Source organism: Panicum virgatum, chromosome 2K, assembly GCF_016808335.1.
Source record: "Panicum virgatum strain AP13 chromosome 2K, P.virgatum_v5, whole genome shotgun sequence".
In the NCBI taxonomy this organism is placed as follows: Eukaryota; Viridiplantae; Streptophyta; class Magnoliopsida; order Poales; family Poaceae; genus Panicum; species Panicum virgatum.
The window spans coordinates 41,569,203-41,710,318 of record NC_053137.1 but is presented as its reverse complement, the minus strand read 5'-3'; the positions used below and the strand labels follow the sequence as shown (position 1 = coordinate 41,710,318).

The following is a 141,116-nucleotide window of genomic DNA, read 5'->3' as shown; positions in this document are numbered from 1 at the left end:
GACTAGCTTCTTCCGAACCACTCGACACCCAGTTGCGGAAGTCCTAGACTTGATCTTTTTCATGCGCCAAAAGATGTTGGACCCTAGCCAGGCAAAGATTCTGAATAAGAAAGCTGAGGCAAACGGGATACAATCAACAAAAGGTTATATTCTTACTGGACGGCATCGAGATGAGGAACTTTCCTCTGCAACATTGATCCGGGAGCCACCCTCCGTTTCTTGCTGTCATCAGAATCAGCATTTGCGGAAGTCGGAGGCATACAATACCAGGATTTATAATTCTTCTACAGAAAGAAGCCAATACTTAGATAGAAGATCGAAAATGGTTTACTACAAGTACTCTACATGGTATCCAAAGCACGTACCCAGGCATTCTCGGGAGGATTTTGTGCCGAGAAGAGTGTTGGAAGCGTCAAAGACTTGTCGAAGTTATCGAGTACTTTGCAGCATCTCTTTATCACTTCAGACTGAGCCAATAGTTCTGAGGACATCCTAGTGGATCCTGCGTACCTTCATATCTAAAGGCAGGATGCTTTCGCAGCTGGAGAGGCTACGTCCGGTGACTGATAAATGAGAAGACCACATGATCTCCAGTGACTCCTTTTTTCTTAATAATGGCAATCGCACGAAGAATGGCTTTAACTTGCTTGCCACCAGGTCCTTTACTCGACCAGCTCTCCTGGACTTAGGGGGCACCAGCAGTCCTTTCTGGAAGTGGGGATTCAAAGTTCCCAACATGGAACCAGAATTTCTTCCATTCGGCTCCTTGATCTGCCGGATCATAAGTCAAGTACTCGCCTCGGTTCTCAGGGCGGAGTACTAATTCACATCCCCCGACGATGGCGGGATTGGCGACATTAGGGATTGGAACAACGAAGAAGAAATGTTGGAAAAGATGGAAATGGGGGAGAAGTCCAAGGAATGCCTCACAGAAATGAGTGAAAATTGAAAGATGCAAGATGGATTGGGGAGTGAGATGGTGTAACTGAACTCCCCAAAACTGAAGAAGTCTATAGAAAAATTCTGACACGGGAAGAGTGAAACCATGTTCTACAAAATCACAAAACATAATGGTTTCAAGAGTACCTTCCATGGGGTAATCTTCTCCTTCACCAGCGTGCCATTGGCTTACGCCTTGTTCTTGGAGGAGACCCATATTCTCCAACTCTTGGACCAGTGATTCAGACATCTTGCTTTTACGCCAACCTGTGGACATATTGCCGACAGTTCCCTCCTCAACTTTGGGTTTGTTCTTCCTGGGACCCATCTCAAAGTCATGAGTTTTGGCTCGGGGGCTACAAGAGGGGCTTTTGGATTTTGATTGAGAAGAGGAAAATGCGAAATCTGAGTTTGACGGCGGCCAGGAGTTCAAGGGATAAAACCATTGGAAGTTTTCAACCGGCTTTATACGGTCTTCAGGGGCAACTTTGTGAATATTTGGGATACCAACGGACTCTTTCCTTCTCAGGGAAGTTTTCAGTTCTTGCCACGAGTTTACATTGATTCTTAAATCTAAATGGAGATATTTAAATTCAAGACTCGGGGGTTGCGGAATATATGTATCAGAGATTAATTTTTCAAATTTTTTGAAAAATAAAAATGGAGAAAAAGACTGAAGTGACCCTCAGCCTGATTCTACGATTCAACCTAAGGCTTAAGGGCTACTCCATATGGAGCGCGAGTACTTCGCGCACCATATATGATCAAGATTTCGGGAACTTGAGCACCTCACAGCCTCGAAGCAAACGGAAGTACTTGAAGGACTACTCGACGTATCTGAATGAAGAGTCAGAAGCAACCAGAAGGATGTTCTGACTACTCGAAGAACTCGAAGATGCCTAGCCAAGTACTCGACACCTGTAGGACTCGGCTACGAAGAGCTCGGGGGCTTGTCAGATCTGGGGCAACGGGACTGCTCATAGGCATAGAATGTTCTAGAGTAAGGGATAGCTCATAGATGTACCTTACCTCTTTTTGTAACTACCCGAATAAGCATAGAACTAGCTACAGTACAAAGGAACCTACCCGATTGTATTGTAGTAGGATTCCAACTGTACTCGGCTAGGACTTTCCATGTAATCCTGTCCCCCCGGATATATAAGGGTGGGCAGGGACCCCCTCCAAACAATCATCTACACCTAAGGCAATACAAACCACCACACAGGACGTAGGGTATTACGCAACTCGCGGCCCGAACCTGTCTAAATCCTTGTGTTCCTTGCACCATCGAGTTCCAGAGCCGTCGATCTCTACCTACAAACCCTACTGCTAAGGGTATCCCTGAGCAGGCTTGGCGGTAAACACCGACAGAAATAGAACCCGGGTTCATCAGGAGTCAGGGTCCTCTGCCCTGCCCCGCCCCCTCCGAATTTGCATCCACTTGTGTGATCTCACGTCGTGATTCGATTTGCGGCCACGGGGCATTCCAGCGAGCCGCCGCCTAGCTGCAGCTGCTCGTGCCCAGCTCCACAGGTCAGTACTTGTTTCCCTGCATTTGATCCACGTGAAGAGGTTTGATCTGCCGTTAGGCCATGCCCCTTCCACGATTTGTGGGTAAGCACCTCCGGGATTAGCAGAACTTGCTCTGATTTACACCCAAAGCAACAGGAGCCGTCCGGGCAACATCCTCAATATCTTTTATGATAGATTTCAACTGAGCAACATGCAACTCCCCTAGGAACCTTGAATCCTATGAAATGAATAAAAATTGGTTATGGCACACATCTAAATTCGATAACCTCATTATTTATTGTTGTGACTAAGGTTGCGCCATCATACGAGCAAGAGGCGTTGGCTACTGTGGGTTGGCTTTGGAACAACATTGATACTGTGCACGAGAATCTAGAAAGACGGTACCTAGATTACAGTAATGCCTTTGATTGCCTCAGTGTTGCACACGTAAGTCTACAACCATGTCCCTCCCGCAGTTCATCTAATGTAGTCATCAATTTGCTGTAATCATATTGAACATGTGGCCTTAGGTTGAATGGCAACCATAAAATCGTGAAGAGGTGCAAAACATGGAGCTTACTCTGCAATGCACGATGGATAGTGAATATTGGCGCTCAGTCTATCCACGTATTTGCTACTACATTGTTGAGTATCACCTTCCAATCAGCTGATCCCCCCGAGTATCTCTAAAACACGAAACGTGGGTTCATTCCCTGGCTCCTCGTTGCACCACGTCGCCCGGAAAAGCAGCGGCCGTCCAATCGGGCCATCCAACGGCCACGAGGATTTATCCCGTGGTTCGGATTGCCACAAAGGTGCCCCTACGTCCACGTTGTTGAAGAACTCACGAAGAGTATCGCTTTCCGGTAATCAAGTCTCTCTTGTGAACACAATCACGGTCACCTTGATCCCGATCTTCACTAAGGGAGATTGCCCACGAATGAGGGGTCTCCGTCCCCCGCACAAAGATGTCGACGCCACTCCACACCAAGCCGGAGGGTCATTGACTTGCCGACGAGCCACCAAAGCTCCAAGGAGGCCGGCGCACCATGATACAAGTTTGGTTCACTCTAGAACCACAGCACAAGGATCTAAACCTTGCTTGATCACTCACTCAAGAGCAAACCTAGCACTAACACTCACAAAGCTTGTGCTAAAGACTAAGGATTTGATCTCTATGCTCTTGGTTGGCTTGGAGGTGTTCTTGGATGTGTGTGTGATGTTTTGGGACTCCAGCAATCTTCAAATGGCCGGAGGAGCACATATATATAGGCCACACACTTGAACTAGCCGTTTGGAGCCGTTGGGCACATTTCTGCGTAGGCATCGGAACTTCCGGTCCTTGGGCGTCGGTTCTTCCGGTCACTCACAGCAACTGAAGTAGCCATTGGCTTCCTGACACAGTTGCAGCGACTCCAGGGGCCATCGGTTAAACCGATGCATGGGGCGTCGGTTAAACCGGTCACACACAGCGCCAGGACTAGCCGTTGGACCTCTCTCTTCTGCTGACGTCATTGCACCAATGGCATACCTCGTTGCACCACCGGTTCAACAGGTGCTGAAGGCGTGGCTCCTTCGCGCTTGACATCATTTCTGGAACATAATATGTTGAATGCACCGACACTTAGCTTGGCCCCGTCGGTTCAACTGGTGCTTCACTTGATCTTGCCTTGATCTCCAGAGGTTGCTCAGACTTGCACAGTGCTAGGGCGACAGATCTTCCGACTACCATCGGATGCACCGATGCTTAGGCATCGATTCTTCCGGTGCTACTGGTTTCTGCAAAACTCGTCCAATTCAGCGTTTCTTTGAGTTTTTTCTTCATGTTTTGCTTTGTATGGCCTTTTTACTTCATCCCTGGGATCTAGAAATGTTCACTAAACAAAACCATTAGTCCCATTGATTGCGTTATCCTACGATCACCAAAATCACTCGAAATGGCATAAATTGTGCCATGTTCGTTACAATCTCCCCCTTTTTGGTGATTGATGGCAACACAATCAAAGCAAGCATAAAATTTGCAAGAATTTACTAATTGAACCACTTACACTTGCTTGGATGCTTACCACCATCCAATGATGGCTTTGCCTCCCCCTAAAACCATGATTCCCCCTTTGTTCCCCCCTACTTGCTACTCCTCTCTCATATGTTGACTTGATCCACTTGGCATTTCTCCCCCTTTGGAATATTCTTTTCCTTTTTGGAAACGTCTCTCCCCCTTTGTTGGGAACATGCCTTGCTTTGATCCACATTTCTCCCCCTTTGGAATCAAATCACCTAAAAAGGCTCTTGCAAAACAATATAGCTCAAGAGAAGATTAGTAGCCTAGGGAGTTAGTTACATGACTCATGATCCAATTTTATGATATCAACGAAGATACTAATTGAAAATTTACTAAAGTGGATCACAAAATCACAAAACTAGCATGACATGAGCTAAGCTTTCCACAAATGTGTGCACAACATGATAATGTGAAAATCAAGTGCACAACTAGATGTTTGAACAAGAAAGGTTAGACCATAACATGCACGGAGGTAGCTCTAAAATAATAAAGAATTGACATTGATATCAATTTGAATGAGTTTAGAACCTTGCATACCTCCGGGGGTCTTTTATTTACCTTGAATGTACCAATTGAAAAATGACTTGCAACCAATTGAAAGTCTTGAGAGGAAGAGCACTTGGTACACCAAGGATAAGCAAATGTATGAGCACATAGCCTATGAACTTAGAAATGAGCATTTAAGTTCAATAGAGCATGGCTCAATATGCATGAAACTCAATTTATCTAATCACTCCTGTAGAGTTATTTGTTCACATTGAGCGTGAAAAATATTCTCTTAGAGTGATAACTCCATCATGAGACTACAACAGATAAACTTGCAAATATGTTAGTCTCAAAATCACAAACCATAGGATGAACTCCCCCTAGATGTGTGCATTTAGTGTTTGAATCACCAAACAAATGTATGCACATTGATTTTGACACAATTGGAAAGTTTACCCTATAGCTTGTGTTTATGATACACAAATGAAATACTTACCTCATGAAGTCCATGTATCATGAAGAGGTAACCTTGTGTAGCTTTCTACACACTTATCAAACCATGTAAGTTGCTCATGGTTTAGCATCATGACACAAGCAACCCACCATATATGTAACACTAGGAGATGCAATGTATGCAAACAACCTAGCAAAAGCAATAGAGCTACATGATGCTTGAATTGAAATCTAGCTACAATTACCTTATGGGGGACTTGGGCAACAAATATCCAAGTTGTGAGCTTAGCTTGTTTTGACTTGAACCTTCTCTTCAACTTGTAAGCTAAGCCTCCAAATCCCCCGAAGCCATTCTTGGGCTTCAAGTCTCCTTTGGAACCCACACCATTTGAGGCCCCTTCATGTTGGTGATGATGTCCTTGGGCACCCAAATGGAGTGGTTCCAACTCCTTTCCTTCTTCCCAACCTTGTGAGCAACCACCTTGTCATTGGTCTTCTTTTTATCACATAGGAGGTGCTATTGCTTTTGTTCCTCCGGTTAGGCTTGGTGTAGATGAGAGAACTTGTTGGACTTGTGGCCTTCTTTGTGGCACTTTGAGCAAGTCACGGTGGACCCCTTCTCAAGCTTCTTCACCATATCTTCACGGTTATCTTGAGAAGGGTGGACATTGCTCTCTATGCCTTTGCCCATCAATCTATACAAGTTCTTCATGAGCCTTTCCACTTCTTGCTTGAACTCATCATTCTCCTTGGCAATGAGATCATCACATGATTCTACAATAACATTCTCATTGTATTTCTCATTACAAGGGTTAGAGCAAGATTCATCAATTAAATCAATGCAAGAAGTTGAAGCATCTACCCTAGATATTGGAATTGCACAAGGGATAGTTTGCTCCATTTCCAAAGAGTCATTAGTATCATTAATACTCTCAAATTTTAATTTGATCTCTTCATGCTCCTTGCTAAGCAATTTGAATTTGCACAACAAATTTTCATAATTTGTAGCAAGAGAAGCATTTAGATCATTGAGAGCATTAAGGTTTTTGATTTCTTTTGATTGCTTCTTAATGACTTTTTGATGCTCATGAACAAGGTCAAGAAGTTAATCAATTGAAGGAGAGTCGGAGTCATCATCACTTACATCGCTATCCATACCTTTGGCCATGAAGTAAGTGTTGGATGATGATCCCATGCGGGTGGTGAATTTCTTGTTTGATTCATCACTTGAACTTGCACTTGATTCTTCACCACCGCTTACCCATTCACCAAATGTGGCAAATGACTCATGCTTGGGCTTCTTCTCCTTCTTTTGCTTTTCTTCTTGAACTTCTTCTCAACCTTCATAGTTGATGGTGAAGCCCATCTTTGAGGAAGACCATATACCCCATTGAGTTGATTTCCTTCAAGCATTTATTCATCTTCTTGACTTGCTTGTAGAGGTTGGGGTTCATTGGTTCTTTTTCATCATTTGAGGAGCTTCTTGCATCCTCTTCTTCCTCGTCACTTGAGCTACCCTTGATTGCCATCTTCTTCAACTTCTTGAGTTGCTTGCATGCAAGTGCGCTATGTATTGGTGAAGAAGATGGCGCTTTTGTCTTGATGTCATTTCGTAGCTCATGGGCAATCACCTTGTTGAGGACTTGATTTGGTGTCAAAGTGTTGAGCTTTTTTCATATAGAATTGTGATCACCAAATCATAGTCTGGCCTTAGGAGTGAGTGAAGGATCTTGCGAATAAGTTCCAAATCTTCAATTTGATTCACACCTAAAGAATTGATCTCATTCACAAGAGTGTTCAATCGTGAGTATATAAATTCAGCATTCTCATCATCAAGTTGCTTAAAGCTATTAAGTTTATCAATGAGAACGTGATATCTTTCATTGGCAACATCCTCCGTGCCCTCATGGTTCTCAATGATAGTCTTCCATAGCTCTTTAGCATTTTCATAAGAATAAACATGATTGAACACATTATCACTAAGAGAAGACAATATTATGCATTTAGCGATGACATCATGTTGCTTCTCTTGGTGACCATTATTTCTAATGCCCTCACTCACAACTCTCCAAACATTTAATCCTGTTGCATGAAGATGGGCTTGCATTAAAATCTTCCATCGTTGGAAGCCCATGCCGTCGAACCGTGGAGCGAGTCTAAAAGGATCCATCCTTTCCCCCTAAGAGCTAACTCATCAGGCGGTGAAGCCTACCGATCTAATCAGCCAGTAAACACAAATTTGCCAATGGAATTGGCTTTCTTTGTGAGAGAAGTGAGTCCCGGCTCTGATACCAATTGAAAGCAATCGGGTGCTCTAGCCTAAGAGGGGGAGGGGGTGAATTAGGCACTTTAAAATCTTAACCTATAGCTTCAACGAGTTTACACAAAACTTAAACTAGATCAAACTATCTAGATGTGCAACTACGGTTTACCTTAGTGTAAAACCCTCATCCCAAAAGAGTTTAGCAACATATAGCCAATCCTATCAAGATACTACTCTATGAAAGTAAAGGCACAAAGATTGCAATATGAAATACGGAAGCTTAAAGAGAGGGATGAGAGAAAGCAAACTCTCAACACGAGGATTTATCCCGTGGTTCGGATTACCACAAAGACGCCCCTACGTCCACGTTGTTGAAGCACTCACGAAGAGTATCGCTTCCCAGTAATCAAGTCTCTCCCGTGAACACAATCACGGTCACCTGGATCCCGATCTTCACTAAGGGAGATTGCCCACGAAGGAGGGGTCTCCGTCCCCCGCACAAAGATGTCGATGCCGCTCCACACCAAGCCGGAGGGTCGTTGACTTGCCGGCGAGCCACCAAAGCTCCAAGGAGGCTGGCACACCATGATACAAGTTTGGTTCACTCTAGAACCACAGCACAAGGATCTAAACCTTACTTGATCACTCACTCAAGATCTAACCTAGCACTAACACTCACAAAGATTGTGCTAAAGACTAAGGATTTGATCTCTATGCTCTTGGTTGGCTTGGAGGTGTTCTTGGATGTGTGTGTTATGTTTTGGGACTCCAGCAATCTTCAAATGGCCGGGGGAGCACATATATATAGGCCACACACTTGAACTAGCCGTTTGGAGCCATTGGGCACTTTTCTGCGTAGGCATCGGAACTTCCGGTCCTTGGGCATCGGTTCTTCCGATCACTCACAGCAACTGAAGTAGCCGTTGGCTTCCTGACACAGTTGCAGCGACTCCAGGGGCCATCGGTTAAACCGATGCATGGGGCGTCGGTTAAACCGGTCACACGCAGCGCCAGAACTAGCCGTTGGACCTCTCTCTTCTGCTGACGTCATTGCACCGATGGCATGCCCCGATGCACCACCGGTTCAACCGGTGCTGAAGGCGTGGCTCCTTCGCGCTTGACATCGTTTCTGGAACATAATATGTTGAATGCACCGACGCTTAGTTTGGCCCCGTCGGTTCAACCGGTGCTTCACTTGATCTTGCCTTGATCTCCAGAGGACGCTCAGACTTGCACAGTGCTAGGGCGTCGGATCTTCCGACTACCATCGGATGCACCGATGCTTAGGCATCGGTTCTTCCGGTGCTACTGGTTTCTGCAGAACTCGTCCAATTCAGCGTTTCTTTGAGTTCTTTCTTCGTGTTTTGCTTTGTATGGCCTTTTTACTTCATCTCTGAGATCTAGAAATGTTCACTCAACAAAACCATTAGTCCCATTGATTGTGTTGTCCTACGATCACCAAAATCACTCGAAATGGCATAAATGGTGCCATGTTCGTTACACATATTTGACACTACAAGTTTCAGCTTATCTGCATGCGCATGGCTTGGGTCACATGTGAAATCTGGCTTCATAATGTGTGAAATTGGAAAGAGACGGTGCGGTTGCCTGCTTAAGCTCTGCATCTCCATCTAATTTTATTGCGAGTTCGTTGGCCTATAGTTTTGCAGCTGCTCATTATCTGTATACAGGATGCAGTTTGCTGCATCACTTTTATTTTGCTATATAGAAATTCAACGCAACTTTTTACATCAATAGCAACTGAATGGCTAAAATTAGATTTTATTTGGCCTCCTGGTTCTATCAAATTCATAGTACATTTATCATATGTGGGTCACCTTTTTAGACAATGCTGGAGTAATTCTTTGCTTCCTCAATGCAAATGTAAATGATTTTGGATTACTCATTAGCTATAACTGAAATGGGAAGACATCAACATCATTGTGCAGTTTTTATGCTGTTATTGGTTAGAAAAAACTATTAGCAATATACTGACCTTAGTTTACTCTTGGCCAAGCTATTAACATCGTAATCTGCATGAGGGTACTGCATGACATCCTTCAAAGTTATACTTTGCAGAATTCATTTTTTACTCCCAGTGATAATCTTGGTGAGTGCATGCATCAGAAGAACATGAGTGATATGATTGGACAACCAGATGGACTTGATCTTGACGAGAATATTGATTGGTTGCATACCAATGACTCCTGCATACGGGGAAATCCCCGACATGGGGGTATTGCATCGACGCCGACAGGTAAACGGCTGGTGATGTTGCATTTATCAGAATTACAACAGCTAAGATATATGTAAATTATAGATATACATGCTAACCGGACTCTTATTTGTCAGTGCTTTCTCAAGATCGTGCTGCCGATGGAGATTCCATTAATGTCTTGACCAATGCGGACTCACAAGATGTTCCAGGTTAGTGATTTGCTGGTTAGTGATTTGGTTAAACTTCATATATTCCTGTTAAGCATGCATTCTTGAGGTGAACTCCTGAGCTCAACCATGGTGAGGAAACTGCACACATACACTGTGATTGATAGTGCTTTTATAAGGATCATCAATCGACATAGCCCTTCATTATCACCAGGATCCTGTAGTATCATTATCAAAGTCCTCGAGAATCCCCATAATCAGATCAGTATAGGCGCCGTTAAGCTGCACAAATAAGCTGTAGCCGTGAAGAAGTAAAGTTCAAATTGACCAGCTGTTCGGCTGCAGGCACTAAGGATATCATACGCCATTTGGTCAAATTCCCACCATGCTTTTGGAAACAAAATAAGTGGAACTTGGCAACTACTCATCACATTTCTATTTTTCTAATGACTTGCCGTTTTCCAGCTTCTTAGTTCTTAGTTCTTGTATACTTCCGGATGTGATGTTTGGCCTTGACCAATGCTACCGTTTGTGTGATGGAATGATCTGTAAAATTGGGAACCTAGAAGAACCTAGAAGACACCGTATCTACACTCATACGCCAGAAGCATCCCGTATATCAACAGTGTGGAATTTGCCAACAAACAAAAAGAAACGGCACAAACACATCTACCTCGCATCATTGTCCTGCTCGCCACCGAGCAGCACGGCTCCAGACCACCATTGCTCGTGGATGCGGGGCTACGGGCCCTCTCCGCCCTCGATTCGCCTCTCCACGGGAGCATGCTATCCTGACCTAAGCCCAGCTTTGCCCCTCACCGCCAGCGCGGCCGCTGGCTGCCCGGAATCGGCTCTGCTGAGCCCGTTCCCCTGCTCGTTCGTGAGGGAGAAGAGAGGGAAGGAAGAAAAATGATTAGGGAAGTTCTTCAAGGTTCCCAATGCAAAGATCTAGAGTCAGATAAATAGTGCTGCATAGTGCTAACGTGCTGCGGTTAATTCCTTAGAAGTTCAGGATTCCAGGTGCAAAGTCTTTGTCTTTAGTGGTGATTTTTTTTAAATTCTCTAAATCGGCTGAAAATTGATAAATGCGTAGTAATTCGTAGATAAATCCAAAAATATCAAATCCAGTTTTGTTGAGCTCCACATATGTAGATCTATGCACTAATCACATACTATTACATGTTTTAGTAGAAAGTTTTTGATGTAAATGCTTGGCTATGCTTTTTAGTGTGAAATTCATATCTTTACTCCACATATGTGCAGTTATCTTGCTTCAATTACCATGAAAAATTTATGATAGGCTATTCATGCGATGCTTGATCTGTGGTAAAAAAATTTATCTTCATTGGTGCATCTATGACTAAGTTATTTCTTTTAGGATATGACTGAGTTGTTGATAGGCTATTCATAAGACGCTACTCATGTAATTGCATTTATAATAGGCTATTCATTGGTGTATTTATGATAGTATATTCATGTGATGCTTGATCTGTGGTAAAAATTTCAGCTTCATTGGTGCATCTATGACTAAGTTGTTGATTTACCTAGGTTCACGCTTTTGTTTTACAATTGAGTATGTAAAAAGGAAAATATACTTCCAGTTCAGTTTTCGGTTCTTCTCTGACAAGTGGAGTGAGTGCCACTGAGTTGTTATACTTCATTCAGTTACCTAAATTCAAAGATGATTTCAGTCAACAGTCTAATGCAAACACAATTAAAGGGACGACTGACGCACAAGAGACAATTTATTTTTTCCATATATAGGCCCCACCGGATCCAATAGGCAGTTATCTTGCCTTTTTAATTGCGTATTATGATAGGTGGTTCACATATATCAAGCGCCCCCAGGTATGATTAGCAAAGAATGAGCGATACAAAAAATATCTTTACCCATAAAATTTCCTGGCTAGAGTTCATTTGCTATGTAGTGCAATCGAGTCTAACCATAGTGGCATTTGTATGCTAAGCACATCAACATTCTCGACATGGATAGTATCATGCTAATATCCAAAATAGTATCGAAAGCTATTAATTCTTCTCATTTTGCAATTACACCAAACTTCTGTCTACCTATACTCCTCCCTCCAAAATAAATAGTTTTACCCCTTCTTTTTCTATTAAATATAGCCAAAAAATACCATTTCGACACCAAAAATAATATCTTACTGAAATAATACATTCATAACAATGGGATATAAATTATGACACCTATGCAAAAAAAACAGAGCCTCGGAATTGTCTTATCTAGGTTGCTTTAAAAAAGTGTGCAAACGATAAAGTCTATACTAACTACTAATAGTATGATAAAAGGCACTGCACGGCAAGGCCGCGCGCCTTTCTAGTAACAATACTAGCCATGAGCCATATGGGTATGTTTATTTATTTTATGCAATCTCATTTTATGAAAATTATTTGCATGTTTTGCTATAAAATGGAATTACATTAATCCTTGCATAAATTACATGTAGAATCGATCGACGCAAGCAGAGGGGTGCGAAAAATTGGCAGGAGAAGCGCGTTGCGTATGTCACTGCTTGGAATGGCCGGGCAAACAACATTGTTTATGGCAGTCTTGTTCATCATGATGCCCAGTTCAAGACATACTTGGAGTGGTTAAAGCAAAACACAAGGCTAAAGCTAAAGGTTGCAATGGACGCTACCCACGTCGAGGATCTACCTTCGGACCCCCCAAGATGACTTTGACGAGTATGATGCTCACACGAGAATGGGTAAGCAGCCCAAGCAAGGACCCTTTGAAGATTACATTGTAAGTTGTAATGTACATGAGTATAATGAACCGTGCATTAGTCTATGACCTAATTTGTATGTGAACTATGCACTTGCAGGGGCATCAAATTGGTCGTTTTGCTAATGAGGCGGGACAAGCGTTGAATGTGCCAATAGGCTCTCCGGACGAGGCCACCGTGCTTAGGGGATTTCTACAGGTAAAATATGTAGCTTTCCCTCCAAAGTGGCCTTTACTCTTTGGTTGACAAATATTAGTCTTATAAATGGATTCTGTGGCCACATGTATTGTAGAGGTTTAGATGGGATGCTGAAAAATAGAGTTCAAACTAAACTACTTAGCAGGTCAAGGACAAGCACCAGCCGATGAAGGTGAACCTTCTAGGTCACGCCATCAGGGTGCAAGGAGCACAAGTAGAACAACTTCATTCTCCAGATCATCTACATGTGTGATATTAGCAATATTATGTTCAACTAATTCTAATTCATACTATGTGTGCTCCTCATATTTGTTTCAATATTTTATATACTATTAGGAGGACATCACGGGCAACCAGGGGCACTCACTATTGGAACCCCTCGTCACTACTACATTAAACTTAACAGAGGCGGGTGTTTTCCATTTTCCGATGCGAGCAAAGGCAACCGCCTCCGAGCCAACGCCTCGGTTAATCAGTGAATAACGGAAGCAGTTTCAAGCCCGCCTCGGTAAATCAAATTAAAAAAATAAAAAAAGCCCCATCACAAGCCCGTCGAGCCCATCACAAGCCCGCCGAGCCAATCACGGGCCCATCGCCGCCCTGCCGCCGCCGCTGCTCGGCCGCCATCCTTCGCGCCGCCGCGGCCGCCCCCGCTCGCCAGCCCCCGACGCCGCAAGGGCCGCCGTCCTTCGCGCCGCCGCTCCGGGCCGCGGCCGCCTCCACTCGCCGGCCCCTGACACCGCAACGGCCGCTGCTCGCGCCGCCGCCGCGCACGCCGGCCGCCCACGCTCGCCGGCCCCCGATGCCGCAAGGGCCGCTGCGCACGCTGGCCGCCGCCAACGCCGGATCCGGCCACCGAATCCGCCGCCCGCCCGCCGCAAGGCCCGCCGGAGAGGGATAGGGAGATGGAGAGGCGCACGTGAGAGGGAGAGGGGCGCCGGCAGCTGTGTGGTGAAGAGAGGGAGAAGGGAGAGAAATCTGAGACTCCAAACCCTAGCTAAGAGGTATATATACACTAAGCGGTATATCGGGCCGAGATGGGCTGTTTGGGCTCCAAGTTGGACCTATATTTTCCAAGACGGGGCTTATAGTGTGCTCGCCTCGGTTAATCGATATTAATCGAGGCGGTTATTTTAAAATTGCCCGTCTCGGTTAATCTATTTTGCGAGGTGGTTTTTTTAACCGCATCGGTTAATGAATAATGACTGCCTCGGTTAATGCTGGCCATTAATCGAGGCGGTTATTTTTTCTGCCCGCCTCCGAGGACTTTTTTAAAGGTCACGGTTAATGTTTTTTTGTAGTAGTGCGTAGGAGGGGCAGGAAGGCACCGCCTCAAGATATCGTCAGCGAGGAATTCGAGGACACGGTTAGTTCTTGAAAATTTAGATCGACATGGGCTATTATTAAAATATTAGATTAAAAAGGATTAAAATAAAAAATTCTAGAAGTAGAACCTCGCGGGAGTGAATATATTCTAGGTTTTAATGGTGTTGCTTTGAGTGTTAGGTGATGTTTCCTTCGACAGCGAGGCGCCTATACTGACTTTGTCAATCTCGAGGATTTGCTGGCTTAGTTTTCGAAGATACTCATAGGGGTAGAATTTGCGTACGTATGTTTATAGGGGTGAGTGTGCGTGCGTTGTGAGTATCTGAGTTATACTGTGTAATCTAAAAATACAGAAGGCGAGAATCAGAGAAAATCAGGTATCTTCCAAGAGGTGAAAAGTCTATGTTTCTTCTATTTTAGGATTCGTGTAAGATAAATCGTTACGAATTTTCTCCATCATCTATTCATCTTGGGTGCTGAGATATACTCCCTCTATTCTAAATTGTAAATTATTCTAACTTTCTTGGAGGGTCAAAATATTAAATATAATTTTATATATATCTATTTGGTGCGGTAAACCTTTGTAATCTTTTCTATAATTTTTATCAAATATAAATATAGTTTGATTCAAAAAAAGTTATAATGACTTACAATTTGAAATGGAGGAAGTAGTTATTTTGGAGCACGTGCAATCCGTAGGAGCATTGAAGAGATTGGAAAAGTAGTATGATGGGATGGATTCACATGGATAAGGTTGTTTGTCGGCTGGAGATTTTCAAACTTGAAACTTGTTTCTCTCTATATAATGCTTTATCCAATTTCAATTCCGTTTGAACCACAATGCTTCTTTGAATTATCTTAACAAATCGAGATCTGATATGCCTAGATCTAGATTTTATTTTCTAATAAATTCAACATTTTGATTATTCTAGTTTAACAATTCAAATATACAACTTTAACATTCTCGATATACTATTTCAACATTGACATATAAGATGTTGAGCTAGTTTATTGAAAATGTTGAATTTACACACTACTACGTTTTCTCCCTGATGCAACGTCGTAAATGTGTTGCAATAGTTAATGGTTGCATGCAACACAATGATTTGGCCAAAAGTCATGGAAAATGCTGCCTTACTATAAAGTTTGGACCACCATTTTTTTGGATGTTGCAACACAATGAAGCGTTGCAAGTAGTAGTTTAGACGTGGCAATCAAAACTATTGCAACGCCACCTGCGTTGCTAGAGGTACCAATTGCAACATACTAAAAGCGAGGCATTATGCATACTAGCAACGGAAACGTGCGTTGCAATGAACTACATTGCTACACATCACGCGCGTGGTAATAGATGGAACCCTCTATTGCCATGGTCTCTGTTTGGTTGCTATAGTAGGCCCCTCTATTGCCACTCTAAACGTTCGGTTGCTATAGATGGGTCCCTCTATTGCCACACTAAATATTCGGTTGCTATAGATAGGACCATCTATTGCTACTTTAAATGTGTGGTTGCTATAATATGGTCATTATGTGGAAATAACGCCTATCGAAAGAAATATAGAATAGAAGATATAAAAAGAGCCATTATGAAGTACAAAATATTTGGAAAATTTTATAGCTAGCTCAGTGGCTTCTATGGAGAAACAACAGCGTAGAAATAAAAACTCAAAATATTCAGATTTTTCGCTTCATAATTTGTAAATTTGATATGTTTCATCAATTAGAAATAAGAAAGCTACTGTTGCTTATATGTTTCAAATCTCCCACTCTCGGAGCCAAGTTCATTATTCTTCTTTCCAAAATCCTTCACAAAGAAAGCAGAAGCTGTGAACTAATAATATAACATGTACCTTAAGCACTGCAGACCAAACAGCTTAGATCCAATGCCATATTGCAAAGCTCAAGCAGTCAAAGGCTTAGCTCAGTCTAATCTGCAAATTCATGCAAAATTTGGGAAATGCCTTTTCAGGTTCCAAGGCCATATTGCAAGGCTCATTGATCTTGAGGGAGACATAGATAGATCAGATTATATTATATTAGCAAGGTACAGTAAAAGAATCCAAAGCTAACTGAATGCAAATGTAAAAAAAAATAATGATGATTGTGTAAACAGACCAACTATTCAAAGAAAATATATTATAGGATTCATAACCGAACCAACCAACAGTCATACTACTCAACATTACATCGTGAAGCGCAAACTATTTTTTGCACCATAAAGTGAACAATGATGAAGGACTGTACTGAAATGTATTTCTACCAAATTCGCTGGCCTTTCTTAATATCATTATCCAAATATACTTTCTGAAATCATGTAAGAAGAATAGGATTCCCTACACTTCAACAAAAACAATTGTGCTCTGAAATACAAAAGAGTAATATCCAGTTCCAATAAGAAACTGCGGTATAAGAACAAGCATTCCTTGAAACCCTTTAAGTTCGTCTCTTCCTTGGAGTAGCTGGTCCCTTCCAAGCCTACTTTGTGTATGAATTCACAAACTGAAACCAGAAGGAAAAAAATTATACAACACTATAATTATGATCGGAACAAAGAATTATATGAGAGATTCTAAGTTCCACATTAATGTTGTTAAGGGACTATTACTACACCATTATGTGTTAGTGAGAAGAGAAGGGCGTCTTACATCTACCACCATCTTGTCAATTTCACAAATGTCAATCTGTTCCACAGAGGAAACGTCGTGAAACACCACCATCTCCTCCTCCAGTAACTAACACATGTGCATCATCAAACAAATAGAGATTACCCCCAATAAATTTTAGAAATTCGATATATGCATCTTTTGAAAAGTACAAATGCCCAAGTTCACCGGGTAACTCTTAAGTATAAATGCTCTCTGAACAATTTCAGTATCAATTGCTCTACAAACAATTCTTAAATCCATACAAACAATTCTTAAACCCTCAACCCTCTCTCCCGCATCCTCTCTGATTTTCGCATCTGCATACGCCCGCTCCCGCACGATAAACGCGTGCTCTGCTTCCAGCCACGAGCCATCCGCCTCCACCACCGCCGGCCTCCTCCCTGCCGCCTCCACCGGCTCCTCTTCCTCCTCCGCCGCCGCCGCCTGATGTCCCTGCCTCCTCCTCCGCCGCCGCTCTCTGCTGCGCCTCATCCCCGGGTCGCCGGATCTGCACGACCTCACCAGCAGGAGCAGCTGAGCAGGGCGACCGGCGCGACCTCACCGGCAGGAGTAGCTGAGCAGGGCGACCGGCGCGACCTCACCGGCGGGAGCAGGACGAGCCTCAGGCGGGAGCAAGGAGGCCGGCGCGCCGTCGCAGGCGGAGCCGCCGAGGAGGATGTGCGGGAGCGGCCGTCTGCGAGCGGGTGCGGCCGTCTGCGCCCGCCTAGGGGTCTGACTACCCCCTAGGCCAGGCGACGGGCCTCGACTCGCGATTAGTCGCGCGGAATCGCACCTAGGCAAGCGCCTAGCGGAACAGGGCTAAGTTCACCTAGTAACTCTTTAAGTATAAATGCTCTCTGAACAATTTCAGTATCAATTGCTCTGCAAACAATTCTTAAAATCCATGCAAACTGCAAGGGTATAACAGAAAAAGGGGCCCATGGGATTTACCTTGTTGGGATCTTTGATGGAGCAAAGGGGGAGGTGGGTAATCATCACTTGGTATGCGCACTCATCCCTCTGAGTAACCTGAATTACTCCATCCAGCAGGAGCACCATGCCGAACGGAGAGGACTACAATAGAGAAACAGATTCATCTCCCATTATGAGCAATGACTGACGAGTGATGACGAATTGCAGGCGGCTCGAGTGGAAGTAAAACAATAATAAGAATTACCTGGAAAACCATGACATTTTGGTAGTCCAACTTCCCTTAGAACAGCATCTTTTCCACCTTCAAAGGGGGCGCCTCACCTACTATGGACACAAGAGAATCCGTGGGGAAAGGCAAATAAACCACGCGCATGACATGAGTTTTGAGGCGAGAGAATAAGAATGCAAAGAACAACATTTTTTTATCTCTTAGGCCTAAATTAAGCTATCTTAGAGTACAAAATTAGTTTCCTTTGGCAAAAGGATAATCAGGTTTGTAAGCACACGAGGCATCTGGTAGCCGAAGGCGAACGCAAACGGACCTAGCAGAGCACAGGAACAGCACGGCCCAGAACGAGAAGCTAAGGGCAGAGCAACGAGCACGGGCAACAGTGACGCACCGGACCACATGGGGCTGATATCAGAACCATCCGGGATGACGGCGGGAGATCCCCGCCTGTTCGCCGATCCCGGCGGCCACCTCGGTCCCCACCCTCGCCGCCACGGCGTCCTGCTCGGTCTCCCGCACCTTCTTGGCCGCCGCCACGAGCGCCGGCGAGCTCTGCGGGCAGCTGGCGGCGGCTGGGGAGAACGAGGGGTTAGGCGGACCCCTGACCGCGGCCACGGCGGCGGCGAGGGAGGAAAGTGGGGTCAGGGCCGGCGCGCGCGAGGAAGACGGTGGGGCGGCGAGGGTCACCTACGGCTCGAACGGCGGTGGACAGGCGGCCCGACGGAGGACGGCGACGGCGGGCGGAGGTGGTTGCCACGAGCCCTGTGCGGTGGAGAAATCGAGCGGGTAAGGGCTCAAACGAGCCGCGGAGGGTAAGGGAAGGTGTAGCCATGATGAATCGAAGGGAGACTCACCGGAGATGACGAATTTCGACGGCGGCCGGCATCGGGGAAGGAGGCAGTGGCGGCGGCAATGGAGGAGAAGGGGAAAAACGAAAGGGGCTAGGGTTTGGGGAGGTCGGCCGGGGTCTTGAAGGAGGAGGGCGAGCGGGAGATGAACAGCCGGCGCGGCGCCTCGCCTGACCGCGGCCACGCTGGCCGGCGGCGTGGTGCCGGCGCCGCCGCCCGTGCTGGGCCCGCGACTGGCGGTACGACGAGCGAGAGGGAGAGGGCAGAGGGAGGAGATGCGGAGGCGGCGGCGGCAACGGGGAAGGAGCCGTCGACGGGCCGGGTGCGTTGAAGAAGAGAGCGAGAGAGAGGCTAAGGCGCTGTAGCTGCAGCTTCTCCAAAAGCTCCACTCCGAAAAGCTCCAATTGCTTTTCTATAAAGCTGTTTTTCAGAAAAGCTGACCATATCTGTTTGGGGAGCTTATCAAAATGAGATTATCGGCACGAGAGGGAGTTCGGGCGCCATGGCCGTAAGGGGAGGGAACTCCAGCCGGCCATGAGCTCTGGCCGCGCCGCCTAGGGGAGCTCGCCCCCGCCGACCACGAGCCCCGGCCGCGCTGCCCAGGGGAGCGCGCCCCCACCGGCCGCAAGCAGCGGTCGTCTCCGCCTAGGGGAGGGAGGATGCGGTGGCAGCGGCTCGGGGCGAGGAGGATGCGGCGCAGGTGAGGGAGGACGCGGCCCCAGGGGAGCTCACCCCCGCCGGCCCCCGAGCCCCGGCCGCATCCCCAGGGAAGCTCGCCCCCGCCGGCCCCGAGCCCCGGCCGCGCCCCCAGGGGAGCTCCCCCCCGCCGGACCCGAGCCCCGGCCGCGCCCCCAGGGGAGCTCGCCCCCCCCCCCCCGCCGGCCCCGAGCCCCACCCGCGTCCCCAGGGGCGCTCGCCCCCGCCGGCCCCGAGCCCCACCCGCGTCCCCAGGGGAGCTCGCCCCGCCGGCGAGGGAGGACGCGGCGGGCGCGGCGACGACAGCAGCCGAGGCGCGGCGACGACAGCAGCCGAGGCGCGGCGATGGTGGCAGGCGACGATGGTAGGCGAGAGAGGACGCGGCGACGGCGGCAGGCGAGGGAGGACGCGGCGGGCGCGGCGACGGCGGAAGCCGAGGCGCAGGGACGGTGGCAGGCGACAGCGGAGACAGATGGAGGAGAAGAGACGGGGAAAGAAGAAAATAACGGTTCGCCCGTAGAAGCTCGGGAAGCTGGCCCAGAGGAGCTTTTCGATTCCCAGTGTAAAATAAGCTTTCTCAACTTTTGCTTTTGGAAACAGCAGACCCTGTTTGGGGGAGCTTTTAGCTTTTGGAGTTTTTTGAGAAGCAAAAGCTCCCAAAAGCTTCCCCAAATAGGGCCTAAATCATTTTTAGCTTCCGAAAGCAGCAATCCAACCACCCCACGATCCGAGCTACTACTACCTTTTAACAATCTCTGATCCAAACAAAATTCACGACACAACCAAATCATCATCTTCCCGGCCGGTCCCTTGGAAGGAATCTAGACCGTGTCATCTCCGGCAAGCTGCCTCTGGCGCATGCGGCCCCCCATTATCCACACCACGGAAATGATGGCCGTCATCACGGCAGCAGACGGGACTGCAGCTACACATCCCACACGCCCGAATCTGGAAGAGATGGCCACGACGAGGAGATCGGTTGAAAGAATCGCACCGAGCTTCGTACAGGAGGCCGACACCCGGAGCATGTTGCTGTTTCCGGCCATCGAGGTGGCGTGGCACCCAGCTGCTATGAAACCAACCGCCAACAGCGCGAAGACCAGCACCACCCAGACGACATACACCACCTTCGGCGCGGTGCTCCAGCCGCCGATGATGCGTTGGACGAGTTCATGGAGTACCCCAAGCATGATAGCACCGTTATACGCCCCGAGCGCGAGCACAAAACTTAGGAGCTGACCCTGAAAATAATTGAGGACATTCCATCATCAGTCCCGTCATCCGTTACCAGTCGAACCCCAATTCCCATCGCAAACGATTACTCTAGTTCTTACTTCTTACCTCGTTGTCTCGCACGCCAATGGTAGGAGGAACAGGGCGCTGAGGAGGAGGGCTAGGGGGCCCGCTGGGATCCTCCTCGGTCCCGATCGATCCCTCGCTGGGAGGTGCAGAAGGGGTGCCGGAGGGATTGCTGTCAGCAGGACCAGTCGTGCTTGATGAACAGGTCGTCGATGGCGGAAGTGGGGGAGGAGTATGGCCGCCGCCGAATGGCGGGCTGTCCGAGACGCTGGGCGAAGGAGCGGACCTTGTGATGGTGCCCTCGGCGGCCGTGGGCTGCTGGCCGGCGATAGGATGGCGGGAGCGGGGCGTGGCGGTGGAGGAGACCGCCTTGCTCTCGTAGGCCACGAGCCGAGGCTTGGGATCCTGACTGGAGACGCCAATGCGAGTGTTGGCAATATCCGTGTTCGGCTGGTGGGGTGGGGGCTGCTCTTGGCGGCGGCGGCGGCAGCCAGCAGCAGCGAGCAGCACGGCACCAGCAGCAGCGAGCAGCACGGCAGCAGCCCCCCACCCCACCAGCCGAACACGGTCCTTGTACTGCCAAGGGATGGAAGGAGCCAGGCCAGGCGGCTAAGTAGAGCATCACAACGACGAGCGCCGCTCCAAGGTTGTGGTAAGCCATGGGAGGGCGGCGGCTGCGCGTGGTGCCGGAGGATACCGCCTGGATGGTGATCGACTCGTTCGCACAGGCAATGAGGCGTCCCTTGTGATTCTTATTCCCAGTCTCATTGCTAACCGCGTCCTCGTGGCCCTGGAGGACAGAAGGTAGATGCAGTCATGCAGCAAATTTCATTTTCAATGTACTCCCTGGGTTCCAAATCGTATGCCGTTTTGGTAATCTAAATTGATAGTTTTTTTTCTACTATAACATATAGATATAAGATTTGTCGATATAAGATTTGTCGAAACAATCTACGAGCGAAAAAAGTATAAAATAGCATGAGGCACAACTGTCAGATGGTGTGATATGTGCTTAGTATAGCATACTCTAGTGGGCGCGGTAGTATTTATAATTACAGGCGGCCGGGTGCATTCGCAGGTCAGTGCTATTTCTATTTTAAATTTATAACATTGTTGACTTTTTTAATTCTAACCAATAATAATTATTTACTCAATTCGTTAAGTATAATAAATTAAAGTAAAATAAATACCTTTGGACCCATCAAATACACTTTAAGTTTAGTTTCTAGACTTATCAATTTACGTAAATGTTTATAGAAAAGATGGAAAGTCAATAAATGAAAAAAAGTTAATACTGTTGTATATTTAATAACGGAGGTAGTAGTAATTACTTACTCCGTCCCCTCCCCCCCCACCAAAAAAAAAGAAATCAATTCATTCCAATTTTCCTAAGGCGAACTTATACAAAAGACTATAGCAGATTCATGTTAAGTTTGTGACAAAGTAATAACAAAACTTTTAGAACGGAGTACACATTATTTAAGACAAACTAATTGATTAAGAAATAAACTAGCTTGCTTGTCCCAAACATCACATATTTAAAGTGAGTCCTTTGCATCCAATTAGTTCGTACCATCACAACTTGATGATACACGCTCCACTCTTCAAATGTAGGTTATTTTCGTTTTGTCGTAAGTAAAATCTCTCTAACTTTAATCAAATATCTAGAAACATGTACCTACACCTATAACATCGAATTAGTTCTTATTATATCCGCCCTAAACATATCTTGTTAGGGCATCACCAACCTTCCATGTAGGACTGTTTCTTTTGTATTAATTATACCGCCACATAGAACTTTTAGCTTATGTGGCACAATAATAATGAGAGAGAGTGTGTGTATGTGGATAAAGGAAGAAACTGGGTCACATGCAAGACTCTGTGTCAACACGCAAACCAATACGTTAGACACTACAAGTTGTACATTAAGAGTGAGGTGATATATTCAAAATAAATGGAGAACAAATATGATAGGTGGTGAAAAATGAGTAAGTTTAACAGGAATCCAAACCAAAATATCATGGTTTGTAGAGTGTAGTTTCTAAAAGTGGTGTCTTGATGACATGGTAATATAGACACTACCTATGGACACTACGGGTTGGGATTGCTCTTAGTTCGCTAATTTGATAAAATATATTAATATATTTTTTATAAACTTAGCGAAGGTTAAAATAGGTTTTACTGCTATGATAAACTTATCAGTCAGTGATAATTAAAAGTCCATCGTTATAGCTTTAATTTCTCGGGGCTCTGCCACGAAATGAAATTTTTTTAGCGAACTACAATCAATGGAGAAACGAAAAGCGACGTACGTACTGCGTACCTCGATCTCAAAGTTGAGCGCCAACAGGGACGTGACGCTGGCGATGCGGAACCTGAAGGTCTTGCCCGGCACGACGGCGAACACCTGCAGGGCGCACTCCGGGTGGGCGGCGTTGCAGGCCCCGGCGGCCATGGCGGAGCAGTTGGCGAACCTGCCGCGACCGTTGATGAGCAGCGACTGCGGCTCCCCGACCCAGACGATGGGCGCCGACGCCAGCCCCGCCGCCTGCTCGTAGGTGCTCTTGTGCCACCAGTCGTTGAGCAGCACCTCGTGCTCGCCGTCGTACGCGAACGGCTCGGCGTCCCGCCCTCCCGGCGCCGCCGCGACGACGATGAGCCCGTTGAGCCCCGCCGAGCGCTGCATCCCGTAGTGGGCGTGGTACATGTAGGTGCCCGGGCGGTCGACGACGAAGGCGTAGGTGAAGACGTCGCCGGGGAGGACGGGGCACTGCGTGACGCCCTCGGTGCCGTCGGCCCAGGGCGTGCCGATCTGCCGGATGCCGTGCCAGTGGATGGCCACGTTCTCCGTCAGCAGCGAGTTCTTGACCCGGACCACCACGGTGTCGCCCTGCACGGCGCGGATGGTCGGCCCGTGGGTATGCCCGTTGATGGTGACGGCGAGCTTGCGCACGCAGTCCGAGTGCTTGAACTGGTAGCTGATCTCCCACTCGTGGTGGCGCGTGGCGGCGCGCGCCGCCGCGGCCAGGGAGAGGGCCAGGAAGAGGCAGCAGAGGAGGCGCGGCGGCCGGCCCATTTCTGAGCAGTGAAGGCGCTCAGGCTCAGCTCTCTCCTCCTATAGGTAGCGGCTTCTCCTGTCGCTCTCAGGGTCTCAGGGGACGGGAAGAAATGTGTGCGGCGATCCTGATTTGGAGTGCCTGTTGCTGAATGCTGAGGCAATAAGCCGGTGTGTGTTGAGGTGATCACGGGATGTTGCTGCATATATAGAGATGGAGAGGGATATATTATTTGCATTGAACTAGAAGCGTGTGTTATATGTTCACCTGCCTATTTTTAGGTGCGTGTGTTTGGAGGGGTGGAAATTGATTTTCACGGGCGGGTGTGTTATATGTTCCTGCAAATATCATTTGTCGAGAACTAGAAGCGAATATTGCACCCGCCAAAACCGTCGTCACAGTAGTGTCGTCAGCATGCACAAGAAACGCGGCACTATACTGTCTCACATCTAGGTCCACACATGGTACGGTTGCTATATTTCTTTGCACTGGTCAGACAATGCAACTGGTACAGGATTTACACCATGATAATGTGACACAACTTAGGATTTCTTTGCGCGCCAAAGCCAAGTTCACGCATAGCATGCTTTCTTTCCGGGGAAGAATTTTTGTTGTCGACACTAATCTCTGTTATTCCACAAAGCAAAAGGCCACTTCTTCAGAAACTTCCATGGAATATTTAAAGCTATCAGCGCACACAAGATGATTCGATTAGAACTTAGACGTGAGGATTGATACTTGCTCATCACTAACCTTGACACGTTACATACCATGTATGGCTAGGCTAAACACACAATAATTGCATGGAAGAAAGTGCTTAGTTCAGACTCCACTGGATGTTCTGGACTCTGCCGTCTGACTCTGACCTCGGGGGTCCCTATCTATCTTCCGCTAGATAGTTATATATAGAGGTCGAGAGGGATATATTATTTGCATTGAGAGGCTAGGCAGGCCTCCGCGTTCTTGACCGAGACCGACACAACCAAATGTCTTTGATTCTCTGTAGCAATGGCAAAAGGTGACTTGTTCGACGATCATATTTCGAAATTAGTTTCATTAGCCTCGTACGTAGTACTAATTAATGATAATCTCCTCTGGATCTCCGAACCGGTTAGGCTGTTAGCTTGACCAACTTTGAAGCAAACGGCTAGCTCTCTCGATGATTTACATAGTGTAAGCATTGCAGTCGCTGCCCTGATAATAAGCTACGTAGTAATAGCTAACCAACTTGCCGTGATCTCAGAAGACATCTTCAATACCTTGCGCAGAAATGTCTATTCGATCGATTGACGCGTACAAGGGCTGTGTTTAGATTGGGAAAAGGTGGGAGAAAAAGTCACTTCGGTCACTGTAGTATATTGTAATACTTTTCGTTTGTTTGTGGTAAATATTGTCCTACCATGACCTAACTAGGCTCAAAAAATTCGTCTCGCAACATACATCAAAACTATGCAATTAATTTTTTTATTTAACTACATTTAATACTACATGCATGGGTCATTTGCTATATTTAATGTTTCGATGTGATAGGAGATGTGATGTAAAATTTGGAAAGTTTGGAAATTTTGTGGTATCTAAACACACCCAAGGTTGAGCGTTCCTCTGCCCGGTCTCACCAGTGCGCCTGAAATTATGCCCGTCACATCAAATATACCCGTCACAGAGAAGGTAACGGGTATTATTGAATTTTCACGGTAAGGGCACGGGACACCTCTGCTTGTGGTGTCTTCTTCATAGGCGAGCATACGGGCGGAGGCTTCCTGCTTTGTGGTGTCTGACAACCAGCTTGCAGCTCTTCCGCTTGGACTATCAACCTTGTTCATACGCTCTCGAATGAAATGAAACGCATTGACTAGGGCGACCCATGTTCAGCTTCATAACCAAATCTCGGATCAAATTCACCTAATGCTTTGATTTGGTACGACACTACTCCCTGGCCATATACGCTCATAATAATCCACAACTTTTAAGCCAGCTCCGCTGAAACCCCTTTTCTGTACGTAGCCTGCTCATCAACGGCTTTTTCGTTACTCCCTCCGTATCGGTTTTAGAAGTCGTCCCGGGCAAAACGCGAAGTCGCACAATAGATGTTGTTCCTCCCTGCGGTAGCCCGAACTGACGTCTTTGCCCTCGCGTGCCTCTTCGTTCGCCGCGCGCACGCGCCGTTCCAGCCATAAACGCGGCGCCCATTCCTCGATTTCCATCCGTCGCGACCCATTCTTATTCGCCGCCGCGCCCCTCGGCTTCTTCTCGTCCCGCTCGCCGTCGCCATCCGCCACGCCGCCGCCGCCTCCAACTTCTTGCAGTCGGCTTCCATGGATGCGGTGGAGGAGTCGGTGCCGTACTCTAGCAGGGATGCGTCAGAGGATTTGGCGGAGGACTCCATGGAAGCGCTGGCGGAGGTCGCGCCGGACTCCATGGAGGCGCTGGAATGGGTGCTGCCGGACTCCATGGAGACGCTGGGCTCGGTGCTGCCGGTCTCCATGGAGGCGCCGGACTCGGCCGCGCCGGACTCCATGGAGTCGCTGGTGGAGGTCTTGCCGGACTCGGTGCTGCCGGACTCCACCATCGTTCCGGACTCGGTGCTGCCGGAGGACCAGCCTTCCCTTTGCGTTCGCTGCAGCACGACACACGGCGAAGTGACGAAGAAGGATGCCACCTAGCTCGTCGCCTCGCCAGCAGGTGCGCCCGTTGCGGTTTAGTTCATAGAGACTACGATCTAGCAGCAAAGATTATGGGTGACATGGAAAAGTTCGATTGTGAGGTTTTTATTCCTGATGTCAACGAGCTGCAAATGGATGGCGACACTATACTTGTGCCTGACCATGTTTTGATTAAGTTGGACAAGCAAATGGAAGATGCAAAGAACAAACAGTAAGATTACATGTCCCATTCATTCATACAAAGATGCACCTTCTAGTTTGCAATTGCTCCTACTAAAGTATTTTGTCTAGTTTGATGCAGCAAGATTAGCGAGAGCTTCATCTAGCAAGGATGCTTTGCAAGAGATTTGCAATGGCAGCCGTTCTTCTCTCTCAAGTCTTTGTTTTTGCATGTGAGGAATTTTGTAATTGTTGTTTCCTTTAACCTTGATGGATTCCTTCAAAACAGTCTGAAGAGTTACAAAAATTCTATTTGCTTTGTACGGACAATACTCCATGAATGCCTACAAAATGTGTGTTAGAAATCAGTCAACAAGTAGGGGTAAACTAGTAGTTGAAACAAGCGAACAATTGAGCATTTTACCTCTTTCACTGTTGGAACTAGGGCTTCTAATGTTTTAGCATTTTTCTTGTATTGAATAGCTTGAATTGCTCGGAAAAAACCCAAGTCTAGAATGTTGAAATCCGGAGAATTAGGTGGTTGACAGATTAGTCGAATATCGAAGCCATCTTGCTTAGCAGCCTCACAAAACACCGGATCATCCAGCTTTAGATGAGAAGGCGCATTATCCTGTTGAATGAATATCGGTTTGCCCACATCTTCCCTTGGCCATTTGGCTCTAATAGCCGGCAACACCTTATTGATCATGAAGTCCCTAATGACATCTCTTGTGATCGATGTAATGGGCTTCATAACCAATTCTCCACGGACACGGCCGGTTCTTTGATTACCCCTTACAGCCGGCTCATAAGTGACAAGAGGAAAACAACCAAGCTTACCATCAAAAATGCACTCCCCATCCCTAAACCTTGGCCGAGCACAAACACACAAGAACATGAGCCTAGGGATGTAATTCTTGTTCTTACAAGTCCGATTGGGATCATCTTCTTCAGGTAGCAAATAATATTTTTCTGATTTTTGATGGAGGTAGAACCATTTTTCATCAATGATCACAAAGTCATAAAAATCCTTAAACCTTAGATCAGCAAGCAATTCTCTCTCTATCATATCAACACACCACTTTAACCTAGACTTTTTGTTAGCTTGAGTGAGATATGGTTTGATGCTACTAGAGTGGTGCCTAAGAAAACCCTTTTTCAAATACCTTTGAATCCTCCATTTGCTCAAGTGTATTTGGTTGCACACATCCTCTATGGTCATTCTTTCCTTTAGAGGAATGTTGCGCAATGGTTCTAAATCAACAGGGACTGCCTTACAGCCAACTCTACCCTTCTTTAGACTAGAAACCACAATCGGGACAGAGTTTGCAAGTTGAATTTTACCTCGCTTCCATAAACGTTGAACTGTTCGGATGTGGAGGCCAAACTGATCGGCAACACTTGCAGTATCTTGCTTGCCTAGTTTTCCATTCTTACTTCTAGCCAACAAAGCTTGATAAACTTGTTTCCTGAGTTCCTCTGTCATCTCTTTCCTTCGGTGGTTTGCTTGAATAGGAGCCTCAACAGCAGATTCTAAAAAAACATAGAAGAAAGGAATGTGTGAACCGGATGCTACTGTAAAAAAAAGAGGAAAGCAACCAGCAAGGTTTATCTTACTGTCAAAGAAGCACTCAATCTTACCAGCGAGGTTCTGTAGAAAACTGAAATCAACCGCACCATATTCATCCAATGGAAGGTTCAAATCAAAGCCTATAAAAAAAGCAAGGTCCATATGAGAAAGGAAACTAACGAAATAATATGCTGTTGATATGGAAATAAACTCACCATTGTCGTTGTCATCCACCATAATAGGCTGGTTGAGGTCGAGCCCATGTGCTTCCTCCAGTACAACAGCGTTGAGGTCGAGCCCCTCGGCTTCCTCCACTGCAAGGTCGTTCAGGTCGACGTCCATGTGTGCGATACACGGCTTGAATTGGAGAAGGAAGCTCAAGCGACTGAATGAAGAGTCCTAGCGGCCGGGCCTTTAAATAAGAACGGAAAAAAAGCGCTAGCGGAATGTTGCGAGCGCGCACCAGCGGATTTCCGAAAAAATTTCGCAGCCATCCTCCGCACCATGAAATGGAAACGCGAAAAAAAAGCGCGCGGACGCCAGCCACCAAGCGTGCCCACCGTCGAAACCAACCAGCGCGCCATGCAGCGCACCAGACACACAGTACCATGCAAAATCAGCTAAAACCAAAAAATGTTGGACCAGCAAGGAGTCGAACTGGCGCCCGTTTGGTTTGCTAACCCGCTGCGCTAGCCAACTTAAGTGGGAGAGACAGTTCTACCGGGAACATCCGCAATCGTATTTAATAAGGGCAAATAGGGAAAACTTCTCCCTAATTAATGACTCCTTGGTATGCTAAATGCTGTCCTAAACGACTTCTAATACCAGTATGGAGGGAGTATTTCATTTGTGCACTTGAGTATAGGTATGCCGTACTATCAAGAGGGATGCAACATCAGTAGGTTTAGACAATACCAAAAGTGCTCAAACCAGTCCCTAGAGAGTTTAGCCTAAGGAGTGAGAGCTAACTGCAGAAAACAGAGAGGGACCGGTCTGACCGGTCCAAGGGACCGGTCTGACCGGTCTGAGCAGGGTGAGCCTCCAACGGCTAGTTTTCAAAATAGACCGGTCTAGGGGACCGGCCTGACCGGTCTAACACTGACAGGGCAATGGCTAGTTTTGTGAGAAGGGGTATTTATACCCCATGACTTCACCCATTCGTGGGTGCTGATGCTAGAACATTTCTGAACATCTTGAGAGCCTTGTGAGCACTTGGAGAGTCCTCCCCAACCTCTCTTTGTGAGAGTTGCTTGATTCAAGGTGAATCTTTAAGTTGGGTTGAGTGAATCCATTCCTTGAGAGCCATTTGAGCAAGAGAGAAACATCCTGAGCTTTGAGCACTTGAAGTTGCGTCGGCCAACTCGATTGAAGCATTTGTTACTCTTGGAGCATCGGCTCCTAGACGGCTAGGCGTCGCCGGCTAGCTCCCAAGGTTGTGGTGAGCAGTGGCAAGTTTGTTGCGGCTTCGATCGTGTGCCAAGAGGGCGCATGGTCATATAGTGGAGAAGAGGAGATAGCTTGACCTTGGGGTCACTACGAGCTTCCTCAACGGAGAGTAGGATTCGCACGTGGGTGCATGGGGTGAATTCGAACTTCGGTCAAACAAATCACCGTGTCTTCATTGCATCATCTCTATTTTGGTTTGATTTACTTACCTTGCATTTATAGTTTTGAGTTTGAATTGTGCTTCCGCTCGATCTTCTTGGGTGTGCTCTACTTGTGTGTAGGGACTTGTTTATATTGTTAGAAATACTCTGCAAGACACATGTCCCAAGTTTCTTATAAGTTCAAGCTCGAGAGGGGACTTGTTCCTGCCGACTGGGCTGTCTGCCTGCATAGACCGGTCTGACCGGTCTGGTAGACCGGTCTGACCGGTCCAGGCATTCCCAGCAGGGATTAAGCGCCAAATTTTGAAGAAACGCCTATTCACCCCCCCCCCTCTAGGCTACGACATCGCGTGATCAAGATCCTTTCAATTAGTATCAGAGCTTTGGTCTCCAGATTAAAGCCTCACCGCTTGGAGAATCACCATGTCGACATTTTGCGAGGTACCGTTTGAGCCCCTTGGTATAAATGGCTCAAACTACATTTCTTGGTCAGCTCATATTCGTAATATGCTAAGGAACATGGGTCCTTCTTTTGAGCAAGCCATAAAGACTATCATTCTACCTAAAGGATTTAAAATTTTGTCAAATGAAGAAAAGGATTGCTTGTTGTGTAATCGTCGTGTAATTGACCTCTTGTTTGAAAGCATGGACAAAGATTTTGCAGATTCTATACAAGAGGAGAAGAGATTTGCAAAGATACGTCTTGATGCATATAGTCTTTGGAAACTTCTAGAGGCAATATGTGAAGAAGATAGTAACGACGAAGATCAAGAAGAAGATGAAGGGTCACTAGAGGAGTATATTACTTCAGAGAATCATACTCATCCTCTTGTGGTTTCATTCGATGATCAAGGAAGAAAAGGAGCAAAGTCTGCTGATTCCCTGTTGGAACCGGTCAGACCGGTCTGTGTGACCGGTCAGACCGGTCTGACCAGGGGATAGCACAAAGAGAGCAAAAAGTGCTCCCGACGGCGATCAAGGCAAGCAAGAGCTTCATATGAGTCAACATCTTCGAGTGATGTTGATCACAAGTGCTTGACAGCTGAAATAAAGAAAGGAGATAACCAAGGAGTTGAGCAAGCAATGAAATTCAAAGAAGAGCTTGACAAGCTCAAGATCATCTATGCCACCTTGGTAAGAAAATAAGAGAATTTATCTACTAACTCCTTGTGTCGGATTGACTCTTTAGAGAAGGAGAATCAAGTGCTCAAGGCAAGGTTGGAGAAGCTCACTAGTGAGCATGTGGCTTTGCAAGGAACTCATACGGAGCTTGAAAAATCCTATGAGGTGCTTGTGAACTCACATGTCTCACTTGAAGTAGCTCATGAGGTTATGGCTACAATGGTAAAATCCTATGAACCTCTATTCCACACTTACACATGCTCACAAGTTTAATTTGACTTGACCTGCACTAAACCATGTTGTTCTCAAGCAAGCCAATCTAGTATTGAGCAAGTATTTGTAGAATCTTGTGATGACTTCATTGCACAAGAAAATGAAGAACTTATGAATGAAGTAAAAAGACTCAAAGAACAAGTGATTAAGTTGGAGGGCAAGGAGAAAGTGAGACCTTCTCAAGATAACCGCGACTCCGTGGTGAAGAAGCTTGAGAAGGGTTCAAACATCACTAGATCAACTCTTCAACAAGATCAAAAGAGTATCAAGCACAAGATTTCAAGAAAGAAGTCTCTAGGACACATCAAGTGCTATAGATGCCTAGAGAAAGGGCATTATGCAAGAAATTGTCAAATCAAGTCCGATGAGGAAGAGCGACTTTCAAGAAGTCAAAGAAAGCTTCCAGAAAATAGAGTGTGCTTTGGATGCAGGAAAAAGGGGCATATGACCCATTGCTGTCCTCAGCAGTTCAGGTCTGACCAGACCGGTAACTCCCGACCGGTCAGACCGGTCCAGGCCAGAGCTGCTGCAGGACCCGTCAAGAAGCCCACAAAGCCCACTCTTCCACTCAAGAAGACTTGTGATGCTCAGAAGTATAATAATAAAGTCAAGAGCACATTCGTCAAGCTCAAGCACCGAATTTGCTACACTTGTCGAGCAAAAGGGCATATGAGCAAGGATTGCCGAAATGGTAATTTGCTTAACACAAAACTTGTTCAATATGATATTGCTAAGCTTGGGAAGGACAAGATGAATACTCATGCTACTAAGGTGATCAAATCATCCAATGTTAGCATAAGAGCTATTTGGGTCCCCAAGTCTATTGTGGCTAACGTTGTAGGGCCCAACAACATTTGGGCACCAAAGAAAGCTTAAGGGTTGCAGGTACATGGAGATGCATTGGAGAGCTTGGTTCTTTGAAGTTTATTGTGTATTCATGTCATTGACCAAGTTCAAGGAATAATCTTGCATATCTTCATCCAATGCTATCTCGGTAACTCGTTTTTAATTTCAAATTGCATTAGTCACTTAACTCTTGGATAGTACTAGTGTGTCACTTGTGTTGAGTTTGGGACATTCTAAATAAGTGACAAAAGCATTTTCCTTTGAGTTACTCCCCATTTGCCGTGAGGTACGTTTAATGGCTCTTGTGTAGAGCAATGTCTTGTTTTAGTGCAGGTAAGCAAATATATCTAGTAGACATTCATTAAAGCAAGACATGAACAAATTGAAGGTTACTGCAATTTGACTAGTGTGACTGGTCTGACCGGTCCATCATACCGGTCTGACCGGTCTAGACCAGAAAACTGCAGCAAACTGAAGAAACGAGAAAGAAGCTATGTGCAAAAAGGGTCCTTCTCAGTGCATATACTTTATAGGCATCTCTTGGGGTCATGTACTTCAGGCAGTAAGAGAATCTAGCACAATTTCAATTAAATATCTTTTTATGCGCTTTATGACCAACTTGTTAAAGTAGTCTCTCCTAGTCTCTTAATATGGATAAAGTGCATATAAAAGAAATTCAAAACTCTTATGCACTTATTTAGGGGGAGATCACTTTACAATTTGTGTCTTTGGGACTAACATTTTCCTCGAGTGAATGTGTAGTCTCTTATAGTGTTGATTATGCTCTTTATGGATCCAATGAGAGTTAATATAAGTATACCCCTCCAACGGATCAAATATTGATTGACAAACCATAATCATGAAGTACTTGTGCTACATTGCACACTATTTCTCATCTATGAGAACTAGTGATTGTTTCTAAAAGTTTAAGCACAAGTTTAAGTGGCTAAGAGGCAAAGGTATGTTTTCTACTCATTATACTTTACCTTTGAGCATCTAGGCCACGTATTAATGCTAGTGTGTGCATTTGTATACATCAAGCTCAAGAAATCTTGTCACCTAGATATTTAGCTAAAACCTTCCTAATTGTGACTAAGTGTCAATCATGTGTAAAATTGAGTAAGGTTTGTGCTAATCGCTCTAGTGTGGTGATAGCTTGACTTGTAGCATGCTATGAGTGTTATAGGATAGATGTTTTTCGAAAACTCAACTAGCATGATAGGTTGTGTGTCAAATTTGAAAATATTTGGATCTTGGTCTTTGTGACCGTATCAATCTACTTGTGACTATAGTTCTCATTGATTGCTTGGTGGCTAGTCACGAGTAGTGAGACTTTCTCAAGTCCATAGATCTTTATCCTAAACACTTCTCTCATCCAAGGACCGGTTATATTTGGAAAATCTTATCTCCTTGAGAAGTAACACAGAGCCATCACTCGGAGAAACATTTCTCATTAAAATTCTCTTCATCTAGTTCTCTTCTATCCATTCATTCCATGGTTAGCACATAAAGTCAGAAAAGTATGAATATGTGGAGAGTGCTTAACCATTTGAGCAAGGAATTATTGTTCTAAGACTTTTTCATGGTCAACTCCCGGATTGTCTGGATTTTAGCCCGAATACTCTGGGCTATGCCCGGATACTCGGGACATTCACCCGGATAGTCTAGACGGGATTTTTTCTCGCACTTTGGGTGAGACCGGTCTGACCGGTCCGTCAGACCGGTCTGACCGGTCTAACCCAGTAACTACCTTTTACCCCCTCCACGGGGTAAAATAGTCAACTTCACTCTTTTCACCGGTTAGACACCGACTCCTTCCTCCTCTCACCCGTGCGTCGCCCCTCCTCCACTCTCCTCTCCATCTTCACTCCATTGGAGATTTGGAGTTCTAGCCCTTGTTTTGGTTGCTTCATCACATGCATTGAGGCTAGAAGGGGGAAATCAATCAGTGGTGAAGCTGGTTTTGAAGTTCCTCACAAGTTCATCTCTCTTCCAAGGTATCACATGTTTCCTTCACCCGATCTCTTAGCTCCGCGCATATCTTTTCAATCCCTTTGGTCCAGTAGGTTCTGATGGGACTAGGAACCATCTCCTAAGAGATCGAGAAGTTTCATGGACGGCATTGGTCGGAATCGTAATCTAGGGCTCGGGTGGCGGTCCGACCGATCTGACCGGTCCGCCCGAGCGGTCAGACCGGTCGGTCTGGCCAGAACCCAAAACCCTCAGCCTTAAACCATTTCTTGATCCTATATACTGCTAGATGTTTTTCACTTATTAATCATCATGTCTAGCAATTGTTTGTTCTAAACCATCATCAAATCCGAGCTCTTGTCCATTTCCTGTCAGGGACCGGTTTGACCGGTCCATCAGACCGGTCTGACCGGTCTGTGACTGACAGAACCCAGTTTCGAGTTTTCTAGTGTAGTTCAAATACTTCCTATCTAGACATTGTGGGTTGCTTCTCATGATCGAATTTTAGCAAAATATTTCTCTATCACAGGTTGGAAATCATGTATAAGAGAAACCGTGAGAAGAGGAGCAAACTCAATGATGATCGAGTTGCACGAGCAGCTGGAGTGGGTTCGAGCAGTGGAAGCACCAAGGCAGTTGCAGTTGTGTCCGCTTCACAGTCTCTTGCAGCAGCTCCTAGTCAGCGTCAGTTGAGGCCTAGAAGGGCTAGGTCAGATACACAGCAGATGGACATTGACGAGTCATCCGGAAATGACACAGAGGAGGATGCACCCTACTTGAGAGATCCTCGTGATGATGAGGACACTGAGACAGATGCAGATGCAGGTGCAGATGATGCTGATAATGACGATGATGATGATGACAGCAATGATGAGTCAGAGGAGAGTGCAGCAGGCAGCTCAGACTTGGAGGGTCCTATAGTGACCCCAGCTATTCAGATTCCTGTCAGGCAAGCCAGTGTAGAGATTGTCAGCTACTACAACACCGGGATGACAGCGGCTGCACGTTTGCTGAGGCGTCAGAGTCCTTTGGATGTCCCAAAGGACACTGTGGACTACAGGTTTCACACTCGGTTTTAGCAGGACTTCTATCAAACTGTCATTCTTGCCAAGGCAGGGATTGCTTCAGAGGTCCAGTGGGTTGATTGGACACATATGGCAAACTTGGGTCATGAAATTTGTGATGAGGTGGCTCAAATGTGTGAGGACAGGCACATCAAGGACATTATGGGTTTCCAGCATGATTGGAACAAGGAAGTGATAGCATAGTTCTACGCGACTGTATATTTTGGGCATGATCCAGAGAATGGCAATGAGAGGACTATATACTGGATGACAGAGGGACATCGCTACCAATGTTCCTACACTTCTTTCTGCCGTTACTTGAGACTTGATGATCAGGACGTGAATCGTCCTAAGCTTCACTATGATTTACCTCTGTCAGCTGATCAGGTGAGATTCATGTATCCGAGGGATAGGGTTGGCAATGCAGGCAAGGTCACAGGGCTGTACACCTACTACTCCATTCTGAACAGACTGTTCAGGAAGACACTCACACCCCGAGACGGGAATCCCAGTGATATTTCAGCGCATGCCAAGAACTTGATGAACAGGATGCAGCCAGATCCCAGAGGTGTTGACTTCAGTGTTGGTGACTACATATGGGAGGAGATAAAACACATATCAGAGACTCCTCTGAAGACTTGTGGATATGCACCATACATCATGAGAGTGATACTGAAGGTCACCAGGAGAAATTTTGGGATGGACGTGAAGCATGAGCCGCTTAGGATCAAGCATCCTAAGCATGTGAGAGTTCCTTCTGAGGGCAGATATGACGAGGTTTAGGAGGAGGATCAGGAGGATCAGGGTCCACTACCTGATCAGGATGCAGATGCACAGCAGCACGCTCAGGACATGCCCCAGCAGGAGGAGCCACCTGGAGGCTTTGTGCCTCATGAGGGTAGAGATGCTTCCCCTCCTCGCAGGTCTTCCTCTTCCTTTAGGCGGATGTTCAAGACATTTGCAGGCATGATCAAGAACCAGAGAGACATTCTGGTTAATCATGAGAGGGAGAGGAAGAACAACAAGAAGTTGAGGGATAATCAGAAGAGGATGTACACTGCCATGCAGCTCCAGCCACCTCTCTCGCCTATCTCACCAGAGCTAGAGGCAGCAGAGATCCCCTCACTTGACCTAATGATTGAGAGCTTCCAGGGAATGGACTTTGGGCAGTATGACCACCTGGGCAAGTAGATGTTCTTTGGTCAGGAGAGTCAGCCAGTTGGATCGTCTTCAGCTCAGCAGTTCGGACACGGATCTCCATTTTTTGCACCTCAGTTCCGTCCAGGTCCACAGCTTTTCACCACAGGCCCACAGATGTTCGCAGGACAGTTTGTGGGATCTCAGTTCGCTGTACCATACTCAGGGCCCCTGCCGTTCACTTCCAGTTTCATGGGGCCGTTTCCACTGTTCAGTGCAGGACCTCAGTTTGGGACTCACATTAGTTCGTCGACTATTCCAGGATCGTCGGCGACATTTCCTATAGCTTCTGCACCACCTTCACTTCACTTTGGTCTTGGAGGGACTTTCTCTTCACCAGATACGGGATATGCAGGGACTACAACTTCACTTTCTCCAGCTCCTGACCCAGTTGAGGCGACAATGGCTAGCTGGAGTGACTCACTACAGGTGGGCAGTGATTTCATATTGGCAGCACACTCTTCTCCTCTTGTACGCTTTTTGTTGATGGATGACAAAGGGGGAGAAGTTTGGAGGATTAAAGCTTATTTTGTGTTTGTGTGTGTGCCATCTTGAGAATAGATATTGAGAGTAGATGGGATATGTATCTTGAGATCATCTTGTCTCATCTAGCTCTTTATGATATATCATGTATGGATGATGGGTGTATGGACATCATGATTTGAATGTATTTGGATATGTTTGGATATTCTTGTCTCATCTTGTAAAATCATATCCATCTCTTTTGTATTAAGGATTTGTGCGGACTTGAGAACACTTGTATTGAATGTTATTGGGTGTATTTATCATGTTTTAAATACATAAGGAATGTTTATGATAGTGTGAAATTTTTGAGTGATGTGATGTCTTTTTGTTTCAGCCTTGGGCTGTTCTGTCAGAGGGGACCGGTCTGACCGATTCAAGCGCGTGCTGGCTGGTGTGGACCGGTCTGACCGGTCTGTGGCAGCGGCATTGCTCTTATGTTTGCTTGTGTGCGTTACATGACATATTGCATCACGGATTTATTTATGTTGTTCACACACACCTGTTGCACCCCACGGATGCTGAGATTTAGGGGGAGTCTCATTTGTGCTCAATATGTGTATTTTGGCATGTGAGGCAATTTGAGATGAATTCCATTCATATGCACATATTGAGGGGGAGCTCTAACTAAATCTGAGAATTCAAAAGTTTTATTGAATATCTTTTTGTAAGCTTTAATCGGGTTGTCATCAATCACCAAAAAGGGGGAGATTGAAAGAGCATCTAGGCCCCTAGTGGGTTTTGGAGTATTGATTGACAACACGATTAAAGGACTAACTTATTTGCATGAGATCATGAGCAGGTATTTAATTAAGTAATGGGTACTAAATGAGATGGCTCATGTGTTGCAAGCAAGCGTGTTTATCCCATTGGTATAATGTGTATGTGACAAGCAAAACAAGAAAAGGAAAATAGAGCAAAGTATTCATGATTGATATAAAGGCTCTAATATTTGTGAAGGCTTGTTTCGATCTATGATGGGATTCAAAGTGACAAGTAAAGATTTTGTGAATGAGATGTGATATGCTTATGCATAGTCTCAAATATAGAAGATCTTGTCACATGTGATAAATGGATGTTAACTTAAGAAGCAAGCAAGCAAGGCAAAAGAGAATGAGACATGAGTTGATACATATATGATGTCTCAAATTAGAAGGCTTGCATATAAGATTGGATTGAGAATTTGAAGATTTCATGCATGACACAAAATAATATAAGTTCAAGATGGACGGCTAGGATAAAGGTAGAGGACCGAGAGGCGTGTTTCAAGAGGCTACGCAAGCGACGGCTTGGGGGAGCAAAGAAACCGATACGGGTCAAAGGCCGGAGATCCTAGAGTCATGGAGAGCTCTATGTTGAAGAGTGTCATTATTCAAAAAAAGAAGGTGACTTGTGAATCAAGGTGGATTTCATTCCTATGCAATTCAAAGATTCAAAGTCACTAGCTCAAAGCGGGTATGCTCAAAAGAAAGAAGATGTTGATGCCCTCACGGTATTGATCGAAGAAAAGTCGGCATGATCATATTATGAAGAAGCTCAAGTAATCGTGGAAATTGTATATTTCATTTGTGCACTTGAGTATAGGTATGCCGTACTATCAAGAGGGATGCAACATCAGTAGGTTTAGACAATACCAAAAGTGCTCAAACCAGTCCCTAGAGAGTTTAGCCTAAGGAGTGAGAGCTAACTGCAGAAAACAGAGAGGGACCGGTCTGACCGGTCCAAGGGACCGGTCTGACCAGTCTGAGCAGGGTGAGCCTCCAACGGCTAGTTTTCAAAATAGACCGGTCTAGGGGACCGGTCTGACCGGTCTAACACTGACAGGGCAATGGCTAGTTTTGTGAGAAGGGATATTTATACCCCATGACTTCACCCATTCGTTGGTGCCGATGCTAGAACATTTCTGAACATCTTGAGAGCCTTGTGAGCACTTGGAGAGTCCTCCCCAACCTCTCTTTGTGAGAGTTTCTTGATTCAAGGTGAATCTTTAAGTTGGGTTGAGTGAATCCATTCCTTGAGTGCCATTTGAGCAAGAGAGAAACATCCCGAGCTTTGAGCACTTGAAGTTGCGTCGGCCAACTCGATTGAAGCATTTGTTACTCTTGGAGCATCGGCTCCTAGACGGCTAGGCGTCGCCGGCTAGCTCCCAAGGTTGTGGTGAGCAGTGACAAGTTTGTTGCGGCTTCGATCGTGTGCCAAGAGGGCGCATGGTCATATAGTGGAGAAGAGGAGATAGTTTGACCTTGGGGTCACTACGAGCTTCCTCAACGGAGAGTAGGATTCACACGTGGGTGCACGGGGTGAATCCGAACTTCGGTCAAACAAATCACCGTGTCTTCATTGCATCATCTCTATTTTGTTTTGATTTACTTACCTTGCATTTATAGTTTTGAGTTTGAATTGTGCTTCCGCTCGATCTTCTTGGGTGTGCTCTACTTGTGTGTAGGGACTTGTTTATATTGTTAGAAATACTCTGCAAGACACATATCCCAAGTTTCTTATAGGTTCAAGCTCGAGAGGGGACTTGTTCCTGCTGACTGGGCTATCTGCCTGCATAGACCGGTATGACCGGTCTGGTAGACCGGTCTGACCGGTCCAGGCAGTCCCAGCAGGGATTAAGCGCCAAATTTTGAAGAAACGCCTATTCACCCCCCCTCTAGGCTACAACATCATATGATCAAGATCCTTTCAACATTATCACTAAAAGAAGACAATATTATGCATTTAGCGATGATATCATGTTGCTTCTCTTGGTGACCATTATTTCTAATACCCTCACTCACAACTCTCCAAACATTTAACCCCGTTGCTTGGAGATGGGCTTGCATTAAAATCTTCCATCGTTGGAAGCCCATGCCGTCGAACTGTGGAGCGGGTCTAAAATGATCCATCCTTTCCCCCTAAGAGCTAACTCACCAGGCGGTGAAGCCTACCGATCTAATGAGCCGGTAAACACAAATTTGCCAATGGAATTGGCTTTCTTTGTGAGAGAAGTGAGTCCCGGCTCTAATACCAATTGAAAGCGATTGGGTGCTCTAGCCTAAGATGGGGAGAGGGTGAATTAGGCACTTTAAAACCTTAACTTATAGCTTCAACTAGTTTGCACAAAACTTAAACTAGATCAAAATATCTAGATGTGCAACTACGGTTCACCTTAGTGTAGAACCCTCATCCCAAAAGTGTTTAGCAATATATAGCCAATCCTATCAAGATACTACTCTATGAAAGTAAAGGCACAAAGATTGCAATATGAAATACGGAAGCTTAAAGAGAGGGATGAGAGAAAGCGAACTCTCGACACGAGGATTTATCCCGTGGTTCGGATTGCCACAAAGGCGCCCCTACGTCCACGTTGTTGAAGCACTCACGAAGAGTATCGCTTCCCGATAATCAAGTCTCTCCCGTGAACACAATCACGGTCACCTTGATCCCGATCTTCACTAAGGGAGATTGCCCACGAAGGAGGGGTCTCCGTCCCCCGCACAAAGATGTCGATGCCGCTCCACACCAAGCCGGAGGGTCGTTGACTTGCCGGCGAGCCACCAAAGCTCCAAGGAGGCTGGCACACCATGATACAAGTTTGGTTCACTCTAGAACCACAGCACAAGGATCTAAACCTTGCTTGATCACTCACTCAAGATCTAACCTAGCACTAACACTCACAAAGCTTGTGCTAAAGACTAAGGATTTGATCTCTATGCTCTTGGTTGGCTTGGAGGTGTTCTTGGATGTGTGTGTGATGTTTTGGGACTCCATCAATCTTCAAATGGCCGGGGGAGCACATATATATAGGCCACACACTTGAACTAGCCGTTTGGAGCCATTGGGCACTTTTCTGCATAGGCATCGGAACTTCCGGTCCTTGGGCGTCGGTTCTTCCGGTCACTCACAGCAACTGAAGTAGCCGTTGGCTTCCTGACACAGTTGCAGCGACTCCAGGGGCTATCGGTTAAACCGATGCATGGGGCGTCAGTTAAACCGGTCACACGCAGCGCCAGGACTAGCCATTGGACCTCTCTCTTCTGCTGACATCATTGCATCGATGGCATGCCCCGATGCACCACCGGTTCAGCCGGTGCTGAAGGCGTGGCTCCGTCGCGCTTGACATTGTTTCTGGACATAATATGTTGAATGCACCGATGTTTAGCTTGGCCCCGTCGGTTCAACCGGTGCTTCACTTGATCTTGCCTTGATCTCCAGAGGACGCTCAGACTTGCACAGTGCTAGGGCGTCGGATCTTCCGACTACCATCGGATGCACCGATGCTTAGGCATCGGTTCTTCCGGTGCTACTGGTTTCTGCAGAACTCGTCCAATTCAGCGTTTCTTTGAGTTCTTTCTTCGTGTTTTGCTTTGTATGGCCTTTTTACTTCATCCCTGGGATCTAGAAATGTTCACTCAACAAAACCATTAGTCCCATTGATTGCGTTGTCCCACGATCACCAAAATCACTCGAAATGGCATAAATGGTGCCATGTTCGTTACACATATTTGACACTACAAGTTTCAGCTTATCTGCATGCGCATGGCTTGGGTCACATGTGAAATCTGGCTTCATAATGTGTGAAATTGGAACGAGATGGTGCGGTTGCCTGCTTAAGCTCTGCATCTCCATCTAATTTTATTGCGAGTTCGTTGGCCTATAGTTTTGCAGCTGCTCATTATCTGTATACAGGATGCAGTTTGCTGCATCACTTTTATTTTGCTATATAGAAATTCAACTCAACTTTTTACATCAATAGCAACTGAATGGCTAAAATTAGATTTTATTTGGCCTCCTGGTTCTATCAAATTCATAGTACATTTATCATATGTGGGTCACCTGCATTGTTTTTCACCATGTAAACAACTACACCAAGTCTTTCTGATACATGACCATGTTTTTAGCACAATGATGCATACAGAACAGCTGCTATAGTTGTTGCTAATTCAGTGCTATGCACTTCGCTCTTCCTGTTTGATTGTGACCTTTTTAGACAATGCTGGAGTAATTCTTTGCTTCCTCAATGCAAATGTAAATGATTTTGGATTACTCATTAGCTATAACTGAAATGGGAAGACATCAACATCATTGTGCAGTTTTTATGCTGTTATTGGTTAGAAAAAACTATTAGCAATATACTGACCTTAGTTTACTCTTGGCCAAGCTATTAACATCGTAATCTGCATGAGGGTACTGCATGACATCCTTCAAAGTTATACTTTGCAGAATTCATTTTTTACTCCCAGTGATAATCTTGGTGAGTGCATGCATCAGAAGAACATGAGTGATATGATTGGACAACCAGATGGACTTGATCTTGACGAGAATATTGATTGGTTGCATACCAATGACTCCTACGTACGGGGAAATCCCCGACATGGGGGTATTGCATCGACGCCGACAGGTAAACGGCTGGTGATGTTGCATTTATCAGAATTACAACAGCTAAGATATATGTAAATTATAGATATACATGCTAACCGGACTCTTATTTGTCAGTGCTTTCTCAAGGTCGTGCTGCCGATGGAGATTCCATTAATGTCTTGACCAATGCGGACTCACAAGATGTTCCAGGTTAGTGATTTGCTGGTTAGTGATTTGGTTAAACTTCATATATTCCTGTTAAGCATGCATTCTTGAGGTGAACTCCTGAGCTCAACCATGGTGAGGAAACTGCACACATACACTGTGATTGATAGTGCTTTTATAAGGATCATCAATCGACATAGCCCTTCATTATCACCAGGATCCTGTAGTATCATTGTCAAAGTCCTCGAGAATCCCCATAATCAGATCAGGATAGGCGCCGTTAAGCTGCACAAATAAGCTGTAGCCGTGAAGAAGTAAAGTTCAAATTGACCAGCTGTTCGGCTGCAGGCACTAAGGATATCATACGCCATTTGGTCAAATTCCCACCATGCTTTTGGAAACAAAATAAGTGGAACTTGGCAACTACTCATCACATTTCTATTTTTCTAATGACTTGCCGTTTTCCAGCTTCTTAGTTCTTAGTTCTTGTATACTTCCGGATGTGATGTTTGGCCTTGACCAATGCTACCGTTTGTGTGATGGAATGATCTGTAAAATAGGGAACCTAGAAGAACCTAGAAGACACCGTATCTACACTCATACGCCAGAAGCATCCCGTATATCAACAGTGTAGAATTTGCCAACAAACAAAAAGAAACGGCACAAACACATCTACCTCGCATCATTGTCCTGCTCGCCACCGAGCAGCACGGCTCCAGACCACCATTGCTCGTGGATGCGGGGCTACGGGCCCTCTCCGCCCTCGATTCGCCTCTCCACGGGAGCATGCTATCCTGACCTAAGCCCAGCTTTGCCCCTTGCCGCCAGCGCGGCCGCTGGCTGCCCGGAATCGGCTCTGCTGAGCCCGTTCCCCTGCTCGTTCGTGAGGGAGAAGAGAGGGAAGGAAGAAAAATGATTAGGGAAGTTCTTCAGGGTCCCAATGCAAAGATCTAGAGTCAGATAAATAGTGCTGCATAGTGCTAACGTGCTGCGGTTAATTCCTTAGAAGTTCAGGATTCCAGGTGCAAAGTCTTTGTCTTTAGTGGTGATTTTTTTAAAATTCTCTAAATCGGCTGAAAATTGATAAATGCGTAGTAATTCGTAGATAAATCCAAAAATATCAAATCCAGTTTTGTTGAGCTCCACATATGTAGATCTATGCACTAATCACATACTATTACATGTTTTAGTAGAAAGTTTTTGATGTAAATGCCTGGCTATGCTTTTTAGTGTGAAATTCATATCTTTACTCCACATATGTGCAGTTATCTTGCTTCAATTACCATGAAAAATTTATGATAGGCTATTCATGTGATGCTTGATCTGTGGTAAAAAAAATTTATCTTCATTGGTGCATCTATGACTAAGTTATTTCTTTTAGGATATGACTGAGTTGTTGATAGGCTATTCATAAGACGCTACTCATGTAATTGCATTTATAATAGGCTATTCATTGGTGTATTTATGATAGTATATTCATGTGATGCTTGATCTGTGGTAAAAATTTCAGCTTCATTGGTGCATCTATGACTAAGTTGTTGATTTACCTAGGTTCACGCTTTTGTTTTACAATTGAGTATGTAAAAAGGAAAATATACTTCCAGTTCAGTTTTCGGTTCTTCTCTGACAAGTGGAGTGAGTGCCACTGAGTTGTTATACTTCATTCAGTTACCTAAATTCAAAGATGATTTCAGTCAACAGTCTAATGCAAACACAATTAAAGGGACGACTGACGCACAAGAGACAATTTTTTTTCCATATATAGGCCCCACCGGATCCAATAGGCAGTTATCTTGCCTTTTTAATTGCGTATTATGATAGGTGGTTCACATATATCAAGCGCCCCCAGGTATGATTAGCAAAGAATGAGCGATACAAAAAATATCTTTACCCATAAAATTTCCTGGCTAGAGTTCATTTGCTATGTAGTGCAATCGAGTCTAAGCATAGTGGCATTTGTATGCTAAGCACATCAACATTCTCGACATGGATAGTATCATGCTAATATCCAAAATAGTATCGAAAGCTATTAATTCTTCTCATTTTGCAACTACACCAAACTTCTGTCTACCTATACTCCTCCCTCCAAAATAAATAGTTTTACCCCTTCTTTTTCCATATAAATATAGCCAAAAAAATACCATTTCGACACCAAAAATAATATCTTACTTAAATAATACATTCATAACAATGGGATATAAATTATGACACCTATGCAAAAAAAAACAGAGCCTCGGAATTGTCTTATCTAGGTTGCTTTAAAAAAGTGTGCAAACGATAAAGTCTATACTAACTACTAATAGTATGATAAAAGGCACTGCACGGCAAGGCCGCGCGCCTTTCTAGTAACAATACTAGCCATGAGCCGTATGGGTATGTTTATTTATTTTATGCAATCTCATTTTATGAAAATTATTTGTATGTTTTGCTATATAATGGAATTACATTAATCCTTGCATAAATTACATGTAGAATCGATCGACGCAAGCAGAGGGGTGCGAAAAATTGGCAGGAGAAGCGCGTTGCGTATGTCACTGCTTGGAATGGCCGGGCAAACAACATTGTTTATGGCGGTCTTGTTCATCATGATGCCCAGTTCAAGACATACTTGGAGTGGTTAAAGCAAAACACAAGGCTAAAGCTAAAGGTTGCAATGGACGCTACCCACATCGAGGATCTACCTTCGGACCCCCCAAGATGACTTTGATGAGTATGATGCTCACACGAGAATGGGTAGGCAGCCCAAGCAAGGACCCTTTGAAGATTACATTGTAAGTTGTAATGTACATGAGTATAATGAACCGTGCATTAGTCTATGACCTAATTTGTATGTGAACTATGCACTTGCAGGGGCATCAAATTGGTCGTTTTGCTAATGAGGCGGGACAAGCATTGAATGTGCCAATAGGCTCTCCGGACGAGGCCACCGTGCTTAGGGGATTTCTACAGGTAAAATATGTAGCTTTCCCTCCAAAGTGGCCTTTACTCTTTGGTTGACAAATATTAGTCTTATAAATGGATTTTGTGGCCACATGTATTGTAGAGGTTTAGATGGGATGCTGAAAAATAGAGTTCAAACTAAACTACTTAGCAGGTCAAGGACAAGCACCAGCCGATGAAGGTGAACCTTCTAGGTCACGCCATCAGGGTGCAAGGAGCACAAGTAGAACAACTTCATTCTCCAGATCATCTACATGTGTGATATTAGCAATATTATGTTCAATAAATTCTAATTCATACTATGTGTGCTCCTCATATTTGCTTCAATATTTTATATACTATTAGGAGGACATCACGGGCAACCAGGGGCACTCACTATTGGAACCCCTCGTCACTACTACATTAAACTTAACAGAGGCGGGTGTTTTCCATTTTCCGATGCGAGCAAAGGCAACCGCCTCCGAGCCAACGCCTCGGTTAATCAGTGAATAACGGAAGCAGTTTCAAGCCCGCCTCGGTAAATCAAATTAAAAAATAAAAAAGCCTGCCGAGCCCATCACAAGCCCGTCGAGCCCATCACAAGCCCGCCGAGCCCATCACGGGCCCATCACCGCCCTGCCGCCACTGCTGCTCGGCCGCCGTCCTTCGCACCGCCGCGGCCGCCCCCGCTCGCCGGCCCCCGACGCCGCAAGGGCCGCCGTCCTTCGCGCCGCCGCTCCAGGCCGCAGCCGCCCCCACTCGCCGGCCCCTGACACCGCAATGGCCGCTTCTCGCGCCGCCGCCGCGCACGCCGGCCGCCCCCGCTCGCCGGCCCCCGACGCCGCAAGGGCCGCTGCGCACGCTGGCCGCCCCCAACGCCGGATCCGGCCACCGAATCCGCCGCCCGCCCGCCGCAAGGCCCGCCGGAGAGGGAGAGGGAGACAGAGAGGCGCACGTGAGAGGGAGAGGGGCGCCGGCAGCTGTGTGGTGGAGAGAGGGAGAAGGGAGAGAAATCTGAGACTCCAAACCCTAGCTAAGAGGTATATATACACTAAGCGGTATATCGGGCCGAGATGGGCTGTTTGGGCTCCAAGTTGGACCTATATTTTCCAAGACGGGCCTTATAGTGTGCTCGCCTCGGTTAATCGATATTAATCGAGGCGGTTATTTTAAAACTGCCCGTCTCGGTTAATCTATTTTGCGAGGTGATTTTTTTAACTGCCTCGGTTAATGAATAATGACTGCCTCGGTTAATGCTGGCCATTAATCGAGGCGGTTATTTTTTCTGCCCGCCTCCGAGGACTTTTTTAAAGGTCACGGTTAATGTTTTTTTATAGTAGTGCGTAGGAGGGGCAGGAAGGCACCGCCTCAAGATATCGTCAGCGAGGAATTCGAGGACACGGTTAGTTCTTGAAAATTTAGATCGACATGGGCTATTATTAAAATATTAGATTAAAAAGGATTAAAATAAAAAATTCTAGAAGTAGAACCTCGCGGGAGTGAATATATTCTAGGTTTTAATGGTGTTGCTTTGAGTGTTAGGTGATGTTTCCTTCGACAGCGAGGCGCCTATACTGACTTTGTCAATCTCGAGGATTTGCTGGCTTAGTTTTCGAAGATACTCATAGGGGTAGAATTTGCGTACGTATGTTTATAGGGGTGAGTGTGCGTGCGTTGTGAGTATCTGAGTTATACTGTGTAATCTAAAAATACAGAAGGCGAGAATCAGAGAAAATCAGGTATCTTCCAGGAGGTGAAAAGTCTATGTTTCTTCTATTTTAGGATTCGTGTAAGATAAATCGTTACGAATTTTCTCCATCATCTATTCATCTTGGGTGCTGAGATATACTCCCTCTATTCTAAATTGTAAATTATTCTAACTTTCTTGGAGGGTCAAAATATTAAATATAATTTTATATATATCTATTTGGTGCGGTAAACCTTTGTAATCTTTTCTATAATTTTTATCAAATATAAATATAGTTTGATTCAAAAAAAGTTATAATGACTTACAATTTGAAATGGAGGAAGTAGTTATTTTGGAGCACGTGCAATCCGTAGGAGCATTGAAGAGATTGGAAAAGTAGTATGATGGGATGGATTCACATGGATAAGGTTGTTTGTCGGCTGGAGATTTTCAAACTTGAAACTTGTTTCTCTCTCTATATAATGCTTTATCCAATTTCAATTCCGTTTGAACCACAATGCTTCTTTGAATTATCTTAACAAATCGAGATCTGATATGCCTAGATCTAGATTTTATTTTCTAATAAATTCAACATTTTGATTATTCTAGTTTAACAATTCAAATATACAACTTTAACATTCTCGATATACTATTTCAACATTGACATATAAGATGTTGAGCTAGTTTATTGAAAATGTTGAATTTACACACTACTACGTTTTCTCCCTGATGCAACGTCGTAAATGTGTTGCAATAGTTAATGGTTGCATGCAACACAATGATTTGGCCAAAAGTCATGGAAAATGCTGCCTTACTATAAAGTTTGGACCACCATTTTTTTGGATGTTGCAACACAATGAAGCGTTGCAAGTAGTAGTTTAGACGTGGCAATCAAAACTATTGCAACGCCACCTGCGTTGCTAGAGGTACCAATTGCAACATACTAAAAGCGAGGCATTATGCATACTAGCAACGGAAACGTGCGTTGCAATGAACTATATTGCTACACATCACGCGCGTGGTAATAGATGGAACCCTCTATTGCCATGGTCTCTGTTTGGTTGCTATAGTAGGCCCCTCTATTGCCATTCTAAACGTTCGGTTGCTATAGATGGGTCCCTCTATTGCCACACTAAATATTCGGTTGCTATAGATAGGACCATCTATTCCTACTTTAAATGTGTGGTTGCTATAATATGGTCATTATGTGGAAATAACGCCTATCGAAAGAAATATAGAATAGAAGATATAAAAAGAGCCATTATGAAGTACAAAATATTTGGAAAATTTTATAGCTAGCTCAGTGGCTTCTATGGAGAAACAACAGCGTAGAAATAAAAACTCAAAATATTCAGATTTTTCGCTTCATAATTTGTAAATTTGATATGTTTCATCAATTAGAAATAAGAAAGCTACTGTTGCTTATATGTTTCAAATCTCCCACTCTCGGAGCCAAGTTCATTATTCTTCTTTCCAAAATCCTTCACAAAGAAAGCAGAAGCTGTGAACTAATAATATAACATGTACCTTAAGCACTGCAGACCAAACAGCTTAGATCCAATGCCATATTGCAAAGCTCAAGCAGTCAAAGGCTTAGCTCAGTCTAATCTGCAAATTCATGCAAAATTTGGGAAATGCCTTTTCAGGTTCCAAGGCCATATTGCAAGGCTCATTGATCTTGAGGGAGACATAGATAGATCAGATTATATTATATTAGCAAGGTACAGTAAAAGAATCCAAAGCTAACTGAATGCAAATGTAAAAAAAATAATGATGATTGTGTAAACAGACCAACTATTCAAAGAAAATATATTATAGGATTCATAACCGAACCAACCAACAGTCATACTACTCAACATTACATCGTGAAGCGCAAACTATTTTTTGCACCATAAAGTGAACAGTGATGAAGGACTGTACTGAAATGTATTTCTACCAAATTCGCTGGCCTTTCTTAATATCATTATCCAAATATACTTTCTGAAATCATGTAAGAAGAATAGGATTCCCTACACTTCAACAAAAACAATTGTGCTCTGAAATACAAAAGAGTAATATCCAGTTCCAATAAGAAACTGCGGTATAAGAACAAGCATTCCTTGAAACCCTTTAAGTTCGTCTCTTCCTTGGAGTAGTTGGTCCCTTCCAAGCCTACTTTGTGTATGAATTCACAAACTGAAACCAGAAGGAAAAAAAATTATACAACACTATAATTATGATCGGAACAAAGAATTATATGAGAGATTCTAAGTTCCACATTAATGTTGTTAAGGAACTATTACTACACCATTATGTGTTAGTGAGAAGAGAAGGGCGTCTTACATCTACCACCATCTTGTCAATTTCACAAATGTCAATCTGTTCCACAGAGGAAACGTCGTGAAACACCACCATCTCCTCCTCCAGTAACTAACACATGTGCATCATCAAACAAATAGAGATTACCCCCAATAAATTTTAGAAATTCGATATATGCATCTTTTGAAAAGTACAAATGCCCAAGTTCACCTGGTAACTCTTAAGTATAAATGCTCTCTGAACAATTTCAGTATCAATTGCTCTACAAACAATTCTTAAATCCATACAAACAATTCTTAAACCCTCAACCCTCTCTCCCGCATCCTCTCTGATTCTCGCATCTGCATACGCCCGCTCCCGCACGAGAAACGCGTGCTCTGCTTCCAGCCGCGAGCCATCCGCCTCCACCACCACCGGCCTCCTCCCTGCCGCCTCCACCGGCTCCTCTTCCTCCTCCGCCGCCGCCTGATGTCCCTGCCTCCTCCGCCGCCGCCGCTCTCTGCTGCGCCTCATCCCCGGGTCGCCGGATCTGCACGACCTCACCAGCAGGAGCAGCTGAGCCGGGCGACCGGCGCGACCTCACCGGCAGGAGCAGCTGAGCAGGGCGACCGGCGCGACCTCACCGGCAGGAGCAGGACGAGCCTCAGGCAGGAGCAGGGAGGCCGGCGCGCCGTCGCAGGCGGAGCCGCCGAGGAGGATATGCGGGAGCAGCCGTCTGCGAGCGGGTGCGGCCGTCTGCGCCCGCCTAGGGGTCTGACTACCCCCTAGGCTAGGTGACGGGCCTCGACTCGCGATTAGTCGCGCGGAATCGCGCCTAGGCAAGCGCCTAGCGGAACAGGGCTAAGTTCACCTAGTAACTCTTTAAGTATAAATGCTCTCTGAACAATTTCAGTATCAATTGCTCTGCAAACAATTCTTAAAATCCATGCAAACTGCAAGGGTATAACAGAAAAAGGGGCCCATGGGATTTACCTTGTTGGGATCTTTGATGGAGAAAAGGGGGAGGTGGGTAATCATCACTTGGTATGCGCACTCATCCCTCTGAGTAACCTGAATTACTCCATCCAGCAGGAGCACCATGCCGAACGGAGAGGACTACAATAGAGAAACAGATTCATCTCCCATTATGAGCAATGGCTGACGAGTAATGACGAATTGCAGGCGGCTCGGGTGGAAGTAAAACAATAATAAGAATTATCTGGAAAACCATGACATTTTGGTAGTCCAACTTCCCTTAGAACAGCATCTTTTCCACCTTCAAAGGTGGCGCCTCACCTACCAGGGACACAAGAGAATCCGTGGGGAAAGGCAAATAAACCACGCGCATGACATGAGTTTTGAGGCGAGAGAATAAGAATGCAAAGAACAACATTTTTTTATCTCTTAAGCCTAAATTAAGCTATCTTAGAGTACAAAATTAGTTTCCTTTGGCAAAAGGATAATCAGGTTTGTAAGCACACGAGGCAACTGGTAGCCGAAGGCGAACGCAAACGGACCTAGCAGAGCACAGGAACAGCACGGCACAGAACCAGAAGCTAAGGGCAGAGCAACGAGCACGGGCAACAGTGACGCACCGGACCACATGGGGCTGATATCAGAACCATCCGGGATGACGGCGGGAGATCCCCGCCTGTTCGCCGATCCCGGCGGCCACCTCGGTCCCCACCCTCGCCGCCACGGCGTCCTGCTCGGTCTCCCGCACCTTCTTGGCCGCCGCCACGAGCGCCGGCGAGCTCTGCGGGCAGCTGGCGGCGGCTGGGGAGAACGAGGGGTTAGGCGGACCCCTGACCGCGGCCACGGCGGCGGCGAGGGAGGAAAGTGGGGTCAGGGCCGGCGCGCGCGCGAGGAAGACGGTGGGGCGGCGAGGGTCACCTACGGCTCGAACGGGTGGTTGCCAGGAGCCCTGTGCGGTGGAGAAATCGAGCGGGTAAGGGCTCAAACGAGCCGCGGAGGGTAAGGGAAGGTGTAGCCATGATGAATCGAAGGGAGACTCACCGGAGATGACGAATTTCGACGGCGGCCGGCATCGGGGAAGGAGGCAGTGGCGGCGGCAATGGAGGAGAAGGGAAAAAACGAAAGGGGCTAGGGTTTGGGGAGGTCGGCCGGGGTCTTGAAGGAGGAGGGCGAGCGGGAGATGAACAGCCGGCGCGGCGCCTCGCCTGACCGCGGCCACGCTGGCCGGCGGCGTGGTGCCGGCGCCGCCGCCCGTGCTGGCCAAAGGGCCCGCGACTGGCGGTACGACGAGCGACGAGCGAGAGGGAGAGGGCAGAGGGAGGAGATGCGGAGGCGGCGGCGGCAACGGGGAAGGAGCCGTCGACGGGCCGGGTGCGTTGAAGAAGAGAGCGAGAGAGAGGCTAAATCGTTTTTAGCTTCCGAAAGCAGCAATCCAACCATCCCACGATCCGAGCTACTACTACCTTTTAACAATCTCTGATCCAAACAAAATTCACGACACAACCAAATCATCATCTTCCCGGCCGGTCCCTTGGAAGGAATCTAGACCATGTCATCTCCGGCAGGCTGCCTCTGGCGCATGCGGCCCCCCATTATCCACACCACGGAAATGATGGCCGTCATCACGGCAGCAAATGGGACTGCAGCTACACATCCCACACGCCCGAATCTGGAAGAGATGGCCACGACGAGGAGATCGGTTGAAAGAATCGCACCGAGCTTCGTACAGGAGGCCGACACCCGGAGCATGTTGCTGTTTCCGGCCATCGAGGTGGCGTGGCACCCAGCTGCTATGAAACCAACCGCCAACAGCGCGAAGACCAGCACCACCCAGACGACATACACCACCTTCGGCGCGGTGCTCCAGCCGCCGATGATGCGTTGGACGAGTTCATGGAGTACCCCAAGCATGATAGCACCGTTATACGCCCCGAGCGCGAGCACAAAACTTAGGAGCTGACCCTGAAAATAATTGAGGACATTCCATCATCAGTCCCGTCATCCGTTACCAGTCGAACCCCAATTCCCATCGCAAACGATTACTCTAGTTCTTACTTCTTACCTCGTTGTCTCGCACGCCAATGGTAGGAGGAACAGGGCGCTGAGGAGGAGGGCTAGGGGACCCGCTGGGATCCTCCTCGGTCCCGATCGATCCCTCGCTGGGAGGTGCAGAAGGGGTGCCGGAGGGATTGCTGTCAGCAGGACCAGTCGTGCTTGATGAACAGGTCGTCGATGGCGGAAGTGGGGGAGGAGTATGGCCGCCGCCGAATGGCGGGCTGTCCGAGACGCTGGGCGAAGGAGCGAACCTTGTGATGGTGCACTCGGCGGCCGCGGGCTGCTGGCCGGCGATAGGATGGCGGGAGCGGGGCGTGGCGGTGGAGGAGACCGCCTTGCTCTCGTAGGCCACGATCCGAGGCTTGGGATCCTGACTGGAGACGCCAATGCGAGTGTTGGCAATCTGAACGACGAGCGTGGCCATGCGGTCCTGTACTGCCAAGGGGGGGAAGGAGCCAGGCCAGGCGGCTAAGTAGAGCATCACAACAACGAGCGCCGCTCCAAGGTTGTGGAAAGCCATGGGAGGGCGGCGGCTGCGCGTGGTGCCGGAGGATACCGCCTGGATGGTGATCGACTCGTTCGCACAGGCAATGAGGCGTCCCTTGTGATTCTTATTCCCAGTCTCATTGCTGACCGCGTCCTCGTGGCCCTGGAGGACAGAAGGTAGATGCAGTCATGCAGCAAATTTCATTTTCAATGTACTCCCTCGGTTCCAAATCGTATGCCGTTTTGGTAATCTAAATTGATAGTTTTTTTTTCTACTATAACATATAGATATAAGATTTGTCGAAACAATCTACGAGCGAAAAAAGTATAAAATAGCATGAGGCACAACTGTCAGATGGTGTGATATGTGCTTAGTATAGCATACTCTAGTGGGCGCGGTAGTATTTATAATTACAGGCGGCCGGGTGCATTCGCAGGTCAATGCTATTTCTATTTTAAATTCATAACATTGTTGACTTTTTTAATTCTAACCAATAATAATTATTTACTCAATTCGTTAAGTATAATAAATTAAAGTAAAATAAATACCTTTGGACCCATCAAATACACTTCAAGTTTAGTTTCTAGACTTATCAATTTATGTAAATGTTTATAGAAAAGATGGAAAGTCAATAAATGAAAAAAAGTTAATACTGTTGTATATTTAATAACGGAGGTAGTAGTAATTACTTACTCCGTCCCCTCCCCCCCCCCCCCACCAAAAAAAAAGAAATCAATTCATTCCAATTTTCCTAAGGCGAACTTATACAAAAGACTATAGCAGATTCATGTTAAGTTTGTGACAAAGTAATAACAAAACTTTTAGAACGGAGTACACATTATTTAAGACAAACTAATTGATTAAGAAATAAACTAGCTTGCTTGTCCCAAACATCACATATTTAAAGTGAGTCCTTTGCATCCAATTAGTTCGTACCATCACAACTTGATGATACACGCTCCACTCTTCAAATGTAGGTTATTTTCGTTTTGTCGTAAGTAAAATCTCTCTAACTTTAATCAAATATCTAGAAACATGTACCTACACCTATAACATCGAATTAGTTCTTATTATATCCGCCCTAAACATATCTTGTTAGGGCATCACCAACCTTCCATGTAGGACTGTTTCTTTTGTATTAATTATACCGCCACATAGAACTTTTAGCTTATGTGGCACAATAATAATGAGATAGAGTGTGTGTATGTGGATAAAGGAAGAAACTGGGTCACATGCAAGACTCAGTGTCAACACGCAAACCAATACATTAGACACTACAAGTTGTACATTAAGAGTGAGGTGATATATTCAAAATAAATAGAGAACAAATATGATAGGTGGTGAAAAATGAGTAAGTTTAACAGGAATCCAAACCAAAATATCATGGTTTGTAGAGTGTAGTTTCTAAAAGTGGTGTCTTGATGACATGGTAATATAGACACTACCTATGGACACTACGGGTTGGGATTGCTCTTAGTTCGCTAATTTGATAAAATATATTAATATATTTTTTATAAACTTAGCGAAGGTTAAAATAGGTTTTACTGCTATGATAAACTTATCAGTCAGTGATAATTAAAAGTCCATCGTTATAGCTTTAATTTCTCGGGCCTCTGCCACGAAATGAATTTTTTTTAGCGAACTACAATCAATGGAGAAACGAAAAGCGACGTACGGACTGCGTACCTCGATCTCAAAGTTGACCGCCGACAGCGACGTGACGCTGGCGGCGCGGATGGTCGGGCCGGGGGGCTGCCCGTGGATGGTGACGGCGAGCTTGCGCACGCAGTCCGGGGACTTGAACTGGTAGCTGATCTCCAACTCGTGGTGGCGAGTGGCGGCGCGCGCGACCGCGGCAAGGTAGAGGGAGAGGAAGAGGCAGCACCGGTAGGTCTTGCCCGGCACGACGGCGAACACCTGCGTGGCGCACTCCGGGTGGGCGGCGTTGCAGGCCCCGGCGGCCATGTTGGAGCAGTTGGCGAACCTGCCGCGGCCGTTGATGAGCAGCGACTGCGGCTCCCCGACCCAGAAGATGGGCGCCGACGCCAGCCCCGCCGCCTGCTCGTAGGTGCTCTTGTGCCACCAGTCGTTGAGCAGCACCTCGTGCTCGCCATCGTACGCGAACGGCTCGGCGTCCCGCCCTCCCGGCGCCGCCGCGACGACGATGAGCCCGTTGAGCTCCGCCGAGCGCTGCATCCCGTAGTGGGCGTGGTACATGTAGGTGCCCGGGCGGTCGACGACGAAGGCGTAGGTGAAGACGTCGCCGGGGAGGACGGGGCACTGCGTGACGCCCTCGGTGCCGTCGGCCCAGGGCGTGCCGATCTGCCGGATGCCGTGCCAGTGGATGGCCACGTTCTCCGTCAGCAGCGAGTTCTTGACCCGGACCACCACGGTGTCGCCCTGCACGGCGCGGATGGTCGGCCCGCGGTCGGTCTTGCCCGGCACGACGGCGAACACCTGCGTGGCGCACTCCGGGTGAGCGGCGTTGCAGGCCCCGGCGGCCATGTTGGAGCAGTTGGCGAACCTGCCGCGGCCGTTGATGAGCAGCGACTGCGGCTCCCCGACCCAGAAGATGGGCGCCGACGCCAGCCCCGCCGCCTGCTCGTAGGTGCTCTTGTGCCACCAGTCGTTGAGAAGCACCTCGTGCTCGCCGTCGTACGCGAACGGATCGGCGTCCCGCCCTCCCGGCGCCGCCGCGACGACGATGAGCCCGTTGAGCCCCACCGAGCGCTGCATCCCGTAATGGGCGTGGTACATGTAGGTGCCCGGGCGGTCGACGACGAAGGCGTAGGTGAAGACGTCGCCGGGGAGGACGGGGCACTGCGTGACGCCCTCGGTGCCGTCGGCCCAGGGCGTGCCGATCTGCCGGATGCCGTGCCAGTGGATGGCCACGTTCTCCGTCCGCAGCGAGTTCTTGACCCGGACCACCACGGTGTCGCCCTGCACGGCGCGGATGGTCGGCTCGCGGTCGGTCTTGGCCGGCACGACGGCGAACACCTGCGTGGCGCACTCCGGGTGGGCGGCGTTGCAGACCCCGGCGGCCATGTTGGAGCAGTTGGCGAACCTGCCGCGGCCGTTGATGAGCAGCGACTGCGGCTCCCCGACCCAGAAGATGGGCGCCGACGCCAGCCCCGCCGCCTGCTCGTGGGTGCTCTTGTGCCACCAGTCGTTGAGCAGCACCTCGTGCTCGCCGTCGTACGCGAACGGCTCGGCGTCCCGCCCTCCCGGCGCCGCCGCGACGACGATGAGCCCGTTGAGCCCCGCCGAGCGCTGCATCCCGTAGTGGGCGTGGTACATGTAGGTGCCCGGGCGGTCGACGACGAAGGCGTAGGTGAAGACGTCGCCGGGGAGGACGGGGCACTGCGTGACGCCCTCGGTGCCGTCGGCCCAGGGCGTGCTGATCTGCCGGATGCCGTGCCAGTGGATGGCCACGTTCTCCGTCCGCAGCGAGTTCTTGACCCGGACCACCACGGTGTCGCCCTGCACGGCGCGGATGGTCGGCTCGCGGTCGGTCTTGGCCGGCACGACGGCGAACACCTGCGTGGCGCACTCCGGGTGGGCGGCGTTGCAGGCCCCGGCGGCCATGTTGGAGCAGTTGGCGAACCTGCCGCGGCCGTTGATGAGCAGCGACTGCGGCTCCCCGACCCAGAAGATGGGCGCCGACGCCAGCCCCGCCGCCTGCTCGTGGGTGCTCTTGTGCCACCAGTCGTTGAGCAGCACCTCGTGCTCGCCGTCGTACGCGAACGGCTCGGCGTCCCGCCCTCCCGGCGCCGCCGCGACGACGATGAGCCCGTTGAGCCCCGGCGAGCGCTGCATCCCGTAGTGGGCGTGGTACATGTAGGTGCCCGGGCGGTCGACGACGAAGGCGTAGGTGAAGACGTCGCCGGGGAGGACGGGGCACTGCGTGACGCCCTCGGTGCCGTCGGCCCAGGGCGTGCCGATCTGCCGGATGCCGTGCCAGTGGATGGCCACGTTCTCCGTCAGCAGGGAGTTCTTGACCCGGACCACCACGGTGTCGCCCTGCACGGCGCGGATGGTCGGCCCGCGGTCGGTCTTGCCCGGCACGACGGCGAACACCTGCGTGGCGCACTCCGGGTGGGCGGCGTTGCAGGCCCCGGCGGCCATGTTGGAGCAGTTGGCGAACCTGCCGCGGCCGTTGATGAGCTGCGACTGCGGCTCCCCGACCCAGAAGATGGGCGCCGACGCCAGCCCCGCCGCCTGCTCGTGGGTGCTCTTGTGCCACCAGTCGTTGAGCAGCACCTCGTGCTCGCCGTCGTACGTGAACGGCTCGGCGTCCCGCCCTCCCGGCGCCGCCGCGACGACGATGAACCCGTTGAGCCCCGCCGAGCGCTGCATCCCGTAGTGGGCGTGGTACATGTTGGTGCCCGGGCGGTCGACGACGAAGGCGTAGGTGAAGACGTCGCCGGGGAGGACGGGGCACTGCGTGACGCCCTCGGTGCCGTCGGCCCAGGGCGTGCCGATCTGCCGGATGCCGTGCCAGTGGATGGCCACGTTCTCCGTCAGCAGCGAGTTCTTGACCCGGACCACCACGGTGTCGCCCTGCACGGCGCGGATGGTCGGGCCGGGGGTCTCGCCGTTGATGGTGACGGCGAGCTTGCGCACGCAGTCCGAGTGCCTGAACTGGTAGCTGATCTCCCACTCGTGGTGGCGCGTGGCGGCTCGCGCCATCGCGGCCAGGGAGAGGGCCAGGAAGAGGCAGCAGAGGAGGCGCGGCGGCCGGCCCATTTCTGAGCAGAGAAGGCGCTCACTGCTCAGCTCTCTCCTCCTGTGGGTAGCAGAAATGCTTCTCCTGCCGCTGTCAGGGTCTCAGGGACGGGAAGAAGTGTGTGCGGCGCTCCGGGATGGCAGCTGGTTTGGAGTGCCTGTTGCTGAATGCTGAGGCAATAAGCCGGGAGGTTGCTGCATATATAGAGAGATCGAGAGGGATATTCTCCGCGTTCACAAGGAGACGTCTTTCATTGTCTGAAGCAAAGGTTGCATTCAGAGGTGACTTGTTCGATGATCAGATTTGATTATTCAGATTCTCACAGAGTTGGGCATACTCCCTCGGAGTTGGGCATACTCCCTCCATATTATAAAGAAAGTCATTTCGAACATCGACACAGTCTCTAAAAACAACTTTGATCACAATTTTTTTACTATAAAAATTTTATAAAATATAGTCAATATATACTTTTACAAAACTACATTTCAAGATGAATCTACTTACATCGCTTTCATATTTTCAAACTCAATCTAAAAAAATTTATTTATAGTCAATTGACTTAACACAAACTCAAAACAACTTTCTTTACAATATGGAGGGAGTATATATTTTATGAGAAACAGATCCAGACGATGGCTGAAATTTGAGGGGCCAAATTACTTCGGATGAGCAAACAAAATAAAATAATTTGCAATTAGTTTCGCCATGGGACAAAGTGGGAGAGCCGAGCGAGCATGAGCTGACGAGTGACGAGAGCGCCAATGATAGAAAACCGTCACGTGTCCAACTATGCCAGCATTAGATTATTTTATTGTTGGATTTTGTTCGCCTTTTCTTTTAGGCGGATTCATCTGGAGAGCACGTGGACGGACATGGCCACGCGTCTACTCCCTCCGTAAAAAAAACAAATCATCCTAAAAATTCTAGAACAAATTAACAAAAATATAAAATGACCATGTTTGCCCTCATTTACTATCTATATTTGACACTAATTGATTCTTACATGCACATGCACTTACTAAATATGGTAGAATTAAATAGAGTAGGATAACTTGTTTTTTGAGACAATTTTTGAATCCTAGAGTGACTTATTTTTTTTGGGACGGGGGTCTTCTGATCTTTCCTATTGGAATTGGACTATCAACCCTGTTCTACTCTGACCTTGGACTATCAACCCCGTTCATGCGCGAAACGCTTGACTATCAACCAAGTTGTAGTTGAGCGGGCTGAGGACAGGTTTATTTGGAAATGGACAGCTGACCATTGTTTTACTATCAATGCTTTCATGTTTTAGACTATCTTTAGTATATGTATACATGCAAGTCAAAAGGGAAAAGGGAAGAAAGAAAGCAACTGCTGAAAAAAGATTAGTTACATAGAAACTTACAGAACTTTTTATTGACCATACAGGGGTAAAGGGTTGCTATAACTGATGAATCTTAACAATTGGAATCGAAGTAAAACTGCAACACCATTGACATGGTATGCCTTTTTTGCTTCTCCTTCTATTTTTCCCATGAGGATGGTTTCTGTTACCAATATTAGTTGTAGTTCAGAAAGTTCTTTTAGTTGAGTACATCATCTGACATTAATATGGCTTGTGTTGTTTCAGATTGACAGAGTAGAATTAATATGCAAAAATTTTGTTCCCTAGATAGTAAGTTGATAAGATGATCTAACTCCACACTAAAAAATTTCAACATAGGCTGAGTTAGTCAATGTCCTTGTATGCCTATGTTAGGTGTTTGCCTGAGTTGACATTGAAGAGAAGTAAGGCTCGATAATGCTTGCAGTCTGTATCATATTTTAGTCATAACAAGCATTGCCGTTTATTATTGTAATCAATTACAAATCTGAATGGGAAATTTTGGTCTACTGAAGTTCAACATTAATTTGCTCCTTTCAGTATTATGTCATTAATTCTCACTCATTCTGCTTCATCTGGCATTAAAGGAGATGTTACTCTACATCTCACCAACCATTTGCATTCAACCCAATATGTTCAAAACAAAATTCTTTTGTAGTGCCAAATAGAACCACAAAAGATAATATGCCCCTTTTGGCATCTATTTCTCTTTTTGAAGGAGGCAGCCAATATCTCAACTAAATTGATCCTAAAAAAACTTATCACTAGCCAAGGTAACAACAAGCAATCAGTTATGCCAATTACTTATAACATTCATCCCACAATTAAATATGGCTCATCACGTTGATTGTTGATTCATGTTAAATTCGAACTGCATCTTTTTTTCCCACGCAGGAACCAATAGTGAAATGCTACTCATCCAAGCAAAGCTAGAGTCTTTATCCAATTAATCCTCGCTTATGCCACTTAGTGGTACATGTTTCTGTGTATTTATATTATAAATAATTGTGCATAATTGTAGGCCTCTGTTGTAACGCTAATGCCATGGTCATTATATTAATAGCAAAAATGATTACTTATCTTGAGAAAAAGAAAATAAAGCGCGTCAAGGCTCGCTCAAAGTACTCGTTATCCAAAATTGTCACAACACGGAGCATTGACAAATCCAAAGAATATTCACATACAACCTCCTCATCTTCTCCCGGAGCAACAGCCCAACATCTAGCTTCCCAAATCTCACCAGTGTCTGATAAGTGCCTTACTGGCACCATGTTTGTTGATGCAAGCCAGTTGTGAATGGCACCGATTCCAAGAATTAGTAAGCAGGGCATTGCCATACCTCATTGCAATGGGGATATTCCATGAAGGGCAAGCATGCGCCACAACTCATAGGTCACTAAGATGGAGAGCTTAAGCACCAACCACCTGGGACATCTGGTCATCTTCTAGAGTCCTGTAATCATGGATGTTCTGCCATTCGATTTACTTGGTAATAACTGAAACATGAAAATAGTAAATTTATAAGAATAATAGCTAAGCCGTCTTCTCTCGAGTCTTCTCCTCTCTTCCTGCTACAGCAAAAAGGGCGACAGAGGGGCTATTATTGGTTCCGGCGTCGATTCTGCTGCCTCCTCTCTGTCTCCGGCGGCCATGTCGGCGTCAGATGTGGAGGGGAGATGGGGATTCGATGTCCGGTGTACATACCCTATGCTATTAGTCTAGGTTTGCTTAGGATAGGGTTAGGTTTTCCGGCGATGCTTGTATTACGGCCGCCGGTTCTTTTGCTCCCCTGGAGACCTCGGCGACTGCCGGAGCTGGATCTGTGAGGGTTATCTACTCCTTCCTTGAGGAATCGGGTTGGAGTTGTTCGCTGCTGGTTGCTTCGGAGTTGCTAGCAATTCTTGGAGTGCCAGATCTCTTTCTCCTCGACGATAGAATGCTTGCGCGTTCAGCGAGCAAGGTGTGCATCGATTTTTTCGGTGCGCCACATGTTGCCAAGGATGGTCTAAAAAGCTTTGAGACTTCTTCGGAAGTCTCTTCGTCGAGCTGGAGTTCGGCTTCAAGGCGCAAGCTTAACGGCGTTCTCTTCCATGGGTGCGGCGTTAGGTGGCAGCTCCGGCGACCAGCAACGAAGGCGACCGGGAATGCGATACAAGAACCTGGATGTAGTTTTCTTTTCTTGAGGGGTGTTCTTGTAAGCTTTGAATGTAATTTTTATATTAATAAAATACAACCCGGTTTCTCAAAAAAAAAAGAGCTAAAACACAACAATGCTTTCATAATCTAGAAATGGGCCAGGTTACTTCTTTTTTGCTCTGCTTGCAAGAGATCGTCAATTGAGATCAATATAACTATTTCAACCATGGAAGCATTTCCTTTCTTTTTTTTTGTTAAAAGCTACATATTGCGACTAATGTTCACCACCTTACCGCAACCAGCCTTGGTCAACCAGCACACTATGCATCCCATCTATTGCCATGCTGCATCTTCACTGGCACTTGCAGCAACATCAAGGTAGTGAACAACCGTGATAGGAAAACAATGTAGAGCCAATTGAAATTTGGATCAATGCGCTCATCACCTCAAAAAACTGCCGATTCATACAGCAAGTACTGCCGGTCTAGGCTACCATTATTATAGATAAATAATCTATATGACTGATTGCTATACCACTTCCCCAAGTCATGGATTAGTAACAATTTGTGGAGCAACTACAGATAATGGCATTCTCATGTATCAAGAAATTTCTGCAAAATTTTAGAACTCCATATGTGGTTGCATTGGGAAAAAAATTAAAGAATCAGAAAACACACCTACACAAATAGGCGCAGCAGACAATAGGGTTCAATTCATCTGCGTGATGTGTGTGTGGACGCAACTGCAACACACAGAGGCACTCTTGTCCGATCCTCTGCTCATCAAAAAGCACAGAGTTTCAAATCACAACAGACATTGCATCTTACTACATGTCAAGAGTCGATAGGATCCAATTCAAGAAAGACATGGTTTCACAAAGAATATAAAAAAAGAATGTTTTGATTGCATGCAGGGAGTCAATTACTTACATTGTGGATTTGGTGCTGCCACCTGGCACTCGAGATTGCCCATCACCCGAGACGACGCCCCGTCGAACAAATATTTACCTGGTGCTGGATCTGGACCTGCCAACAGCGGCGGCGGAGGTGGTGGAGGCCCGCTTCTTGCAGTGGGGCTCGCGGAAGGGGTGTTCTCGATGACGAGGGCGGCGAGGAGGACAAACTCCTCGTCCTACCCAGCTAGCGCAGGGCGCAGCGGCCGACCGGAACTGCAGGCTGAGTAGGCGGAGATACTCCCCAAGCAAATTGACGAAGGCAAGCTCAGCGGCTTCGGTGTACAGGGCAATCGGGAGAATGACCGCTCAACAAAACTGAACAGGGAGTTACCTCCGGCTGGCTGCACCAATTGCATCAACGGTGAGGAGGCCAGACCAATCTGTTGGATAATTAGGCAAATGTCTAATTAAATTCTAAAATAAATAAATTATAAATATGACTAGAACTAGCATGAACAACCCCTATCATACTAGTAGCGAGACGCAGAAGAATCATGATCTCAGAAAACATGATTAAACACTGAATTAAAAAGCAGCGTACGTACTGAGCTTTTGCCTTCGGGAAGACGAACGGCGCTGACGGGACGACAGTGGTCGTACGAACGGAGAGCAACAGACGACGTCGCAGGCGACGATACACCGCAGCACTAGATTTGGACGGAGGATGAGCCGTGGCGAAGATCATCGAGCAGTCGCGCCGGGCGCTTCCCAAAACTTTATTCGTCCTCTCCTGGTGCAGGATCCCAAAGACGAAAGGTTCCGGAGACCTGCTCTCCCATTCAGTGGCGGATCCACAGGGGGGCTGAGGGGGCTCCAGCACCCCCCTTAACTCCATGAAGTCCATGGGAGCCCCCCAAGCCCCCTCTACAATTTCCAGTCATAGTTGAAAGGGAGGAGGAAGAAAGGAGGAGGAAGAAGAAGAGAAAGGGAAGGAAGAGGAGGAAGAAAGGAAAGACGAGCACCCCCCAATCTTCAGCTTCTAGATCCGCCCCTGCTCCCGTTCGCCGGTGCACGCCGGTGCTCGGGATGGAGAAGACTACGGTGGCGGCGCAGCAGCGAGAAGGCAAAACCCTAACTCAGATTAGATTTTTTTTATGAATTCCCAAACCTAGGGGACTCCACGTATAGCGATCTATGGTGTATTTTTTTTATGAGAGAGGTGGTCCGTATTTATTGGGGGGAAAACCCCTACACCCTTGTCCATTAGCAATACGAGAGTAATAGATGGTGTACCTCCTCTTAGCGCTAATGAGCATTTGAGATTTATTAGGATTATTTATATAGGCCAAGCCCATAAATCTAACAATCCCCCACCAGATCTCAAATACATATTTATAGATTTTACCTGTTTCTCACTACTGTTTGATATACCAGTGTTTTAGTGAGGACTGTTAAGTTGAACTATCACCTAGTGCTCCAAGCTACACTTATCCACAACTTGAACAATGGACTACGCCTTGAATTGCAAGTTTGGTGCGAACAAGTTTCACTCAAAATCATAACCAATACATGGCTGCCAGTAGCCTTCTCCACGGGTGGAGCATATACGTCGTGCTCCCTGATCTCTTCATGAGCTTGCTAAAGATTACCCAAGTCTCATAGACTGCGACATTCAATAGTCGGGCCCAGTACATGGCACTACATTTACGAATAAATCATATTCATTAGACATTTTTGAAATAATGACTTTGTTCACTTTTTTTGCAGGATTTCTACAGATGCGAGGAGGGAATGATGCCCAGGGCGATACAGGTGGCGAGCAAAGCATGTTACAAGCTAGTGACGGATATGCTTTACGAGGCGCGCATCCAGGCCGTCATCGACTACAAGGCTAAGATCGAAAGGGTGAGGATCTACAAAGGACCTGCGAGAGACCTCAGACTCACCGGGAATAGTACTTGCGGGTAAATACTCAATCTTACTTAAATCAACTATACTCCATTTGTTCTTCTTACATGTCATAACTTGATGATGTGCAGGTGCCTCCGTGGTGGATTGCCAATGATTATCCATGCTGGGAAATGATAGTGGACCGGTGGTGCTCGCAAGAGTGGCTGGAGATGCACGAGGCTGCCCGGCAGCGGCGTTTGATGATGCCAGGTGCATCGCACCATTAGGGCAACCGTAACCTCAAGGCGTACGCGGCTAGATATATAAGTGAATTAATTTCTTTATTCTAATGCTCAATTCTGCATAATTTCTAATCATCTTCCTTTTTTCGCAGTCGGCGTCACATGGTGATGTGCCTTACACCCAAGTCCAAGCATACTGTTTGGACCACAAAGGGAAGGCGACGTCCGATGTCACCTTCAACCCGCAGGATCCGCCCGAAGCGCACAGCAACGCAAGCGTCCACAGCCGCCTCAGTGGGTACACCTCGATGGCACAAGAAGTTCATGGGCCGGAGTTTGATGCGATCAATGAGCCCATTGATGGAGAAGTCGTCATGAGGGCGGGAGGAGGCAAGAAGCATGGACGGTACTGATTTGGCGACAACTTAGTCGACACGGCGACTACTTCCACTCTCTCACAGATTCGAGCCAGGAGTACCAGCTCAAGCCCGGCCATACGCCCACGGCCAGACACTACACAGGCTCAGATTGAGGCTGTCAAGGTTAATTCTGTTTCATCCGTCGTTCCTCCATTTTTACATACGTTTGCTTTGAATTCTAACTCTGGGATCAAATCCTTTAGGACCAGATGGAAGCAGCCTTTCAAGCACGGCAGGAGGCGGTAGAAGAGAGGTGGCGGGCCGAGCGGGACGATATGCAGCAAAAATTGGATCAAGCTCTGATATTTATGCAAAGCCTGGGCTCGGCGATGGGTGTTTCGCCTCCACAATTCCCTCCGGCCCCACTTGCTCGTCGGGCAGAAACTCCTACCATAAGTGGCTTTAACTCCTATCGAGTTTCATACGTCTTAGTGACTTAGCATTAATCTAGAATGACTTAGAAATAATGCCTTATGATACATCTACAATTACTTAAAACTTAAGCTAATGCTTATAGTTTTATTCTTATGTAACTCAATTCTTATGCCTAAGTTTGAATGCCTGTAACTTAATTCTTATGTAACACATGCAATATATACATTCGTTTGTGTGCAGAATCAGTCGGCGGCATCCAATGATGGGTCAGTGAATCCTGACTTCTCGCCTCCGGTGCAGCCACCTCAGCAGTTTGTGTGGCCACCGCCTCAATGGGTGGCTTGGCTTCAGCAGCAGCAGCAGCACCCGTCACCACCGCAGCAAGATTGGTCGCAGACGCCTGCATGGCCGCCCCCGCCGATGTGGCCGCAGCACCCGCCACCGCCACCGCCGCCGTCGGCCCCGTGAGTCGTATGAACTTGTATGGACTCGTATGAACTTGTATGGATTTGACTAGAACTTGTGGTTGTTGATAAACGATACTTGTGGTTGTTGCATCCTCTGATGGATAATATTGAATGCCTCTGATGCTTATTTGAAATGCATGCTATGATTATTGTGATATATGTGAAATGTTTGTATTATTTGGGGTACCATATACATAATAAATTAAAAAAGAATCAGGGAGCTTTGCCGTGTGCAAAAACCATGGCACACGGCAAAGGAACCATTCTTTGCCATGTGCAAAAGCCTCAGCACACGGCAAAGGCCGGCACACGGCAAAAGCCCCCGCCACGTCACCTTTTCTGGAGGCCACTTTTTTTTGCCATGGGCCAAGCTTTGCATATTTGCCCGATATATGGCACACGGCAAAGGCCGGCTTTGCCGACGCCTGGTTGCCGTGTGGGCTTTGCCGTGTGCGGCACACGGCAAAGGTTTTGCCGTGTGCATATCGGCATTTGCCGTGTGCTTTGGCACATGGCAAACCAGGGGTTTCCCGTAGTTAGCTCTTTTTTTTAGATTACACAGTGCAACTCAGACACTCACAACTTACGCACACTCACCCTTATGAACATAGTACGCAAATCATACTCCTATGAGCATCTTGAAAGACTGACGATGAATTACCTCATGCATCAGGTGAAGACGACCGCAAACAACAATATAGTTGCTAACGAATAACGATAACATTTTCTGGTTAGCTCATGCCTAATTACCCCTTCTTTAGTGGAGCATGGCGTTGGCAACTTGAAAAAAAATTGAAGGGTATAGTAGTGGACTGATTGGGTTGTGTCTGCACCAATTTGACGATGATGGCTGCTGCACCTTCATATAGTTCTGTGACTGTGCCTAGTTTCACAGTCTCTTTGTCCTAGGATTTTTTTATAAATTATTTTTTATCTTGCTCCTGATAATCTTAATCCTTGACCGTCAGGACAAATTTGTACTAATTGCTCATAAATCAATTTTTATTTTTTAATCCACATAAACTATTTAATTGAACAGTTAGTCTGTAATAGTGGTAAAATATTATTATTTGGTAGATGTTTCCGTCGGTAAAATTTTATATAGCGTCGCGCAGTCGGTCGGTGTAACTCTATAGCAACCCCACTTATTACGGCACGTGGAGCTGTGGTATATATAGTGCTTCTTCCCCGTGCTGGAAATTGGGCATCCTCATCAGCGTCGGCCTGAAGATCAGGTTCGGTCGTCGTGCCGCGCGAGGGACTACGGGCGACAATGCGGCGCCGCCTCCTCCCCTTGCCCGCGTGCGCAGGGCATTGTCCTCGGTGTTGGCGCCAGCCGTACCGTGCGCGTGATCATGGGCACGCCGCTGGCCCTTGCTTCATTCGCCGTAGCCCAGGTGACGGCGTCTTTCAGCACTTCCGCCGGTCGTTTCGTGTGTGTTGAAGTCGGCGACGTCATCCCCGCCACGGCATTTAACTTCAGTGATTTTTGTTTACATTTTTGTGTGGGACTTTGAATGTATAAACTCAGAGTTCTCGGTGTTATATGACCCGATTAGCCATCAGATGCACCTGCAATGCAATCAAGTTATTATTCAGACTCATGATGCATGCATGTTGTCATGCATTCGAGATTTTTGAAATAGGAAAAATACACCAGAAGCACATCCAGCTTGCTAGGGTACCAGGGCAGTCAACAGAAACACAAAAGTTCTGATACACATGACGAGCATGCCACGAAGATCCCACAGGGATGACCCACTGAGTCACAGGAGTTTTATGGAGATAAAACTCCTCTCATATATAATGAAACTCCTCCTTATCTATCCTCATAAATACCTCGTCAAATCAGCAAAATTGGTAATATGTCATAGAAATTAATGGTTATGAAACTCTCCATGAAACTCTCATTGAGACTGGCTAGACTAGTCTTAGTGGGAGTGTCATCGCACAGTTACCAAGACTATGAACTCGGTAACTGCACTAGAGAAATGTCATGGCGATGATAGTCCTCTCACATAGCAAATTGGTTCTATAGCACTCACAGAAGACCGTTTTCGTGAAATACCATTAAAAAGTCTTCACCCCGTAAAATAACACCGAAAGAATCCACGTTATCATAAACTAGCATTCCGTCACGTTTTCCACTAACTCTTCCGTCACGAGTTTCTTCTTGCTCCTCGCTGCCCCAGACGCCGATGCTTACAAGGGCCCCATGCGCGGCGTGCATGGACAGGGGCGCCCCTGTCTCCCTCCCATGTTGGCTTGGTGTTCTCGTTGGCTCCCGCTACCGCCTCCCTCGACTCGAGCCTGGCCAGCGGCCGGAATGCCCGAGCAGAAGCGCTCCCGCTCGCCCGGGACGAGCACAAGGCGTCCTGCCGCGAGCTGCAGCTCGGCGATGGCCGCATCGGTGCCGCCGCGAGGACGGGATACTGTCCCCTGCAGCAGGGGCGAAGGCAGCGGTGGGTCAGGGGGGGCTCGAGCCTCCCCTACTCCCACCGGAGCCATGGAGCCCCCTAGAGCCCCTCCATGGATTTTTGGTGCTAGATACAAGTGAAGGAGGGGCTGGACGGAGGTTGAAGATGACCAGGCGTTGGGCTGCTCATTGCTCACGAGTTGGGCCGAAATGTAACATGGCGGCCCATGAAAATTTGTAGCCCAAGGCCCAACCGCACAAATAGTAAACCGGTCAACCCTAAATCCCTAATCCAATCCCAAACCCATCCATCGTGCATCGGGGGCTCCCAGGGGCGGCAGCGGCGCACTTCGCGCGAGCGCGACCAGGGGCCGGGGGCGTCGCGCGTCGGCGTCGGCAGGCACGCACGGGCGCGGCGAGCCGGCGAGGGGGTGAGCAGAGAAGCTAGGCGCCAGCCGCCAGGCGGGCTAGGGCCAGGCGCCGCGCGTGGCGAGCGGCAGACCAGCTGGGAGCTGGCCAGGCGCGGCGAGCGGCAGGTGGCCCGCGCCTCGCGGCCAGGCGCTCCGCCAGTGCGGCCGTCGCACGCCCGCGCGGACGTGCGCTGCACGGCTGCAGACCTGCAGTGTTGCAGCCTTGCAGGGCACCACACACCTGACCAGAGGCCAACCAATTAGGTGAAGTGGTGAACAATTTAAGTTATTTTTTACTTAGCTTTTTGTCTCATTATCCGTGAGTTTATGATTCAATTTTCATTTTCAATAATTCAACATATTTGATTGGTATGACAGATTTTAGAATGTCGAAAAGAACCATACACACATACTTTTCAAGTTCAAGTGCTTCAACTCCACATACTAATGAGGGCACATCTCAGCCAAAGAAACCTAGAGCAGAGTTTAGTCAATCGGACTTAATTGGGGACCCTGGAAAGCGCAAACCTATTGATGATTATCAACCTGAAATTAGAGATCAAGTAAAGAGGGCATATGCTTTGAATGGACCAACTCAACCTCGTGATATCATATTTCCTCGTAAATGGATGAGTGGTGAATTTAGATCTTTTCAGAAGACTTGGTATGATGAGTTTGATTGGCTAGAGTATAGTGAGTACAAGGATGCAGCTTATTGCTTGTATTGCTATCTTTTCTTTAATTCGGCAAAGCCTGAAAAGTTTGGTAGTTCGGTCTTTGCACATCAAGGTTATGTGAATTGGAAAAAAGCTAAGGATACTTTTAATAACCACAATGTTTGCAAGACTCATGTAGAAGCTAGGCTAAAGTGTGAAGACTTTATGAACCAAAAGACAAATGTGGGTAGAAAATTAGTTCAAATTAGCAAGGAGGAAGAAAAGCGTTATGAGATTCGATTGACAGCTTCCTTGGGTGTTGCAAGATTTCTCATAATGCAAGGGGATGCTTTCCGTGGACATGATGAATCTTCTACTTCCCTTAACAAGGGTACATATAGAGAAATGATTGATTGGTACAAAGATAAGGTTGAGATAGTGAAGGAGGCATATGAAAAAGGTTCTAAAAATTACCAAATGTTATCTCCTGATATACAGAAGGATCTTACAAAAGCTTGTGCAGAAGAAGTCACGAGTGTCATCATGGATGAGATTCGGGGTAAAAAATTCTCAGTGCTTATTGATGAGTCTCGAGATGTATCAATAAAGGAGCAAATGGCAGTGATTCTAAGGTCAGTAGTTGTATTTTCGTGTCTAAGTTTTTACCTCTATTTCTAGAATTATACTAACACATACTAAAATTTGACATGCAGGTTTGTGAATGATTAAGGGAAAGTGATGGAGAGATTTCTTGGACTTCAGCATGTTCAGAGTTGCACAGCTATTGCATTGAAAGAAGCTTTGGTCCGTATGCTTTCAAGTCATAATTTGTCAATCTCTATGCTTCGTGGGCAAGGGTTATTAGTATGTATGGCTTGTTTTAACCCACGGAAGTCCTTCTCTAATTTCGATGTGGATAAACTTGTGAGACTTGCTGAAATTTATGCTGAGGATTTTGATATTGGTGACCTTACTGTTTTGCCAAATGAACTTAAATCCTTCGTCAACCGTGCTAGAAGAACTCCAGAATTCCTTGGATGTACTGAACTTGGAAAAGTTGCTGAAATTATGGTCAAGACTAATATGAACACATCTTATCAGCGGGTTTATCGTCTCATTGAGCTAACCTTGATACTACCGGTGGCAACAGCTTCAGTTGAGAGGATATTTTCAGCCATGTCCATTATAAAGACAGATTTGCGTAGTAAAATGGGTGATGAATGGCTCAATGACTTGATGATATGCTATAACGAGAAGGAGATATTTAGAAAGATTTGTAATGAAAAGATCAAAAAGAGGTTTGAAGAGATGAAGAAACGTCGTATGTTATTGCCTAAAAAATTAATGGTAAACTTTGTTCTATGCTAAATTCATAATTTTGATGTCCATATATGTTTGACTAATTAATTATGTCTATTTCTGTAGATTGCTTCTTCGGATGAATAATGGGTGTCACCGTCACGGACGGCGTCTATTAGTTTTGTAATTTGGCTTTTCGGTATGGATAAACCGCATCCTTTAATTTTCATGATGTATTTTGTGATTTTTATTGTCCATCGATGTTTTAATATAAGACTACTTCAAACTATTATATTTGTCTTTCGTGAGGTGTCGTAGTGGTGCCATGTCGTTGTGACATTTTTTTTACAGCCCCTCCTAAATTTTTTCCTAGCTTCGCCACTGCCCTGCAGGTTCCCGACCAAGAGCGGCGCCGCGCGCAGGAGCCCATCACGCACGGCGCTGTTTGCTGAGCCACTGAGCGACGACAACTGCGACAGCCAAGTCGTCGCAGAGCGACGGCGAGATGGACGAGTAAGTGGACCGCGAACTCGTCCCCTCCCTTCCCTCTCCTTCGCGTGCCGCTTCCCCTGCTGCTTTTTGCGCAGCACCGCCGCCGCAGAAGCTCGTCGGAGCCGCACTGCCGCAGCCGCTGGGAACCCGCCACCGTCGTTTCCTCCGCTCGATTCGCCATGTCTACTGGCCGCCGGCTCAATCCACCACAACCACCACGAGCTGAACTCATTCCACCGCTCCCCGTTGCTCATCGGCCACCGACCCACCGCCACCTCGCTTGGAACTGAGCAGCCGATCTTGGAGGGCGGCCGGGGCGGAACCAGTACGGTGACAAGGCGGCGCCGATTGTGTTGGAGGCGGCCGGAGGGTGGGGGAGCCAGGGGCGGCAGTGGAGTGGGAGTTGCTGCCCGAGCTCCTGGCGCCACCTTCTTGCCCTGTTGCTGGGAGAGGAGCAAGGGAGGTAATGATGGGGGCGGCGAGGAGGAAGGAGCACGTGACGACGTGACAGACGAATTAGCGGAAAATGTAATGGAATGGTAGTTCCGGGTAACGACGATTCTTTCGGTGCTATTTTACGAAACGGAGGTCTTTTTTAATGATACCTCCTCCATCTAGTTTTGATAAATATATTTTAAAAACTCAAATGTTCAAAATTGATAGATATATTTGCTATTGGTATGGGCTGTGATAATAAATAGCACTAGTAATAAGGAGTTTCCAGTTAAAATATTGGAGGACCAACAAAAAGTCTGTGTTGTATTGATTAGATTGATAAGCACAGTTGTTGTATTTGGTCATTGTGCCATATAGAAATATATCTATCAAAATTGGATGGAGGAAGTATTTTACAAAACAGTCTTCTTTCAGTGCTAGAGAACCAAATTTCCCTATACATAAGCAAACAGAGTAATTTAATGAGTATTATGAATTTTCATTTAAGGGTACGGGAGTACGGGGCCCCTCCTTCCTGTATCTTTTTCTTTTCACCTAAAGTTGTTAGGAAAAATCGTGTCTCTTCATTCGGAGAGGACCTCAAGCTCAACGTACGCGTGACCAGTCAAACAATCATTTCAAATCTCCAACCAGTGCCAACCTGTGAGGCCCTGTTTGGTTTATGTGTAGTACTACTAGCACACATTTTCCGAGAAAAGAATCTTCAATACATGGAGTACTAAACGAAGTTTATTTGCAAAACTTTTTCACGGATGAGTGTAACTTTTCACGACGAATCTAATGATAGTAATTAATCGATGATTGGCTACAGTGATGCTACAGTAATCATCCTCGAATCGTGCGGTCAAAGGCCTCATTAGGTTCGTCTCGCGAAGTAGAACACGACTGTGAAGTTAGTTTTGTAAATTACCTTTATTTAATATCCTTAATTATTGGTCAAATTTTTTGTGCTACGTGTGCTAACCTAAACCAAACAGTGCTTGAACTAGCTGCTGATCTCCCACTCGTGGTGGCGCGTGGCGGCTGCGGGCGCCACCGCGCCCAGTGAGAGGACCAGAAAGAGACAGAAGAGGAGGCGCGGCGGTCGCCCGTTATGAGCAGAGCCGGCGGCGCGGACGATGGCAGGTGGCAGCTAGTTTTTTTTCTCAAATACGAAGGAGAGCTACGTATTTTTGTATTAAGAAGAAAAGAAACTGTTTACACAACACGAGGGAAGCTCCTTTAGATCCACGCAAAGAAAGCTGGATCAGTCAAAAAGCAAAAAGGACCTATTACACACTAAATAAACAACCCAACTTAGTCGCCCCGGCTGCGATCCAGGACTCGCCATCTTGCCGGATGGAAAGAAGCAGAGAATTTGGTTGCAGCTCAGTGTTCCTGCAGACGCGCATTGCGCTCCTTCCACGGGTGCCAAGTCACCAGAGCGAAAAGGATGTCGAAACCTTTCCGTTTCTGAGCCGGCAAATGAGCACGCAGAGTAGCCCACCACTGAAATAGGGTCATGTCAGCAGCTGCAGGGGCGTGTCCAATACCCAAGCTGTTCGGGATTGGCCACCAAATCTGCAGGGAGTATGAGCACCTGAAGAGAATATAATCACATGATTCATCCTCTTGATCACAGAGTTTGCAAGTTGGATTAGCGTCCAGGCCATGACGAATTCGACGGTCCGCTGTCCAAAGCCTTCGGCGCGAAGCAAGCCAGAGAAAAATCTTCACTCTCAGCGGCGCCCAAGTTTTCCACAGTAGATTGGCTCCTTCAAAAGGCGAAGAACCAGCATGTTTGGTTCCACAGGCGCCCAAGTTGGATGGCAGCTAGTTTGGATTGGAGTGCCTGTTAGACAAAAGCAGCCGTTGGGGTTTGGTTCCGAATTCTGTATTAGGATAATCCTCTTCCCTAAATCCATCATTCCAAAAAAAAAGTAGCGCCTAAAATTGAAGGACTTGGGTAAAACCAAAGTTCATATGTAATAGGAGTATCGACGCGCACAAATTTGAGCATGCATTTCTCTGCCCGTGCGCTGCTGACCGCTCGCTCATCAATCCGCCGGAAATTTTCAAGTTCACAAGTGAGAATAACTAATTCACTACTACTCCCAGTTTCCCACCAAATGCGGACATGCAGCTCCACAGATTGCATATGCATGGATATACATGCATACTTCGATCATCCTCGCGCTTGAACAACGCATTCTAAGTTAACACGCATATCCTTTTGAATAGGGGACATATCGGGTGAAAACCACAACTTCGTGAAAATCCGTGCAAACCACGACAAAAAATGTCTAAATTCACCCAAAAAATCACACATGTAGATGATATGATGATATATAATCTTGTAAAATATCTTATCCAAACTCGACTTCGTTTGTGAGATATAAAAATAACGAATTTGGACAAGATATTTTACAAGACTGTGTATCATCATCTCATCTACCTGTGTGATTTTTTGGTGAATTTAGATGACTCTTTTGCCGTGGTTTGCACAGGTTTTCATAAAAGTTGTGGTTTGCACTAGATATGTTCCCTTTGAATAGAACCATGGCTATGTGATAATGCATATTATTATGTACCACATAATAATCTAGACTTTTGCTAAATATCTGTCAACAGATTCTGTCGAATTCTGATGCGTTGGATCTGTGTTTTGAGATATGTGCTTTTCTATCTCGTTTCCCAGTCGCCCACGGATTGTTTCGTTAACGGGTGCCGCTGCCATCATCTGAATCCACAAACCTGGTGAATATTTTGAAAATCACGGCCTTTCTGTTCCCTCAGTCTCTTTTCTTTTCCCAAATGATATTTTATCCTTTCATCGAAATCTCCGGAGCCATCCCCTTCCTCCCTTCTCCTGCCTCAGTCAACTGAAAGGAGCAGCTACTTGTGTCGCTGGCAACGACGGAGCCATCTTTGGGAAGCGAAGGAACAGCGGCGCGCCTCTCCGGAGATTTCCCGGGCGGTAGGTGCCATCTTTGGGAAGCCATGTAGGTGCCCGGGCGGTCGACGACGGTGTAGGTGAAGACGTCGCCGGGGAGGACGGGGGCACTGCGTGACGCCCTCGGTGCCGTCGGCCCAGGGCGTGCCGATCTGCCGGATGCCGGGCCAGTGGATGGCCACGTTCTCCGTCAGCAGCGAGTTCTTGACCCGGACCACCACGGTGTCGCCCTGCACGGCGCGGATGGTCGGGCCGGGGGTCTCGCCGTTGATGGTGACGGCGAGCTTGCGCACGCAGTCCGAGTGCTTGAACTGGTAGCTGATCCGTTAAAGATCTCCCCCTCGTGGCGCCACCGCGGCCAGGGAGAGGGCCAGGAAGAGGCTGCAGAGGAGGCGCGGCGGCCGGCCCATTATTGTGACCGGTGGCGCTCGGCTCTCCTCCCGCAAGAGCAACTCCGACAGTCTAGCAAAATGAACCTGGATTTATAAAAATACAGAAACATCTGTAAAACACGCATCCAAGAGCCTCTCTTTCCTCCTCGCATCTCCATCTCGATCTGTATTCCACCTTTGTCGGTAGGCATCTTTGACGTGCCTGAGCACTCGCCATCTCTCCGAATCCTGAGCCTTTTACCTGTGAGCCATTATGAAACTTGGCTCTAACCTTCAAGCCATTAAAATGAAGTTGCACACCTACAAGGACAAGTTGAATTACATTTTACCCTGCAAGCCATTCCGTCCCCGATCTGTTAGCAAACCACCGTTTCCTTAATCTTACAAGTGGGCCCTAGCATTTCCAGTTCCAATTTTGCCCTCTGCCCTTCAGTGGCCCTCTGCCCTTCAGTGTTCGCCCGCACCCGCCCAACTCACTTATCCATCCGAGCAGACTCGCGCGAGGGCGGCTCCAAACCCTACCGGCGGGCCGGCGGCGCTACCGTGCGGGCGGGCGAGGCGCGGCGGACACGGCCAGGCGCGCCAGGCGCGGGCGGGCGCTGCGCGGCTGGCGCGGCGGGCCAGGCTGCTCCCAGGCGCGGTGGGTGTGGCCAGGCGTGGCGCAACCAGCGCGTGCGGGCGGGAACGGCGGGCTCGCGCATGGCTCCGGCAAGCAACAGCGTCAGCGGGCTCGTTCCTGGCGGGTGAGTTGTCCGTCCCCCCCTCTCTATGCATTAGGTCACGATAGCTTACTGCTGCGCTTGCATTTGATTGTCTCCTCCTTGTTCATCTATAGGATGGACGACGCAGACAGTAGCTTCACGTTAGAAATGCGGATTGTTGCTCCAAACTGTCGTGGTCAGTGGTATGAACTGAGCAAAGTTGTAGATGCTGACCGCATTAATTTCAAAGACTTCGTTGATGAAGTTGTGGAGACCAATCCTCATGGTTACGGCGAGTTAGTGAAAGTTTACTATTGGGCCTTGGATACAAAGGTCAACATCGAGTTGTGCACTGACCAAGACTTGCTTCACATGTTTGAAAAACATAGTGTTTCCAAATGTTGCTTCGTTACCTTTGCATATTACAAGCCAAGTAATGGTCCCCCTCAGATTCCACTTTGGGACATTGGTACTACTTCCAAGTCTGTTGAAACCTCATTCACCCCTTCAATTGGTGATCCAAGCTTAGGAGAGCCAAGCCACAGCACACATACTCAGTCTGATGAACCTGAAATCCTGCCTAACCCACACCCAATGAATGAGCATGTTGGTGTTGATGATGAGGTGTTATACCTTGACTTTGGTCCCAGCTACCAACCACAACCACCCCCAAATCCTAAAGCTTATGAGAGTTCTGAGGATGAAATCTGTTCTGATTCAGATGTGAGTGATGAGTCTGATGATGAGATGGTTTCAGATAGGGTCCCTGATGGTTTGCCTGATCTTAATTATGATAAGAAAAATCCACCTATGGCTGTAGGAACTTTGTATTCAGATATGGATGCCTTTAAGATTGCTTTAGCTACTCATTGTGCTATTGGAGAGCACCAGTATGTAATTGACAAGAGTGATCCAGGGAGGTATAGGGTGCACTGCAAGTTCAGAGAGGAGCTGGACTGTCCATGGAGAATTCATGCCTCAGCTCTGAAGGATGGTGTGACAATTAAGGTATAGAGCACTTCTTTTATGATTTTTTTGTTGCAATGATTTATTTGTTTATAATCAGCATTCTTGGTTTTATTTATGCAGATCAAAAGGAACCCACATGAACATGATTGTCAGGCTGCTAGTAGGGTTGGAGTGTGTGTTGGGATCACTCAGTTATGGGTTTGTGATAAAGTGCTGGACTGGTTGAAGGAAGATCCCAACCTTAGAATTAAAGAGCTGACAAGGAGGTTGAAGGCTGAGTACAAAGTAACTGTGCCATACAGGAGAATGTACAAAGGTAAAAATCTAGCCATGGACAAGCTTTTTGGGCATTGGGGTAAAAGTTTTGAGAATTTGTTTAGGCTTAAGGCCCAGATAGAGGAATCTAGTCCTGGTTCATCTTTTGTCATTGATCACCACACCATAAACAATAAGATCAGGTTCAGAAGACTATTCTTTGCACTCAAACCATGTGTAGATGGATTCCTTAGAGCATGCAGACCATATCTTGCAGTAGATAGTACTTTTTTGAATGGAAGGTTCAGAGGGCAGTTGTGTATAGCCTGTGCAGTTGATGGACATAATTGGATGTATCCAGTTGCAGTGGGGGTAATTGATTCAGAGGACTGTGATAATTGGCTGTGGTTTATGAGTAGGTTGAGAGATGTAATTGGATTCCCAGATGGACTTTGTTTCCATACAGACTGTGGTCAGACAGTCATGAGTGGGGTTTCTGAAGTTTTTCCTGGTGTTGAACATAGGGAGTGCATGTACCACTTAGTACAAAATTTCAAGAAAAGATACTCTGGCAAGGTGTTTGATGACCACTTATGGGCTTCTTCATATTCATGGAGCAACTACATGTTTGAGAAGCATTACCAGGCAATGGCTGATGCCAAGCCTGAGGCAATGGTGTATCTGCATGAGAACCACAAGAAGCTGTGGTCTAGGAGCCAATACAGGTTGGGCTCCAAAGTGGACTATGTGACCAACAATCTGGCCGAGTCATTCAACAATTGGATCAAGCCTGAGAAGGCAAAGAACCTAGATGACTTGCTGGACACAATAAGGCAGAAGATATTGATCAAATGGAACCATAGGAAGAGGGTGGCCATGAAGTTTACTGGAAAGATTCTGCCTCACATTGAGAAGCAGCTGAGGGAAAAAAGTTTCAATTTGGATATTCAAGTGATAACATCTTCTCCTGAAGGTGTGGCAGAGGTATGTGCAAAGGGAGTCAATCTAGCCTATAGATTTGTGGTCGATTTGGAACTGAGAAGCTGCACCTGTAGGGTTTGGCAAGGCACAGGAATCCCTTGCAAACATGCAATTGCTTACATCACTTCCATCCCTGGTGCCAGACTGGAAGATTTTGTGTCTGACTACTACTCTGTCCATAATTTTAAGCTTGCATATCAAGGTTCCATCCCTTGCATTCCAGACAAGAGCATGTGGCCCACATCCAACCATGGATTCTTCATGCACCCTCCACTACTTAGGGCAACAGCAGGAGGAAGAAGGAAGAATAGGATGAAAGGGACTTTTGAAGGTGGTAGCAGCCAGAAGGATAGAAGGCATCAGTGCCCAATATGCTATCAGAAAGGGCATCATTGGGAAACCTGCAAGAATGGGAAGCCTGAAGACATAGCTGCAATGATAGCTGAAAGATGAAATAAATTGTTTAATTTACATCTGCATGTCTATTTTCTTTAATTCAAACTGATACATATGCTTGTCCTATGTAGGGGTGTGCCAAAGAAAAGGCTTCGAGCAGCCGCAGCAGCAGCAGCAGCAAGAGCAAACACAGAGACTAGCATTGTGGTAGCTACTCCATCAGTCATGCAATTCCCAATAAATGAAGCTGTACAAAGGGCAGCAGCAAAGAAAAGGGAGAGACAGGCATCATCTTCTTCTGGAGCAAAGAAAACCAAGGGATCTAGAAGTACAAGTTCATCAACTAGAGAGTCTGGAAGTGGATCCAATGAGCCTGTTCCATTGCAGTCTGTGATCCTAGGTCCTGTCATTGAGGACGCTTTTGCCACAGTCCAGTTAGAGGCGCAGGAAACTACACCGAAGAGGAGGAACGCCATCATGAAGAAGCTGACCCCAAAGAGGCTCCCTCTTTCATCAGGCAGCCCAAGTAGCCCAGCTTCCAATACCAGGAGCAAGAAGAAGCTAGAACTGCAGTGAAAGGTAATATGATGGCATGTATTTTGCTCTGTGATGCCATGCCCAATACTTTTGGATGGATGAAAACTGGAACTTTTGGTTTGATGGATGAACACTCGATCTTTTGGTTGCATGGATGCAAACTCAAACTAGTTGTAATGTACTGTGATGGCTTGTGTGATGGCTTCTGAGCCATTTGTAAACTGGGACTAAATATTATGTGAACTCGTGGTGACTGTTGAGAACTTTGTTTCAATGTGTTAGCTATGATGACCTCTATTGTCTTAGTAATGTTGATGACATGTTCGTCAAGTATGATGATGAAATGTTGCAAATATTATTTTTTAAACAAATTCTGGGCTGTTTCTAACAAAATATGATGATGAGATGTTGCAAATATGATTCTTATTACAAATTATGGGCTGTTTATAAATAACAAAAACTAGAACTTGTTTCTTTGGCGTCAACAGCCCTGCTGTACATTTGGTGCCAAAAAAATGAGCCCACCGAGTGGCACCAAGGGAACAGACAAAGTTCCATTGTTTCTCTGCCAAAGGGCATTCTAGTATTTTTCCAGCTCAGTTAACGTCTGTTATCACCAAGTTTGGATGGAATGGCTTGCAGGGTAAAACGAACTTCCACTTGTCCTTATAGGTGTGCAACTTTATTTTAGTGGCTTGAGGGTTAGAGCCAAGTTTCATAATGGCTCACAGGTAAAAGGCTCCGGGTTCGCCGCCTCCGCGCGCCTCTTCTGGCTGCCTTGGGGCTCCGCGCGCGCCTCGTCCGGCCGCCGACCGCCGCGCGCGCCTCGTCCGGCCGCCGACCGCCGCGCGCGCCTCGTCCGGCCGCCGACCGCCGCGCGCGCCTCGTCCGGCCGCCGACCTCCGCCGTGCGCCTCCTCTGGCCGCTGCCCTCCGCCGCACGCCCTTCGCCCGCTCACCGCGCGCGCCTCCTCCGCCCGCCGGCTGCCGCCCTCCCGCCGTCGCCGCCTCGCACGCTCGCCCCGTCCGGCCGCAGCGGCGGAGCTCGCGCCCGCAGCGGCGGGAGGCACAGGCCGCGACGACGACGACGGCGCGGGCCGGGACGGCCGCTACAGCGGTAGGTGAGAGAAAGCAGGGGATGGATGAAGAATCTCTTGGATTGCCCACCCTTTAGATAGCTACTTTAGATAGCTAAATGACTAGTTAAATAGTTAGCTAAATAGAATTTGACTAAGTGTGATTTGGAAAAACTGTTGGAGATACTCTAAGATACTACTAGCTATCTAGCTGCTTCTCCTGTAGCTGTCAGGGTCTCAGATCAGAGTTAGGGAGGGCCGGATGGCAGCCGGTTTGGAGTGCGGGCCTGTTGCTGAATGCTGGTGTGATTAGTTGGTGAAAAATTTTGAGTTTTGGTACTGTAGCATATTTTGTTGTTACTTAACAAATAATGTTCAATTATGGACTAATTAGGCTTAAAAGATTCATCTCGTGCTAATCAGTTAGACTGTGTAATTAATTATTTTTTAACTACATTTAATGCTCCATGTATGTATCTGAAGATTTGATGTGACAGATACTGTAAAAAAAATTTTTGCCAACTAAACAGGGCCGGCGATAAGCCGGTGTGTGTGTTGAGGTGATCACGAGATGTTGGTGCATATATATTATATAGAGATCGAGAGGGATGTATATATTTCTATATTTCATTTGCGCACTGCTCCGGCCCCAGCCACGCTATCCACGTCGGTAAAAAAATTTACTATGTCGAGAGAGTTCTACGTCTTTCCCGACACCTCTGTCTCCTCTTACATCCAGCCCCGCCCGCGTCTTGACCTCCTCCGAGCGAATAGTGGAGGTGGCGGCGGCCACTGCGGACGAAGATGGCGCCTGCGATGGCGAGGACGCGGCGCAGAGCTCATCGGCCGGTTGCTAAATCCGGCCTGTGCAGCCTCCTCCATGGAGGCTGATCAGCGCGGCGTCCAAGCTGGCGCAACACCTTCCAATCAAAGGGCGTCCTCCGTCGGGCCGCCTCTCCACTGCTGCTCCTCGCCGTTCGAGCCGTGGGTGAGCGTCGCCGCCCCACCGCCTTTCTCGCGCGCGCCGGCTCTACCCCCGCTTGGCCCCCTCGCTGCCCCGCCTCGCACCGCCGCCGGCCTCGACGCGGTCGTCGCCGCGCGTCGTGATCGTCGTCGTCATCCTCGACGGAGCAGTAGCGGTCGCCGGGGCTCCGCACTTCGCGTTCGCTCGACCTTGCCCCCAGCGCGGACCTCCGCATCAGCGGGAGGGCCGAGGGGGAGGTCGACGAGCTTTGCCGAGGTGCCGCATCCAGATCCACGAGCGCTGGGCTGCCACGGCCGTAGCCATTGTGGCGTCCGTCGCAACTGCCCCGGCCATCCAGCGCCGTCGCACAAGCGAGGCCGAGCTCTCCGACCTGGCATCCGCTACGAGCGGCGCCCGCGGCCTCCTTCTTGGTTGCGTTGCGGAAGAAGGCGTTGAAGGAGCAGGCCACGGCGAGGTCCCCGGACAGCTTCAGCTTGCTGATGGATGAGACGACGGGCGGGTCCGCCCGCTCCTTGTCACAGTCACCTCGCCACGGACGCCGGCGCCGGCCACCGAGCTCATCCCGTCGGCGGCGACGGACCACGCGGGAGGTCATTTTCTCCTCTCTATTTCTTCCTTCTTTCATTCCTCTTTCTTGCCCCAACATTCATGCGCATTGCCAGTACTATTTCCTCTGCTACTTGCTCTCCCTCTGCTCCTCTCCTTCCTGCAGTGAAGACCGCAAACCTCTGTATCGAATGGACCCTGCAACCTCAACCTCATTCAACACGAGCTCTTCCAGGTACACATCTGTAGCGCCTATTCTTTTGCCCTCTCCACTTTTAATTTTGTTTAATCATAGAAGATGTGTTTCATCTCAACATAACAGCGCTCCCAGTAGAGTTGGTATTCCCCTCCACCCTTCGTTTTTGTTATTCTCTTTCTTGAATCTATCTGTAGATACTGTTCTGTAGTAGGTGTTCTGGCCAACTCAAACATCTGAACTCTATCATAGCACACACTGATTGTGATAAATAACATGTACTGGCATCAAGCGAAAAATACTTCTCTCACGATTGCATGGTTCTCAATCTCACTGAATCTTTTTTCGGGGATGCTTTTCTCGGTGGGGATTGCCTGAGTCTAAGCTGCAAGTGTTGAAATTTGACAGGAATCCGCTTAAAAGGTAAGAATCACTCCGTTCGGCAGGCTGGAGCTGGAGCTGGTGGCTGGAGTGGTGTGAGAGGAAAATACTGTTGGTCTGGCTGGAGCTGGAGCTGGTGGCTGGAGCTGGAGCTGGTGGCTGGAGTGGTGTGAGAGGAAAATATTGTTGGGCTGGAGCTGGAGCTGGCTGCCGAACAGAGTGAATGTAGCTTCGATCTGTGATTTGATAGTACATATGCTGAATAAAGAAATCTGGCATGTTGTGGTGCCAAAATTACAGGAACACACGTAATATCCATACAATGTAGTGGCACTACGTGATAAATCCTTTGAACAAAAAATGTGTATTTGATGAAAGAATTCAAAGGGATAGATACAGTTGACAGATCGTGATGACATTGAAACAAAGCTTATGGATAACACAACATAAGCATTGTACATGACCATATCTTTCTGCCTCACCCAGGCCTATATAAGCATTGTTCTGATGTATTATGGCATATATAATATTTCCCTGGAAAGTTCAGGTACACCAAATAAGTTTCTTATATTTCTACCTCTCTTTCCAAACAATATTTGACTATTTTGGTTCAAGTTTGTTTTACCCAAATAAGTTTCCTACTTTATGGGGCTAGACGTCCTTTATCCACATTGTTATCCAGTGTTGTTCGCTACCTTCTTGGGTCCAAGTAATAGGATGTTTTGTGTGCATGCATGTGTGCCTTGAGTTTGAGTATTCTGCACGGGTTAACAGGAATATATATAAAGACAGCACTTAGCATTTTTCGATTGATTTGCCCTTGTATTCACCTGTCAAATTTTACCGTGCTATTGACGCATTCCTATAGCCATTTTTACTCTTCATGAGCATGTCATTGTCATAATGTCATTCTCTTGGTCACAATGGCTCGATTTTGCTAGCTACAGCATAAGACGGCATTGATACTTAAAATTATAACCTCATACTCTCTCTCTCTCTCTTATTTTGTATCGATGCTATTCTGGACGAACATGATTCGAATGGTGAGGTATTGCTCTTTCCTTTGTGGGTCCAAGCTGCTGTCCCTAATTAAGTCCAAGCAAGATTTAAGTCCATAGTACCAATTTCATATTGACATTTCATATTTCTCCATTATTGTGCGTAATGTATATTCTCAACAATCATCATTTAATTTTTATAGTCTATCGTATGGGATAAACAGGTGTACCGTGACACAATCAAGACCATAATTCCAATTATATTCCAATTAACGAAATTGAATAGAAATTAAAACGGGTGAAGATAAACACCTAAGAAAAAAGGGAACCGAATCAGGAATCACTGATGGCACCTGCCGACGAGGCGAGCGGCGAGCCGGCGATAGGCCGACAGCTCCGCGGCCGGCAGTGCCTGATGCTGCGCAGGCGGCCGCGGGCGGTGGCTGCCGGCCTAGTGTTAGGACCCCATGTCTGGGCCGGCTGCTTCATGGGCTGTGGGCTGTGAAGGGTGAAGGATTCGCCGAGGACTATAAAGGAAATAGAGACGGCTCAGGAGAGGATATCAATTATCAAAAAGAAAATATGTTCATCTTCCTCCTCAAGTCTCTTCCTCCTCTACTGTTCTTCATCTAGATTATCTGCTAGTCTCTGATGTATCTCTCATCCTCCGATACCTTGCTTTGCTACCCTATCCTGAGCTCTATTTCTCTCAAATTTGTATTCCGAACTTAGCTGCTTCTATATCAGTGTCATTTCTGTTGGAGTAAGAAAGGGGGTTGCTAACAATTGGTATTCAGAGCTGTTCAATCCGTGGGGCTTTCACAAATGAGATGGATTGTAAGATCCGTGGTAGCAGTTGGAGCAACATGCAATTGAATTTGGGCAGGTGCAACACCCACGAGGAGGATGCCTACGAGGTGTTCGATCAAATGCTAACAAGCGAGTCTGACGACCGGAGGCGACCAAACCGCATCCTCGAGGTTACCATCCACAAGGTTTGCTACCCCATCACCGAATCTCTTCTTCGTCAAGTTTTTGGTCCATTTGGTGTTGGTGGAGGACGTCTATCTGTACAAGGGATGGGACTGGGTGGAGGCTCGAGTGATATTCCAATCAAGGCAGCAAGCTTGTGATGCTTTTGGTGACTTGCATGGTCGGAATATTTATGACCGGTGCTGTCAGATGGAGATCAAGTGGGGGCTCGCCCAGGAACATGATGTTTCCATGTCCACCAACTGTTCGTCTAAGAGTTTCAGAACTGAAATTGGTGTGCCCGGTCAGCCTGCAGTTTCCATGGTCACAGGAGATAGCAACATAGCAACAAGTTCGTGGCCAGAGTGCTTGCCTTCTACAACTCCTGCATTGTCCACTCTCGAGGACCTTAGTTCTGATAAGCTAATTATGGCGGCTTTTGCAACTGAAGAACACACACAGGCTATTGGTATTGTAGCAACATGTGTCGACATCGATGATGCTGTCCAACCTGCCGCTATCCTAGATGTCATGGACCATGATGTCACTGATGAGCTCCAGGCGTTTCCTGCATTGACCATGACCAAGGAGTGTGTTCCAGTCATCGTACTTCCTGTTGCGGCTGCACCTGCCATTGACACTGATTCTAGCAACACCAACATAGAAGTGCCAGCCAATTGCTCGATGAGGTTCCCTGACTCATACATCAGCATAATTATGCCTGTGGATGGTCCAGGTGTAGTAGGATCACAACCTGACATACCCACCTTGAGGTGCTTGCCTCCAAGTACATCATTGTTGCTGCAGGGAAATCAGGGTGGACACCACATATCCAATGAAATGCTACTATTGATGCAGGGGGTTGAGCAGCAACCATGGCCACCACCTACACTGTCGGTTTTTTATAGCGTTGGTGTTAAATTCAGGCCAACACCTTAGCCATCTTTTGGTTGTCATATAGCTGTTGTGCACTTAGACAACATATGGTTCAAAGAGCAAATGCAAGATAGGAATACCAGACTGTCAACTGGAGTTGTGACATGGCATCAGTGGCTGATCCAATTAGTCATCCCCTGGTCTGCTTGTGCTCTGTTATGTTGGATTGGTGAAGTGACAGTTTCCATACATCAGCAGCTAGCGTTGAAGTGCTACACAAGTGCAGCCAAATTAGTAATGTTCAGTGATGGGTATTGGCTGCTATTTACTTGCCATCATGAGCTAGTCCAGTGGAAGCTCTCCTGGGTGTCTACGAGTAGTTGTTTTGCCAGCAGCTTCAAAATGTGGCACAATGCTATGGTTGATGTGATATGGTCGCTGGAGACTATAAAGCTGAGGTTCTGTGATCTTTTGTACAACAATTTCCAGATCAGTCAGTTAGTTGCTCAGTGGATTTGTAGGCATTTACCAAATGTGAATCCATGGATTTTCTCACTTTCAAGTATGCTACCTGCTAGAAGAATCACGCTACCAGTTGTTGTGCATTGGTGCCTGCATATTCTATTTGGATGCATGAAAAGGATGATAGTTCAATTGACCAGCTGGCCACAGGTTGTGATATGTGTGGTATCTTGGCTTGATACATATGATAGCTGCTTGTTTTATAATTGCAGAGGCTGTGAGTTAATCCAAGATCTACCAAATACAGTGGGTGGCAAACGTGAGCTTCGTCAGTTACCTTGTTTGGTGGGCGCAATTCACATTAGTAGTTCTGACAGTGACAGGTTTACTAGATCTCATATTGTGTTTTGCATTCTTACATGGGACCCTGGCAATTTCTTTCCTTGGGGGCAAAGCGATTTTCATGGAGGGGGGAACACCAAGCAATTACAAGGATCATATCATTGCAATTTTGGTTTATATCTGGAAAGTACGATGAACACAACTGATGACTTAAATTCATTGGGCCAGTCAGAGAAGCATTGGCAGCTTAACAGTAGTTGTTGCTGGAAGGATGGATGCTGCAAACCTCTCCTATATCAAGTATTAGGTCAGATCAGGAAAGATTTGAGTCATCGACAAGGCACTGATCCAATATGGATTAAGCACTTGGTTGGCATACCCAGTTTGTTCACACAACAAAATGCTACTACTACAGGCATAGTCATGGCATTGCTTTTAGTGCCACTGATCCTCAAGATTTTGATGGAGTCATGGGATTCGGGAGGTCAAAATATTTTTTTTTGAACTTAAATGGAGGTCAAAATCTACATCAGTTTTTCATCATATCGGCTTGGGGGCAAGCCGAAGCTGAAGGAGGGAGGAATGTTAGGACCCCATGTCTGGGCCGGCTGCTTCATGGGCCGTGGGCCGTGAAGGGTGAAAAATTCGCCGAGGACTATAAAGGAAATAGAGACTGCTCAGGAGAGGATATCAATTATCAGAAAGAAAATATGTTCATCTTCCTCCTCAAGTCTCTTACTCCTCTACTGTTCTTCGTCTAGATTATCTGCTAGTCTCTGATGTATCTCTCATCCTCCGATCCCTTGCTTTGCTATCCTATCCCGAGCTCTATTTCTCTCAAATTTGTATTCCGAACTTAACTGCTTCTATATCAGTGTCATTTCTGTTGGAGTAAGAAAGGGGTTGCTAACACCTACGCGGCAACAGGGCTTGCCGTGCGCCCGTGCCCGTGCGAGTGCGGCCGTGCGCTGCTGGCTGCTCGGCTGCTGCACGCCTGCACCCTTCCCGCCTTGCGCAGTCGCGCTTGCGGGCAGGAGCCGCGCCGGGCGGAGGTTCCTCCAGCTCGCGAAGGGCACGCCACAAAAGCAGTGATGTGCTTATGATAACTTGAACAAGCAGACATGCAAGTGAGACCCGAGTTTTCTTAAATTTTCAGAAAACAGAACGCACTGAACAATGCATTTCTTGATCCAACATGTATCCCGGAAATCCGGAATGGACTTCTTATATGTCCTGCTCAAATGGATCGCGTCGTCCTGCCGCCTGCGATCTGCGCTTCGTTCGATCTGCCGCCTCCGCACGCGGCCACACCTCCCACGTCCCAGGCCCTCGAGACACCGCCTTCCCCGCAGCCGCACGCACGCGAACTCGCCCTTCCCTGCGATCGCTGGCGGCTGGCGGCTGGTGCCGCCGCCGCCCACGGTGATCTCCTGGGTTGTTCTCGCCAACGTCGCGCGCCCAATCCGCTCGAACGCGACCCCCCCCCCCCCCCCCCCCCCCGACCCCTCGCGCAGCCCAACGGCCGGCGCTGTCCCCCTCGCCCCAATCCACTCCGTCCACCGCCCTCCCCTCTTCTCCGACTCCTCCGCCGCGCCCCCGGGCCGTGAATATGAAGCAAATTATTTATGCTCTCATTTGATATTATATTATGTAATGCAAAAAACACACTTATCTCTTTCCCCCCTTTTTTAAATAAGAGCCACACTTATCTTATTGACTTGTTACTGGAATTCTCATGGTTCTCGAAATGTTAATGTTCCACGTAGACTTCTTTTGCACTGCAAGGAATATTTCGAAATCCCTGCTGAAATTTTTTACAGAAAAGACAATGCTATTCCATACGCCTTAACTGCGTTTTCTTGCTATGTGTTAAACCACTCTTATCGTAAAGGCTACCGGATGATGTATACGGCTGTACGCTTGAGAGACGATATTCATGTCATGCTTCTGGGTGATACATCCACATCAAAATCAAGCAAGAATCATTCAATGTAAATCCTTTTGAGTATTCAGTTTGAGGTCAAATGTAAATACTTTTTGGCATTCAGTTTGAGATCAAATGGAAATCCTTTTGGGCATTCAGTTTGATATCAAATGCAAATCCTTTTGTGTATGCAGTTTGAGATAATTAATGTGCTTTCCTTTTCCAATTCCAACTTCAGTTTAATGTTATTATTATCTATCTCTAAAATTGTCAGATTTCTTTTGTCAGCCATCCAAATTCAAGACACCCCCCCCCCCCCCCCCCGACATCAGCCCTGTATATGTCCCCATCAAATGCCAGCCTAACCTCTGCAAGATTGCCGATAATTAGTACTCCAGGCTGTAGCCTCCACGACTTGATTGACAACATTGCTGACGCGGTGAGTCCATTTACTTCATTTTTGCCTTCTCCAGGTCACGCTTTCTCACAAAAAGATTAAAACCACACTGGTTCAAAGATATTCAATGGAATCATCGTCCGCATCCTCTTCTTCGTCGCTGCTGTAAGTTTGTAAATAGGCCTCCTCCCCTTCATCCTGGAATCAAAGCATCTCCTATCAACTTTCATTGGCAAGGAAAGTACGGCCTCGAAACTAGACGGGCTTGAAACGCCCAGGAGACTGCTGTGCTGCTGTGCCCGTCGATATCGCGCGCAATGGAACTGCTGTTCAGAGTTCAGACCAAATTCTTTTTTTTTTCAAAAACAGTACAAACATAGAAGCTCAAGTATACGCATTTACACTTACCCTTATAAATACAAATTATTCATCTAAAAAAAGATTACCATCAGATCAAGGCAATTGCTAAGCTACACTTTGTACCTTCGCAATATTTCTCTTCGTGAAATAAGTATATGAATTGCTGGCGATGCCTCAAGGCGCAGAACAGACTTAGACAACACTGAATGAATTACAGGAGGTACTAAGTAAGATACAGGCAAGAGGAAGGAAGATTTACAACTCCAATGCTTCCACAGCATAGATAGACAGCTTGGGCATATTTGATGGAGACCGTATCAAATTGTAGAATACCGGCAAGCAATAGACAGCACAACCTGGGGCAACTGTTTGCAAACAGTGCCAGAGTGAAGTTCCAGCCTCATTTGGTTCCACCAAAGCAAGGTTGCTGTCAGGACTTGAGTCACCATGTCTAGGTGTGTTATAAGATGGACCCTAGATTTCACCTCACATTTAGGACCCGATGCTTTACCTGCATTGAAGCATTGCAGCCATGCGCATGTATATCTTCCTTGAATTTTGCAGCCATGCACAGGTACATCTTCCTTGAGTTTTGCCTTCTCCCGGTCACGCTTTCTCACAAACAGATTAAAACCACACTGGTTCAAAGATATTCATTGGAATCATCATCCGCATCCTCTTCTTCGTCGCTGCTGTAAGTTTGTAAATAGGCCTCCTCCCCTTCATCCTGGAATCAAAGCATCTCCTATCAACTTTCATTGGCAAGTAAAAGACCTTGAGATAAATATCTCAAGGAACATCTTGATTAAAAATAAAGCTATAACAAAATATCTTGCTGGTGGAAAAAGCAATCTCCGAGCTCATGTAGGAGGTTGTTTCTACAATCTAAGTATTTTTTACTTGAAAGCTGCAATCTAAGTATTTGATGCTCTTGCCTCATATATTATCCATACCTCTACATCATCATCATCTGATGACAGATCATCCTCAACTGTTTGAAGTAGCTTTGAATCCTCTTTTTCCTTGGCCGCCTTCATCTGTACCTGATGATGGTAAACAAACAAAAGGTATTATCACAAGTGAGTTGAACAAGAGAGTATAAGAAAACTCAGAGCCAAGGAACCGAAGTTGCTCCAAAAAAAAAGAAAAAAGAGCCAAGGAACCGAATGCCCTACAAGTTGTGTATTCAATTTCCAGATCTTGTTTTGCAGACTTGAGATATGATGCTTTAACGCCTGAAAATTCAACCCATCCAGTGGATAAGAGGTAAATACAACTTACACATAAAGGAAAAACGGAAGAGCAGAGTTCACAGTGCAGTGAAGTTACCTCCCGCCTTTGGAGCTCTATAGAGCGCGCCAGTGCTTGTCTCCTTGTTAATAGATTCCTAGGCTTCATGATTTGGGGGCGCCTGTAGTTTTTACCCCGGTAGAAAATGATTGCATATCCTTTAGTTGTCTTGTCAAGTGAAATAAGAACACCTTCACTCTCAGCTTCTAGAGAGATTGCAATATGTTTCACTTGTGCGAAGCTCTTTCCCCTCACAATAATTTTAACCAATTCTCTATGCTTCCAATGCAAGTGCATGTTTTGCACAGTTCCATCAAAGACTTCTCGTCTGCCTGTGAAATTTTAGTAAATAGATGTGGATCATCAGATGTTCATCTCATGAATTCTAGTATAATGCATTACTGCAACTGTATAGTGAAAAGGATCGGCAATACCAAGCATCAAAAATGCCCTCATTTTGAGGCCGATTCTGCGAAATAGGAAACGCTCCTCATCTGTAACTGTTTCCAGATCAGTTGGAAGCTCTGCCGGAGAGAGAAATTCCTGAACTTTTGCTAAAGCCCTCTCTGCTTTTGCAACTTTTGTTTTTGCCTAAAAGTACAAAAGAATTAAATTAATATAAATATATAACTATTATGCACAATGGTCGCAATAACATCTTCTAAATAGAGAGTGTAATATATGAATCAATGAAAACTGAAATAAGGAAACTTTGTTCCAGGTAGAGATTTTGAAAAACATACTAAAATCAGTTTTCTCTTTAAGTTATTCAAAAGAGAGGTGTGCTTCATCAAAGCCAAACGCTTCATGTCCTCTTCCCTCTGCTTGTCATTAAGCGAGTCTCCCCATCGAGATTTTGCTTCTGTGGTTTCTGCAAGAGTGCCAGCAACTAGAGGGCCCTTCAATTCATTGGGGATGCTTGTAATTGAGGCTGATGCTTTAAGCCGAGCCAGCTCTTCCTCATCCTGTTGAATAATGGATTGTTCTTGCTTCTCCACCAAGACCTGCCTTACTTTAGGTGTTATGAAATCATTGCCCCTGTAGAAAATGATGTATTCCTTATTCCTCGACACGAGCACTCCTCCTGTCAATTTCTGCAAGTGTTTTATTACACAGACTCAAAAAACGCACGGGGTGCAATATGCAGCAAGAATTCAATGACCAAAATTTGGAAGTTGATATCAGCCATGTGTGGCAATCAATCAAAGTAGGTAATTAGATGATTCAGACAAACCAGAGGAGAAAATTTAGCATGGAACAGCAAAAAAAAATATATATACAGCAAAATATCAATTAATGGATGGTCTACAGTGCTCTGTGCAAAATTATGTCTCATTGCTTCCTCAGCTACCATACTTTCATGGCTAAGCATGAGACAAATCCTAGGATGCAATGGTCAGAGGTTGGATCATTACAAGATAGTAGAGCAAGAGCAGAATAGATGCATATAAACAAACTTATATGATTTTAAGCAGGTTATCCTCATATAGAGTTATCAGATTCAGAAGTTACTTAATCATATAATAAGCGTGCAGCTGAGCTAACAGATAACTGTGACATGCACTGAAATAATTTTTTTCTCGAACAACACAGGAGAACTGCACGTAATTTCATTAAGGTAGAAAAGAGTACATTGGTCTAGATAGACCACACCAGGCTCCTGAAAAAGCACCGCTCAGGCACTCACAAACATTTACATTTGCGCCAAGGAGACGACCAAACGACCCCAAGCTTTAAGCCAAGATAACTGTGACATGCACTGAAATTTTATACAGCTTTACCTTGATTTCTTCCGCCATTCTGTCATTGCATGTATTTGGGACCCCTCTCTTAATGGCAATCTTTGCAATAGCACTTTTCTCCCATAATTTAACCATAGCAGCAGCTAAGCCTTGGTGCTCTCTGTTTCTCCCTGTCCATCGACAAGTACATACAAAGGGTTCAAATTAATTGAAGATTGAGTAATATTTGGTAGAAGCAAGGAATTCAGATACAACTCCAATACCTAGAGCGAAATGAGGAGCAGTTTGCCTTGCAAGCCTCCGTAGAGCTGTCATTTCTTTATCTCTTAAAGTGCTCTTAATCTTGTAGGGAAGTAGTCTAAATGGTGGTTTGTAGCCAGGTACTACACCGGGAAGCAAGTCAGCATCAACAGGGATAGGGCTGCGACCAGACCAATCCTTGTACCGTGGTCCCAACTGATCCAAGAAGGCATCAATATCAAATGCCTGTGTGGCTTCTAGTTCTAGAGAGAAATCGCCTGTAGATGTTGATCGCTTCACACCATCTGCCCTTGACTTATGCGAGTTGTGACCTCCATGGATCGGTACAGCACTATTAGCATCAGCAACGTCCTTATCAGAATCAATTTCTGTAAATTTCGCATATGACTGCACACATTGAAGGTTGTAGTTCATTCCCCTATACAACACAACTGATCTCCCTGACCTCCAGATAACAATTCCTCCAGTCCTATCCTGATTGACAAAAGCAAGATCATAAATGCAAACCATTTTTTATTGGATTGAAAAAATTGCACATAAATATGAATGAACCATAAAATTAGGCACCTCTAGTAAATCATGAGTTCTCTTCATGTTCAGGCTCGGAGGGCCTTCAAACCTCATCTTAACCACCTCATCCACTCTCCATTTCCTGTGGATGTTCTCCACAATGTCCTGAGTAACCCCTCCTGGTCCAACCTTTATCCTCTCCTTCATCCTCAATGCCGCATCCCTGAGCCTCCGCAGCTCGTGCTCTGGGATAGTCCTCTCTGCCAGCTCAGTGTTGCTGCGCCTCCCCGCCTTGCCACCACCGAACGCCTCATCATCTTCCTCCTCCCTTTCCCATGGTAGGAGCACAGGGCCCAGCTTCTGGACAAATTCTTCCGCATTAGACTGTTCAATTGTGACATTTGGACTACTTTCCTCCATTGAACTCCTCAAGGTTTTAACAATGCTGTTTACGCTACCCGGCCTCATACTCCTATCAGACCCACCAACATTATAACCTCTGTCCACTACCAAATCCATCCCATAGGAAGAATTCGCAGTCGGTACGGCATAATCCTCATACCATTCCTCTTCTGAACTCCCGTTAAGGAGCTCATCACCAAGGTCCAGTTCCTCATCATCTCCTTCCACCGAGCCCAGTTCATCATCAGAAATGTCATCCATGCCCACCCCTTCCTCCCCTTCGGCCACCGAACTGGAAACCCACTGTTCATTGGTTGATTCTTCACCGTGCATCCACGGCGCGGAGACCGGCTTGTTCCCAAGCAGATAGCTCGGCCGGAAATGTGGTCCATCGTCCTTGTCCCGCGCCGCTTCCGCCCGGACCGCGGCGGTGTCGCCCGCCCCTTTCTCTTCTCGCTCGCTGTCATCGGCGGAGGAGCCGCCAGCTAAGTAGTCCACGATGGACCGCAACGTCGCGCTTGAGCCTCTTTCCCTGTCAGCCCGGAGCGGCGGCGGAGGCGGCGACTGCTGCTGAGGCTGCTCCCAGGGCACGGAGGCACGCGGGGAGGGCGCCCTGGCGGACCAGCGTCGGAGGGCCTGCTCCTCGAAGCTCGGCTTGTGGGGCCTCCTCTTCTTCTTACCCTTCCCTCCAACAGCGCCGTCCGACGCCGCCGGCGAGGTCGAGGGAGAAGACGCCCAGGCCGGAGGAGGGGAGGACACGCTTGCGGTGTCGGTGGTGATCCTGGTGCATCTTACGCGGGGCGGCCTAGCTGATCGGGGAGCGGAGGGGAAGGGGGGCTTGGGCGAGAGGGCGGGAGGTGGCAACAGCAGCGCCATGGCAGAGGAGAGGAGAGGAGAGGAGAGGAGAGCTTGCGAGGAAGGGAAGGCCGAACTGCCGAAGGGATAGGGAGGGCTTATCTGGCGGGCCTTGGGCTTTTTTGGGCCTTATTGTGGTCTTGGGCTAGCCGTCCCCGGTTAAACTGGGAAAACCCAAAGGAAACCCAAAAGGTCAGAATCAGTGATTTAGTGCAAGTCCTGAGTAAGGATACAATGCCCTTGCATTTTGCTGCATTTTAGCCTGCCAGTGCGCTCTGACACTTGAAATCAAACTTTTTTTCGCATATGTAATTAAGTGCCTGAACTGAATTTGTTCCACTGTTAGTCCACTGTTGCCTGCTGAATATTCAGAAAGAAATGCTCAACTTTGCCTGCCTTAGCGTTGTCCATTTGTTGCATGCATGCTGAAGGTAGTGTCGTGTGTTCAGCAGGTTCAAGTGAAGAAGTACTTCTGTATATTCAGTTGAAATTATTGTCAGGTAAACCGTTAGGACCAGCCTGCTGTATGATTGATTCGTGAAAAAAATACTATCCACATAACACTATCAGTGTTCCCTACAAATGGACAGGAGAAACCACGCTGCAGGACCACTAGAAACTTTCAGCTTGCCTAAGCTTCTTGATAATCATGCTGCAGGGCCACAGTAAGTCGTGGGCTGCAAAACACCCTCTTTTGGACTGATAGGTGGCTGCTTGGTCAGAGCTTGGAGCAGTCCTTCCCTTTTCCCTCACCTGTTTGGCTCAGTTGCAGTTCGAACGAAGAAAACGGTGTATGATGCCCTTACAAATGAAAGATGGATCTCTGATAAACAAGGGGCTCTTACTCTCCTGGCTAAGTATCTCACCTTGTTGGACCTTCTCTCCAATGTAGAGCTGCTGAGCTGCAGCCTGATGTTGAAGATTCACACATTCGGTAGTTCTCCGCCACTGGGAAGTATTCAGTTAAATCTGCTTATGAAGCTCTATTTATTGGGGCCACAGTTTTAGACCTTGTGAAAGAATTTTGAAGAGCTGGACGTCCGGCAAATGCAAATTTTTATGTGGACGATTGCTTATAAGAAATGCTGGACAGTTGATCGATTAGCTACCTTTGCGACCAAGAAGATAAAACAATTGACCATCTTTTAGTCTCTTGTGTTTTTGCCTGGCAAGTTAGGTTTAGGCGTTTAGCACTTTGCAAAAAGTTGGCCTGCAGGTCCTAATTCCAGTAGGATGATTTATCCTGATGATTGGTGGTCTGGAGCAGATGGGACTGGGAGAGTTGAAGGGCTGGCCCGAAAAGGGTTAAACTATCTTATCATTCTAAGGGCCTGCTCTATTTGGAATCATCGCAATCGCTGTGTGTTTGACAGGATTTCTCCTGGTTTGCCTAAGGTCTTATCTACCATAGATGATGACCTTCTGCGATGGTCTTCTGCTAGGACTCGAGGGGTTTCTTACCCTTCCCTCTAGTGCCACCAGCTGTTTAAGTTGGTCTGGTCTTTCTTTTCTTTTAAAAGAATAATTGTGTCTTTGCATCGGGCGGGTTACAAAACCTTGTCTGTAACACATGGGGCTCTTTCCCCACCTTTTTTCTTCTTAATATATTGAATTATTTACAGCTCAAATGAAGCTTGGTTGCAGTTATGAGAGAGGAAATTGCGAAGCGTCCTGCTTCCTAGTTTTCAGGATGTGGAAACGATTCAGCGTGTGTTTAGATGGCGAAAAAGTTTGGGTTTTGGTACTGTAGTACATTTCGTTGTTACTTGACAAATAATACCCGTTGTTACTTGACAAATAATGTCCAATCATGAATTAATTAGGCTTAAAAGATTCATCTCGTGTTAATCAGTTAGACTGTGTATTTGGTTATTTTTTCAACTACATTTAATGCTCCGTACATGTGTACGAAGATTCAATGTGACGAGTACTGACGTATTGGAATTGAAATGCGAGTCCATATATAAGAAAAAGATTGCCTCACCTAGTGGTACTATATTTCTTTAATTGCATCGATTGATACGAATTGGTTTGATTTCAACAACGCACATGCTGTAAAGATAATAGTGGATCAGTTCTATGAAAGACTTGCAATATCACCCATCAGTTTTACGAAAACATAACACCACAGCATGCTTACATCACCCGTTACTGCACAATTCTACCATGCATCATGGTGTTGAATATTTCAGACAACAGCATGCTTTCTACAATGTTTAAATGTTTAAAGCCCAGTACAATGGACCGAAATGTTTCCTACAAGATGTCAAAATGAGAGGGAGAGCAAGAGCAGCTCGATCTCTACAAAATTCATCTGCATTTTTATCTACGGGGTACTAACTTGCAAATATTACAATGCCCGCAAGTACAAGATGAACCGATGAATGAAGGGTACCGCGGTGCCATGGCACAAGTGTTCACCACATAAAACTCTAACAGCAGTCTGCCTCAGTAGAGCCTGCCACAGCAATCAGAAGCGCCACAATAGCAATGTTTAACCTTCTCCTTGCCATTCTCGTCAAGGACCTGACCGACTGTATAATTATAATGGTAGGTCAGCTCTTGTAGTGGTGGGATATTCTCAACAGCAAAAAGCATGACATGCGGCATCCTCATGTCATCATGGTCCCAGAGAACATTTTGGGCATAGAGGTTCGGTGAACAACTATGGTTGATGAATCGTCCGACATTGCCACACTCAGCTGCATCTATTGTAAAGCCATCCATTGTCTTGGAGGACGAGGTAGTAGATTGTACACCAACGACCGACTTTAGTCCCTCCCAAAGTTCTTCATCATGGTAATTACTACCAATATCAAATAGATACTCATCATTCTGTCTCTTTTCAGCTTCTTTATCTTCCAAGAGCTCGCCGGAATACTCGCATATGAAACTGCCTGAAGATATAGAACTGAGGGATCTTACACCCCAACCTGTCTTACCTGTCTTGAATATTTCTAGTGGAATTTTGACACCATGCTGACTCACCCTATTGTGGCATGTTGGCGGGCACCTGCAAGTAGTGGTTGACATTTTGGTTAGCTCAGTTGCATATAAAGCTGGACTATTAACTCAGTTTGATGCTAACTGTCTGGCATGCATCAATACATTTGCTTGTTGTCAAGATCTAGCTAACTTCAGCACAACAACTAAACTTTGTGAGAGAATCTTTCATGTGTTCACCTTCTGCTGTTCCTAATGTTTCAAAATGTGTCTCATTATCACCTGGATCTAAAACCAGCCGTCAGCCTTAACGTTACATCACATAGAAGTTTCAAGTGAATGGGAAAATTTCCCCCTTGCTTGAAATTTAAATGTGTTAACTTCAAAACTCAAAAGAACTAGGCAACTAAATAACAACAAATAAATATTATGTCAAGTTGACAGCTATTTAGGTTAATTAAAGTATTTGCACAGGCATACCTGCACGACGGACCACACTCATATATGAGAGTGCTGGCCTCGACGATTGCACCATCGGAATTGAACGGGATTTCCCCTCCATTCTTCACTGCACAAGCACATGTAATAGAGTCCGAGCAGCCGTTTGTGCAGTCACAACCCTTTGGAGGTTCTTTCTCATACCAATTTGGATATATGACTTTGTTGATGTATTTAAATGGTGCTGGCCTCATGTCATCAATTGTGTTGATGACACATATGGGTATCCTCTCGCTTCCTTCAGATATATCAGGCAAACAAAGACCTTCACGAACTTTGGACTTTCTTGTCGCCTTGACTATGTGTAGGGCTAATTCTGGTTGCCCTGCAATCCTCTGTAACTTGTACTTGAAGACCCTCTCGCCTATCAAGCCTTCTTGCCAGCATTCTAACACCTGATACAACCCATCATAAATAAATGTCGAAGTTTGCTTGCCTTTAGAAGGACCTACTTGACTTCTACTTTGGCCTTTGAACCCATGAATCACTCTAACCAAGGTCTTTGTATCTATGCAATTCTTCAGGGCGAGATTACCCCTCTCAAGCTTTTGATCGTCTCCTTGTTTATTGCCGCCAGCCTTTCCTCCGGAGCCAGTGTATATTAGTTCATCCGAGCTTGACAATTCGTCAGGATAGCCTCCAGATGCAACAATACTTATAGCAATAGGAACACCATTCAGCTTCGTAGTGTCAATACCTCCTTGATATGGGCGATGGAGACCAACCAGCGACAACTCAACTCTAAAGTGAAATTCATCTCCAACTTCAACACCAGGAATATTGCCAACAATGGGCCCAGGCTTGTTATAGATAGGGTCTTTCTTTAAAGCCTTAATTGCTTCCATGTCAACCCTTCCGAGATCACGATTACCCTGTTCCACGAGTTGTGTAAGCTTTCGGTATGCCGCCTGGAACAATTGGAGCAACTTTCTAACTTTGCTTCGAGCATATACATCATGGTCCCCAAGTTGCTTGTGGTGTGACCCAGAAGGAACAGACGGAGGAACCATGACACATATGTCTCGCTTTTCTCCACACACAACTAGCGCCTTGGAGTTGTCGTCGTCTTCCAAGTTAGGGCCGTCATCTTCCAAGTAAGGGTCGTCATTGTCCTCCATTGTCTCATCGTTGATCAATTCACGAGAGGCCACTTTTCCTATAAGTAATTTTCTTGGAATAGCATCCTTTCCATTAAGTTTGTTCCTAGGAGCAAGCGACTTGGAAACACTAGCAATAGATTTCCTTCCTTGAGTCCAAGGGCATCTGTCAGGAGCCATCAATGCTTGTACAATTAGTTGGTCAGGGATAAGGTTCATATCACCACTTTCTTCGATTTCATTAGTTGCAACATGTTTTCCAAACTTGTTCGGTTTACGAGCAGATTTATTTTGCTTTATATTCACATTTGAGCACACCACTTCTTTATTAGTGCTCAAAGTCTTAGTTTGCATCTTTCCCCCAGCATTACCAAGCAACGCCACATTCAACATATCACTCTCCAACCTCTTTCCTTTTGTCTTTGCACCAATGGGGTCGCTCAAAGGTGTCTTAAGAGTACTTCCATGCAAGCTTCCTTCAACTTTATTTTTCATCTTATCATCCACCACTACTCGTGCTACCTGCCGCCCTTCACGTTGTGAGAGTTTCCCTTTCATCTTCCCATCGGAACTATTCCTGGGCGCAGATTTTGTGTCAACATTTCGCTGCATGTTGCCATCTTGTTCAATACCTACAAAATCATCTGAAACTTGATCCCTGCTGTGAGCATTGCTATTTCCTTTATCCACCAATCTCTTACTTTCCATTTTCTCATTTGAGACATCTAGTGCTAATGTCCGAGAAGCAGCCCCTCCTGAAACTGGAATTGCCGCCAAGGCATCACCGCTGGTATCCTCATCTCCATTGCCTGTGGTAGTAAGAGCGGACCTCCCACGGCTAGGAGGAAATGTGCGTATGGGTTGCATATCCAAAACTTCACTGTCTGTGGCGGTAAAAGTGGCCCTCCCACAGCCAGGACGAAATGCGTGTGCAGGTGAGACCTCCAGAACTCCGCTTTTTTTTGTGGTAACAGCAGTCCTCTCGCAGCCAGGTGAAACTTTGCATTCGGCTGCGATTGCCCTCTTCTTAGGAAGCTGATTCACAGCAGGCGTCAAGCATCTCTTTGTTCTGCTACCTGCAAATCCATTTTCCTTCCTCTCTAACTCACCACCACCTGTTCCGTTTCCTATCTCCATGACATCCCCATCACCAGCAACCTCCTCCCTCCCCGCCTCTCCCTCTGCCACCAACAAACCACACCTCTCACCACCGTTCTGCGCAGAACTACCAGAACCAACAATGTCACAACCATCCGGTACCGCCACCGCTGGTGCCATCACCTTGACCAACCTGTTCCCCTCCTGACCATCCAATGCCAGCACGCGTGCATCATCCAACAACTGTGCCTCTCCATTATCCCCCCTGCCTCCAGCCTCCCCTGCCTTCTCCAGGCCTGACTCAGGCAGGATACGCCGGAGGGCGCCATTGCACGCCACAGGCGAAACAGCTGCAGAAGCAAGAGTCTCACCCACCTTATTTCGCCCCTGCCGTGGAGGGACGCCGCTCTGCGCGGGGGCGAGCGCCGCCTCCACCTTATCCAGACCCTGCTGCCGAGGCAGAGCGCCGTTCCGCCCCACAGGTGAAACGGCGCCGCGGGCGCCGGCCTCGTCCATCTCGTCCGAGCCCTGCCGCTGAAGCAGGGAGCCGTTCCGAGCCGGAGGCGGAACGGCGGCGACCACCTCGTCCGCTCCGCCGCCATCCGCGACCTTCAAACCACCGCCTGCCGCGGGCGGGTCCGCGGGGGACCGGCCGCACCCGAGCGGCCAGGAGCGCCTGGCGGAGGCCCCCTGAGGCCTCAGCCTGCGCGGCGGCAGCCCTGCCGCGGCCTCCGCGGGCGGCGCCGGCGGCTCCACCCCGACCCCCACCATCCTCAAAACCTGCGAAAATCCGGATCAAATCAGGGGACCAAGGCCCATCGATCGAGCCGCCGCTGCGCTGATAGATAGCCGCGACCGAACCCTAGAAATCCCCAACCCAGACCAACAACAACTCCACACCGGTGGCAGGTACCGGATGCGAGACGCGCGGGCGTATGCTGCGGCGGCGGGCGGCGGCTGCCGGGCGGGCGGAGCCGACCCGGGGAAGAGGCTCCGAACGGTGAGGACTGACGAGCGCGGGGGGAGGTGTGCGCCACGCCCCCACGCGCGCGCGGCGGGCACTTCGATTTCGTGGGGGGTCGTGCACTCGTGCAGTTGCTGCTGCCTCTTCCCCCGAGGAAACTGGGAGCCTTGGTATCTGAAAAAAAAAAGAAAATTCGATTAATGCCACTACAACTCTGTGAAATTGGATTTCATGTTGAAAATCATGTCACTCAATGGCATGGATTTCAACATGAAATCCAATTTTAAAAAATTGTAGTGGCATGGATCAAACTAACCAAAAAAAAGACGGGTCAGCCATCAGTCTGATCTCTTAATGAAGGTAATATTCGTTAATCTTTTTTTCAAAGAAAAATATTCGTTAATCTGAAGAGTGCATGTGCATATGCATTCTGGAATGGTGAAATCTGCCTACTTTGTTTTTTCCTTGGAAAGATTTGGGATATTTTAAAACGTTTATCATGTCCACAAATTTTTTGCAAGAAAAAAATCTTTTTTTACTCAGCCGACCCTCTGAACAGCTCTCTATCTCAAGTTTAGAAAGCTAAGCTAAAAAATACACCTCTGGTAAAAATAACGCTCGACCAATAAGTCCTAAATCGGACTTTCGAAATATTAAATGGGGGTTGCCCTATTTTTAGGATTTCCAATTTTGCTTCACACTAGCTATAGCTTTAAATCCTAACTGGATAGAGCATCTCCAATAATTCCCTATCTCTCTTCCTCATCCATAGTTTTCTAAAAAAAAGAAAAAAAACACTTTAAGATAGTTTTCCATCCAAGTTCCCTATCTGCTAACAATTTGACAAATCGGCATGTCTTGTTTGTAAATATACGGACGCCTCCACCCCTCCCGATCGGGCTACCGCAGCTTTTTTTTTGTCGCACCTCGGCGCAGTCATCATGATCTGTTGTTTCGTGTCGCCTCGATCGATTGAATTGGGCTGGTGGTACTAGCACCCACCTATGTGGGATGTACCTAAGGCAGCTCCACATGATCTCGCCGCCCATGGAGAAGCCGAATGAGATGGAACTTGGACCCCTGCTTCAACACAAATCAGACCGCCACCACTTCTTCTCGCATCGATTCCGGCCTCCACAGTGCATTGCCGGCGCAAGTAAGATGTAAAACGGAACCCCATTGTCGTCCTCTTTCTTTCCCCCAAATTTTGAGCCCTCCGGTGCCCTAAATCGCTAGCAATCTGACTTGCAAGAAGCTCCTGTCTGTCGGTCATGGAAGTTTCCCGCGGAATTAACCTTGTGGGGCCACAACTTCTCATTTTTTTGGAAGTAAAAATAGGAAACTTTTGGAGATGGACTCTTTTTTGCATTTCCATACATATTTGGGGAGTTGGCAAACAACAAGATTTAGGGAGAAAAAATTAGGAACTATTGGAGATGCTCTAATAGATGGCTCCCAAAAACCGCTTAGGAATGAATTGATGGATAAGAGAATTTGGAGGCCTCCCCAAAGCAGAGGATCTAGCGAGAGTTTGCTAGAGTGCTTTTTTTTTTGCTCGCTAAACTTAAAATAGGTTTCTTAGAGGATCTGCTAAAGTGCTCTAAATACTCTCCTCCATTACTAGAGGTTTCTAGGGAGCACTCTATTATAACTTAGTGAGAGTTATTGTTGTAATTAGAATAAATTTTAAGATCTATATAACAGAGGCAGCTTCTATTGAGTATTTGGTGGGTTTGAAAGGTTACTATTGGAGTTTTTTTTTATTTTGAGGAAGGGTGTGTCATACCCATAATACACTAGTAAAAATTTGATAAATCCATAGGAGGTCAGAGAGTGTGATATCCATAAAACTACCTTGCATATCAGGACTTCAAGGACAAGCCCGCGAATAGGCAAAAACGTGAAAAATAAACTAAGATCTTCTCCCCCAACAAAACAAAAAGAAAGAAAAATAACGGATAACAGACAAAATCACAAGTCATTAGAAGAGGAATAGTGATATTGCTGAACTACCAAATCGATCGAGATGACACATGAGCACCCGAGTTGTCATGTATTTCTCAAAGAAAACTCCTCTTAAAACACAAGCTAATTAATAGGCCAAGATCTCACGTACCGGCCGGATAGGCAAAGTTTCTCCGACAAGCCCCGTACCGGCCGGATAGGCAAAGTTTCTCCGACAAGCCCCACCGTCGGCCGTCAGAGCTCATGCATGCATCGAAAACTCTAACAAGATCCACCGATTGGAGGTCAGATCTGTCGCGCCAAGCACCGGATGAACATGCACTAAAAAATACACCAAGCTGGAGGCGAGATCTCATATAAGAGAAGGATAAAACTCTTGTAAAAACAACACAATCAATAAGTCAAATATCACGTACTACCGGATAGACAAAGTAACTCCAGCAAGCACCACCGTTGTAAACCCTCCTAGCAAGCATCAGCGGCTGAAGGTCAGGTCGATCTTGCGCACTGAATCTTCCGAAAAACATCACAAATCAAATGTTAAATCTCGTGCACCAGGTCAAAGACAAGAACGAGAGGAGGAGACTATTGAGAACGGAGGCGGCCGGCGCAAATGCGGCAGGTGAGAGGTAACCCTAATATGATGGTGTTACATATACATTTGACAAGGACGAGAGAAGACTATTGAGAACGGAGGCGGCGCAAATGCAAAGAGTGAGCGGTAACCCCTAATTCGTGGGGGTTATATACAGAGGCACGAGTTGAGGTATGGCCGTATGGGTCGGGCCACATGGATTGGGCAAGTTATGCATCGTCGGTGTCACTTTCATGGGCTGAAATGGTGTGGTGCTCCGGGCGCGATTAGGGGTAACACGCGCTACCCCGCGCTGACCAGTCGCAGAAGCGATCACGGGTGATTCTGGGTCTTAATTGGACCGAAATTAAGAAGCTAGATTGGCCCAATAAGCTTGTGGCAAACATTAAAGACTTTTTTGGAACATTTTTCAACGTGGAACAATTTTTTTATTGTTGGAATAATTGTTCTAGCAACAAAATAAATTTATTCCAGCAAAAAACAATTATTGTTCCATCCTATGTGATAGTTTGATTGCCAGTCACACGTGTGACTCTTAATATTTGCCGGTGCTCCCTATTTTAAGTGTATGAGACATTTATTTAGAAGGCTATATCTTTTTTCCCCTGAATTATTAGAACTCCGATCCATTCATGTCTTCTCACAGTGCCTTTTTTGTGTGTGTGTTTGCGGATGATGTTTGTTTCCGTCTGAAACATTAAAGATGGAGTAGCAAGAAAACTATAACTCGGTGCTAGACGAGTACATGTTTATATCGATATTAGTTTTATATTTAATTTGTTGAAACAAAGCTGGGTAAGTGGAAAGCATTGACACATAAAACTGTACTTGAGACAATTTTTTAAGTGGATGCAGCTAATTTATAGCAGGCCGTATTATAAGCTATTCATACAACCATCTTTTTTTATTGGAAAATACTTTATAGAAACAACTTTTCTTTTTGATATAGCTAATTAGCTCGGAGCCTTGTCCAAATATATTTCTATCCGGTACTAAAGGGTCCTCTAAGTGTTAGTTCAAAAGGAAAGTATATCTCTCAATATCACAACCTCTGTGTAGCTAAGATGGTAAGGAGGGTACGCGCGAGGCAAGAGCTTACGTGTTCCAATCCTTGCATGAGTTGCGAGTGTCCAGACCTCTTCTGAGTTTGGAATATTTGTTTAATTTTTTAGACGTGTGACGCTTAGACGGAAACATCACCCGATATTAAATGGTCCTTGTAGTTACAGATCGTGCACCCGGTGTTAATGTTGTGTGACTGTTAGTCTCAGTGCAATACCGGTTGCATAACCGGTACAAATGCTATATTTCACCCGGTAATGATATGCCTTCATCTAGTAGTGACACATGCTGAGGAGAAAGAGAACGGATAGACATGTGTATGCATATCAGTTCAAATACGAAAAGGATCACCGTTTCAAAATCGAGCATCCAAATGAAAATCAACATCTACCTATCTTAACACAATTGTTTCTATCGTACTCCAATCATACCATCCAATCTATCTTTTGAATATCAACATCAACATCCACTTAACTAAACTTAGATGTTCAAACAACATTTTGTAAAACAATAAGCAATTTTTACAAAATTTATAAGCAGTTAGAGTACAGTAAAATGTATTTTCTCACATGAAAGAATATACCATTTAAACATAGTGGTATTGATGTTGATATTAAATAGGATGCAATTTTTATGAGGATGGTTTTGGACTGATCATGCTTTACAACATGTTGCTTGACTCATCTGAGTTTAGTTAAGTGATATTGATGTTGATATATTCTGAAGATAGATTGGATGATATGATTAGAGGATGATGGAAATAACTGTGTTAGGATAGATGTATATTTATTGCGTAATTAGTGATAGGCAACTTTAGCAAGTCAATTGATCATTTTTACTAATTTATGTTGGTATCTTCTATTCTACGTAAGCAATTTACATATCTTTGAAAAATATTGTCAAAATGTATGTAAGTGACATCTTACTTTGAAGGTCTTTTCAAAGAAATATTGTTGTGCAATCATAGTTCGAATTTGATGATCTTTTCAAGAACGACAACTTCTTAATATCGCCAGAATGTGCTATCGTGGGAGATTTAAAAAAAAATCCCCTATTCCATTTGAGTAGCTACTATTAAATTAGAATTTAATGTGAATGTATATTATAGGAAAAAAATGAGAGGATCATACGATCCACGTGGTGTGGTCTAGTATGTGGTGTGGTCTAGTATATTCCCACACTACGTGAGAAACAAATAAAGGAAACACCATCAATAGTGATGCGGAAATATTGGAGACGGGTCTACTTATGACGCATCACTAATTACAGGGACAAAACTCAATGGTAAGTACCTAGCTTCCACCATAAAATTGAGGCATCTCTACAGAAGCAAGAGCCAGATGATTAAAGAATGAAGTGCAGCACAAGTGATAAAGATAATATTTAGCACTTAGGAATGGATTGCTTTAACAAATTGGCAATCTTGTAGAAATCATGGCTAAGATAATTAGCTTCAGAGCAGTGTTCGATTTTATATGGTGAATTGTTTCTTCAGAACTCAAATAATTAGCCTGAACACCGCCTACCCACAATAGCTCAACAGCTAACTGGCTGCCCATTGTTTCCATGGCTGGTTTATAAGGAAATCTTGAGCATGTTTGCATAAAGCTACACGTGGGAATTTGATAGTGATGAGTCATTCGCTATACATCGTCCTGCACACATAGATACATCAGGTGTCTACATTCACAACAATAGACAACACATGCACACATGGATACAACACAACAAATAAATACTCTTTACACCTAATCCGATTGAGTGAAAAACACGATGCTCTGCAATGATCACCAACAAGATCACGATGACCCGTCACTAGTCTTGTCCCAAATGGATGCACATAGCCCCAATGCGAGCAGCGTGAACACCGCACTAGTCAGCCTCCTTTGCATCACAAAGATCTTGCGATAGCCAGAGCAGAAGCTCATGCGTGCACTTCTCAACAAAGGTTAGCCATGCCACCGACCATGTAATATTGCTTCGTGGATGGCTGGGGGGTGGGATGCATGAGCAGCATTTATGTCTACTGGAATCACAAACCAAGGCATGCAAACAGGAGGAGATCACAGCAGGCACACATGCAAAGATCTTTGTGATGGTGAGGCACCAACCTTTTTAGCAGTCGTGGCACCAGCACGAAAGTGTCTGTATATATGGTGCGTAAGGACAAGCGTGGCATAGTTGGAAAGAACAAACTTCCAATTGCTAGTAGAAACGGACAACATCGGATAAAAAAGGGGAGAGGAGTCGTGGAGAGGCTTCTGCAACAAGTGGCTTTGCTACGACATGCCTCTAGCCTATTTAAGACACTGCAGTCCCTAGGCAATTGCAACATAGTAACTTGGGCTACAACCACTTAGAGATCTAGCTAAGGGATCTGAATTGATCGTCTAGCAGATTAAGAAGTGTTTGTACATGTATGCCACTAGTCATTTTAATTTCTAAGTACTCAACATATTCCTTATTGCTTAGTATTATTGTTTTCTTACTTGTTGGTGATCCTAATAATTTAATAAGGACCAAGGGAACCATGGGAGACCAGCAGCAGCCACAGGGGATGAGCATCGGCGATAGCCTCAAGCTACCTCCAGGGTTCCGATTCCACCCTAGAGATGAAGAGATCATCACCTTCTACCTCACACCCAAGGTGTTCCAAAGGGGATTCACCTGCATCGCTATTGGAGAGGTCGACCTCAACAGGACAGAGCCATGGGAACTCCCAGGTACATACACACTCTGTACAAATGCACCTTGGTTGGTCCATGGGATCATGGATGCAAGCTTATGAGTTGTGAATTAATGATGTGTGAATTGTATGGTGCAGGAAAGGCAAAGATGGGAGAGAACGAGTGGTACTTCTTCTACCAAAAGGACCGCAAGTACCCAACAGGTATGAGGGCAAACCGGGCCACAGAGGCGGGCTATTGGAAGGCTACTGGCAAGGACAAAGAGATCTATAGAGTCACAGGAGGGGTAGCGCCACCGGTGATCATCGGCATGAAGAAGACTCTCGTCTTCTACAAGGGCCGGGCTCCTAGGGGCGCAAAGACCAACTGGGTCATGCACGAGTTTAGGCTCGAAGGCAACAACAGACTCCCTTGCCCTACATCAAGCACAACTTCCACTGCCACCTTGAAATCTTCATCTGCTTCCAAGGTGGTAGTAGCATTAGCATTCATACATCCATGCATATTACTTTACTATTTGCTTGACATAATCTAATTTTTCTACCATTATAAATATGAAATTCACATAGGATGAGTGGGTGGTCTGTCGTGTATTTCACAAGACCACTGGGATCAAGAAGGTGCCTGCACCTGCGCCATCATCTTACGACATTGCCATGGCCTATGCTGGGATTGATCAGAGTAGTATCCCCATGCCAATGCCAATGCAATATCCCATCCTACAAGATTTCACCATGGACCCAGCAGTACCCTTCTACTCCACTACTTGTGCGAGCTCCATGTCGGTGCCACCCATGATGCCGCCCATGGCAGGCATGGGTAGTGCTGGACTTCATATGAATGGAGCTCTATTTGGGAATCCAATGACCAACGCATCGTCAGTGTCCTTCTTCAATCAGATGGGTATGGAGGCAGAAGGCACAAGCAGCTTCTTAGCCACACCTGAGAGTAGGCCTTCATGAATGGTTGCTCCACAATAATATATAGATATATAGTTGCATCGCATGCATTTTGTGGAATAATCATGGTTTGTATACATATATTTCCATAACTAGCAAGGCATGTGTGTATAGGCATGTACTACTATATCCACCATACCATTGCATGTGTGTATATGTGTGTTTATTTACAATAATCATGGGGCATGTGTGTATGTGTGTATTCAATACTCCATAAATACCTAGACATATGGCGGTTTTGTAATAGGCAGATTGGAATTTGTACATATTACTATCATGAACTTATTATGTGAATTAAGTATGTTGTTTAATTATAAAGTTGATTGTCGGATCTACCATGGAATGTTTGAGTTTTTTTCTCTTTGTGAATTTACTTTTGGGTCTTGTTGGTATCTATGAAGGTGGATATGTTTATAGTTGAACACATAATGACCATACAGTTTTTCTGAGAATCAAGAACACAATGAACTCACATCCAACCTTGATCTAGTTCGCTTAGTTTCTTATCCTTGTATTGTAATGCCAGGCCTTCCTCATCCTTTCCACAACAAAAAAAAGCATTCCTACAAAAATTTGTCAGCTGCCAAATGTGACCACTGCTTGTAACGCATGAACTCTGTAGAGGAGTTATTTTAAGTAACCATGATATAGAAAGACCTGCTAAAAATATATGTAGTACGATAATAGAATTTTTAGTAACATTTTGGGGGCACCGTGTACTTGTACTCCTGCATACCTATAGATAGGAGTAAGAGATAAATTGATTCATCAAAGATGGCATGGGTCTACATAACATATGTAATGTGCATTGTTTAGATTTGTAAGTTCTGGAGTTGTCAAAAATATTTTTCCGATACACACTTAGAGTAGACATGAAAACAACATTTACCATGTACACTCTCTAATATTTATAGTTGTCAAGACACTGGTTATGGTTGAGATCTCAATCTCATATTACAATTCCAACTCAATCCGTGAAGTTCCCAAAGAATTTCTTTCTTGAGACTAGGGGTGCCAATGGGTGACCCTTAGGGGCACCTCCAATCCTCTTTAGTTCAAAATATTATACTAGTTTTTCAAAATATAATATCATTTTGGAGTAGTACAAAATTTTGAACTAAAGATGGTTGAAGGTGCCCCTAAAGGTCACTCATTGGCACCCCTACTTGAGACACTTAACATTCAACCTCACCCAGAAATATCCAATCGATTCCTTGTTATCTTTTTTTTTGCTGAAAATTCACAATAAATTTTATCATTGATGTACCAATCAATAACATTGCTTGCTGTAACTTCCCTAGTGCTTTAGTTGGCCTTGGAAAAGAATCGGACAAGGATACAATCCCCATGTGTCAAGCATGCACTATGTTTGTGGGCATACCGACATTTAACTCATTCATGGAACATCTCCATATAATGTTCATCGTATCTTTAAGCACCATCTTGAGAGTTGAGATTGCCGAAGGAGGGTAACATTACGACTCGGCAGTGACAGGTTCAACGACCATCACCGCACCGTGGGTTCGTATTACGATCCGACGGTGATGAAATCAACATCCTTATATTATTATTTTTCTCTCGCTCTACCTACTCTCTATCTCTCTCAACTCCAGTATGTCCACCACCACCTATCCCCTCCCCCGCCGGTCCTCCATCCCTTCCTTTGCCCACACCGGTCCTCCCCTCCCCTCGTGCGCCACCACCTCCCCTTTCCTGTCTCGCGTCTCCTTCCCAGCATTGAGCTCTGCGGCACGAGCATAGCGGGATGGCACGGCGCAGCGCAAGCCATGCAGGCAACGCTAAGTCATGATTTTTTTAATTATTTTTTTGCTTGTGAGAAGGGCATCACCGCCAGTTCTAGACCCGACGGTAACAGCCCAACCCATCCTGTCGATCCTAATTCAACAGATCATCGAACTGGCGGTGATGCTGTTTTGGACCCTGCTGTGACGGGTTACTCTATACTAGTGTGATCACTGATACATACTTGGGCTGAACAATAGCTTACATTTGCATGATGCAGAGAACACTATGAGAGACAACCTTTTCACACTGAGAATGTACAAACGCATGCCATCTGCCGGCACCTTATTACCAGCCACACCCCTGCAACCCAACCGAAGGAAGATCAGGGCCTATGCAGCAGCTCCTGCACGGTCTGAGCAAGCCTGGGCTCGCTCCTGATGCCCTGGATCCACCTCGCATTGACCCGCACGTTCTCGAGGCTCTGCTTCAACGTCCTCTCGAATTCAGGCTTCTTGCGTGTGGCAAAGAAGCGGGAGAACTCTGCTGCCTTCTCATTGGAGGCAAACTGATCACCAGGAACAAGGGAGGGGGGGAGTCAGCTGATTGATGGGAGTAAAACGGTGCAGGATTTGGAAATAGAGATTGATGATAAACTTACCAATGTAAGGACATATCTGATAAAACCTCCTTGTTGTGTGCCCCCGTATTTCTTTGTGATACGATCCCAGTTGCCCTGCATCCGCATTGAACAAGTGTCATGTAAGCAACTTGCTTTCAAATAGCTCATGGTTATCCACAAAAAAAAAACTTGTTCCCACTTTTAATTTGAGCGAATATTTTAAGGTTTCGGTGAGGGGAAGTTGGTGTAATTTCAAAATTTTAGTTATGACAAAACTGCATGAAGATGAACCAGTAAACAAATTCTTATAAATATTCCACCATGATGTTTCCATGGACCACAATTTCCTAGGGCCAGTTTGGCAAGCAGGAATTTCAAACTTTTGGTACAAAAAAAGACATTAAACGGGAAGATATTTTGTTTCCTTCAAAACTCGAATAGGAATCATATCTGGAATGGGTTCAGCAGTTAACTTATATGTTGGAACCAAAACAAATTTAAGGGTTCCTCCTTTCAGTATCCACTAAAAGAGATTTTACCTTCAACCACAGCCAAGCGGTTTCACGCATCTCCACGTCAAGACCTTGAAGTACATAATATGCATCTTGACTGCGAACCTGACAAGCAGTAGAGGCAAACAAGGTCTCATTGCATCTAACAGTAGTCAGCATATGAGTACAAGTTCATTCCGTTAAGCTTTCAATGTCATCATGGAGAAATAAAAAAGAAAAAAAGGGGGCTACCTCATCGGTAAAAAGGAGATTCAATGACTCAAGAACAATATTTTTATCCTTGCAATAACATAATGTGCCTGGAACAAGGAGACAAAGCATTCAGAAAATAAAGCAATTTGTCAGCAAGCTGTTTAAATTAAGAATGATTGAAACGTCACATACTTAAGATACGTCCCTTTTCCTCTGCTTCATCTGACTCCCTGTAGACTTTCAGAAGATCATTATAAGCAGATCTGTATGAAGTAGTAACATTCTGCATTGCAGCGAGGTATGCAGCCTGTAGAACAATGCAAGACATACAGATGAGGTAAGTAAAACACAAGAGTATCATGTAAAGTAAAGATAAAGGCAGGGACCTTTCTGGTATTGGGAGGAAGAAGTGAAGTGTTGCGATCATGTACAAAGATGCCGAAACGCCTAACTCCCTCATCTATAGTCTTATCATGCCCAAGTTTGACAAGAGCAACCAAGAGCACTGGTCTAAGCAGTGCATCCAGATGATTCTCACTATTCTTGGGGTCCCAGCCTAATTTTCTGAAAGAAAAGAACAAGGACAATGCCATGTGGCCGAAGTGGGGAAAACAGAGGATAAGTCATAGCAAACAGATAGCGGTACTGGAAACAGCATGTGATTGCATAACAAGACGTGTTACCAAACATGCAAAGCAGAAACAAGATCATTTTCAGGGCAATGATCATTGAAGTTACTCAGAAGCAGGCAAAGTAAGACATGGTTTGACATACACAGCAGGTGGCAGAAGAAGCTTGATCAGAAGTTGTTTGATGTCACCGACCAATCCAGGAGTAGCATCAACCGATATTTTAGCAACACTTAAACTCACCTGTGAAGTGAAAGGAAATTGCATAGAAACTTATCTTCAAATAGTACTCAAGATCAAATTCATGGAATCAAATAGTTATACAAGATTTACATACAGTATTTATGTGTGAAAGAACACTGTAATCAGCTTCCTCACGATAGGCATAAAGTAAACGTAACAACGTTGTCAAGGTTTGCTTGCAGGCCATAGACAAGGCATGTGAATCTTCCACAATACCTGCAGTGTCAATGTGATGATACCTGTCACTAAAAGTGACAAGAAAATTTAACAGTATCACATGTGGTGCTTACCAATTTTATCCATTAAAGAGAGCTTCTTCGACTGCAATGCAGTTTGAAGTGCAGCCGCAAGTTTATCGTCGTACTGCACTCTATAAAATCCTGTTTGATTAATGTTCAGCTTAATCCAAAAGTTTCCACCCTTCTCTTGGTTACCACACTGGGAAGCCATGTCTCTTATATCCAGCCTATCACTTTTGCCTTTCAGTAGAAATTTTTTCTGCATACCATATGAACCACAGCCTGCAGTTATAGGGACAATCCACATTCCAGGGCCAGAGGATCCATCTGACAAAAACTGTGCCTGCAACAAAAGAAATAGTAACTTCTTAAAGGCTGAAGCAAAAGAACATAGAACAAGAATATGCTATGTGACAAACTAGCATGCTACATTTTCCATTTAAAACAAGCCATCATGATTTTACACTCAATTCAGCAGTTCGCATGTTGATGAATGCAAAGATTCATAGGAAGGATGGTTTCTTATAATAACCTGTTCAAGCTCTACGTAATTCCCATTGAGCTTTGCATTAACAACAGGATACCCTTGTTGCTTTGTCCATGTAGTCATCAAATTCTTGATAGGTTCACCAGATTTCTCTTCAAGAACAGCCCACAGGTCCTCAGTTTTAGCATTTGAGTAGGCAAATTTTAGTATATATGAAGCCAATGCTTTCTGAAAGAGTAGAAAATTTTTCCCAAATTTAGCACAATAAGATGTACTAGGAGAACTACTCAAGGGACCAGAGAGTAAAAGCAAAACAAAACTGGACAGCAAAAGGCAGGAAAAAAAATCAGTCTTCACTGAATAAAATAAAAAATATTAGTCGGATACAGATAAACCATAATCTGATCAATAAAAGAATCAAAGACAACTTGTGAGAAAATAAAGAAGAGTTAAAGAGAGCTATGGCTTACTCAGCCATTTTTTTAGATATCAGTTTAACGTATCTTTTTACATGGGACTCCTCCCATCCATATTTTTTATAAAAACAAGATCCTTAATAAAGGATATTAAAACTCCTTTCAACGACTTCCTAATTCATGGATTATTGTCAATTAATTAACCAATTTCACAATTACATATTTTTCATCTACGAATCATCTAGATTTAGTCTATTTGACCAATAAAACAAGTTTTCATGGCACTAAACCAATTGCTTAGTTTCGCACAAGTGATTATGCATTAAACAAAAAACTCGACCTGTGGGGGGAAAGACTGCCCCCACGGTATTTTGTTTAAGAAAGAAAACCCTTCTCACACAAGCCGAGAAAACCCCCGACCCCCCCCCCCCCCCGTTCCCCGTCCCATCCGTACACAGTACCGTGGCCCGTGAGAATAGGCGACCCACGCACATGAGGGATCAGTGACCAGGGCCGGACCCAACTGTGTTTTGGCCATGGGGCGGACGAGGGGGTTTTTTTGGTGCAAATACCAGGGTTCGAGCCCTGGTCTGCTGGCAGGACCAACGCCTGCCCAACCACTGAGCTACCGCTCAGTTTGCTTATGCATTAAACATGGGTAGGGCAAGTTAGAAAGAAATGGATATACTGTGCCCTCAGAAACATAGAACATAACACATACAGTACATCCCTTGAATGTTTTCTGAGTGCCTAAAACCAAAATGGTCAGCATGATTGTGCTCCAGATTTGACTAGAATGTTCCCCAACTCTATAAAGAATTTAGAAACAAAACAAAAAAAATATTAGGGTTCATGAAAATTCACGCATTGTACTCGATTGAATACATGCACCTGTGTGGCAACTAAATTAAGAGATAAAAAAGAGATTGATATTGTTGCTTATCAGAACAAAAAGTAAAGGAATCAGGGTGATTCCATATATTGTTAAACAGCATAATAAAGCAGAAGATGCTGACTCAAGGCACTAGAGAATACCAACGCTCCAATACTGAAATAGAGTTTCAAGGAGAGCCAATCCAAACCTGAAAACGCTCAGCACCAAGATAATTTTGTAGCATGCGAATAACAGAAGCACCCTTATCGTAGCTTATGGCATCAAAAATTTCATCAACTTCACTGGCGTGATGTATTTCAACCTGAGGAAAATAAAAGAATACTGTTAGCAAAATAAACCAAACTTGGTACCGTGAAGGTGAGAAGGTCAACACCGACAATTTAAGTCATGGAGTTAGTTGCTGAAATCGGTCCCCAAATTGAAACGAAAATTTTTCAGTAATATTGCTTCAATTTATATTCCATAGCCATTTCAAAAGTGAGATTGGGATGGGTTCCTGCCTTCCTGGTCAGCAAAGGTTCGTTACCCCATCAGCCCAAGTTTAATCTCTCCCAACCCAAAAATAAATAAAGGGTGGGATTTGTTACCAAAATTCTTACTAAAGGAAAATAAAAGGTACAAAAGCTCTAACTGTAACTAGTTTTACCGGGACACCCGAGCCCATAACTTTTTAACCAAGTTTGATGCTCAAGAATCACATCGCATTTCAACACTTATATCAAATTCCAAGTGCTATTTGTGTAGGAGGATTATGGGGGGACACATATATAGCCTCATGGGCAGTATACAAGAGAGTGATCCCAGGCTATACATTCCTAATAACACACCCATGTCAGTGTCCAGCACTAACTAAAGAGAAAGTGAAAAAGGGATACCAAATTGGCTTAGCAGGAGGACAAGTAAGAAGTTTGTCATATCTATTGTTGTTGCTATTTTCAATTATCATGTTTCTACTGCAATCCAGTAGACATCTCCATAAGGTTATGGTCAAACTTAAAACATGCATTGTCTTTACTCTTTAGTTTTATACAGAGTGATGAATCAGCATAGTGCATGAAACACAGCTATTTTTCAAACCATTGGACCAAGGCCTTAGTTCATAGTAAATCTCAAAGGAGGTTACCTCAATAGGGTGAGATTCTTCAAGTGAATCCAATTTGAGACCAGCGGTTGTGTCATCAAGGAATTGTGTCCATATATTCCATTGTGGAAAGAAAGAATCTACAGCTAGATGACTCACCTGTTAGAAAAAAAGATTATTTACTCAATATATAGTGGCAGCCGGAGAACAGAAAATTTTGAAATGTTAGGTTCTCAAATTGATTACCCATGTAGCAAAACCTTCATTTAGCCACAAGTGAGTCCACCATTCCATGGTTACAAGATTGCCAAACCACTGATGAGCCAGCTCATGTGCCACAGTAATTGCAATCTAAAACACAGAAATGTTAAAATCATTAAAGCAAGGACATTCTGCAGTAGGTATTCGATCATCCAAAATGATGGATCTAACTATGAAATTAATGCGGAATTAATTGACTTGTCTTTGATCATAGATATCAAATTTATTCTGATTTTCTTAAAGCACCAATCAAGTGATGAAGTATCTCATCATTTGTAACAACTGAAAGATATATGGTGGGAAGCTATGTAACAAAGTACTTTGTGAGTTAACGAAAGGTACATTCTGTTTGCTGGATTCTGCTGAAGACTCCTCATCAAAAAGCAAAGCTACTTCACGGTAAGTAACCAGCCCATAGTTCTCCATGGCTCCAGCAGCAAAATCAGGAATAGCAACCATATCCAACTTCGGGAGGGGATAAGGAGTACCAAAGTAACTAAAAAGTCAAAAAAAAGAGCATTATATTAGTGCTTCTATCCTATAGTAATCAAGGGTAGACAGATTATTCATAAACTTTTCTTATGGATCTCTACAAGCCTGTTTACAAGCAAGAGTATGGTTGATCTTACTCTTTATAGAGATGCAATGACTTCACTCCAACATCCAGTGCAAACTTCCCTTGCTTACTCTTACCAACTTGAGTGTACACGCGAACTTTTGTGCCTTTATGCAATTATTAAACAAGATTAAGTAAATAGAAGGAGAGGGGAAAAGAAAGATGACCAGACCAACACTCTCAATGGAAGTTATCAAAGCAATGCTAGAAAAATTGAGTTGATACCTTCTGGTGTTACACCCTCTATATATTCAAGCAAACCAACAACTATAGCCACTAAATAAGTTGACATAAGAGGTGATTCCTGATAACTGATAGTCTTGATAGGACCAGTAACTGTCTGATTAGCAATTGGCATATTGGACAATGCCACCATCCCAGGTGGTACTTCAAGTGTAAGCTTGAACTTAGCCTAAAAATAGAAATAGAAAAAATGTAATAATTACAAAATAGGTCGCATTTCATTGATATTTTAGGTGTGCGTGTAGATGAGACAAGCATAAAGTTATATGTTGAAGTCAAATTTGCTACTCCTTCCATCCCAAAATATAGCTCCGTTTAAAATTGTTCAAAGTCAAACATTTTCATCTTTTACTAACAATATCTCCAGAAATAATTAATTTTAAATAGAAAAGGTTGCATACTATGATAGTTGGTTTCATGGTGAATCAACTAATATCATTGTTATGTTGTCAATCTTTATGATTCTTTTGCTATCCATAATCAAAGTTTGAAACGTTCGAATTGGGGAAAAAACCTAAGGGTAGTTATATTCTGGGACAGAGGAAGTACCATAAATGTACCCAAGTGCAATTAAATGTTGCTCAGAGCACAAAAGAACCAGATTATTCGACATTTTCATTCGTATAATCACCTTGAATGCAGGTTCATCCCAGCATGGGAAGCACCGCCGAGCATCCACAGACTCAAACTGTGTCACCGCCATATTCTTCATCTGCCCCTTATAATGATACTTACTGCAATCAAACAGCACTTGAAATTAGTAGTGCCTAGCGCGAAAGAAAAAAAAAGACAGCACTTGAAAGAATGAAGAGAAGGAACGGAATGGATACGAATTGGACAGTGAAATTTTCAAAATAACTCAGTTGGTAGCTCATTTTAAGGACAGCTTCCCGAACCGCATGATTTTTTGCAATAACATAGCAAGTGCATAACTGACACTGTTCAGTGATCATGATTGTTGGTAGAACAAGTATGTATCTGGAAAACCCCAGGTCCGGTCAGGTTAACTTTTGCCTACTACAATACAATGATCCGCCTATAGATGATCATGAATTTTTGGAGCTAGCACTATTCAAAGGATGAAAGAAATCACACGTCCCAACAAAGACAATAATTTTGTCCTTTCTCCGTTTCAGCAACGCTCAGTAGATGTGCCAAAAAAAATGTGTTGAGGATCATACGAAACCCATACCTACGGTAGAACCCCCTCATCTGGTCGTTGAGCGTACCGTTGAACTTCATACTGAGCACGCCCTCGCCGAGTGGGAGGTTGTTGGTGAACCCGAGCACCAGGATCTCGTCGTCCGCGAAGAACACCACCTCCCTAGGCGCCAAATCCTGCGAGAACGGGGCCCGGACCGGCATCCGCGAGATGACATGACATATTTTGGCGCCAGGAGAAGGGACGAGTACATGCTAACAGTTATTTCCTCCGGAGAGATCTCGGTACCCGGAAGCGGATGGAGGCGCGGTCGACGGTGAGGTCGGCGGCGTTGAGGACGAGGAAGCGGGTGGGCGCGGAGACGGCAACGGCAACGGCGGCGGCGCCCGTGAAGGTGCACGCGACGAGGTCGGGGCGGAGGCGCAGCTCGTAGCGGCGCGGCGCGGCGAAGCGCGGGAGCCGCGGCTGCCCGCGGAACTGGGCCGGCGACCCGGCGGTCGGCGGCGCCGGCGCGCGGCGAGGAGGGGGTGCCGCTTCGACATTCGCGTCCTGCGCCGCGTGATTGGTTGGATTAGTGGATGGATCAGACGATTGTTGCCCCCAGCTTATTACATCGAATCCTGTAGCCCACTAACGGCCCGTTGGGCCAAACACGACTCCTGAACGGTAATGGACAAGCCCATACGCAAATTGTAACTTTTTTTTTGGGGACCCAAATTACAACTTACTCCCTCCTATCCTATGATTCTGTCATCATACAATAGTGCCATTTTAACTGCTCGTGCATTGTTGTGGACAATATAAATTTTACTCATATTTATATGATACTACTAATTTTTTGATGGAAACACCATGTACAACCCATGTCGTGACCGTGTTTGGTATTAATTGTCCGATTTTTTTTATAGAAGATTGATTTGTTCGGATTTCGATCGGAATTCCGATTGATTTAGCTTAATTTGATTAGGATTTCTATTAACAGACCATGAATCATTGTTTACTTTAGAAATAGTAGAGTTAAATTGCACGCAATGCGTAGAAAGATCGCAACAGTTTGAAACCATCTTCCAATATGTTTTTCAGAAAAGAAAAAAAAGAAGCATCTTCGAAAAAGCTATACAATTTCAAAAATCTCGATCGAAAGATTACCAACCACACATATGATCAGAACACAAACGCGTTGATTGAATTCGAAACCAAAAGCCACGCACCACGCAATCTTTCCTAGTAATAACGTGCCAGTTTTCATCTGGCAACCGAGTTCTACTCGACGTGCTTACGTAGATTGCTTTGTACCTTGTTGGAGTACCGGGCGACGCCCCTGGCCTCCCCGCCGAGCGCCATCTTCCTGCCGCCGCCGCCGCTGGCGCCCGGCAAGACGGCGACGGAGACGAATACGAGCAGCAGCACGGCGCCGGAGCCGGCGGCGCCCCTAGCCGTGGACGCCCGCTGCATTCCTCCTCTGTTTCTTCCCCTTCTCACTCTCCCTGCTTCCGGCGGCGGTCGATCGGCTGGTTCCTCACTGTCACTCTCCAACCGCCTCGATCTTGAGTTGAGTAATTCAGTTGGGAGTGAGCCATGGGGCGCTAATCCTGTGCTAAGTCCATACGGGCGCGCGGCGTGCGGGTTAGCGCCGCCGCTGCGTTGACTGGGGATCATCCATGGAGAGCCGCAGCAGCAGCGGCGGCCACGTCACCCACCTCGGAGCGGCGACGAAGGGGTCGTGTGAACCAACGCGTTTCGGGGGCAGGGCAGGCAGGCCGGAGGATCTCTCGCATGCTGGCATGCGACAAGACAGATGGGTATGGTCTGGGTAACAACTACACGGAAGGGCGGGCGGGGTTCTCTGGTCTTGTCAGAATTCAGAGGACGGTAGCCAGATCCACGAAGGACGGCCCAAGATGGGGAAGGATACGCAAAGTGATTGCTTCTTCCTCGTATTGAAAATGTACTAGTCATAGAATGACAACACGTGGTCTTCCATGCAAAACTTCATGTAACAATTTTAAACATATTTTTTTAGACCAGTCTCAATAAGAGTTTCATGGAGAGTTTCATGACATTAAATATCATCAATTTTGCTGACGTGGCAAGGAGAGAGAAGAATGAAGTTTCATAGAATGTGAGGAGAGTTTCATCACTATGAAACTCATTTGGCACGGTTATCAGTTTCCAGTCTAGGTATCTGTGTTTATGAAACTCCCACTAAGATTGGCCTTATATGACCATCGCACTAGAAAAGCTTGAGGCGTGGGCATGTGGTTGGATCCAATCCATGCATTGTCATACTTCCCTTAGATTTGCCAGTCACATCATACATTAGACAACTTTTAGCACAAAAAGAGTCACCTTCCTAAGTCACTCCCTTGTTTGCTTCTAGAGGTGGTAATAGGCTATGTCCAACAAGATTTTTAAAATTTTTAACTCAAAATTGTATAAAATTAGAGCCTGACTCTTTAAATTTTTCTAGTCAAAATCTTGGGCCCTTTACCACTCCTATTTGCTCCTCACCCCCATCACATTGCCACTTCCGATCCTCTTCCTTCATAGGAGATGATTGGTAACAATCACTTCTGCCTATAACTTTTGTCATTGTGATTCCTCCTCTCCAATCTACTCCCTCCGTTCCAAATTATAAGTCATTCCAAGAATCTTGAAGAGTCAAAGTTTTTCAAGTTTGACTAAATTTATATGACAAGATAATAGCATTTATGATACCAATTAAGTATCATTAGATTCTTTGTTAGCTATATTTTCATAGTGCACCTATTTGATGTCATAAATCTTTATATTTCTCTCTATAATTTTGGTCAAACTTTGAGATGGTTTGACTCTTCAAGATTCTTAGAATGACTTATAATTTGGAACGGAGGGAGTGGATCACAATAATGCACGGCTGGTTGCACCCCCACCGCACTCCTCGCTAGTTGCTACACCACCCATATGACCACTCCAGGTTTAATTTCTTAGTCATGTGTTATCACTCAAATATATCAATATGATTTTTTCTATATATCTTATATCTTTAGATTCATGTATTAGTGGTCACAGCTAATTAAGAAACCTTTACAGCTAAAATCCCTAAACTGCTGATATTGGCAGCAGGATAGAGTACTGTTTTTTTGTTCCAAAAAGAAGGATAAAAGAAAACTTTTATGGCCGTCAGAAAGTGCATGTGTTTTTCACCCCCTGAGATTCTTCAGGTTTGTGCAGAGTCGTTGCCACGGCAAAGGGCAAACTGAGCTAGCTCTTCACCTCTTGCTTAGCTGAAACGACACACCGATATATCTATTTTCCTTTTGGTATTTGTGAGCGATCGCACATTTTGTATACATTTACGTGGTGAGTATGCCTACGTGGACATATCGTGGTTATAAGCTCCTGTCCGATCCGGCCGTAACATATCGCTGTCTTTGACTCTTTCCTACTCCATCCTACTCCATGTGTCCCCAAAAGAATCCCGACTCCAGATAAGTCAAGAAATTCAAAAAATAAGTAGTAATAGATTAATCATGTAATTTGGAGATATAAATATAAATATTTTATTTGATCAAATGTGAAACTATTTGACTTAAACGAGAGTTTCTAAAAGTTCAGGGACGAAGGAGGATGAGTGATCTTAGCCCCACGGATATATGATTAACCCACTACTATGACACGTCACAATCAACAGGCACCGTGGAAGTCAAGCCCTGACAGTATCGTTACTCTGCTATTAAATGAAAACAGTTTGCAAAACTAATTCCACAATCCTATACTATTTCACGAGAGGAATCTAATAAGGTTTTTGATCGCACGATTAGAGACTGTAGCTAATCATAAATTAATTACCGTTGTTAGATTTGTCACGAAAAATTACACTCATTTTTTAAAAAAAATTACAAATAAATTTTATTTAATACTCTACGTATGTAAGATTTTTTTCTCGAAGAAAGTACATTCTACTATGGGGGTGTTTAGTTCATTTTGCAAAATTGTGTAAAGATGTAAAGAGGACATTTGAAGTACTAAATGAAGTCTATTTGCAAAACTTTTTGCATAGATGGGTTGTAAATCGCGAGACGAATCTAATGATGCTAATTAATCCATGTTTAATCAATAATTAGCGGATGGTACTGTAGCATCACTGTTGCAAATCATAGATTAAGTAGGCTCATTAGAATCGTCTCGCGATTTACAGCTGTTGTGGGTATTTTTAGGGGTACCCACAGCCGGGTGGCGGAGCGCACCCGCCTATTCCCAGTGAGGGAGTACTCGGGGAAGTACTAGGTGATGGGGCTGGATCTTCGCTGAGACAAGGACTCAGGAACACTCGATTTAGAGTGGTTCGGGCCGCCGGAGCGTAATACCCTACGTCCACTGGGAGATGTATTGTCTTGGTTGTGTGAATGAACCTATCCTCTGCTGGCCTTGGCTCTTGCCCAGCCTGAGGTTTTCTAGCGGCGCTCCCTCCTTTTATAGATCAAGGGGGAGCGGATACATAGGACGTCGATGCCCCGACAGGTGGGCCCAACGTGAATGCGGCTACAGTGGTAGCGAATCTTTCCTTCGATATGCGTACTGCTGCTCTCCTGTCACAGGGGGTCTTCTCTTGTTCCGTCAGCTAGGTGCCCGTTGGAGTAGCGTAGCTTGCGGCGTGGCCTGCTGAGGCTATTATGTAGCGTCATAATGGGTGAAGCCGAGCCGTCGTATCCGACTGTTACGGCAGACTGGCAGACGCGGCATGGGCGGCGCCATCGGCTCCACTGCCTTGGTAATACGCGATCAATAGTGCCCCCTGGTCAGTCAAACGCCTCGGCTTCCACTTTATCAAAGTGGACGTCCACCTACTGCAATGAATGCGAAGGTAGGTGGACCTCAATATGGAGACCAAGGACCTCATACACGTGTCGGCCCCGGACCGCCCTGAGGCGGGGCGTCCAAACTTTCCCTTCGAGAGGGGTCCGGTTGCTATCCAGGACCCTATGAGGGGTCCGGGACCCCGCGGGGGTCTGGATTCCTTGGGAGGTCCGGAGCCCTGGCTGCTTGCGCTTGAGCGCCTGTTTTTCCTGGGACACGTGGAGGTCCCGGACCTTCCCCGGCCGCGGAACAGGTCCGGACCTTTGTCGGGAGGACAGGACTTCGGACTGCAGGGGTCCGGCTGTTTGGTTGTAGTCAAGGATGACTACTAAGGCTCTTGCCTAGTCACAGCAAGAGGGGGTACCCCAGTCCTGGGGTACCGACAGTGGCCCCCGGGCCCACCTCGGGAGAGGTATGAACCCGCGGGTGGGGCCACCACCGTGATGTGTTCCGACGCAACTTGATTGCGTTAGTGTGCTCTTGGAGAGAGTGGGCATCCCGGACCCCTGAGGCCGGTATGATTGTTGCCTGGTTTAGGTACTAGAGTGCTCTCCACGGGGCGACGAAGGTGTAGGCTTAGGGTACGGAACCAAGCTAAGCGGCTACACGGACTTCGGATCGCTCAGGGGGTAGCACTACTTCCCGGACCCGGCTTTTGTCGACCGTGGCGAGCGGTCTCCGCCGGAGCGGGCCACCGGAGTGGACTTGGAACGACCGTGGCGAGCGGTCTCCGCCGGAGCGGGCCACCGGAGTGGACTTGGAGCGACCGTGGCGAGCGGTCTCCGCCGGAGCGGGCCACCGGAGTGGACTTGGAGCGACCGTGGCGAGCGGTCTCCGCCGGAGCGGGCCACCGGAGTGGACTTGGAGCGACCGTGGCGAGCGGTCTCCGCCGGAGCGGGCCACCGGAGTGGACTTGGAGCGACCGTGGCGAGCGGTCTCCGCCGGAGCGGGCCACCGGAGTGGACTTGGAACGACCGTGGCGAGCGGTCTCCGCCGGAGCGGGCCACCGGAGTGGACTTGGAGCGACCGTGGCGAGCGGTCTCCGCCGGAGCGGGCCACCGGAGTGGACTTGGAGCGACCGTGGCGAGCGGTCTCCGCCGGAGCGGGCCACCGGAGTGGACTTGGAACGACCGTGGCGAGCGGTCTCCGCCGGAGCGGGCCACCGGAGTGGACTTGGAACGACCGTGGCGAGCGGTCTCCGCCGGAGCGGGCCACCGGAGTGGACTTGGAGCGACCGTGGCGAGCGGTCTCCGCCGGAGCGGGCCACCGGAGTGGACTTGGAGCGACCGTGGCGAGCGGTCTCCGCCGGAGCGGGCCACCGGAGTGGACTTGGAACGACCGTGGCGAGCGGTCTCCGCCGGAGCGGGCCACCGGAGTGGACTTGGAACGACCGTGGCGAGCGGTCTCCACCGGAGCGGGCCACCGGAGTGGACTTGGAGCGACCGTGGCTGACAATCCGATGAAGCATGTTACCGGACCTCATAGTAAGGTGCAAAGAAACCAAGCCTTATACTAGAAGAGAGCCCGGGACCTCTAAAGTCAGCAGTCCTGGATACTAGAGTACTTGTAACAGGGTAGTGAAGTACGTAAACTTAGGGTACATTACCAGGCTAAGCCACGCGGAGCTTCTCTACCCCAGGATACAAATACCACTTCTCCAGAGCAGGTCCTTAGGGGTCCGGACTGCCTTCCAGCTAGAAGGGGTGTCTTTACCTGACCACAAGCCAGCAACTTAACTTGGATTGTTAGCAATAAGGGAAACTCCGGTCAAGAGAAAAGAATAGTTAAACCAAGGCGAATAAATGTAATCAGGGTGGAGCCTAGGCAAAACTGAGGAAGAAAATCTCCTTTATTATTGTGGTTGTCACGGTATACATCGGAGGTCGGGATTACGAGGTCGGACCTCCACCGCTCCGGACCGCTTTTGCCTGTTTGTGTGATAGGGCCAGAGGTCGGGTTTACAAGGTCGGACCTTGACCGCTCTGGACACACACGTAGACACCACGCTATTACAAAGGAGAAAATCTCTCATTCCTTTCTTAGGAGTAACCTACGGCTGCATGCTATACAGCGTGTTCTTCTTCGGAGGTGAAGGCGCCCTGAACGTGCCTGAACCGCATCATCCAGCATCACCTCGGGAGCTCGGGGGACCCCTCATTGCCTAAGAGCTGTCACATGCTTACATGGCATGAGACAAATTCTTTGGCTTTGAATGGAAGAGGCCCCCTCCCCCTGCCGTCGCCGTTGCCGATGGAAACCAGAGCCCTTGCGCAGCAGATGGACCGGTGCGACGCGTGGAGAAGTGCGGTCGTTCGCCGGCTTGTCCTTGGTGCTAGCGCCAGGGGCCCCCGCACGAGGAGGCGGGGTCCTGTCTGCAGCAGCACCGAGCAACGCTGAGGTGGATCACCGGCGCTGGAGACGGCGGGACGACACGGTCAACTTCCTCCGGGATGGCCGTCGGCTCCAGGCTCCATGTTGAGAGAAAGCCTTGAGCCGACACCATGCCACCGCTGAGGAGGCGTGGCCGTTGCTTGAGAGAAAACCTTGAGTCGACGTAGGAGCAGCGGCGCGCAGCGGCGCCTCCGCTGTGCGCTGCTACGCCGGCTCTGAGGTGTCGCGGTGGCGACACACAGCAGGCGCCGCTGCCGTGCGCCGCCGCACCGAGGGCGTCGGAGTGCCGGTGCCATAGCATGCGGAGTGAGTGTGCCTTCCTTCATCTTCAAGTTCGCCGTTGCAGAGGGAGAACACAGCCTAGAGGCCTGAAGATCCAGCCAACGCCTGTCGTCCCCACGGACCGCGCCAAAATGTTGTGGGTATTTTTAGGGGTACCCACAGCCGGGTGGCGGAGCGCACCCGCCTATTCCCAGTGAGGGAGTACTCGGGGAAGTACTAGGTGATGGGGCTGGATCTTCGCTGAGACAAGGACTCAGGAACACTCGATTTAGAGTGGTTCGGGCCGCCGGAGCGTAATACCCTACGTCCACTGGGAGATGTATTGTCTTGGTTGTGTGAATGAACCTATCCTCTGCTGGCCTTGGCTCTTGCCCAGCCTGAGGTTTTCTAGCGGCGCTCCCTCCTTTTATAGATCAAGGGGGAGCGGATACATAGGACGTCGATGCCCCGACAGGTGGGCCCAACGTGAATGCGGCTACAGTGGTAGCGAATCTTTCCTTCGATATGCGTACTGCTGCTCTCCTGTCACAGGGGGTCTTCTCTTGTTCCGTCAGCTAGGTGCCCGTTGGAGTAGCGTAGCTTGCGGCGTGGCCTGCTGAGGCTATTATGTAGCGTCATAATGGGTGAAGCCGAGCCGTCGTATCCGACTGTTACGGCAGACTGGCAGACGCGGCATGGGCGGCGCCATCGGCTCCACTGCCTTGGTAATACGCGATCAATAGTGCCCCCTGGTCAGTCAAACGCCTCGGCTTCCACTTTATCAAAGTGGACGTCCACCTACTGCAATGAATGCGAAGGTAGGTGGACCTCAATATGGAGACCAAGGACCTCATACACGTGTCGGCCCCGGACCGCCCTGAGGCGGGGCGTCCAAACTTTCCCTTCGAGAGGGGTCCGGTTGCTATCCAGGACCCTATGAGGGGTCCGGGACCCCGCGGGGGTCTGGATTCCTTGGGAGGTCCGGAGCCCTGGCTGCTTGCGCTTGAGCGCCTGTTTTTCCTGGGACACGTGGAGGTCCCGGACCTTCCCCGGCCGCGGAACAGGTCCGGACCTTTGTCGGGAGGACAGGACTTCGGACTGCAGGGGTCCGGCTGTTTGGTTGTAGTCAAGGATGACTACTAAGGCTCTTGCCTAGTCACAGCAAGAGGGGGTACCCCAGTCCTGGGGTACCGACAACAGCCCATCCATGCAAAAATTTTTGTAAATAGACTTTATTTAGTACTTCAAATTAGCAAGATTCCGTTTCACTTTAATGCGTTTACGGCTTTTTTGCAAAAACCTGTAAAGATCTAAACAAGATCTAAACAGGACCTATCTATGAACGATCCAAAGAAGGCCATGAATATTTGCCTGCTGCCTGGTCCAGCGAGACTGCGAGAGGGCGCACGACAAACTGACAACCGGATTACCGCAGATAAAATAGCCCTATTTTTTTTTAAAGAAAAAGAATAGCCCTATTAAATAACCGGCCGGTATGTGTCGCGTGGGCCACACCACGCCCTCAGTCCCGGCCAGCAAGATAGACAAAAGCACAGTGATGATTCTAATGAACAAGGGGGCGGCGCGTCGGGTTAAGTTACCTCGGTGGAAGAAGTTGAACGCCTGCTGCCGCCGGCCTCCTCCAGCCTCCGCCCGCCGCCGCCGCGGCTGTCGTCGCCGGCGGCAACCGACGTCGCCACGAGGAGCAGCAGCAGCAGCATCCCCGCCGTTGCGGCGACCGCGCCTCGAGCCATGGGACGCACGCACGCGCCGCCGCCGGTCGGCCGGCTCTCTCCTGCCTGCTGCCTTGGGTCTCTTGTCAAGTATCGCTGGGCCGCCGCGCCGCGCCCACACGACGCGGAGACGGAGGCCAACTGGCCGAGGAGAAGGAAGGGAGCGATCGCGGCCGCGTGCGCGCGCGGTTTATGTAGGTCGCGCGGGCAGGGGCGGCAGCACGCGGGCCACGGGCCACGGCGGCACGCACGCCACGCCAGGGGGAAGCGGCCGGGGGATACGATGGTCGATGGGCGTCCGCGTCGGACTCGTTGGACTGCTGGTGGCGGTGAGAACCGCCGCACTAGCGAGCTGGTAGCGCCTGGCGGGAGCGGGCGCGCCTGTCGATCGGACGGACAGCAGGCGGGGCCCGGGCCAGCCTGGTGGTGGGGCGATCGGGTCATGGAGGTGCGGGCCGCTCCTGTCAGTCAGTGCCAGCCATGCCTCTCGGCCCATCGGACGTTAGGCAGCATATGCCACCACGGTTCCACTGCACGCACACTGAGGCCTTATTTGTTTTTTTTTTCAATTTAAGTCATAAGTCTCGTCATATCCTATGTCACCGCGCCGGCCCGACCGGCCTTGTTGCGTCCTTCATGGCGAATCGTCTCGGGATAGGAGGATCGGCTTGTCAGCCTGCCTGCGGGGGATGTCATTTATCCCTTTCTCTATTCCACCCCTCCCAGGCGCGTCTGCACGAGTCGCAGTCGCCCCTCCCAAGCAACCCTAGGCGGGCGGCGCGCGAGGGGGCGAGGCGGTGGTTGGCGGTGAGGGCAGGCGCAGGCGGCAGAGGCGCAGGGGAGCCACGGAGGAGCCGCGGGGAGCGGGCAATGGCTGCTCTGCGCTTCGGCCTCGGCGCCTCGGCGGCCAGGCGCAGGCGAGCGGCAACCAGCATTGGCGCAGCGCCGCATCGAGCAGGCAGAGGCAGCAGGTGGCGCGAGCATTCAAGCAAGGGCAACCGAGCACTTAGCTTAAGGTTAGCTTAAGGGCAATAGTGCAGTATCAGGGTGAGGAAAATATTTCTGAAACTCGATTGCTTGTATACCTGTAGTAACTCAATTATATGCTATTAATGTGTACTTTGAGTTGTCAAAAGAAAAAAAACAGACAGTTTGAAATTTTGAATACCCACTTACCAAATCCTGGGCCCTCCCCTGGCGGGGGGGGGGGGGGGGGGGGTGGTTGGGATCCCCCACCTGATGTTGTTCAATACGATTGAGGGAAAGTACTCTATTGTTGCTATCGATGTTAATCCGATAGCAAGAGAAATCCACTTACGTGGAAATCGATAGCTATAACGACATAGCTTTTCTGATACCAAGGCAAGTTTAATGGTGCATATAGGTAGATCTAATCATCGGTTATGGTCTCACGATCGGTAAACCCAACCCATTAGAAAATGTCCCGACCCCATTCGACCAGAGAACTGTAGGTTTGGGCTAAGATTATCGACTCGTTGCGTTCACGGATGGGCCTCAATTTTCATCATGAAACCTAAAAAAATCCAACATAATCTTAAAAATGCTATAGGCCTGATCTAAGTCGAGCTAGTTGAGAAGACATTGGGTACTTTTAGCCCTCATGTGAATATGATCCTTTAAATGATCAGATCTACACGTAAGCAAGGTTCACCAAACCGGTACCGGTCAAACCGGTCCGGCCCGGTTCCGGTTTGGTCCGGTACCCAACCGGCCAAAATTCAAAATTCAAATTTAAATTCAAAAAATGAAAAATTCTCAAAAAAATCCTAAAAATACTTCAAGGTGCAATGAATCTAATAGTGTCAAATTTTCTCAAAAATTCGTTCATTTAGTATAGTTTGCGGGGATTTAAAGTTAAATCAAAAAAGAAAAAAGAAAAAAATGGGCCGGCCTATTAAAGCCCACCGGTCAAACCGGTCAAACCGGCCGGTAAACCGGTCAAACCGGTCGGTAAACCGGTAAAACCGGCCGGTAAACCAGTTGCACGGGAGCTATTGAATTTGAATTTGAATTCAAACCAGTCAAACCGACCGGTAAACCGGTAAAACCGGCCGGTAAACCGGTCGGAACCGGTTGCACGGGATTTTTTGAATTTATTTGAATTTGGATTTGAATTCAACCGGTTTCCACCGGTTACCGGTCAAACCGGTCCGGTAAACCGCTACCGGAGGGCGGCGGTTTGACCGGACCGGTCGGTTCGGTTAACCCTGCACGTAAGTAGTCCTACAAACTGTCTCATACAATTTGACATAAGGTTCTCTATAAGCTAAATTTGAGGACAACCTTCCATCTTTTTATACCTATATTTATTAGTGTACCTAGATCACTTGCTATGCAAATACATAACATTTTTTTACTGTGCAGATGAGATAACTTAAAAGAAAACTGATTATAGTAATCATCTATTAAATTATCAAAAAATTATATGATAATGAATGAGATGGTCATTAGACATTGAAATAGGTTTGAGCAGAAGCATTTTCCAGTGCAATTCCGCTTTCATCTCTTTGATACGTAAGTGCAGAAATACGTCTCGGCCGAAGGCTCACGCCAAACATTTGACTTCCGCTTACAGGCTCAAAACTGAAAGGCAGGTTCGTGCAAAGCGGCGGAGCAGCAGAGGGCATGGTGTTCGGGCGGAGCAAGTCGTCCTCGTCGACAACGCCGTCCGCCCCCTCAAAGGCCGCAGCAGCGTGCTCGGAGCTGCGGGCGGCGTACCACGAGTGCTTCAATCGGTGGTACGCCGACAAGTTCGCCAAGGGGCAGTGGCAGAGGGACGACTGTGCCGACCACTGGCACAAGTACCGCTCCTGCCTTGAGGTAATCCCAGCCCTTGCCACGCCACTCCTGCCTCTGCTTCCACCCCCCTTGCTCTCTGAAGTTCCACTGCAGGATGACAGATTGATCTTATTGCTTTGCCCGGTAAAGATCACAGTTTTGCTCCCCTTGTTTCATGGCACGGAAGCTATTCTTGGATGCGATTGTGCTCCAATGGGGGGACGCGACTGGATTGTGCTGGGCTTCTTTGTTGAAGGGATTGCGTAATCCACACTGTTGTTGCAGTTTAGACTCAGATTCTTCCTTGAGGCTTTGGATTTTGTGGTGAGATCTAGATCAGTGTTTGTGTAGATAGATCTCGCTGGCCTTGTAGTTTCTGAATCGTGCTTCTGTTATTTCCCCAAATTAGATGGTTATATCACAGTAAGCGATATACTCAATTTATATTTCAATTATAGGTAGAGGTAGCCACCAACCAATTGTTGGAATCAAATGTTCAGCAGTGAAATTGATGGACCAATTGCTTGTGGCATAGAAAACCAACCCATGTGTCTCTTATTTGTCTACTCCACTCCAACTGAACTTTGTAATTTACTAGCAAATATGCCCGGGCGTTGCTACGGGAACTCATATAAATATATTGATTAACATATAAGTATATATATATTATACACCATATGTATTTTAGAATAATGTAATACGTGTCAGTTGAGGACTTTGGTCTTTTCCCATTTTACTTGCCAAACACTAATGCTAAACTGTTTCGGACCCTTGACTCAACATACGGTGACCCGGATTCGGATGAGGATTCTGATTGAAAGACCAAGGAATCATTGCTTGCTTTAGTAAGAAGTAGAGATAGAGATAGAGAAGTGATTATCATTGATTAATGATTAGCCTAACAATATATACGTTTTGTGATGGAGGTTTTCCCTTACTACAAGAGTAGTACTATTATTTCATTTTGAAAGTTCTTTCCTGTGATAATCAATGTTTTTAAATCGCCTAATCGTCTGATCGAACAATATATACATATAAATGGGTGATTAGTCGTCGACTAGGGTCGATTAGTCGGGTCTGATCGACCCTAGTCGTCCACTAGTCGTCCAGGACATTTAGGATATATATATGTATATATATATAGGAGTTAAGTCCTGAAGTACTAGTATATATTCTCATATATATTTCAGGCCAAGAAAGTGTCTAGTTTTCTATGTCTAGTACTGAATATAGAGCAAATGGTGACTGCCTGGCTGGGAGCCTCTCCAGTCTTGCCTCTTAAGTTCTAACCCTAGTGGGCTTTGGGCCTCTCATTTTCTCACCAGCCCACAAGCAATCCAGCCCAGTTACACAAACCTGATCGAGAACACCCCTAGTCGGACGATTAATCGCCTCTAATCGCCGATTAGTCGGTCGATCAGGCTTCCTGATCGAGTCGTGGACCCTAATCGAGCACGCTGGACCGATAAGGTCGATTAATCGCGATTAATCGCGATTAGTCGCTCGATTTGAAAACATTGGTGATAATGCTTTTCTTATTAAGGATAATTTAGTTTAATTGTAACAGAAATAATTACAAATGTAATTTGAAGACTATGCCAAGTTAAACCACATCTCATATTATGAATCAGTCCTGTTATGAATGGAGTATTTAACTGCCCATACTGAATATCGATATCCTGCATCTTTTGGAGTAGTTACTGGAAAAGCTGTTTTTCAGGGATTGAATTTCAAATCTCTATCAGCATGACGGGAGTAATTATTAATGAAGGGTGTTTGTATAATGAATCATGTTCAACACGTGCCATGCTTTCTTCAGATTTTACATTAACACTTGCTCTCATCACATTGACCTTTGAGTCTTTGTTCTATTCCTTTATTCCCTATTTTTGCTCACAATGGCTGAATGTTTCACATTTTATTGTCTGAAGGAACATTTGGAAGATAAGCATCTGAGGCAAATCCTACTGGACGCAGAAACTTCTACGTTTTATGCCAGGCCTGAGACTGATCCTCCCTCAGGACAGGGAGATACAAAGTGAAAGTATCGCCAACCATATCATTTTTTATTTCACCCAATCAGAATATAGAGAGCCTTGGTAGATGAAATAGAAACTCCCTAGTATCTGGACACTTGTGAGGTCCTGGGTCATTTAACACTTGAGAAGTCGAGATGGAATTTGCAGACAAAAAAATTCCAGGGTCAGAATGGTGTACCTTGCTTACTAGCTGGAAACACCGGAAGAATTAAGAATAGAATCTGCTGTGTTGAAGAATGGTGTGTTTCATTGATGACTTTGTTTTCATAGAAGTTGTTGTGTCATGGGATTTCAGAGATAGTATTGTTTTCAAGACTTCTCTTTCCAATGATGTTAAGGGTTCATGGGCCGTGACAGTGACATGGGCCGTGACAGTGACATGGTCACTCACCCTACGTTGAGTGCTGCCGGTGTTCCGAAATCACTGTCTAGTAAACTTGTATGCGCGTCATAGGATTGGATGGAATACAAAGATGAGACACAATATACTGGTTTGGGCGGAATGTTCCTACATCTAGTTCGAGCTCTCGTGCTCTTGCACTCAAGTTTGCAAGAGCACTCAAGTTTGCAGTACAGGTTACAAACGGGAGAGAGAGGGGGGGGGGGGGTCTCAAGCCTTTGGGTTGCAAGTGAGTGTGTGTGTGTGTGTCAACTCGGATGGGTCCCCTCCACGGGTAGGCCTCCTCCTCACGGGTTCAAGAGAGGAATGTTTAGAGAGAGATGTGGGGGTCGGGCGATTCCCGACCCTTGCATAGCTCTCATCTACTTCCTACGGTCAACGGTGGGTCCTGCTGACCTATCTTGACTAAGGCGGTAGGATGTCCGCATCTCATACTGGCACTGTACTAGTCGTGGCGGCATGGGAGGCGCGGGATTCTTGCTTTGGCTCACGTCACCAACTGTAGGGCGTGGTTGTCCGTCACATCCTGGCGCGGCGCACGCCACCATGTCCACTGTTGATGGCGTTAGGAGTGGCCCAGCCACGTCTCCACTCGGAAGGCGCGGGTCGACTTGGTGCCCACTCCGGTCCGTACGGGGGCGTGGGGCGGCCACGTCCCTGATTTCCCGGGGCCACGTCCGTTGATTTCCGGAGGCTTGTTGTCGTGGGCCGAGTGGGTCCCCTTCAGGGGAGGGCAGTGTTCTTCTAGTGAAGGTCGGGCGAGATGGAACTCTTTCGCAGAGGTCGGGTGAGGCGGACCCGAGGTCGGGGGTCGGCGAGGCGGAACTCCTTCGTGGAGGCCGGGAGTCGGGCGAGGCGGAGCCCTTAGGAGAGATGCTCTTAGGACTCTCTGAAAAGAGGAGCCGACTTTAAGCCAAAGAGGACTCATATGATAGCGTACCTACACAATCATCTCCCACCAAAACGAGCAAAGCTATCAGTTTATTGTGAAATAGGTTACAACAAAATCTGGTGACTGTTGAATTCATGATGGCTTGATTGCTACTTCTTTATTCAAATGAATGTCCTCATATTCTCAGTCTCTTGATAGCAAATATGTTTTCTGCACCTTAACAACATTGAAAACTTAAAATAACCTTCAATTTAGCTTGTTTTTCAAATAGCATTGACCACACTGCATGTCATGAATTGCACAAAAAGGATACTGGCTGCTTTGAGATCAAGTTTATTTCAATTAAAAGATTGATAACAATCCCAGCACCAGTATTGATAATACATTGTAGAATTATATTGTTTCTACTTTCTATGCATCTATCTAATGCTATCTTCGTGATATGGCAGTCTTGAGTATAACACCATGATATAATGTACTGATAATAGCTTTAGTCATATAAGGCTTTGACAAAGCTAGCATTGATGTCAACTGTAATATTTGTTAGAAGTTCTAACTACTCGTTTGCCCTTTAGCTTTGCCCCTATTGCCGAAGTGACTTGGTCACCTTGCTAGATGAAAGTACTTGTATCACTATATCCGTAGATCATGTAGCACATCAGCAGAGAGCTGACATTTGCAAAGTTTTTCATGTCAGACAGGAATGGTGTATCCTACACTCAAGTCACACATGTTCCTTTGTGTACGATAGACATTCAGCAGCTCTTATTAAATTGTGAGAACAGAATCAGCCATCTAGCTGTACCCCATGTTCCCCAACGCTGTGTTTATATGTGTAACACCCAGGTGTTAATCCTCGGTAATTAAGTTAACTATGGTCATTAGTTCAACTCACACGACAAATCACTAAACCCAAAATTTTTCATGTCAATTTGTGCCGGACCTTTCTGACCGGTCGGAGCTACCGGTCTGACCGGTTGAACTGGCTTCAACTAGTTGGGCCCACAATATTTAAATCACTCACTCTCTCTTCCTCATCAGTTCACCCACCTCCCTCAGCTCCCTCACGCTCCCACCCCGAGCTCTCCCTCTCTCCAAGCCCAAATCCACCAATCCACCCTTTCCACTTGATTCCAAGTGCAAGGAAGGATCAAATCGGCGTGGTGGATCACCCTTCCCACGATTTCCTCCCTGGGGTGGCCGGGATTCAAGTTCTTGTGCACAAAGGAGCTCACTCAAGGTATGACGCTTGTGTTGGCCGATCTCTTTTCCTATGAGGTTTTAGGAGATTTCCTCTGGTAAAAAAATGTCCAAATGTATCCCTGAACTAGTACTTAGAAGGGTTTCAAAATTTGTGGGCGATTTTTGCCGCGCCAAGGATTCTAGGTTTTGATCTGGGCAGGACCGGTCTGACCGGTCGGAGGGACTGGTCTGACCGGTAGGGGTCCGGGCAGTCCGGCCATTGGTTCGGATACTCCAGGTTTGTGGTGGTTTAGACATTCCGGGTTTAGGTCCGGATTCTCTGGACTTGGGAGTCTGGATACTCCGAGAATACGTCTGGATACTCCGAATTTTTTTGTCTCGAGTCGCACACAGGCCAGACCGGTCTGACCGGTTTGGTATACCGGTCTGACCGATGCTAGCAAGGCTGAGAGGGTTCAATTAGGGTTAGTTGGCACAATTGGTTATAAATTAATTTGGTTGTTGATTACTTGTAATTTTTGCAAGTCATACATGCATTCTTTCATATCATATGCATATGCACACATGTAGTAGCCGCGGCGGAGGAGGTTGTGTACGAGGTGGTTGCGGAGCCACAGGAGCCGCAGGGACAAGCCCTGCAGCAGGAGGATCGTAGGGGAGTCGGCCCAAGGCCCATCTCACCCTATCACTGAGCCGCAGACTCAAGGCAAGCCCCGGTGCACATCCTACTATTTTAAATTATGACACATATATATGTCTCTAATAATTGTGCATTAGGTTTAGGAATTGTTTGAAACCTTAGTTGCATGATCCCTAGGTTTTCCTGGGCCTTATACTAGTATGAATAGGTCATTAGCACTGCTATGCTTAATAGGGCTCGATAGAAGTCGAGTGATAATTCTGTCACTCGCAAGATATAGGATGTCTTTATATTACAGTATATGAATTATTATATTCAATATGGAAGGTATGGGATGGGAGACCGGATGGGGGAAGGTGTGGCCCCATCTGTGTTGATTAAGGATCATTCCGTCGTCGGCTGTGCTGATCGGGGATTGAACTGTACTAACCGCATGCCGGGAGTAGGAGGTAGTCGAAACCGGTAAGCCGAGTACTGCTTTGCTTCGAAAGTATAGGAACCCGCACCCAACTCCTGGGGTAGTCGAGTAGTCGCGGAGAAATGGGGATGCATATGTTTACTTTTGGTGGTCTCACGTTGAGCTCGGCTGACCATATGTCGTTGGGCTGGTTCCTATAGTTCGAGGCGGGGAGGGGAAAGGTTGGTGCGTGGGGTTCGACGGGGCTTTTGCGTGCCATGTTGGTTAGGTCCACCTTGCAAGGTTAAATCGAATCGATTCGCCGTGTCTCGCGGTTATGAGGGCCTTGATCTCATGGTCACATCGTAGAAAGGAATTGGAATAAGAATGAGATGAGATGCAATGAGGGCTGATATTATTTAATGAATGTTTGCTCACCTTGATTGTTTTAGCCTTGCAAATCATAGATGGTTAATCAATTTATTGATATAATTGGGAGCTAAAACTTGGAAAAATAAAGACTTACTTCTAGTGGTTGTTCTGCAAAATTAACCACCAGCCAAAAGCCTCGCATGTCTAGGTATGTGGACTAAGTTATACTTACTGGTCGGGTAAGTCTTGCTGAGTATTAGTTGCTCAGGGTTTGTTGCCACCAATTTTTATTACAGGACACCCGGACGTTGATTTATGCCCCTCCTGCGTCAAATTCATCCGCAGAGATGCGGAGGGGTGGGAAATGGTGCATAGAGACCCTTAGATTAGGGATTTGGCGGGTTGCTGTCGGGTACCACGATTAGGGACACCCTAATCGGGGTACTAAGATCGCTTTAAAATGCAAACACATGATTAAGGCAACTTACGGCCCATTCGCACCCCTCTTGGGCCCATGGGACGATCTCCGCCTCGTTCGAGGGCTCCCGTCGAGACCCCTCGACTGCGCCCCGCATCTCCGCTCGCTCGAGGGTAGCGAACCTACCCTCGAGCATGCGACTCACCTCCGCCTCGCTCGAGGCCACCCCTCGGCATAAAGGACAAACGGCTCAACCGCTTGCCGTACGGGGGAATTAAAAGCCGACCACTCCTCCACGGCGCCCAGGACAGACGGTGTCAGACCGCCATTCTTCATGATGGCTGCGACCGGAGTCCTATCCGCCGGCTTCGGACACTGCTCCGTCATCCCGGACGCTGTGGCGGCACTGTGGAACCTGCGACGCGGGACAAGACGCGCTCAGCACAGTCCTTGTTACTATTCTGCCAACTCCGGTTGACCGGACTCCACCTCATCATACGTATGGCCCCGGGCCCACCTCCTGCTTGGGAGGGGGTCCGGTGTCGCCACGGGCCCCTCGAAGAGGGATGCCCATCCCCCGCGGCCGGAGCCCCAGACCCCCCTCGAGGGGTCCGGGAGCTCCACGTGCCTCCCGGACCTCCTAATGTACACGCCAGTACTCCGACCAGGGGGTCCGGGACCACCACGTGCCCCGCCACCGCTGGTGCACGCAAGACTTTGACCTGCGGGGCCCGCAGAATGCCACTGCTGGAGTACGCCGGACCCTGACCTACAGGGCCCACGAAACGCCGTCACACCACTTGCAGGGGCTGGCAGAACGCCGGCGCGATCTCCGCAAGACCAAGGACGATATCCAGGACGACTGCCGCACCCGACGCCATACCCCACAGTGTACTTCCTACAGTATTTGGCCACTGTACCCCATGATTCGGGGGAAAACGACGACTTCCATGCCCCCACTCATGTGCGCCGCCCCTCCTTGTGACTATAAAAGGAGGAGGCGGGCTTCCTTTAGACTGGCTCGTTCTCTCGCTCTGAGGACGCTCAGATGCTTCTGGGCCTCAGCTACTGCGGTCACCTACATTCACGATCATCGCCATACCCGACTCCTCTTCTAGCAGAGACCTGGGAGCTTCCCTACCTCTCTCGCCTCGCTTGTACCTCCGACTACAAGCACATCGGGTGCAAGATAATACAGTGCCCTCGCACACCCCCTTTGCTGGACGTACGGCCCCGTGGCCGGAACCAGGATAAACCGTGCGTTACTGTGTTGTCTCTTGCATCATCATCTGGGACGAGGAAACACGCGGCATTTACTAGTTGGGTTCCGGGCCCTCGGGTCGGGACACCGACAGTTGGCGCGCCAGGTAGGGGTACGCTGCGTGACATTTTTCTCTCTTGTTCCCATTTGATTTCCAGGGATGGCGGGCAGATCCAACCCATACCCTATGGGTGTTTCGGATCCGCTCCCAGCGGGACACATGATCCGGTTCGGGAGTCTCGAGTTTAGAGCAACTGGCAACGGTTACCTCATGCAGCTCCTCTCGCCCGGACACAACCCCGTCACCCCGACTTCACCAGCCCGGCGCAACAAGCGCTCGGGTCAGCGTTCGCGACAAGCACGCGCGGAGCGGCGTCGTACGGCACGCCACGGCTCTCCCACGTAGGTTGAGGCTGGCATGTCGCAACTCAGCATCACGGCCGACGGGGCCACCGCTTCGTCATCACGTGCCTCGGCGTCATCTGCGCCGGCACCGTCACCTGCTGCAGCACCAGTGTCTCCCAGGGTGGGCTCGACCTCATCGTCGCCCTTCCCCTTCGGGATGCGCAACGCTGCCACCTACGCCTCTTCAATCAGCACTAACTTCACCGAGTATGAGGATCTGCCGGGTCATCATCTTCTGTCGATCCGCAACCTCATCGCATCGTCTCCCGATGAATCCTACCCCGAGACGGCGAGCTCAATCGCCGACGACATCAACTTCTTCATGAACAACTTCACGGCCGAGGAGGCCGAGGACTACTCCGGGGTCTGCGACCCCGACGCTCTCTGCTCGTTCCAGCTGGCGACGGCTTACAGCCTCACCTGCTTCGAAGACTCTAGCGAGGGGGATTACGATCCTGCCCGGGAGCGCTTCATGGTCCAGCTCGCGGACGGGCAAGACGACAACGCTCCGGGTGATGATGGGAACGGCGGGGCAGACGCGCAGGTGATCAAACCGGTGGTGCCGCCTGCAGCCCCCTCTTCTTCGTTAGGCTCGGCGGCGCGGCAAGCACAGCTGGCACAGCTCAAGGAGCTTCCAGCCAAGCTCGACGAACAGCGTCGGCAGACCCAGGAGCTGCGCACCGCACTCGAGCAGCAGTGTACCGCGCGTGGTGCACATGCCCAGGGGCGGGACGTGTTGCCCGGGAGTGCATCCTGGCCGACGACAACGTCGACAAACCTCCGAAACTGAAGACGGCCGGCGAAAAACTCATCGCTGCGGCCTATCTACTCCAAGCTATCCCCGAGCCATGGACGCCTTCGGGCCGCAACCTACGCCGTGAGGCACAGGAGCTCATCGTGCAAGCTGCCGTGCAGCAGGCCGAGAGTTCTGCGTCTCGTGTGCGCTCGAAAGCCCCGGAGCAGCCTGGTGGGATTGCGCACCAGGACCGTGAGGTTTCTGTGCACACACCACCAGCAGGGAAGGGAAAGGCAGCCGTAGCGCCCGGTGCGAAGGCACCCTCGGTGCACGAGCGCATCGGCAGAGTTCCCGTAAGGGAGTGAATCCGTGACATGCGCGGGCATGCCGGCGACGGCGACGCCCGCTGCATCATCGACGGCAGGAGGTACACCCCTCGACGGGGTGGACGCTTCGACCCCGAGCACAATAGGGGTGAGTCACCGGAGCCTCCGGGCACCTGGGTGTTCAGCCGGGAGATCCGAACTGCATCTTTTCCCCCGCGCTTTCGACAACCCAACACCCTCATCAAGTACTCGGGCGAGACTGATCCTGCAGTCTGGCTCAACGACTACCGCCTAGCGTTCTAGCTAGGCGGCGCGACGGAGGACGCGGTCATCATCCGCAACCTTCCTCTTCACCTTGCTGACGCCACACGAATGTGGCTCGAGCATCTGCCTGCGAATCAGATCCACAACTGGGCCGACTTGGTCCAGATATTCGTGGGCAATTTCCAGGGCACGTACGTACGCCCTGGGAACTCCTGGGACCTCAAAGGGTGTCGCCAGAAGCCCCGCGAGTCCCTGCGTGACTACGTGCAATGCTTCTCCAAGCAATGCACCGAGCTCCACAGCGTCACCCACGTCGAGGTCACCAACGCTTTCCTCGAGGGTACGACGTGCAGGAACCTAGTGCACGAGCTTGTGAGAAGCCGACCCGTCAACACCAATGAGCTGTTCGACACCGCAACCAACTACGCCGCCGGCGAGGAGACTGTTGGTGCCATCTTCGACAACAAGTCGAGCAAGCGCAAGGACGATGCGCCCTTGGAGGGCAGCAACGTCAAGCCCAACGCCCCCGCCAAGAAACAGAAGCGGGGGAGGAAGGGAATGAAGCCGGTCCCACCGAACCAACGCGGGTCGGGGCGGGCAGAGGACTCCGAGGAGGCCTTCGCTGCCGCCCTGGACCGCCATGGACCTCGAGGCCCCCCTCGAGGCGGTGGTGGCCAGTTCGACGACATGCTTAAGAAGCCGTGCCCTTACCACATGGGTCCGGTCAATCATACTCTCGAGCAGTGCGAAATGCTCAAGAAATACTACAACCGCGTCGCGCGTTGCGACGAAGACAAGAAGAAGGATGCTGGCGACAAAGGTGGAGATGACGAGTTCCCCCCAGTGGAGAACGCCTACTTCATCTTTGGAGGAGCAACGACGAACATGACTTCTCGGCAACGCAAGCGTGAGCGCCGGGAAGTCTTCTCCGTCACCAGGGCCATGCCATCCTACCTCGATTGGTCGAAGGATACCATCTCCTTTGGCCACGAGGACCACCCCGACTACGTCCCGTATCCCGGACGGTATCCGCTCGTTGTCGATCCCATCATGGGCAACACCCGCTTCTCCAAGGAGCTCATGGACGGAGGCAGCAGCCTCAACATCATGTACGCCCACACCTTGGAGCTCATGGGGATCGGACTGGACAAGCTTCACCCCAGCAAGTCGCCATTCCATGGCGTTGCGCCGGGGAAGCGCGTCCAACCCCTCGGCCAGATCGATCTGCCTGTATGCTTCGGTACGGCAGCCAACTTCCGCAAGGAGGTACTCACTTTTGAGGTGGTGGGGTTTCAAGGATCCTATCATGCCATCCTTGGACGTCCTTGCTACGCCAAGTTCGTGGCCATCCCCAACTACACCTACCTCAAGCTGAAGATGCCGGGTCCAAAGGGCGTCATCACCATCGGCTCTTCGTTCGAGCACGCCTACGAGTGCAACGTTGAGTGCGTTGAGCGCGCGGAGGCTCAAGCGGAGGACGAGGCCCTCGCAGCCACCCTCGACAAAATGGAAGCGAGGCCTTGGACTCCACACACCGACACGCTAGGAGTTTTGAATCCGCCGAGGGTATCAAGAAGGTGCCTCTTGACCCGAGCCACCTCGATGACAAGGCGTTGTAGATCAGCGCCACCCTCGACGGCAAATAGGAAGTGGTGCTCGTCGATTTTCTCCGCGCCAACGCTGACATCTTCGCGTGGAGCTACTCGGATATGCCTGGCATACCGAGGGAGGTCACCCAGCACTCCCTTGATGTCCGACCCAACTCCAAGCCGGTGAAGCAGCGCCTGCGACGCTTCGACGAGCTCAAGCGCCGGGCGATCGGCGAGGAGTTGCAGAAACTTCTGGCGGCCGGATTCATCAAGGAGGTATTCCATCCCGAATGGCTAGCTAATCCCGTATTAGTGAAGAAAAAGAATGGAAACTGGAGGATGTGCATAGATTATACTAGTTTAAATAAGACATGTCCGAAGGTTCCCTTTCCTTTGCCACGAATTGATCAGATTGTAGATTCTACTGCGGGATGCGAACTTCTATCCTTTCTTGATGCTTACTCCGGTTACCACCAAATCAAGATGAAAGAGTCCGACCAGCTCGCGACTTCTTTTATCACACCTTTCGGCATGTACTGCTACGTTATGATGCCCTTTGGCCTCAGAAACACCGGAGCCACATACCAGCGGTGTATGCTCCACGTTTTCGGAGACCATCTCGGGCGCAGCGTAGAGGCATATGTCGACGATATCGTTGTAAAATCTAGGAAGGTAGACGACCTGGTTACCGATCTCCGGATCGCATTCGATTACCTACGGGCCAAAGGGGTAAAACTCAACCCCGAGAAGTGCGTGTTCGGGGTGCCTCGAGGCATGCTCTTGGATTTCATTGTCTCCCAGCGGGGCATCGAGCCCAACCCTGAAAAAGTCTTGGCCATCACTCGGATGGGACCGATCCGAGACCTAAAGGGGGTACAGAGGGTCATGGGATGCCTAGCGTCCCTCAGTCGGTTCATCTCGCGTCTCGGTGAGAAAGGCTTACCCCTGTATCGACTCTTGAGGAAAACCGAGCGCTTCACGTGGACCCCCGAAGCCCAAGAAGACCTCGAAAGGCTGAAGGCGTCGCTCACTCGCGCCCCCATTCTCACACCACCCACGGACGGCGAGCCCCTCTATATGTACGTAGCTGCAATGACCCAAGTGGTCAGCGCGGTGATCGTGGTCGAAAGACAAGAGGAGGGCCATGCTCTGCCCGTCCAACGGCCGGTGTACTACATCAGTGAGGTGTTGTCTGAAACTAAGACATGCTATCCGCAGATTCAGAAGCTGCTCTACGCAGTGGTTTTGGCTCGGCGCAAGCTGCGCCACTACTTCGAGGCCCATCCCGTCACCGTGGTCTCGTCTTTCCCTTTGGGAGAGATAGTCCGCAACTGGGAAGCCGAGGGTAGGATTGCCAAATGGTCCGTGGAGCTGATGGGAGAAACTCTTACCTATGACCCCCGCAAAGCGATCAAGTCCCAAATCTTAGCCGACTTCGTGGCTGAATGGACGGACATTCAGCTGCCCCCACCACAAATCCAGGGCGAATGCTGGACTATGTACTTCGACGGGTTGGTGATGAAAACCGGCGCCGGTGCCGGCCTCCTCTTCATCTCACCCCTCGGAGAACACATGCGGTACGTGATACGTTTGCATTTCCCTGCGTCGAACAACATGGCGGAGTACGAGGCCCTCCTCAGTGGCCTCCGCATCGCCATCGAGCTCGGCGTCAAGCGCCTCGACGTGCGCGGTGACTCTCAACTCGTCGTCGATCAAGTAATGAAGGAGTCTAGCTGTCACGACCCGAAGATGGAGGCGTACTGCAATGCAGTGCGCCGCCTCGAAGACAAGTTCGACGGCCTAGAGCTCAATCATGTCCCGCGCAAGTACAACGAGGATGCCGACAAATTAGCCAAGATCGCGTCGGGGTGGACCACCGTCCCCCCAAACATCTTCGCTCGCGACATCACCAAGCCCTCCGCCGAATTCAAGGATCCGGCGGAGCCGGGCCCCGCGTCCACCGGGTCCCCCGGCGGGA

General features: G+C 47.2%; 10 protein-coding genes and 1 long non-coding RNA gene across 17 annotated transcripts; 4 read left to right on the top strand and 7 right to left on the bottom strand.

Moving 5' to 3' along the window:
• Positions 1–16,490: 16,490 nt before the first annotated feature.
• LOC120677586 (spermidine synthase 1-like) lies at positions 16,491–19,382 on the bottom strand. 5 transcript variants are annotated; one of them, XR_005676374.1, is made up of 6 exons: positions 19,033–19,382; positions 18,570–18,940; positions 18,194–18,273; positions 17,968–18,090; positions 17,017–17,103; positions 16,491–16,870 (listed from the first exon to the last, which is right to left on the bottom strand). XR_005676374.1 is itself a non-coding variant. In XM_039958743.1 (5 exons), exons 2-5 carry the CDS (start codon positions 18,597–18,599, stop codon positions 16,847–16,849), a joined length of 264 nt encoding a protein of 87 aa, XP_039814677.1. In that variant the 5' UTR covers positions 18,600–18,940; positions 19,033–19,382; the 3' UTR covers positions 16,491–16,846. The 5 variants fall into 5 exon arrangements, 2 of the variants coding, with proteins under 2 accessions (XP_039814677.1, XP_039814683.1); XR_005676372.1 differs by having other exon boundaries at positions 18,194–18,270; XR_005676373.1 differs by having other exon boundaries at positions 18,194–18,270; positions 18,578–18,940.
• A 7,645-nt stretch (positions 19,383–27,027) lies between these two features.
• On the bottom strand, positions 27,028–28,811 carry LOC120695310. The gene is made up of 4 exons (XM_039978594.1): positions 28,685–28,811; positions 28,541–28,609; positions 27,324–28,432; positions 27,028–27,243 (listed from the first exon to the last, which is right to left on the bottom strand). The coding sequence occupies exons 1-4, from the start codon at positions 28,809–28,811 to the stop codon at positions 27,028–27,030; spliced, it is 1,521 nt and encodes a 506-aa protein (XP_039834528.1).
• Positions 28,812–48,983: 20,172 nt separating this feature from the next.
• Positions 48,984–51,884, bottom strand: LOC120677570 (spermidine synthase 1-like). Of its 3 annotated transcripts, none has more exons than XR_005676366.1 (5): positions 51,482–51,884; positions 51,061–51,389; positions 50,459–50,761; positions 49,511–49,597; positions 48,984–49,363 (listed from the first exon to the last, which is right to left on the bottom strand). XR_005676366.1 is itself a non-coding variant. In XM_039958726.1 (5 exons), exons 2-5 carry the CDS (start codon positions 51,088–51,090, stop codon positions 49,340–49,342), a joined length of 264 nt encoding a protein of 87 aa, XP_039814660.1. In that variant the 5' UTR covers positions 51,091–51,389; positions 51,482–51,877; the 3' UTR covers positions 48,984–49,339. The 3 variants fall into 3 exon arrangements, 2 of the variants coding, with proteins under 2 accessions (XP_039814660.1, XP_039814666.1); XM_039958726.1 differs by having other exon boundaries at positions 50,459–50,581; positions 51,482–51,877; XM_039958732.1 differs by lacking the exons at positions 51,061–51,389; positions 51,482–51,884 and having other exon boundaries at positions 50,459–50,581; positions 50,685–51,050.
• A 9,538-nt stretch (positions 51,885–61,422) lies between these two features.
• Positions 61,423–63,214, bottom strand: LOC120696038. Its single transcript, XR_005683996.1, has 3 exons — positions 62,711–63,214; positions 62,140–62,545; positions 61,423–61,985 (listed from the first exon to the last, which is right to left on the bottom strand). It is a non-coding gene; the product is annotated as an uncharacterized LOC120696038 (long non-coding RNA).
• A 6,629-nt stretch (positions 63,215–69,843) lies between these two features.
• Positions 69,844–70,592, top strand: LOC120696037. The gene is made up of 2 exons (XM_039979201.1): positions 69,844–70,327; positions 70,406–70,592. The coding sequence occupies exons 1-2, from the start codon at positions 69,851–69,853 to the stop codon at positions 70,424–70,426; spliced, it is 498 nt and encodes a 165-aa protein (XP_039835135.1). The 5' UTR covers positions 69,844–69,850; the 3' UTR covers positions 70,427–70,592.
• Positions 70,593–74,318: 3,726 nt separating this feature from the next.
• Positions 74,319–77,910, top strand: LOC120695309. The gene is made up of 3 exons (XM_039978593.1): positions 74,319–74,473; positions 75,387–76,260; positions 76,342–77,910. The coding sequence occupies exons 1-3, from the start codon at positions 74,319–74,321 to the stop codon at positions 77,908–77,910; spliced, it is 2,598 nt and encodes an 865-aa protein (XP_039834527.1).
• Positions 77,911–87,923: 10,013 nt separating this feature from the next.
• LOC120677559 (CRM-domain containing factor CFM3, chloroplastic/mitochondrial-like) lies at positions 87,924–93,034 on the bottom strand. The gene is made up of 9 exons (XM_039958716.1): positions 91,765–93,034; positions 91,200–91,671; positions 90,976–91,106; positions 89,938–90,288; positions 89,629–89,785; positions 89,234–89,526; positions 89,080–89,139; positions 88,858–88,947; positions 87,924–88,631 (listed from the first exon to the last, which is right to left on the bottom strand). Exons 1-9 carry the CDS (start codon positions 92,983–92,985, stop codon positions 88,548–88,550), a joined length of 2,859 nt encoding a protein of 952 aa, XP_039814650.1. The 5' UTR covers positions 92,986–93,034; the 3' UTR covers positions 87,924–88,547.
• Positions 93,035–95,042: 2,008 nt separating this feature from the next.
• LOC120677551 lies at positions 95,043–102,161 on the bottom strand. Its single transcript, XM_039958708.1, has 6 exons — positions 102,085–102,161; positions 101,949–101,994; positions 101,719–101,867; positions 99,501–99,738; positions 96,388–99,380; positions 95,043–95,977 (listed from the first exon to the last, which is right to left on the bottom strand). Exons 3-6 carry the CDS (start codon positions 101,772–101,774, stop codon positions 95,413–95,415), a joined length of 3,852 nt encoding a protein of 1,283 aa, XP_039814642.1. The 5' UTR covers positions 101,775–101,867; positions 101,949–101,994; positions 102,085–102,161; the 3' UTR covers positions 95,043–95,412.
• A 3,566-nt stretch (positions 102,162–105,727) lies between these two features.
• Positions 105,728–107,062, top strand: LOC120696036 (NAC domain-containing protein 92-like). Its single transcript, XM_039979200.1, has 3 exons — positions 105,728–105,909; positions 106,011–106,342; positions 106,443–107,062. The coding sequence occupies exons 1-3, from the start codon at positions 105,744–105,746 to the stop codon at positions 106,833–106,835; spliced, it is 891 nt and encodes a 296-aa protein (XP_039835134.1). The 5' UTR covers positions 105,728–105,743; the 3' UTR covers positions 106,836–107,062.
• A 1,688-nt stretch (positions 107,063–108,750) lies between these two features.
• LOC120677541 (aminopeptidase M1-C-like) lies at positions 108,751–125,694 on the bottom strand. The gene is made up of 20 exons (XM_039958696.1): positions 125,266–125,694; positions 116,462–116,722; positions 116,204–116,349; positions 115,643–115,745; positions 114,994–115,180; positions 114,782–114,875; positions 114,495–114,648; positions 114,138–114,242; positions 113,934–114,050; positions 112,998–113,111; positions 111,545–111,727; positions 111,064–111,355; positions 110,868–110,989; positions 110,676–110,773; positions 110,288–110,465; positions 110,094–110,208; positions 109,941–110,008; positions 109,737–109,814; positions 109,237–109,311; positions 108,751–109,143 (listed from the first exon to the last, which is right to left on the bottom strand). The coding sequence occupies exons 1-20, from the start codon at positions 125,416–125,418 to the stop codon at positions 108,961–108,963; spliced, it is 2,826 nt and encodes a 941-aa protein (XP_039814630.1). The 5' UTR covers positions 125,419–125,694; the 3' UTR covers positions 108,751–108,960.
• A 2,270-nt stretch (positions 125,695–127,964) lies between these two features.
• On the top strand, positions 127,965–130,566 carry LOC120677531 (uncharacterized protein At4g33100-like). Its single transcript, XM_039958688.1, has 2 exons — positions 127,965–128,238; positions 130,128–130,566. Exons 1-2 carry the CDS (start codon positions 128,044–128,046, stop codon positions 130,236–130,238), a joined length of 306 nt encoding a protein of 101 aa, XP_039814622.1. The 5' UTR covers positions 127,965–128,043; the 3' UTR covers positions 130,239–130,566.
• Positions 130,567–141,116: the final 10,550 nt, after the last annotated feature.

Coding starts and splice junctions, on each gene's coding strand:
- LOC120677551 (XM_039958708.1), bottom strand. CDS start 101,774: ATGAGCTCTGACGGCCGACGGTGGGGCTTGTCGGAGAAACTTTGCCTA. Junction 99,739..101,718: donor AAACTTTGCCTATCCGGCCG/GTACGGGGCTTG, acceptor TTTTTTTTTCAG/ATACCAAGGCTCCCAGTTTC. Junction 95,978..96,387: donor GAGTGTGGTCCGTCGTGCAG/GTATGCCTGTGC, acceptor CACTACTTGCAG/GTGCCCGCCAACATGCCACA.
- LOC120677570 (XM_039958726.1), bottom strand. CDS start 51,090: ATGGTTCTGATATCAGCCCCATGTGGTCCG. Junction 49,598..50,458: donor CCATCAAAGATCCCAACAAG/GTAAATCCCATG, acceptor CACATGTGTTAG/TTACTGGAGGAGGAGATGGT. Junction 49,364..49,510: donor TTGACAAGATGGTGGTAGAT/GTAAGACGCCCT, acceptor TTCTGGTTTCAG/TTTGTGAATTCATACACAAA.
- LOC120696036 (XM_039979200.1), top strand. CDS start 105,744: ATGAGCATCGGCGATAGCCTCAAGCTACCTCCAGGGTTCCGATTCCAC. Junction 105,910..106,010: donor AGAGCCATGGGAACTCCCAG/GTACATACACAC, acceptor TGTATGGTGCAG/GAAAGGCAAAGATGGGAGAG. Junction 106,343..106,442: donor AATCTTCATCTGCTTCCAAG/GTGGTAGTAGCA, acceptor AAATTCACATAG/GATGAGTGGGTGGTCTGTCG.
- LOC120677541 (XM_039958696.1), bottom strand. CDS start 125,418: ATGGCTCGAGGCGCGGTCGCCGCAACGGCGGGGATGCTGCTGCTGCTG. Junction 114,876..114,993: donor AGAGGGTGTAACACCAGAAG/GTATCAACTCAA, acceptor AATTGCATAAAG/GCACAAAAGTTCGCGTGTAC. Junction 109,144..109,236: donor TCAGATATGTCCTTACATTG/GTAAGTTTATCA, acceptor CCTGGTGATCAG/TTTGCCTCCAATGAGAAGGC.
- LOC120695309 (XM_039978593.1), top strand. CDS start 74,319: ATGCCGGGCCAGTGGATGGCCACGTTCTCCGTCAGCAGCGAGTTCTTG. Junction 74,474..75,386: donor CAGTCCGAGTGCTTGAACTG/GTAGCTGATCCG, acceptor GTTCATCTATAG/GATGGACGACGCAGACAGTA. Junction 76,261..76,341: donor AGGATGGTGTGACAATTAAG/GTATAGAGCACT, acceptor TTATTTATGCAG/ATCAAAAGGAACCCACATGA.
- LOC120677559 (XM_039958716.1), bottom strand. CDS start 92,985: ATGGCGCTGCTGTTGCCACCTCCCGCCCTCTCGCCCAAGCCCCCCTTC. Junction 91,672..91,764: donor GAACTCATGATTTACTAGAG/GTGCCTAATTTT, acceptor TTTGTCAATCAG/GATAGGACTGGAGGAATTGT. Junction 90,289..90,975: donor GAATGGCGGAAGAAATCAAG/GTAAAGCTGTAT, acceptor AAACACTTGCAG/AAATTGACAGGAGGAGTGCT.
- LOC120696037 (XM_039979201.1), top strand. CDS start 69,851: ATGGCTTGTTTTAACCCACGGAAGTCCTTCTCTAATTTCGATGTGGAT. Junction 70,328..70,405: donor TATTGCCTAAAAAATTAATG/GTAAACTTTGTT, acceptor CTATTTCTGTAG/ATTGCTTCTTCGGATGAATA.
- LOC120695310 (XM_039978594.1), bottom strand. CDS start 28,811: ATGGACGTCGACCTGAACGACCTTGCAGTGGAGGAAGCCGAGGGGCTC. Junction 28,433..28,540: donor TTTTCTACAGAACCTCGCTG/GTAAGATTGAGT, acceptor ATGTTTTTTTAG/AATCTGCTGTTGAGGCTCCT. Junction 27,244..27,323: donor TAGTTCCAACAGTGAAAGAG/GTAAAATGCTCA, acceptor CACATTTTGTAG/GCATTCATGGAGTATTGTCC.
- LOC120677586 (XM_039958743.1), bottom strand. CDS start 18,599: ATGGTTCTGATATCAGCCCCATGTGGTCCG. Junction 18,091..18,569: donor TATCAGCCCCATGTGGTCCG/GTGCGTCACTGT, acceptor TCTCTATTGTAG/TCCTCTCCGTTCGGCATGGT. Junction 16,871..17,016: donor TTGACAAGATGGTGGTAGAT/GTAAGACGCCCT, acceptor TTCTGGTTTCAG/TTTGTGAATTCATACACAAA.
- LOC120677531 (XM_039958688.1), top strand. CDS start 128,044: ATGGTGTTCGGGCGGAGCAAGTCGTCCTCGTCGACAACGCCGTCCGCC. Junction 128,239..130,127: donor AGTACCGCTCCTGCCTTGAG/GTAATCCCAGCC, acceptor TATTGTCTGAAG/GAACATTTGGAAGATAAGCA.